Below are 111,118 nucleotides of genomic sequence, written 5' to 3' on the forward strand. Positions count from 1 at the left end.
TATAGTTTTAGGGGGGTATCTGTATCTATCTATAGTTTTCTTTGGGGGGGGTATCTGTACTTTACTATTTATATTTTGACAACTTTTATTTTTACATTACTACATTCCTAATGAAAGTAATGTACATTTTACTCCATACATTTTCCCTGACACTCAAAGTACTTGTTACATTTTGAATGCTTAGCAGGACAGGAAAATTGTCTAATTCATTCACTTATCAAGAAAACATTGCTGGTCATTGCTTTCAATCTGGCGGACTCACTAAACACAAACGCTTAGTTTGTAAATGATGTCTGAGTGTTGAAGCCCCTGGCTATCCGTAAAAAAAACACATTTAAATCATGCCATCTGGTTTGCTTAATATAACAAATATTTTAAGAATTATACTTCTACTTTTGAGACTTAAGAATATTTTAGCAATTACATTCACTTTTGATAATTAAGTATATTTAAAACCAAATTATTTTTGACATTCACTCATGTACTATTTTACTGGATGACTTTTACTTCAGTCATTTTCTATTAAGGTATCTTTACTTTTACTCAAGTATGACAACTGGGTACTTTCCCCACCACTGCTTGTTTCTCGGAAACCATAAACAAATGGTATAATTTGAACAATTATTTAGGGAGAGGTCATCATTTCATTGAGTCTGTGAAGGAAGAAACCAAATGGACAAAGTGGTAAGCAAGTTAAGTAAATAAAAATGTATTTTCACAAAGTCAAATGCATATATTGTTCGGAGCAGGGGTGTTAAACTCATTCCGTGGAGGGCCTAGTGTCTGCTGGTTTGTGTTTTTCCTTTCAATTAAGACCTAGACAACCAGGTGAAGGAAGTTCCTTACTAATTGTCACAAACTTGTGTATACAGTGGGGCAAAAAAGTATTTTGTCAGCCACCAATTGTGCAAGTTTTCCCACTTAAAAAGATGAGAGGCCTGTAATTTTCATCATAGGTACATTTTAAGGGGACACGTCTGGCACTGCAGGAATTGAATCCCAATTGTCCACCGCAGGAGCCTCAGTCTGACTGATGCCGAGGAGCCGGCTGATACCCTAATACACATTGAAAGGGAGAAAGGTTAGCGGAGGAGTGACCTAGTGAGTTCTGGGCCATCTCTGCCCTGGGCATGAATTTCACCCACTCCTCCGGCTGGTCCTGGTAATAAGACCGCAGAAACCTACCTACATCCTGGTTAACTCTCTCCACCTGCACATTACTCTCGGGGAGAAAACCTGAGGTAAGACTAACCGAGACCCCCAGACGTTCCATGAACGCCTTCCAGACCCTTGATGTGAACTGGGGACCCCGATCAGACACTATATCCTCAGGCACCCCATAGTGCCATAAGACGTGTGTAAACAGAGCCTCTGCAGTTTGAAATGCCGTAGGGAGACCGGGCAAAGGGAGGAGACGACAGGACATAGAAAAACGATCCACAACGACTAGGAAGGTGAAGGTGAAAGATCACTTAAGAAATTCATCGACAGGTTTGACCACGGCAGTTGTGGAACGGGTAAGTGTTGTAACTTACCTCTGGGCAGCTGGTTAGGAGCCTTGCTCTGGGCACACACCGAGCAGGAGGAAACATAAATCCTCACAATTTAGATCAGTCAGTCGCGGACAGCAGACGGAACATACAGATGCCCAGCTGGACACCGAGGGGGAGAGGGCTCTGCACGTGACGCCCGCTCAATGTCCGCGTCCAGCTCCCACACTACCGGCGCCACCAAACAAGAGGCTGGGAGTATGGGAGTGGGATCCATGGACCACTCGTCTGTGTCACACAGCCGGGACAGTTTGTCTGCCTTCACGTTCTGGGTAACTGGTCTGTAAGAGAGGGTAAACACAAAACGGGTGAAAAACAAGGCCCATCTTGCCTGGCGAGGATTCAGTCTCCTCGCCTCCAAGATGTAATCCAGATTGCGATGGTCAGTCCAGATGTGAAAAGGGTGTTTAGCCCCCTCAAGTCAATGTCTCCATGCATTCAAGGCCCTGACGACAGCCAACAGCTTCCCGGTCCACCACATCATAGTTTCGCTCTGTCGGACTGAACTTCTTCGAAAAGAAGGCACAGGGGCGGAGCTTCAGTGGCATACCCGAGCGCTGAGAGAGCACTGCTCCTATCCCTTGTTCGGATGTGTCCACCTCCACTATGAATGGCAAAGAGGGGTCCTGGATGAGCCAACACAGGAACCGAGGTAAACAGAGCCTTCAGGTGCCTAAAAGCCCTGTTCGCATCCACTGACCACTGCAGCGCATCAGGCCCCGCCTTCAGCAGTGAGGTAATGGGAGCAGCAACCTGACTAAAAACCCCGGATAAATCTCTGGTAGTAGTTGGCAAACCCTAAGAATCACTGCACCTCCTTTACCGAGGTGGGAGTTGGCCAATTACGCACGGCCGCAATGCAATCACTCTCCATCTCCACCCCTGAAGTGGAAATCCGATGCCCCAGGAAGGAGACGGACTGTTGGAAGAACAAGCATTTCTCAGCCTTGACGTACAGGTCCAACAGGGAGCATGCTCGGCGCGTGTGGCAGAGTATATCAGAATGTCGTCGATATATACCCACTACACTGTGCAGGTCTCTGAAAATCTCGTCCACAAATGATTGGAAGACTCATTCACCAACCCATTCGGCGTGACTAGCTAATCATAATGCCCTGAGGTGGTACTAAATACCGTCTTACACTCGTCTCCCTTCTTAATACGCACCAGATTGTACGCACTCCTGAGATCCAGTTTAGTGAAGAAGCGCGCCATGTGCATTGACTCAATCGCCGTAGCGATAAGAGGTAGCGGGTAACTATACCTCACCGTGATTTTATTGAGACCTTGATAATCAATGCACGGGCGCAAACCTTCATCCTTCTTCTTCACAAAAAAGAAACTCGAGGAGACGGGAGAAATGGAGGGCTGAATGTACCCCTGATGCAGGGATTCAGAGACATATGTCTCCATAGCCACCGTCTCCGCTTGCGACAGGGGATACACGTGACTCCTGGGAAGTGCAGCGTCTACCAGGAGATCTATCGCACAATCCCCCTTTCAATGGGGTGGTAATTGAGAGCGATATCGGCATATTCAGGGGGGATGCGCACGGTGGAGATCTGGTCTGGACTTTCCACCATAGTAGCAGCAATGGAAACCCCTAATCACCTACCTGAACACTCTCGCGACGACCCCGTGAGAGCCCTCTGTGGCCACCAAACAGTAGGGTTATGACAAGCTAACAAGGGTAGGCCCAGAGTGGTGGCCTCCCCGATAAACCCTGACCCTAATGGTCGACTATCTAAGGCATGAACGGGGAAAGGCATATTTACAGGAACAATGGGAATCCCTAAACTATGAACTAATCCTTTATTCAGGAAAGGTAACAGAGACATACATATGTGCAATAGAGGGCTCTGGATGAGAATGGTACCCACTCACCTGGGCTGATGCCAGAATGCCCTGCCTGTCGCCTCGATACGCAGAGGAACCAACCCGGCACCGACCAGCAGTGTGACCTCTGTGGCCACATATGGTGCACGAGCGGGAACCCTCTCTGTTTTCCCTGTGCACCGCATCTCCCAGCTCCATAGGTATCGGAGAGGGTGTGCGGGAGGATGGAACAACCAGACCCCGATCTGGACGCCCGTGAGTAGCCAGCAGGTTGTCCAGCCGGATAGACAGGTCCACCAGCTGGTCGAAGGTGAGGGTGGTGTCTCTGCAAGCCAGCTCCCGACGGACGTCCTCACGTAGACTACAGTAGTAATGGTAGATTAAGGCCCGGTTGCTCCATCCAGCTCCGGCAGACAGGGTCCTAAACTCCAGTGCAAACTCCTGAGCGCTCCTCTTCTCCTGCCTCAGATGGTAGAGGCGCTCACCCGCCGCTCTGCCCTGTGGGTGGTCGAATACTGTCTGGAAACAGCGGGTGAACTCCTCAAAATCGTCCAAGCTCCCCCTCCACTCCAGTGCTTTCCCGGTGAGGCACCAGATGAGGGCGAAACTCCTCTCAGGGTCCAATGGAGCTGGGTGGACCGTGTCCAGGTACAGGCTTAGTTGGAGAAGGAAACCCTGGCAGCATCTCCGTCGTATCCCTGTGGATAGCTGGATCCTGTTTGGTTCAGGTGGGAAAGAGGCGTTCAAGGGAGACCCCGGTTGTGCTGGTGGAGGCGCTGGGAAAACTCCCTGTGTTCCCAGCGGTCCATATTCTGGACAACGCGATCCATGACGACACTCAGTTTGGAAATCATAGCAGTATGTTCCATGACGTGCTCCTCCACCTCCTTGGTCGGGGTACCTTCTCCTGCTGACTTCATTGGTGGTCAGAGATTCTGTCACAAATGTGTGTAAAGGTAGCAGGGAAGTCAGGCGCAGGAGAATAAACTTGGTAAATGGAGTAATTAAATAAAACTAAACATCACTCCAAAACCATAAAATAGAAATGAAACAAATTGGGTATGAGGATCCATCGCACCAAATACAAACAACACAAAACTGAAACAAGATACAATCTCTGACAAAGACATGATGGGAAACATTGTCACTCCCTGGCCATAGAGAGGCTTTTTATTCTCTATTTTGGTTAGGCCAGGGTGTGACTAGGGTGGGCATTCTATGTTCATTTTCTATGTTTTTGATTTCTGTGTTGTTTGGCCGGGTGTGGTTCTCAATCAGGGACAGCTGTCTATCGTTGTCTATGATTGAGAACCATACTTAGGTAGCTCTTCCCCACATGGGTTTTGGTGGGTAGTTGTTTTCTGTCTCTGTGTCTCTACCAGACAGGACTGTTTCGGTTTATATTTTGTTTACTTTGTGTTTCAGTGTTCAGTTATTGAATAAATTTAACATGGACACTTACCACGCTGCGCATTGGTCCGATCTTGACTACTCTTCCTCAGATGACGAGGAGAATCGTTACAAAAATATGGTTAAATACACAACAGGTAATGATTGGGATTGAAACCAGGTGTGTAGGAAGACAAAACCAATGGAAAATTAATAATGGATCAATAATGGCTAGAAGACTGGTAACGTTGACCACCGAGCACCACCCGATCAAGGAGAGGCATCAATGTCGGCAGAATTCGTGACACATTAGTGATCAGAATGAATCAATCAAGTGAAGAGTGAAAACCCGAGAGAGCGAGAGAGATACAGAGAGAGAGAGAGATCAGCACACAGGGTTCTAGTCAAAAGAAGTTCACTATGTAGGGAATTTAAGACACAAGCCTATCACATGTTGGCCGCACCGTAAGGGAAATCATACATAGTAATCGCACACAGGCTCAGCCTCAGATTGTTAAAATTAAGATTAAGATTAAGTTTAGACAATTAGCCTTGATTTACAAAAAAAAAAGTGTGTTGGTTAAATTACAGAGGAGGAACTTTTTGATATTATTAAATGTTTTCAATCCGGGGAAAAACTCAGGGGCTTAATTACACTTTAATTCTCACTGATCAACTTCTATTATGGAAACTATCAGATACTATTATACCACAACGAGATACCATAATTATTACTGAAACAGGACCCAGGTGTAAATTTAAAGATGAACTTCTATTAATATATGAATTCATATATGTAATATTTAATTAAATGAATATTTAATATGAATATATAATATATATTAACATATTTTTAGCAGTAAAGATGGCAATGCATAAATTATTTACATTTTCCAATAGGCCTATATCTAAAAATACATACAGCCAAATTATATATACAGTCGTGGCAAAAAGTTTTGAGAATGACACTGTCACTCCCCGACCATAGTAAGCTGTTTATTCTCTGTGTTGGTTGGGGCGTGATAGTGACTTGGGAGGGTCATCTAGGTGATATTGTATTTCTATGGTAGCCTGATATGGTTCCCAAACAGAGGCGGCTGTTTATCGTTGTCTCTGTTTGAGGATCATATTTAGGTAGCCATTTGTGTTTGTGGGATCTTGTCTACAGTTAGTTGCCTGTGTGCACACCAGTAGCTTCACGTTTCATTTGGTTGTTTGTTGTTTTGTTCTGTGATTTCCGGTTTATTAAAAATATGTGGAACTCTACGCACGCTGCGCCTTGGTCTACTCAACGATCATGACAGACACAAATATTAATTTTCTCAAAGTCTGCTGCCTCAAAATATATTAAGATATTATGAATAGGAATGGTGGGTGGCACTGGAGAAGATGGCTAATGTACTTGCTCCTAACCGATTGTGTTATTATGGTAGATTTTTTGCGTTGTTTGTTACTGATTTTTAAAACTTTTTTGTACATAATGTTGCTACCGTCTCTTATGACTGAAAATAACTTTTGGACATCAGAACAGTTATTTCTCACCACGAACTGGCAGAAGCTTTTTTTTTAATGAGTCCGACAAGCCCGACCGACGTGAACGACATACTGCTTTCCCGGAAACAGGCCCAGATCCCCGTCATTTGCGTGAAGAGACAATGGAGAAAAAGAGGACGGAGCTGAGAAAACATAGGCGATCTAATAAACACCACCTGCTTTCTGTACTTCTAGCTAACGTGCAATCATTGGAAAATAAAATTGACAACCTACGACTTTAAAAACTGTAATATGTATTTAGTACATATTTCACGGAGTCGTGGCTGAACGACGACATTATCAATATACATCTGGCTGGTTATACACTGTATCGGCAGCATAGAACAGCGGCGTCTGGTATGACATGGGTGGCGGACTATGTATATATGTAAACAACAGCTGGTGCACGATATCTAAGGAAATCTCAAGGTTTTGCACGCCTGAGGTAGAGTATCTCATGATAAGCTGTAAACCACACTATCTACCTAGAGAGATTTCATCTGTATGTTACGTAGCTGTCTACATACCACCACAGACAGATGCTGGCACTAAGACCGCACTCAATGAGCTGTATACCACCACAGACAGATGCTGGCACTAAGACCGCACTCAATGAGCTGTATACCACCACAGACAGATGCTGGCACTAAGACCGCACTCAATGAGCTGTATACCACCACAGACAGATGCTGGCACTAAGACCACACTCAATGAGCTGTATACCACCACAGACAGATGCTGGCACTAAGACCGCACTCAATGAGCTGTATACCACCACAGACAGATGCTGGCACTAAGACCACACTCAATGAGCTGTATACCACCACAGACAGATGCTGGCACTAAGACCGCACTCAATGAGCTGTATACCACCACAGACAGATGCTGGCACTAAGACCGCACTCAATGAGCTGTATACCACCACAGACAGATGCTGGCACTAAGACCGCACTCAATGAGCTGTATACCACCACAGACAGATGCTGGCACTAAGACCGCACTCAATGAGCTGTATACCACCACAGACAGATGCTGGCACTAAGACCGCACTCAATGAGCTGTATACCACCACAGACAGATGCTGGCACTAAGACCACACTCAATGAGCTGTATACCACCACAGACAGATGCTGGCACTAAGACCGCACTCAATGAGCTGTAAGGAAACAGGAAAATGATCATCCAGGGATTTTAATGCAGGAAACTTAAATCTCTTTTACTAAATTTATATTAGCATGTTAGATGTGCAACCAGAGGGATAAAAACTCTAGACCACATTTACTCCACACACAGAGATGCCTACAAAGCTCTCCCTCAACCTCTATTTGGCAAATCTATCCTCCTGATTCCTGCTTGAGAGCAAACATGAAAAGCAGGAAGCACCAGTGATTCAGTCAATAAAAAAGTGGTCAGATGAAGCAGATGCTAAGCTACAGGACTGATTTGCTAGCACAGACTGGAATATGTTCCGGGATTCTTCCTATGGCATTGAGGAGTATACCACATCAGTCATTGGCTTCATCAATAAGTGCATCAATGACGTCATCGCCACAGTGACCGTACGTACCCCAACCAGAAGCCATGGATTACAGGCAACATCTGCACTGAATTAAAGGCTAGAGATGCCGCTTTCAAGGAGTGGTACTCTAACCCGGAAGCTTATAAGAAATCCAGCGATGCCCCCGATGAACCATCAAACAGGGAAAGTGTCAAATACAGGACTAAGATCGAATAGTACTACACTGGCACCAACGTTCGTCGGATGTGGCAGGGTTTGCAAACCATTACAGACTACAAAGGGACGCACAGTCAAGATGCATGAGAGCACGAGCTGTTCCGGCGACTGTGTGATCACGCTCTACACAGCCGAACATTCACAGGGCAGTAGAGACAGATGGATTACCAGGACATGTACTGCGAGCATGCGCTGACCAACTGGAAAGTGTCTTCACTGACATTTTCAACCTCTCACTGTCCGAGTCTGTAATACCATCATCTTTTAAGCAAACCACAATAGTCCCACAATAGTCCCTCTGCCCAAGAACACTAAGGTAACCTGCCTAAATGACTACCGACCCGTAGCTTCACGTCTGTAGCCATGAAGCCCTTTAAAAGGTCATGCCTCACATCACCCTTATGCTAGAAACCCTAGATCGTGATCAAGACAAAGGATATGATTGTGGACTACAGGAAAAGGAGGACATTAACGCCCCATTTTCATCGACAAATGTAGTGGAGCAGGCTGAATCTGAGCTTCAAGTTCCTTTTGTCCACATCAACAACAAACTGTCATCTCAGATTTTCAAGACAGTCTCAAGAGGGCAAAACAGTATTCCCCCTCAGGAGACTGGAAAGATTTGGCAAGAATTTAGATCCTCAAAGGTCCTACAATTCACCATCGAGAGCATGGTCTCTGTTCTATCTAAACATATTACCTTGATAAAATCATTTACCCCCGAAGAACTGTACCGGTACCCCTGTATATAGCCTCCACATTGACTCTGTACTGAGATAGCAAATGTTCAGTTTGCCTCCACATTGACTCTTTGTATAGGTACCCCCTGTATATAGCCTCCACATTGACTCTGGCTACCAAAAAAACCTGAAAATTCAGTCATCAAAACATTGACTTTTTACCAAATTAACTCCATATAGCCTCCACATTGAAACATGGCCAAACCCCTGTTTATAGCCTCAATTGACTCTGTCCAGTAACCCTTTGATGATATAGTCTCCACATGTGACTCTGTCCTGTACCCCATGTATAATGCCTGCAGCTTGACTCTGTATTTTACCCCCTGTATATAGCCAATTGACTCTGGGCCGGTACACCTGGTAAATAGTCTCTTACATTGACTTGTAATGATACCCCCTGTATATAGCCTCACATTGACTCTGTAGACACCCTGTATATAGCCTCCACATTGACTCTTCAGGGCACCCCACAGCCATATAGTCTCCACAATGACTCTGAAAACAGAGCCCCAAAGCCTCCACATTGACTCTTTCCCCCTGTTTGATAGTTTCATCTTGACTTGTACCGCCCCCTGTATATAGCCTCCAGTTGACTCTGTACCGGCCCCCAGATATATCTTTGCAGTTTGACTCTGTACCGGTACCCCCTGTAATAGTCTCCACATTGACTCTGTACCGAGCATCTTTTGTGACAAAGCCTCCACATTGACTCTTTATCCAGTACCCCCTGTAATAGCCTCCACATTGACTCTGTACCGGTAAAAGGTATATAGCCTCCACATCACTCTGTACCGGTACCCCCTGTATATAGCCTCCACATTGACTCTGACAAAGGATATGATATAGCCTCCACAGGACTCTGAGGACCGGTACCCCCCATTCTCACATTGACTCTGTACTGGTACCCCTGTATATAGCCTCCAAGTTGACTCTGTACCATCACCCCTGTACATAGCCTCCACATTGACTCTGACAGTCGGAACCCCTGTATATAGTCTCCACAGGACTCTGTAAAGACCCCTGTATATAGCCTCCACATTGACTCTGTACCAGTAACCCCTGTATATAGTTTCCACATTGACCATCGAGTACCAGTACCCCCTGTATATAGCCTCCATATTGACTCTGTACCAGTAACCCCTGTATATAGTCTCCACATTGACTCTGTACTGGTACCCCCTGTATATAGTTTCCTATTGTTTTTTTACTGCTGCTCTTTAATTACTTGTTACTTTTATTTCTTAGTCATATTTTTTTTTAACTGCATTGTTGGTTATGGGCTTGTAAGTAAGAAATTCACTGTAAGGTCTACACCTATTCATGTGCATGTGACTATTTGATTTGATTTGGAGTTCCATTGCTTTCAGATATTATTCATACCAGACATATTTCAAGTTGTTGTTTTACAGCCTGAATTTATAATGGATTAAATATATTTATTTTATCTCACCCATCTACACTCAAAAACCCACAATGACAAAGTGAAAACATGTTTTTTAAGAAATGTTTGCTAATTTAATGAAAATGAAAGAGACATTTCTCATTTACATAAGTATTCACACCCAAGACTCAATACTTTGTAAAAGCACCTTTGGCTGCGATTACAGAGTCTTTCTGGGTAAATCACTAAGATTATTTTCTAAATCGGTTGTTGATCATTGCTACACATCCATTTCCAGTTCTTGCTATATATTTTCAAATAGACATTTCAAGTAGTCAAAACTGTAAGTCAGCCAGTCAGGAACATTCCCTGTCTTATTTCAACTCTAGTGTAGATCTGGCCTTGTGTTTAAGGCTCGTCCATCAGGCATGAATTAAGTCGTTTCTGGGACTGGTATATTTTCTCTTAATAGTGCTCGATACCCCCATCTAGTGGTCTCTCTAGCTCCGTACTCTATCACAGTCTTGTATTATTTATGCTGAGGAGATGTTTACATTGTATATGTAAATGCAATTATTGATGATATTTCTCTGTCCGTATCGGTATATTTTGTATATAATACTGATTCATAGATTTTCTGATGTTGTTGCTTGCTTGATCATGTGACATGCAATTCTTCTTGAAAATAGAAGTCAGGTGACAATTCATAACACTTATGGCCTGAAGTCGAAACGTTTCATTTAAAAAAAAAAGAAAGTCTCCCATTAAATTGAGTGTCATTTCTACTTTCAATTATTTTCAATTGGATTACAGTGCTTGAACACAGTTTGATACCACATCTTAGTTGATGACTAGAGGACACGGAAATTTATTCCACAGTTTTGTTTCTTAACACAACAGGTTAACACAGCATGGGGTTTACAATTGCAGTGATTCATTTATTGATTTTTAGGGCACAGTGATGTTCTAATACACATCTTTATTTTGCATTCAAGCCTTAGTTTTGAATGTATAATTATTTTTTTCACAGTGTCCCCAGCTCTTCCAGCTAAAATACACTTAACAGCTTTTGTTCTCTTTCTTTCTTTCTTTTCTTTCTTTTTCTTTCTTTCTTTCTTTCTTTCTTTCTTTCTTTCTTTCTTTCTTTCTTTCTTTCTTTCTTTCTTTCTTTCTTTCTTTCTTTCTTTCTTTCTTTCTTTTGCTGAAAAGGCAACCAGCCCCCAAAGAAACAACAACAAAAACAAACAATGGCAGGTGATTTCACAGTTGAACAAAGAGCAATTGAAGTCCAAGGCCGCTATGATGAATCACTAACTTTGATGAGATTAACCCAGGGACAGGTGTGGACTGGCAGGCTCTGTTTCTCTAGAACCAAACCTCTCCCCCATATCCTCTCTACTCCACCATCTACTCTCCTCCATCTTCTCTTCTTCTCCTCTCTCCTTTCTTTCATCCCCATCTCTCCCCATTCCTCCTCTCACTCCTCTCCACTATGGAAGTGTGAGCGTCCAGGAAGAGAGAAAATATGTGGTGGATGTCTCCCCCTAGTGGTCATTTATAATATAATCTTGTCCCAGTCCCATTGGCTGTGAGTGTATCTGTCCACTGTCTGTGGTAAACATACCTGTAGTAGGAGATGATACTTGATGACTTTCTGCATGGGGAGGTAGATCAGTAGATCTCTGAGTAAACTTCCCATTGTTCGCTCTCTTAGAACACACATGGTTTGAATATGCTGTGATTTCTTAATTGGACACTAGAGGGCCACAACACTTCAAATGACCCTGTAATAGAAATCCTAAAGCCATTATTATAATTATTATTATTATTATTATTATTATCACCATTATAGTGTCTTCTTACCTCTAGCTTCAGATACAATCCAAAACAGCAATGGATATCTCAACTTGGCTGCAATAGATTCCATAAATGAGTAACCTACAATTTTAAGGTGATTACGTATCATTATGGAGGGCAATTGAAGCCCACATTTAAGTTGTTTACATTGTGTTACAGCAAACTATGAATTTTAAGGAATCGATGTGTTGTACTGTGTGTAAAACTATTACATACAGTGCCTTGCGAAAGTATTCAGCCCCCTTGAACTTTGCGACCTTTTGCCACATTTCAGGCTTCAAACATAAAGATATAAAACTGTATTTTTTTGTGAAGAATCAACAACAAGTGGGACACAATCATGAAGTGGAACGACATTTATTGGATATTTCAAACTTTTTTAACAAATCAAAAACTGAAAAATTGGGCGTGCGAAATTATTCAGACCCTTAAGTTAATACTTTGTAGCGCCACCTTTTGCTGCGATTACAGCTGTAAGTCGCTTGGGGTATGTCTCTATCAGTTTTGCACTTCGAGAGACTGAGATGTTTTCCCATTCCTCCTTGCAAAACAGCTCGAGCTCAGTGATGTTGGATGGAGAGCATTTGTGAACAGCAGTTTTCAGTTCTTTCCACAGATTCTCGATTGGATTCAGGTCTGGACTTTGACTTGGCCATTCTAACACCTGGATATGTTTATTTTTGAACCATTCCATTTTAGATTTTGCTTTATGTTTTGGATCGTTGTCTTGTTGGAAGACAAATCTCCGTCCCAGTCTCAGGTCTTTTGCAGACTCCATCAGGTTTTCTTCCAGAATGGTCCTGTATTTGGCTCCATCCATCTTCCCATCAATTTTAACCATCTTCCCTGTCCCTGCTGAAGAAAAGCAGGCCCAAACCATGATGCTGCCACCACCATGTTTGACAGTGGGGATGGTATGTTCAGGGTGATGAGCTGTGTTGCTTTTACGCCAAACATAAAGTTTTGCATTGTTGCCAAAAAGTTAAATTTTGGTTTCATCTGACTAGAGCACCTTCTTCCACATGTTTGGTGTGTCTCCCAGGTGGCTTGTGGCAAACTTTAAACAACACTTTTTATGGATATCTTTAAGAAATGGCTTTCTTCTTCCACTCTTCCATAAAGGCCAGATTTGTGCAATATACGACTGATTGTTGTCCTATGGACAGAGTCTCCCACCTCAGCTGTAGATCTCTGCAGTTCAGCCAGAGTGATCATGGGCCTCTTGGCTGCATCTCTGATCAGTCTTCTCCTTGTATGAGCTGAAAGTTTAGAGGGACGGCCAGGTCTTGGTAGATTTGCAGTGGTCTGATACTCCTTCCATTTCAATATTATCGCTTGCACAGTGCTCCTTGGGATGTTTAAAGCTTGGGAAATCTTTTTGTATCCAAATCCGGCTTTAAACTTCTTCACAACAGTATCTCGGACCTGCCTGGTGTGATCCTTGTTCTTCATGATGCTCTCTGCGCTTTTAACGGACCTCTGAGACTATCACAGTGCAGGTGCATTTATACGGAGACTTGATTACACACACGTGGATTGTATTTATCATCATTAGTTATTTAGGTCAACATTGGATCATTCAGAGATCCTCACTGAACTTCTGGAGAGAGTTTGCTGCACTGAAAGTAAAGGGGCTGAATAATTTTGCACGCCCAATTTTTCAGTTTTTGATTTGTTAAAAAAGTTTGAAATATCCAATAAATGTCGTTACACTTCATGATTGTGTCCCACTTGTTGTTGATTCATCACAAAAAAACTACAGTTTTATATCTTTATGTTTGAAGCCTGAAATGTGGCAAAAGGTTGCAAAGTTCAAGGGGGCTGCTTCGCACAAAAAGGGCTTCGCAGGCAAGGATATTGCTGCCAGTAAGATTGCGCCTAAATCAACCATTTATCGGATCATCAAGAACTTGAAGGAGAGCGGTTCAATTGTAGTTTAGAAGGCTTCAGGGCACCCAAGAAAGTCCAGCAAGCGCCAGGACCGTCTCCTAAAATTGATTCAGCTGCGGTATCAGGGCACCATCAGTACAGAGCTTGCTCAGGAGAGCAACTTCTCCCAACCATCCAGGAACAGTTTGGTGACGAACAATGCCTTTTCCAGCATGATGGAGCACCTTGCCATAAGGCAAAAGTGATAACTAAGTGGCCCGGGGAACAAAACATCAATATTTTGGGTCATGGCCAGGAAAATCCCCAGACCTTAATCCCATTGAGAACTTGTGGTCTATCCTCAAGAGGAGGGTGGACAAACAAAAACCCACCAATTCTGATAAACTCCAAGCATTGATTATGCAAGAATGGGCTGCCATAAGTCAGGATGTGGCCCAGAAGTTAATTGATAGCATGCCAAGGCAGATTGCAGAGGTCTTGAAAAAGAAGGGTCAACACTGCAAATATTAACTATTTTCATCAACTTCATGTAATTGTCAATAAAAGGCTTTGAAAGTTAGGAAATGCTTGTAATTATGTTACAGTATTCCATAGTAACATCTGACAAAAATATCTAAAGACACTGAAGCAGCAAACCTTGTGAAAATGTATATTTGTGTCATTCTCAAAACTTTTGGCCACGACTGTATGTATAGCAACCCAGATGTAAAATAGCAATAGCCAGGGCTGTCCGTTGTGACCGTATCTATTCATTATGGCCATCAAAATGCTAGCTATTAAAATCAGATCCTATGAGAACATTAACCTCTCTAGGGGGTGTGGGACGCTACCGTCCCACTTGGCCAACATCCAGTGAAATTGCAGAGTACCAAATTCAAAAGCAGAAATACTCGTTATAAAAATTCCTAAAATATATATGTGTTGTACAATGGTTTAAAGATTAACTTCTTGTTAATCCAACTATGGTGTCAGATTTCAAAAAGGCTTTACAGCGAAAGCATACCATGCGATTATCTGAGAACAGCGCCCATCAGACAAATCATTGCAAACAGTTACCAGCCAAGTAGAGGAGTTACATAAGTCAGAAATAGTGATACAATTAATCACTTACCTTTGATGATCTTCATATGGTTGCACTCACAAGCCTCCCCTTGCCTCAATAAATGCTTGTTTTGTTCGATAAAGTCCCTCTTTACATCCAAAAACCTCAGTTTTGTTCGAGCATTTTGTTCAGTAATACACAGGCTCAAAGGTAGTCATAACAGACAGATGAAAAATTCAAAAAGTATTAGTAAAGTTCGTAGAAACATGTCAAATGTTATTTAATTCAGAGTGGTCCACTCATTCAGAGTGGTCTTAATCCCTCATTTTCAAGCCTGAAACAGTACAAGCCTGAAACAATTTCTACAGACTGTTGACATCTAGTGGAAGCCATTGGAAGTACAATTTGAGTCCTATGTCAATGGATACTCTAATGGCATTCAATAAAAAACTACAAACATGAAAAATCCCACTTCTTGGATGGTTTTTCTCAGGTTTTTGCCCATCATATCAGTTCTGTTATACTCACAGACATTATTTGAGCAGTTTAGGAAACTTTAGAGTGTTTTCTATCCAAATCTACCGATTATATGCGTATCCTAGCTTCTGGTCCTGAGTAACAGGCAGTTTACTTTGGGCACGCTTTTCATCCGGAGGTGAAAATAGTGCCCCCTACCCTAATGAATTAAGGGCTTAGAAATCCAAGGTTTAACAAAGGTGTCTATGTATGCCAATGACATTTCAGGGGAATTAACCTTTAAAGCTACTTTTGGATAAAAAGACACTTTTGTCACGAAAAGATGCTCGATATTAACCTGTTTTGGAAAGAAGACACTCTGACGTTTCCAGAACTGCAATCCATAGAACAAAAGCTACAGGCAAAACCAAGATGTTTGATCTTTCTGAATGATAGCCTCTGTGAAGCTCACACTTTCATTTCCCCACTGCAGCGTTAACTATTCATGAAAATCGTAAAGAAATGAAATAAATATTTACCAGGGTCCCGCCGGTGTTGTCTAACAAAACACTGTCATCTCTGAGATTTTCTAAATATGCTTTTCAACCATAGCAAAACAAGCATTTGTGTAAGAGTATTGATAGCTAGCATAGCATTAAGCCTTTCAGCATTCAGCAGGCAACATTTTCACCCTTTGCTGGTTTTGTTGCGTGCTAAACAAGAAATGCTAGCATTCACCATACACAAATTATTGATTTTCTCTGGTTCTAAAGCATATTTTGAAAATCTGAGACGAAGGATTGTTAAGAAAAGGATAAGCTTGAAATATTTATTTCATTTAATTTGCGATTTTTTCAATGAGGTAGACTCTCAGTTAGATAGCAAAATGTTCAGTTTTTCCAAAAGATTATTTGAAAATCGTAGGAAAAAATAAATATATTGGCTCTCAAGCTTAGCCTTTTGTTCAACACTGTCATCTCAGATTTTCTAAATATGCTTTTCAACCATAGCAAAACAAGCATTTGTGTAAAAAAAGCCCGAAAATTCAGTCATCAAAAATTTAAATAAAATAATTTAATAATTTTCAATGAGGAGACTCTCACTTAGATAGCAAATGTTCAGTTTTTCCAAAAAGTGTAGGAGAAATCGCTTTTGTTCATCACGCGGCTGAGAAAAAAACAGTCATGTCAGTGCATACAACGCCAAACGTTTTTCCAAATTAACTCCATAATATCGACAAACATGGCAAACGTTGTTTAGAATCAATCCTCAAGGTGTTTTTCACATATCTATTCGATGATAAGTCATTCGTGGCAGTTTGGTTTCTCCTCTAAACCACATGGGAAAATGCATGCAGCTGGAGATTACGCAATAATTTCGACAGGGGACACCAAGTGGACACCTGGTAAATGTAGTCTCTTATGGTCAATCTTCCAATGATATGCCTACAAATACGTCACAATGCTGCAGACACCTTGGGGAAACGACAGAAAGTGTAGGCCTATTCCTTGCGCATTCACAGCCATATAAGGAGACATTGGAACAAAGCGCATTCAAAATCTGGGGCATTTCCTGTTTGAACTTTCATCTTGGTTTCGCCTGTAGCATCAGTTCTGTGGCACTCACAGATAATATCTTTGCCGATTTGGAAACGTCAGAGTGTTCCAAAGCTGTCAATTATATGCATAGTCGAGCATCTTTTCGTGACAAAATATCTTGTTTAAAACAGGAACGTTTTTTTATCCAAAAATTAAAAGAGCGCCCCCTATATCGAAGAAGTTAATAAAATAAATAAAAATTGACCCGATGCAGGAAACTGTCCAATCATAGAAGTCACAACTTCACAGGAAATCCTTTTGAACGTGAAAAAATATGTTTTTATCTAAATGCATTTTTTTTTGTGCCAGAAATGCCTTCTCGAACATGTGAACTGTCATGTGTCTTATTAATAAACCTCCATGCCATCTGTAAGTACGATAAATTGTTAATTTACGAGCCTTGTTGGTTAAGCCAAAGAAAAAGTCAGCAACCCACTATGGTGATTGGCATGATTGTCTGAGATAATGAGTGGGCTGGACATACCGATAGAGGAGTTTGGATTGGTCTGCCATATTGAAGGCTTCTGTCTATTTGAGCTCGTCAGCCTGTGTTGGTAATCCTGTCGAACGCTGCTTTAAAAAAATATATATTGTGTGGTAAAACGGCATTAGTCTTGCATTCCATTTTCTGGAGGACCAAGTTTTGAAATCAGTGGAATTAGAGTATGATTGCTAAAGATATGGAGAAAACAACTGTCTCCGGATTACATCTTCAAACTAAGGGAAATCATGGTATGGCATTCGTGACAGGGAGACGCATCCATTATGCATGTTGATGTATACAGGTAAGATAGTCTAGCATCAGCTAGCTACATTTTCATATATTACACGTTTCTAATTTTGACAGGAAGTGGTTTCATTCCAAGCTAAAGTGTACTGTTAGCTAGTTAGCTAATGTAAGCTGGCTGGCTCCCTCGCTGACGTTATTATTTGTTTGCTTTTCTAGTTTGAGTCTAATGCTAGCTAAATTGTAATCCTTTGCTACTATGGCCTATTTATTGCCTAGCTCCTCATGGCTTTTGCACACACTGTATATAGACTTTCTTTTTTTCTACTGTGTCATTGGCTTGTTTATTGTTTATTCCATGTTATGCCACGTGTAACTCTGTGTTGTTGTCTGTGTCACACTGCTTTGCTTTATCTTGGCCAGGTCGCAGTTGTAAATGAGAACTTGTTCTCAACTAGCCTACCTGGTTCAAAAGATATTGCAGACTCCATCAGGAAGTTGGTCCGTGCATGCTTTGAGTCCTGGTAAACCATCTGGCCCCGCGGCTTTGTGAATGTTGACCTGTTTAAAGGTCTTGCTCACATCGACTACCAAATTGTTGCCAGCAGAGCTGGTTAGGCTGTTTTCATAAGACTTTAAACATAAAGTCAATGGGGTCTGAGTACTTTCTGAATGCACTGTATCACACAGATTAAGGGAGATGCAGAGTTAGTTTTATAGTTATACACGGTCATGGTTCTATTAGCATCCTTTTATACTGGTGTCTCTTGCCGATGCTTTGCTATACAAGACTGGAACATTACATGAAAGTTGTTAATGTGTTCAAGGCTGAGATTGAAATACTGAATTGTGTTTAGTTATTTTGTATAAGGTCAAATATATTTTGTTATTTAGAGAAAATTCAATCAGAGACGTATTTCCTATTTATGTAAAGTTATTTGATACATGAATATTCATTAATTAAACTTTTGATTATTAAAACTTGATACATTAAATAATTATCCTGGTTGCTTCCCTTTTCCACTGCATTTCAGATTACTAGTGATTCCTTTAGAAACCTAGGACAAACTGTTTTAAAGGAGGCCACACAATGTCGTCAATATGCTAACTTTGATTATTTCTCGATTATTATTTTTTTTATTATTCTTTTAGATCCACATTTGTTATACATGTCAACGTCCTCCATCCGTTTACTAAGAACAGGAAGCAAACTGATTTGACGGCTGTTTAGAGCCAGCAAAGGGAGCTTTACTATTTATAGTGGAATTGAAGGGTTTAAAAAAAAAAAAACAATGCCTCTCTATCTCACCTAGTTGTTTTGTTCATGTCAACGTTTTTAAATGTACTGTATGTCAATTGTAAAGTTTTGTTCCCTCCAAGAAATATCTTTGCTATCTGTCAGAACCCCTGGAAGACGAGCTGTCGCCATCCATTTGGAGTTGGCTAATGAGAATCCCAATCAATTCTATAAAATATGAATTTGAACGTGGTTACATTTCTCCAGCCTCACCCTCAAGCTGTTTACAAAAAAAGGTGACACCTTAAATTCGTTGGGTTGACCACTTCGTTGTTGTTGGAATCCCAGATTGCACCTTAAATTAAAGTACAATATTTGTATGATATGAAACAACTATTAGCTGAGTAATGAGTCCACAGTCACAAAGGAAGTGTATGTAAGCCGACATGTTTTTAATCGAAGCTCATTTTCACCGTGAAAATCATATTTTATGCAACACAGGAAAATGATGTAAGACTTTGGTCTTGTTTATTCAGCAACTTCTTTGCCCTGTAAGGAAGACAGAAAGACAATAATGGATGAGTATTAATAATGAACATGTAAAATATATGAATATATGAACAGTTAGAGATAATGTAATGGATGAAGCAAAAAAAAAATCGCAAAATTTTTTTTTAACGTTTTTTTCTCACAAAAAAGTGATTTTTTTCAAAAACAAAAATTGCAAAAATTTTTTTTTTTAACGTTTTTTTTTCACAAAAAAAAATGGCTGAGCTTTGATTTTCAATGTTGAAGTACCATCTTAGTTTTGAATTCATCTATTTTGACCCTACCTGAAATGTGCTTCTTAGATCTTAAATACATTTTAGTGAGTGTAAAAGGTCAGTATTGACCTCTGAGGAAACTATATCATAGGTTGTGTTGATGTGGCCATATTTGAACATGAGTCAGGTTTAGGTTTAGCAGCAGCTCCGTCCGTACCTTTCCAGTGTCGCGGGCCTTGGCTCTGAGCTTGTTGACTTGAGACTCAGCGATGTCAGCACGCTCCTCAGCCTCCTCCAGCTCATGCTGAACCTTCCTGAACTTAGACATGTGGCCGTTGGCTTGTTCCTCCTGGGTGCGGAAAAGAGAGGGGGAGCATAAAATTAGCGTTCAAAGTTTGAAGCTTCAGGTAGCAAATTAATATTATAGGTATTTTAAAGTACTTTGTTATTGACAGATTTAGGAAAACAATGTATATAGGGAGATAGATGATCCAGCAGAGAGAATGAGTGGTGAAATGGGGGATCAAACCACTGCCTCCAGGGATGTTCAGTGTCTAAAACAAGTATTCACACCCCCTTGGATAACATCACATTTTATAGTGTTACAAATTCAGATTAAAATATTTCTGTTTTTTTGTTCAATGATCTATACAAAATACTCTGGAATGTCAATGTGGAACATTTTAAAATAATTAATGAAAAATAAAACACTAATATATCTGGAATAATTTGTATTCACCCCTCTGAGTCAATACACGTTATAAACATCTTTGGCAGCAATTACAGCTGTGAGTCTTTTTGGGTAAGTTTTCTAAGAGTATTTCACACCTGGGTTTTGCAATTTTTAAAAATGTAAATGTGTTTATTCTCAGAAATGCCTTCTGGAACATGTGAACTTTCATGTACCTTAATAGCAAACTTCTATATGCCATCTGTAAATACAAATAAATTGTTAAATTACGAACCTAGTTGGTTTAGCCACGGAAAAGTCAGGAACCTTCCCGCTAGCTATGATTGGCTGAGATTATGGATGGGCTGTACATGCTAAGAGATGCGTTCTGATTGGTCTGCCATGTAGCATGCATCTGTCTATAACATGAGCTGCTCAGTATGTGTAGATAATCCTTGCTACTGTGGCTTTTTTGAAAGATATAACATTAGCCACGGAGAACTGCAAAAGTGTTGCTACTGCTATCAACAACATTGCTGTCCTGAACCCAGTTGGTTATCTTTAGCTACCTGCAGATTCATACTACAGCAATTCATGCATGGTGGCTAGCAATGACAATTAGTTTGTATTGATAGTAGTATGGGTTGGGATTATGGTTCATTGTTTAGCTAGCTAGCTAGCTACATGTCTAAACAAAAGACTCCACTTCGCCAGAGGATTACATGACCCATCAACATTAACCATGTGTGTCTCGGCGTGATTACGTCCATCTATTGTATTTCATGAATACGTATACATGTCGAGACAATAGTGACTCAACCACTTATCTAGATGTGGCTGGATGGTGCTTATAGCATTTCTTTCATATGACCCATCAATTTAGACAAGTGCGTCTGAGTTAGCATTATCTAATAATTATAAAATATATTTTATCTGGACACTTTCTATTTTTGATATTGCTATATTGCAAATATGCCAGTAACCATTTCACTGTACCATTTACACCTTCTGTAACCTGTACCTGTGACACATAAACTCTGATTGTATTTGATATAGTGTGTGTTTACCAGAGACGGTAATGTGAAGAACAACATGACCTGCACCAAAGTCAGATTAGGATATAGGCCAAGTACTAGATGAAGTCAGATTAGGGTATAGGCCAAGTACTAGATGAAGTCAGATTAGGATATAGGCCAAGTACTAGATGAAGTCAGATTAGGGTATAGGCCAAGGACTAGATGAAGACAGATTAGGGTATAGGCCCAGTACTAGATGAAGTCAGATTAGGGTATAGGCCCAGTACTAGATGAAGTCAGATTAGGGTATAGGCCCAGTACTAGATGAAGTCAGATTAGGGTAAAGGCCAAGTACTAGATGAAGTCAGATTAGGGTATAGGCCCAGTACTAGATGAAGTCAGATTAGGGTATAGGCCCAGTACTAGATGAAGTCAGATTAGGGTATAGGCCCAGTACTAGATGAAGTCAGATTAGGGTATAGGCCCAGTACTAGATGAAGTCAGATTAGGGTATTGGCCAAATACTAGATGAAGGCAGATTAGGATATAGGCCAAGTACTAGATGAAGTCAGATTAGGGTATAGGCCCAGTACTAGATGAAGACAGATTAGGGTATTGGCCAAGTACTAGATGAAGACAGATTAGGGTATAGGCCCAGTACTAGATGAAGTCAGATTAGGATATAGGCCAAGTACTAGATGAAGTCAGATTAGGGTATAGGATAAGTACTAGATGAAGTCAGATTAGGGTATAGGCCAAGTACTAGATGAAGTCAGATTAGGATATAGGCCAAGTACTAGATGAAGACAGATTAGGGTATAGGCCAAGTACTAGATGAAGACAGATTAGGGTAAAGGCCAAGTACCAGATGAAGTCAGATTAGGGTATAGGCCAAGTACTAGATGAAGTCAGATTAGGATATAGGCCAAGTACTAGATGAAGTCAGATTAGGGTAAAGGCCAAGTACTAGATGAAGTCAGATTAGGATATAGGCCCAGTACTAGATGAAGACAGATTAGGGTAAAGGCCAAGTACTAGATGAAGTCAGATTAGGATATAGGCCAAGTACTAGATGAAGTCAGATTAGGGTATAGGCCAAGTACTAGATGAAGTCAGATTAGGGTATAGGCCCAGTACTAGATGAAGTCAGATTAGGATATAGGCCAAGTACTAGATGAAGACAGATTAGGATATAGGCCCAGTACTAGATGAAGTCAGATTAGGGTATAGGCCCAGTACTAGATGAAGACAGATTAGGATATAGGCCAAGTACTAGATGAAGTCAGATTAGGGTATAGGCCCAGTACTAGATGAAGACAGATTAGGATATAGGCCAAGTACTAGATGAAGTCAGATTAGGGTATAGGCCAAGTACTAGATGAAGTCAGATTAGGGTATAGGCCAAGTACTAGATGAAGTCAGATTAGGGTATAGGCCCAGTACTAGATGAAGACAGATTAGGGTATAGGCCCAGTACTAGATGAAGACAGATTAGGGTATAGGCCAAGTACTAGATGAAGTCAGATTAGGGTATAGGATAAGTACTAGAAGAAGAACGATTAGGATATAGACCCCCATATAGACCCACTAGACTGAGTACAGCCAATTAATATTCAACCCCGTCACCTTTAACTTGGTGATACAAAGACATTTCTTCAGAAATTACTTGCACTATCAATTGAGTCATTGTTTACTGATGCGCAGTAGTAGAACTGAATTCAAATTTGAATGTCTACGAAGGAAATAATGTTTTTGAATGTATGCTTTCAAAGTATTTGACAAAGTATGTGACTCACCGCTTCCTCAGCCTGCCTCTTGTAGGCCTTGACTTTCATCTGCAGCTTATCTACCAGGTCCTGAAGTCTGACAACATTCTTCTTATCCTCCTCAGTCTGTGGGACAAGATCAAAGAATCAATGCACCAAAGTTTTATAGACAAACCTGTCTGTGTTAGTGTCAAGTTTGGGATGAAGGCACTTTCTGTTACCTGGTAGGTGAGCTCCTTGACTCTGCGCTCATACTTGCGGACTGCCTTGATCGAGTCTGCACCTCTTCTCTGCTCGGCCTCCACCTCATTCTCGAGCTCACGCACCTTTGTGGAAGAAATTAACACACAAATTTGTTTGAGATGGTGAAATCAGACGTAACAAATCTTAGTACAACAGAGGTATATTCTTCTACCCAGTCAAGGAGGCACAATAGTTGTCTGTTCCTATGTACTTTTACAATTGTAATTGAAGGGATCTGTAATCATACAATTTCATTATCTATGTGGGTTATTGAGAGAAAGTCATTACACAATGCTCCTGTGTATTTGTATGATTAAATACATTTCCAGCTATCAGTATTTCGATCCACCCTAATCCACCCAACTGTTAACTCACCCTGGACTCCAGTTTCTGGAGCTGCTTCTTGCCTCCCTTCATGGCCAGATTCTCAGCCTCATCCAGACGGTGCTGCAGATCCTTGACTGTGACTTCCAGGTTCTTCTTCATCCTCTCCAGGTGAGAACTGGTGTCCTGCTCCTTCTTCAGCTCCTCAGCCATCATGGCCGCCTGGAATGGTAGTTTTTCAAATTTATGCACCAATTGGCACCAATCACGAGTCCTTCTGAGGACTTTGTTGTGGTAAACCAGCTCAGTTATCCAACCATTGGCCCATGGATACAAATGAAGTGAATGTAATTGAATAGATCATAAGGACTCACATCAGTAATAGCCTTCTTGGCCTTCTCCTCTGCATTCCTGGCCTCCTGGACGATGTCTTCGACCTCTCCCTGCACCTGCACCAGGTCAGACTCCAGCTTCTTCTTAGTATTCAGAAGGCTGGTGTTCTGAAGGAGTTAAAACCATTTTTTGGACTATCAAGAGAACTTTCAGGTCACAAGGCAGAAATGGTATACCTGGTTGAGTTTCATTCGAAATGGCTTTTGACCCATACCTGGGAGTGCAGCAGTCCAACACGCTCGCTGGCGTCGACCAGCTCAGTCTCAGCCAGTTTGCGGCCTCTCTCTGCCTGCTCCAGAGCAACTCTCAGCTCCTCGATTTCAGCCGCCATCAGACCGTTCCTGCGCTCCACCATGGCTGCCTGCTCCTTCATATCATCTGCGACGCGGACGGCGTCATCAAGGTGCAACAGGGCATCCTGGGGTTCACAATCACATGGGTTCATTAGGACTTGTGGAAGTAGAGGTGATTGGGTCATTGATTTAAATGCTCCTTGGTAAGAATTTCCCAATATCCTTACCTGTCTACAGCATATTAGTAAACGCTATTCAAATACTCTTTATTTTCTACAGATTCACAAACAAATCTCTCCCTAACCTTCAGATTTTTTTGCCTGATATCCCGGTCCCTTTACCTTGAGCTGTCCCTGGACGTTCCTTAGCTGTTTCTGGGCCTCAGCGGCCTGCCTGTTGGCGTGGCTCAGCTGGACCTCCATCTCGTTCAGGTCTCCCTCCATCTTCTTCTTCACCCTCAGGGCATCATTCCTGCTCCTGATCTCAGAATCCAGGTTGCTCTGCATGGAGTCCATCATCCTCTGGCTGTTCCTCTTGATCTGCTCCATCTCCTCGTCCTTCTCAGCCAGCTTCCTGTCCACCTCACCCTTGATCTGGTTCAGCTCCAGCTGCACACGCAGAATCTTGGATTCCTCGTGCTCCAGTGTTCCCTGGACAAAGAGAAGCAGTCAGGCCAATTGTGTTCAATACATGTGGATGTGTATAACACAAGGAATTAAATATATATGACTACAATAACACCAATACAGGGAGTGTGGGACTGTAGCTGGCGTTGGCTAGTGTACCACTTTAGTTGTATTGTTTGTATATCGTATTTTAAATTTGTGTGACTGTCCTTGTCTATCAGTGTTTTGTTACTTGTTGTCTTGTGTTTTTTTGTGGACCCCAGGAAGAGGAGCTGATGCTTCTGCATCCAAATAATCCAAATGATCAAATGAACACTGCTTTTCCCATCAAACAGCTGTAGTTTGTACCTCAGCCTCCTCCAGAGCGGTCTGGATCTCAGACTTCTCTGTCTCCACGGTCTTCTTGGCCTTCTCCAACTCATGGATGCTCTTGCTAGTCTCTCCGATCTGCTCAGTCAGGTCAGAGATCTCCTCTGCACACACAAACACAGTTTGGGAGGGAGGGAGGGAGGGAGGGAGGGAGGGAGGGAGGGAGGGAGGGAGGGAGGGAGGGAGGGAGGGAGGGAGGGAGGGAGGGAGGGGGAGGGAGGGAGCAGTTTAGACTTGGGAGATGTTCAGTGGATACCACCAATACACTGAAGTTGACATTGAATCATAATAATTAATTAATTAATTAATCAGAATTTCAAATGACAAATCTAACTGCCACGTCTTCAGCAAAATTAATGCAGTTTACACAGTTTTAAAAACATAACAATCCATTCACAGACGGTGTGCCCTCTGACCCCTACTCCACCACTTCCACATATCTACAGTACAACATCCATGTGTACTTGTGTGTATAGTGCATATGCTCTTGTGTGTATGTGTCTATTTTTGTGTTGCTTCACGGTCCCTGCTGTTCCATAAGGTGTTTTTTTAGTCTGTTTCTTAATCTAATTTTACTGCTGCATCGGTTACTTGATGTGGAATAGAGTTCCATGTACTCATAGCTCTAATTAGTACTGTGGAATAGAGTTCCATGTAGTCATAGCTCTATTTAGTACTGTGGAATAGAGTACCATGTACTCATAGCTCTAATTAGTACTGTGGAATAGAATTCCATATAGTCATAGCTCTATTTAGTACTGTGGAATAGAGTTCCATGTAGTCATAGCTCTATTTAGTACTGTGGAATAGAGTACCATGTACTCATAGCTCTAATTAGTACTGTGGAATAGAATTCCATATAGTCATAGCTCTATTTAGTACTGTGGAATAGAGTTCCATGTAGTCATAGCTCTATTTAGTACTGTGGAATAGAGTTCCATGTAGTCATAGCTCTAATTAGTACTGTGCGCCTTCCATAGTCTGTCGGACTTGGGGACTGTGAAGACACGTCTTGTGTGGTATGCATGGCTCGGTGTATTCATGTCAATACCTCTCAAAAATACAAGCAGTGATGAAGTTAATCTCTCCTCCACTTTGAGCCAGGAGAGATTGGCATGCATATTATTAATGTTAGCTCTCTGTGTGCATCCAAGGGCCAGCAGTTACTGTAGTAGCTGACATGTATAGTTTGAGTTTCCGCAAACATAGACACTAGCTTTACTCAAAGCCAGTGGCATGTCGTTAGTAAAGATTGAAAAAGGTAATGGGCCTGGATAGCTGCCTTGGGGAATTCCTAATTCTACCTGGATTAGGCTCCATTAAAGAACAGCCTCTGTGTTCTGTTAGACAGGTACCACTTTATCCACAAGAAAGCAGGGGGTATTTAGCCATAACACAAGTTTTGCCAGCAGCAGACAATGATCGATAATGTCAAAAGCTACACTGAAGTCTAACAAAACACTCTCCACAATCGTTTCATCATCAATTTCTCTCAGCCAATCATCAGTCATTTGTGTAAGTGCTGTGCTTGTTGAATGTCCTTCTCTATAAGCATGCTGAAAGTTTGTTGTCAATTTGTTTACAATAAAATAGCATTGTATCTGGTCTATCTGTAAATAGCATTGTATCTGGTCAGCCACAATTTTTTCAAAAGGTTTACTAAGGGTTGGTAACAGGCTGATTGGTCGACTATTTGAGCCAGTTAAGGCGGCTTAACTATTCTTAGGTAGTGGGATGACTTTTGCGTCCCTCCAAGCCCACACGTTCTAGTAGGCTTAAATTGAAGATGTCGAACATTGTCCGCTATTATCCTCAGTAATTTTCCATCCAGATTGTCAGACCCCGGTGGCTTGTCATTGTTGATAGAGAACAAAAAAAACATCACCTCTTCCACACTAACTTTACGGAATTGAAAATTACAGTGCTTGTGTTTCATTATTTGGTCAGATATACATGGATGTGTAGAGTCAGCATTTGTTGCTGACATGTTACGTCTAAGTTTGCTGATCTTGCTAATGAAAAAATAATTAAAGCAGTTGGCATAAATCTTTGGATTGTTCAAGTCCAAATCATAAAGTAATTATAATAGTGTTTTAAAATGGTGTTGATGATTACAGTTCACAAACAGGAACAGAGGGACATCCATTTTCAAAACACTAGTCAAACATGAGCCCAATAGAGATTCTGTCAAATGCTCACGTTGCAGGTTCTTGTTCTCTCTCTTCAGAGTCTCCAGATGATCCAGAGCCTCCTCGTAGGAGTTCTTCATCTTGAAGAGTTCAGTGCTCATTGAGCGAACCTCCTTCTGAGCTCCTTCCAGCTCAGCCTGGCTCTCCTCATACTTCTGCTTCCACTCTGCCAGAACCTGGGGAAATCCATGGTATATTCATTAGGTCTTGATGAATATTTTAGAATCAGAAATATGCTACAATTATTCTGCATTTGATCATATAGCAGACAGAAAATATCACTCTAGATTGAGAATTATTAATGTTCACCTTGTCAAAGTTCCTCTGCTTCTTGTCGAGGTTGGCGGCCATTGCGTTGGCTCTCTCAACGTCAATCATGAGGTCCTCCACCTCTCCCAGCAGCCTCTGCTTGGTCTTCTCCAGGGAGGCGCACTTGGAGTTGGTCGCCTCAATAGTCTCCTCAGCATCCTGCAGACGCTGGGCCAGCTTCTTCCTGTCGTACGACAGAATGTGTACAAATGTTAAAATACTTAGCAAAATAATAATTTCTTAGAGCCTCTTACGGCCCTCACCATCCACACCGTATATTTGAGTTTTTGCTGTTCCGTGCGACTCACTTGGCCTCCTCCAGCTCTTCTGTGCGCTGGATGGCATCAGTTTCATACTTAGTCCTCCACTGAGCCACCTCACTGTTCGCCTTGGACATGCCGCGTTGCAGCTCTGCCTTGGCCTCCTGCTCCTCCTCAAACTGCTCTCTCAGGAGGTCACAGTCATGGCGGGCAGACTGGACACCGTGGGCCAGTGCATTTTTAGCCTGTGAGATAGAAAGTGAAAGACAAAGAGAGATAAGAGAGATAGTTAAACAAATTACAGTAAAAGTCTCAGAGGGTGGCGTAGTCACTGTCTATATGAAGATCTAAACTCTGTAGCTCATTTTGAGTTCCTTACCTTGACCTCCTCCTCAATCTGCCTCTTCAGCTCCTCTACCTGCTGGGTGAAGGCCTGTTTTCCTCTGGTCAGCTGAGACACCAGGGATTCCTTCTCCTCCAGCTGGCGGCCAAACTCACCTGCAGGGACAGAGGGACATCTTGTTAATTGGGTCTTTGTTCTCTCAGATTGAACATTTATTTTAAGGTATCGCAGGCCAATGTTAGGTGTGAAACTGTGGAGTAATCTATCTGGATACATCCCCAATACATGTTATTGTGTTTTACTGAAGAATGAATTGGTTTGTTGTTCATTGTTGATGATGTTACCATTTTCTGTTAGGAGTCTGGCCCTCTGTCCACCGATGTCGTTGATCTGGCGAACATTCTCCTCATTCTTGGTCTTGATCTCGCTCAGCTGGTCCTCAAGAGTACGGCACATCTTCTCCAGATTGCCCTGATAGTGAAACATGTTCCATCATTACTTTATATATATGAGAGTCCTGTCAACTTCAGTTCACTTGAATGGTAATGTCGTTGACCCTCCTCAACACTGCTTGATCAAAACATCACTACTCACCTTAGCCTTGGCGATGGCCTCCATGTTGCTGGAGAGGTCATCAATCTCCATCTTGTACTCACTCTTCTCCTTCTCCAGCTTCTGTTTGACACGCTGCAGGTTGTCGATCTGCTCCCCGAGCTCAGCCACACTGTCGGCCTGTTTCTTGCGCAGAGCGGCGGCCGTGGACTCATGCTGCAGAGTGGACTCTTCAAGATCACGACGCAGCTTCTGGAACTCTGCCTCACGCTTCTTGTTCATCTCAATCTGAACAGAAGTGGCGCCTCCAGCCTCCTCCAGCCTCTCGCTGATCTCCTCAAGTTCCCTGGAGAGATCTGACCTCTGCTTCTCAACCTTAGCCCTGGCAGCACGCTCAGCCTCAATTTCTTCCTCCAGCTCCTCAATACGGGCCTAGAACAGGGGGCAGGGGCAGGGAGGGATGAACACTACAATACAGTTGAAACAACTGTATTCATACAAAGCCAGTTTCACAAATATATTAAGTAGATAGTGTCCCTTGCAACCTTCAAGCCACCAGGAAAAATGTGTGCTACCAGAATATTATTTTTTGGGGGTTGTTTCAGGGGTGTTCTTTTCTGTACTGGAGCTTAGGTCCTGTACTGTACCTGGAGTTCCTTGATCTTCTTCTGTAGCTGAGCTCCCAGAGACTGTTCATCCTCTATTTTACTGAGGAGCTGGGATGTCTCAAACTCCTTCCTAAGAAACACAAACACAGACATTTTCAAACACATTTTGGGTTCAATAGTGTAAAGAGAGAGTATAGTACGAATCACATGCAAATGTTCATTCATATTTACAAGAATTAGACAAGAACAACCGTTCATTTGCTCAATATTGCAGGTAAAATTGTAGTAATTTGTTTTTGTTTACTTCTTGATTTTCTCATCAGACTGCTGCTTGTCATTCTCCAGGTCCATTATGGACTCCTGGGCCAGTTTCAGATCTCCCTCCAGCTTTCGCTTGGCTCTCTCAAGGTCCATACGGAGCTTCTTCTCTTGCTCCAAAGAACCCTCAAGCTACAAGATAAAAACACACATGTATTGTTCAAATCTAAACAACAGAAGATAATAACATCCAAAATGTCAAACTCCACTCACGTCATCCACTTGCTGTTCCAGCTTGGACTTGGCCTTGGTCAGAGTGTTGACTTTGTCCTCCTCTGCCTGCAGGTCATCCAGTGTCTGCTGGTGGGCCTCTTGGAGGGCTTTCTTCTCCTTGGTCAGCTTGGCAACACTCTCATCCAAAGACGCCATCTCCTCTGTCAGGTTTTTAACCTGAAAACGGACACCACATAATTAGCCTTTTGTTACTTCACATAAATGGGAGATTTAGTTTCATATGTATTGCATTCATTTAATTCAGATTAGAAATGTGTCAACAGGTACTGTTCTATAGATTCAACACTAGGTGGCAGTGTACTCCATGCCAGTGTACTGAATGGAAGTTATAAACGAGGGGCAGCTGAACATACAGTAAACGTGGGGAGTACCACTATTCTACTATTTCGTGTCTTCATGTTTCCGCCACCCACAATACATCTGGAATTCCATTTCTGTTGAGCTATGTTTTGAGTTGATTATGGTTTGGGTTATTGTTTGGTTAAACAAGACCTTGTTTTCAGTGGCGTGCTTCTCCTTCTCCACTTTGGCCAGGGTGAGCTCCAGGTCATCAATGTCCTTCTTCAGCTCAGAGCACTCATCCTCCAACTTCCTCTTCTTGGCAGTCAACTCAGCATTCATCTCCTCCTCATCCTCCAGCCTCTCAGCCGTCTCTTTGAGTTTGGCCTCCAGCTGGATCTTGCTCTTGATGAGCCCCTCACACCTTTCCTCAGAATCATTCAGATTCTCTGATTCCTAATTTCAGAACAGGAGAAATATTTGCAGACTCATGTTGTTTATCAAAATATAGACTTGATTTAGTCATAGAGGTCAGAGCAAACATTCATGAAATATGTATTTAACATGTGCAATAAAAAAAATTGTGTATTCATGTGTATGAAAATATGACCTCATGAGGATCATTTCTCACTCACAGATGCAACTTGGAGTGCCAGGTCGTTCTTCTCTTGCAGAATGGACACCATCTTCTCCTCCAACTCCTTCTTCTTGGCCAGAGCCTTGGCCAGGTCTGTTTTCATCTTGTCAAAGTTCTCCTTCATGTTGGCCAGCTCCTTCTCCGTCTCAGCGCTCTTCAGCAGGGGCTTGATCTTGAAGTACACCTTCATCCATGGCCAGGTTTTCACATTCATGAATGAACGGATGTTGTACTGGACGGTGAAGATGGCATCTCTGGTCGACAGAGAGGATAGAGTGGCATGGTGAGTGACAAGGCCCAGTGCCATCAAAAACATGATTGTCCTCTGTTTTATATACATTTCCACACTATGAGTTGGGAATAATACTCTGAAATTGTGAAGATTATGATAATGTCCTTTTAAGTGTAAGCTTTGTTTGAAACGATTGCCTCAAATTGGTAATGTAAACTAGTTAATAGACCAAAAATGTAATAAGAAAGAGCTTTACAAACCCCTTTGCCAATAACAGATAGTTTTCAATTTTTCACCTCCCCACTTTTCACCTCCCCCAGACAGTCAAGATAAATTCTTGCTTGAGAAATTGCTCTTTGCTAAGAAGCTATTTTTGTTTGTTTTCAATTAACCTCTTTGGGGTAGGTGGCTGCATTTGACATCTGGATGAAAAGCGTGCCCAAAGTAAACTGCCTGTTACTCAGGCCCAGAAGCTAGGATATAGAAAACACTCTAAAGTTTCTAAAACTGTTGAAATAATGTCTGTGAGTATAACAGAACTGATTTGCCAGGGGAAACCCCGAGGACAATCCATACAGGGAAAATGGGACTCCATTATTCATTTTTATATTTTAACATTTTTTTTTAGCTTTATTTAACTAGGCAAGTCAGTTAGGAACAAATTCTTATTTTCGATGACGGACTAGGAACAGTGGGTTCAGGGGCAGAACGACAGATTTGTACCTTGTCAGCTTGGGGATTTGAACTTGCAACCTTCCGGTTACTAGTCCAACACTCTAACCACTAGGCTACCCTGCCGCCCCATGAACCTGGTTGCAGTTCCTATGGTGTCCACTAGATGTCAACAGTCTTTAGAAATTGTTTGATGTTTTTCTTTTGAGAAATGAAGAGGTAGTGCTATTCATTGTAAGTGTCACTCCAGGTGGACTCTACTGTTTTGGTATGAGTAAACTGGAGCGCGCTTCACGTTGTTTTTATCCGGTGTTAGAAACAGTTTATTCCGTCTTAAATTGTATTGATGATTTACATTTTAGGAGCTGAGGTTGGATTAGGAACGTTGTTACCTGGGGTTGGATTAGGAATGTTGTTACCTGAGGTTGGATTAGGAACGTTGTTACCTGAGGTTGGATTAGGAACGTTGTTACCTGAGGTTGGATTAGGAACGTTGTTACCTGAGGTTGGATTAGGAACGTTGTTACCTGAGGTTGGATTAGGAACGTTGTTACCTGAGGTTGGATTAGGAACGTTGTTTGAAATGTTTGGACCAAGTTTACGGGTAACTTATTAGATACTTTATAGGCGTGTTGGGCGAGTTGAAACCGGTGTATTTCTGAATCAAATGCAGCAAATAAAATTGACATTTTTGGGACATAAAGAAGGACATTATCGAACAAAGGGACCAGTGCTGGTCCAACAAAGCCAAAGCCCACGAATGGTGAGCATAATATACAAGGAATGTCTCAAAGCTGCTAATGAGAACCTTGATGACCCCCACCTAGGTAGAGACCCCCACCTAGGTAGAGACCCCCACCTAGGTAGAGACCCCCACCCAGGTAGTGGCACTGCTGGCAACATTAGCAGCAGTAACCCATGGGGATGGGTTCACACTCAGACAATCGGAGAGGGGGCATATTATTATGGCCCTGGCAGGGCAAAATAATTGAATGGTCTGACTGCATCGAGGTGCTTGGTTAAATGGTCACAGCAGGGTTCAGGACTATGTGAAACATCACACCACAGTTGAAAAATATATGGCTAACATAAATCCAATGAGGGGAGGGATGTTAGGGGGAAAGAATAAAGAAGCTAAATATATGTTATATTAAATATGGGGGATTGGAAATTATGTAGACAATTACAATGATGGAAGCCACAATCTATCCACAACATTAATGCTGATCTACCCCCCGCCCCCTCCCACTCCCCAAAAAATACAAAATAATGATTGGGTAAATATCACCAATACAAATTACAACTGAACAGCTTTGCCAAATCCCAAACTGCAGCACTAATAGAGCATTATAAGACCTACTTTCTCTTTCTGATCAACTCATAGCATATACAGTATGTGATCATAATGCATTTACATTCAGGTGGTTCACAGAAAGCTTTGCTAAAATGTCTACGCTTCCTCACCTCCTCTCCATCATCTTGGTGAACTCTTTTCTCATGAGGAATCCACGGCTGAGAGCCTGGACCATGCCGATCAGCACGGCCAGCTTCTCATCTCTCATCTCCTCCAAGACACCCAGCAGACCGGCTTTGAAGAACACCTGAGACACAGGTCAACATGGCCATTGGAACCAGAGTCAGATGGTGACAGATAGAAAGGGTTGGATCAGAACAGGGGAACAAAATCACTAGATTCATTTGAACAACATAAATATTGCAATTCTTACAAACACACCATGAAATAGCTTGTTTAAAAGCTGTAAGTTATTGCAGAGGTGTAGATGAATAATGTACACAGATACAGATATCTGAAGCCATACCACTCTAACACAATACACATGATAATGAGTTGAGTTTCTACACTTCTCCATCTTTTGAAGAAAGATAAAAGGATGGATAACCAACTGGTGAGATGTTTTTGTACCTGACATCGACACACCGGTGCATCAAACGACTCTAGGGGTTTAAATTATCATTGAAGTTTTTGTTGTCAGATTTTGCTGGGGGTATTTGACTGACCTTGGTGTGTCCAAACTTGTAATCATCGTGATTTATATCAATGGACCCAAGGAGCTTCTCAGAAGCCTTCTTGTTGTCCATGAACTGGCCCTCGGGGATGACACTGGCATTCAGTACTTTGTACCTGAATGAGGAGACATTTTTAACACATGTCAAGTTGTAATAGGTCGGTTATATTTACATAAAAAGTAAGCCGTTTTCTTTTTAACACTGGTACAGTCCCTTGGTAGCACAGTCTTTTTGTTTTTACATTTTTATTTGATAGTGCTTTTTCTTAATTAAGATAACCAAACATTTCGGAAAATTGTGTACAGTAGTACAACTCTTGGTTTATTTTTTATTGTTGCATACAATGTACATTCTGATGCTGCGAATGCCCTTGGAGCAGATCTTTCTGTGGTTGTGTGTGTGTTGTATGTTGTGTGTGTTGTGTGCATGTGTGTTTGCATGAGTGTACCTCTGCTTGAAGTCAGCATAGATGATTCTGCTGGGGAAGCCCTTTCTGCAGATCCTGATACCCTCCAGAACACCATTACACCTGAGCTGGTGGATAACCAGGAAGTTCTCCATCAGACCTGGAAAAACAAACCATGTCTCTTTAATACTTATTAACAGATTAAAGGATTGGGCTTGTTAAGGTTACTGATACTGTACTGATAAGATGTCATATTTAACTCAATATTTCTTGTACCTGGAGTCTTTGACTCGTTCGGGATCAGGCAGCGCACAAAGTGAGGATGAGTGCTCCTCAAGTTGGTCATCAGCTTTTGTAAGTTCTCCTGGAAGAGGGTTACAAACCATTTTCTCAGAAATCATTTACGGTAATCAATGCACCTTTTGGAGGACTGAATATACACGTTTCAAAAGCTCACCCTGAACTGTGACGACACAGTCTGCATGGAACCACCCTTCTTCTTGCCTCCTTTCTTGGTCGTATCTGTTCACATGTAAGTAAGTAAAAGATCATTAGAAATAAGAGAATCAAATGCTGCCAATGAGATTGTGAAAAATAACAACTATTGACTTTAAAAACAATGTGGGTCTGAATTGTAACAAGTGCATTTGATGTGATGCTAGTCTTACCCTCAGGTGGGGCAGCAGGATACAGGGTAGCCATCAGTTTGACTGAGGACTTCCCGTACATAAGAAGAACTGATTCGTTCAGGGGGTCCTTGTTCTTCTCCAGCCAGCCAGTGATGTTGTAGTCCACAACGCCGGCATAGTGCACCAGGGAGAAGTGGGCCTCTGCCTTGCCTTTGGCAGGCTTGGGTTTCTCATATGCCTTGGTTTTGCCCAGATGCTGATCGTTCAGCTTGTTCTTGAAGGTTGTGTCTGAAGCCTTGGGGAACATGCACTCCTCTTCAAGGATGGAGAAGATGCCCAATGGCTTTACAAAAAGAGATGTATATCAAATTAGTGATTTTACATTTAGGATCACATTTATTTCTTTAGTAAACATCATTTTATAGGATTGTATTCATTTAGGGGGCCATAATATGAAACATATTGAGTTCTCAACAGTCAGAACATTTTTACCATTGTGATAATATCTATCAATGCGCTCCCTATGAGCTTTGATGTTGCATCCCAATATAATCCTTACAGACAATTTACCTTCTCAATAAGCTCAATGCAGGCAGCCAAGTCCATGCCGAAGTCAATGAAGGCCCAGACGATTCCCTCCTTCTTGTACTCCTCTTGTTCCAGGACGAACATGGTGTGGTTGAAAAACTGTTGCAGTTTCTCATTGGTGAAGTTGATGCACAACTGCTCCATGCTGTTGTACTGTTGATGGAATTTCAGAAGGGATCATTTCATGATACAAGGTTGTAAATCCTTCTCAATCACAACTAAATGTCTTGTTCTGGTCTCATACTCACATCAAAGATCTCAAATCCGCAATATCGAGCACACCGATATAGAACTGCCTTGGATTCTTGGTGTCCAACATCTCGTTGATACGGATGACCATCCACAAGAACATCCTCTCATAGATGGACTTGGCCAGAGCCATGACTGCATTATAAACCTTCAATGATAATGCCTCAAATTAATACATGATATATTGACCATGTCCAGTGATAAGGTTGGGAAAAACAACCTAAGTATTTAAAAAAAGCAATGCAATTGTCCCCAAAATAATTCATGTTGTCAGAAAATATTTGATGCTGTGTTTAACTGCCTTACCTGAGGCACAGTCTGTCCCTTGGTCACGTACTCGTTGCCGACCTTCACTCTGGGGTAGCACAGACATTTCAGCAACTCAGCTGAGTTCAGGCCCAGCAGGTAGCCGATTTTATCAGCCACTGGGGAGAAAACCAACAACCAACAACAGATCGCTTGATTCTGATGTCACACGGATATATATATATAGTTTGGTCAACTCTTTTGATTTTAACCCACGTATATTATTTAAAATATTTCCTGGGGTTTTGAGTTTGTATCTCCTGCCTGACTTTCATGTGGCACTGTCTGTCTTACGTACTTGGGACTGGGAAAGGGACTAATGCTTCCCATATATTACGTCTTTTGAGTGGGACTCACCCTCAGTGCCGTCTGGCTCGGCCTGCTCCTCACGCTGCTTCTGCTTGAATTTCAAGTTGCCATGGTGCATTACAGCTCCTGTCAGCTTGTAGATGGCCATTTTCTCATCGTTAGAGAAGCCCAGGATTGTAATTGCATCCTGGTATTAAAGAGGAAGTACAACAGTGAGGAACTGAATGGTATTTTGCTCAGTTACAGTACACTACCGTTCTGTGTTCAGTCCAGAACAAATGGGATGGTTAGAATTAACTGGGACCTCAGTTCCACATTGATTACTTTTGGCCAACACACTAGTATATGACAGCACAATATGAGTTTTACACAGTTCCACAGGGGACTTAGTGACAGTCTCTGATGTCTTACATGTGTATGCCTCAAGGTGAAGTGTGAAGGCATGAAGAATGGCCTTGAAGCACATGACTAACTAACACAAGGTTTGCCAGCTGCAATCAAGTTGGATTTTATCAATGCATTCAGTGTGTATTGTGGTCCTACCCATTCCATATCTAGAGTTTGGTTCACACTTTGTATCACTCACATCGGTGGCATCCAGCTCGACCTTGTCGTCAATGCTGGCCACACTGATCTGACCCTGGCTGATCATGGGGAAGTCGTAAGGGTTGGTGGTGATGAGCGTCATTTCTGTGGACAACAGAGGATGGCTTGTCAGTTAAATCACTGAGAATTCTGCTGTCCGACCTTTACAGTATCTCTCCCTCCTTTACTCAATAGATGGACTCAAGGATACATGCAGTATATAATGCATAGCATCAAAAGAGGGGGACTGGGGCTCCTGGACTAGTGCATCACAGTGCATTAGTTGATCTTTCCCATGAAAGACCTTGAAAGACCTGACTCATGTTTAGATGCCTTGTTACCTTGGAAGTACTCATTATAATAACAGTGTGAACTATGAAAACATTTGAATAAGTTCCACAGATGGCAGTGTTAATAATTTCACCTTAACCTGTACTTTGCCTTACCAACTAGCTCAGGTTTGTGGTTGGTCATCATCTGGTAGAAGATATGGTAGCCTCTCTCAGCGGGCAGCTGGAAGGCCACTCTGGACTTCTCTAGCAGGTCTGAGAGAGAGAGGGGGGGGAGAGAGAGACAGAGAGAGAGAGAGAGAGAGGGGGAGAGAGGGAGAGAGAGAGAGAGACAGAGGGAGAGAGAGAGAGAGAGAGAGAGAGAGAGAGAGAGAGAGAGAGAGAGAGAGAGAGAGAGAGAGAGAGAGAGAGAGAGAGAGAGAGAGAGAGAGAGAGAGAGAGAGAGAGAGAGAGAGAGAGATAGAGAGAGAGAGATAGAGATAGAGATATATAGATATAGAGATATAGATATATAGATATAAGATATAGAGATATAGATATAGAGATAGAGATAGAGAGAGAGAGATATAGATATATAGATATAGGGATAGAGAGATATAGATATAGAGATATAGAGATATAGATATAGAGATATAACGATATAGATATATAGATATAACGATATAGATATAAGATATAGATATAGATATATAGATATAACGATATAGATATATAGATATAACGATATAGATATATAGATATAACGATATAGATATATATAGATATAACGATATAGATATAACGATATAACGATATAGATATAACGATATAGATATATAGAATATAACGATATAGATATATAGATATAACGATATAGATATATAGATATAACGATATAGATATATAGATATAACGATATAGATATATAGATATAACGATATAGATATATATAACGATATAACGATATAGATATATAGATATAACGATATAGATATATAGATATAACGATATAGATATATAGATATAACGATATAGATATATAGATATAACGATATAGATATATAGATATAACGATATAGATATATAGATATAACGATATAGATATATAGATATAACGATATAGATATATAGATATAACGATATAGATATAACGATATAGATATATAGATATAGATATAACGATATAGATATATAGATATAACGATATAGATATAGAGATATAACGATAGAGATATTACGTCTGATGATATGATCTCCCCAAAATGTTGAGATTTTCCGGTACTTGTGTATACTTCATAGCCAGTACTTCATAGTTCATAGTTCATAGTTCTGGAACTCTCACGAGTCAAAAGTGGTCCCTGACAATTACGTCCTACCTCACATTGGTGCAGATATGAGGCACCAAGTCATTGCTCTGTCTTTTGCTCTGTTGTGAGTGCAACTTGCTAGCTGTCACTCAAATGGTGAAGGGCTGAAGCTCATTGGCTGAAACTTGAATTACTAAGGGGGCTGACCCACATGGGGGAACATTTTGGGAAAATGGCACCACATAACTTCCAGGGAAACATTTCCTGGCTAATTAAGGTAAGAGAGATTGTGCATGTATGAACTACATATTGACACATCTAGACCAAAGCGGGAGGTTGAAAAAATGCTTGCTAGTCTTCAAAGTTCCACAGCATGTCATTAAGGAAAGCATTTAGAAACAAGGAAACCCAACTCACAGGTCTCAATGTCAGCTTTAGCCAGTTTTCCTCCTTGGAAGTGAATCCTGATGAATTTACCCTGTAGATGAGCATGGCGGAAAGAAAAAGGTCAACTAAATAAATCTAACATTTTACTTTGATAGACCACTTGAAATGTTACAGGTTGTTGGATGATAAAACTATAGTGAACTACTGAGATTTTTCCACCCAATATAAGGTAACTTCCACAGTGTGCCCTTCATACTTACAAAGCGAGACGAGTTGTCGTTCCTCACTGTCTTGGCATTACCGTAAGACTCCAGCAGAGGGTTAGCTGCAATGATCTGATCCTCAAGAGAGCCCTGATTGAGACAAAGACAAGTTTCTCAGAAACTAGCAAACACTTTTCTTAAAACAGTATTCACCGCTTGAAAAACAAAGTTTACACAGCAAACCAAAATGAAATATGTTATAAAAGCACAACCAACCTGCATTTTGGTGGGGTCTACTTCCTTCTTGACACCAGAAACAGCAATGGTGGCGAAGTACTGGATGACACGCTTGGTGTTGACAGTCTTTCCTGCACCGGATTCTCCACTGGTTTATATGACAGACGGGTTTGAGTGTCAGATTGGTTTTTGCTAATCTGCATTGACAAATACACTGTTCACCTGTTTTCTAACAAAACTAAATTATTAACAAAATATTTCCACTCATTGACTCATTATAACGCACAACCTAATCCATTTATAATGTAATGTAATAACTGAACAGAAATATAAACGCGCCATGGAACAATTTCAATGAGTTAAAGTTCATGTAAGAAATCAGTAAATTGAAATAGATGAATTAGACCCTAATCTATGGACTTCACATGACCGGGCAGGGGCCTTGGAGGGCATAGGCCCACCCACTGGGGAGGCAGGCCCACCCACTGGGGAGGCAGGCCCACCCACTGGGGAGGCAGGCCCACCCACTGGGGAGGCAGGCCCACCCACTGGGGAGGCAGGCCCACCCACTGGGGAGGCAGGCCCACCCACTGGGGAGGCAGGCCCACCCACTGGGGAGGCAGGCCCACCCACTGGGGAGGCAGGCCCACCCACTGGGGAGGCAGGCCCACCCACTGGGGAGCCAGGCCAAGCCAATCAAAATGAGTTTTTCCCTACAAAAGGACTTTTGTACAGACAGAAACACTCCTCAGGCTCATCAGCTGTGGCTGGTCTCAGAAGATCCAGCTGGTGAAGAAGCCGGATGTGGAGGTCCTGGGCTGGTGTGGCTACGTGCTACACGTGGTCTGTGGCTACGTGCTACACGTGGTCTGTGCTTGTGAAACTGGTTGGACGTACTGCCAAGTTCTCTAAAACAATGTTGGAGACTTATGGAGGAGAAATGAACATTCAGTTATCAAAACATCTGTGGCAATGTGACAAAACGGCACATTCTTTATTGTCCCCAGCGCAAGGTGCACCTATGTAACGTTCGTGTTGTTTAATCAGCTTCTTAATATGCCAATATGGTCACATTCTTAATATTAGACCAACACTTTGCATTTATATTTTTGTTCAGAATATTTTCATATTTTATAACACCCAAGTCACACAACATCAGAATAGAAACACCTTCTCAAGTGAAATGATAGAAAACAACTTACGTAATCAGGACGGACTGGTTCTCCTTATCTGGAACCAAAAACAATGCTGCTTATTATAACCAGTCAACATTTGGAGTACATCATTGTATTCATAAGCATCATCATGAATTTCATTTTGGAAATGTTCCATTCAAGGCTAGAGAAATTAGAGATTCCCAGCAAACTGTTCTAACTTAGACTAGAAGACAGTAGATTCCATCCATGCATCCATCCATTTCTCCATGAGAGCTCGTACCAATCATCATGAACTGGAAGGCGTTGTCAGAGACAGAGAAGATATGGGGTGGAGCCTCCATCCTCTTCTTCCCTCTGTAGGCGTTGACAACTTCTTCGTCGTACACGGGGAGCCACTTGTAGGGGTTCACCGTGGCACAGAAGAGCCCAGAGTAGGTCTGGATGAAAGGGATTTCAATTAGGAGATTAGCAAAGTTAGATTGACTTTTACCTGGATTTATGTGAGGATGTGGGTGTACTATGGTATACTAATGTGGGTCTACTGTATTGGTATGTTTTGGTTTCTACTATTCATTTGAGTGTAGTACTTTACGTGTGTATTTCTCATGTTCATGCATGTAGGAATTTCTTATGTTCATTTACAGTATGTGTGTATGTTTATGCAGGTTTCTTACATAGATCATCCATGCTGCATAACGCTCTTTGAGGTTATACAACACAGAGGCTTCATTCAGGTAGGTCATCATGGCCATGTCCTCAATCTTGTCGTACTTAGGGGGGTTCATCTGGTAGATGTCTGCTTCTTTGAACTCTTTGTCCTGAAACAGTCAGAAATCTAGATTTCACACAGATCGAACTGGTCATGAATGTTTTTTGCTGATTAAATACAAGATAAATATTTTTTTTTAATGCTTACCCACATTTAATCCAAGTACTTTGTTATCACCCACAAATACATGTGATTCTTGAATTATCAATAATTCAATGCCAATTTTAAACAGCATCTATAAAAGTGTTTTATTTGAGGGTTATTTTCTGCTTTAAAAAAAAGAACAAAGAAATGATTCTTAATCTTTTTTTGTTACTGATTTCATATTGGCTTTGGGAATATTTTAGATAATTTTTAACTTCAATACTTTTCAGGTAAGACTTACCATTGTAGTGCCGTCAGGATTTTTGACTTTGACAGTACACTTTCCCTCTGTCCTGCCAGTGATCAAACCCTTAAGGTACAGCTCCTTGACATCTGTCACATAGCAGGCGTTCTTTGAATCAAAGGGTGCGGCTTGGGCCTCAATCCTCTCCCTCTCGGGTTTACGAAGGTACAAGGCTGCCTTGCCGTAGATTTTCATCTCCGCGTCCGTACTCATGGTGACGGTTCACTAGGAAAGAGATGAAACAAGAAACATGATTGACTCTGTGGTGCTTCCTCCACAGTCAACAGAGTGAGCGGTACTGTATCTCACACGTAATTTTTTTCACACAGAATATTGTTTCACCTTCTTTTTACCCCTCCTACAGATGTATTCGTACGTCTTGGAGGATCCTGTGAAACATTAGGCTGTTGTGAATAAGCATAGGTCTGAAGCCTTATCCTTTAGCCCGCGAAGGACAAGAAACATTTTGAATGGTATAATTCAACTCCATCATTACAGCCATGTCCAATTCAACTACAGATGCAACCATACACGTTCATTTCCCTAGTTGCAATTCCCTTTACATTCTCTCAAGAATTCAAAAAAATAGCCCTGAAAACCCAGTTACATTCTAGACCACCCCCTCATTTTACAAAGAAGGGTGCAGTAATCCCAAATTTTACTGTGAATGAAAGTTACACCTTACAATGAAAGTTACACCTTACAATTGAAGTAAAACACATTTAACTAAAAACCTTTTAAATCAATGCAACTTGATTGCGTATTGTAAAATGTTACAAAAGACCAAAAAAAAAATGCTGAATTCAAACAATGCAGTTAGCTTCTAGATGCTAGATGCTGAGTGAAAATAGACTGTATGTACACACTAAGGAAGTGGAGAAAGTCTTACCACAGAGGAAGAAGGTATCGACCTGACTTATGAATGCTGGGGCCTCAGCCTCCTTATATCTGGTTGGAAGTGCCAACCAAGCAGAAGTTAATTATGGACCACTCTAGTAAAGGAAATGGATTGGATGAGAGGCCTCTGTGTGTCTGTGTCTCTCTAGTCCCACCCACTTCGAGGAGCACCACACTCCTTATTCTTTTACCATGGATTGTTCTAGACTATTTTGAGACCTTAAGGAGGATCAGGTTGCCTACTGCAGGAATGTCTACAAATGACATGTCCATCTAACTTGCTCCTAGAGTCGAGCTCTGTGGCTGACCTTGAGCTGCTGTACATACTAAACATGTACACACTGTCATTTACATAAATAAAACACAATAATTTAGTTTAGAACTTGACCTACTGGTTCCATGTAAATCTCAGACTGGGAACAATGTGATTTCCCGCTATCTGCAAGTTTGGCCAATGGCATAACACCTCTTTGACATGTAAATTCAACCAACCAATACATACTTATCTTTAATATAATATAATATTACATTTCACAGAATTTAACGTAAATGAGAGATGTCATAACTAATAATTATGCCAATGTTTTATTAATCAAACTGATTCCAATAGTATTCCAGTTTGATTCCAAATGTTCCTCAAATAGTGTAATGGTCCACATTGCCTCCACAACCATTATAATTCTTTCTAGAAAATATAATCTGACCTTATTTAGTTGAATATCAGTAATGAATTAATCCTTACCAATAACTATATATCTTTTTTGAACCTCTCCTCACCTCATGCTTCTGACGGAGTTGGCCGTTACCTCACGCTTTTGCTTAGTTTGATTTATGACCCTGGTGAAACCATATTAAATAAATATTTAAAATCTAGAACAGACACATAAAGCTTATAGCACTGTCAACTCCAATGTGTAGTTATTCATCTACATTATGAAGATGCCGCAGGCGCTTTAAACAGTCCAGTAGGATTCTTACGACTTAAGGTTAGAGTTCAAATTCCGATGGTCCATAACACCGGTACTTCATGACTCCTATCCACTCATATGGCTGAGAGAGATATAATATAGCTGCCTCAAACTTTTATGACACTCTGAATGAAGTAAATCGCTTAGCAGCTGAGCTTCAATAAAACTGATATGAAATGAATAGCGGTGACACTTAATACCAACACCTTTGTAATAAATAATTTATAATTTATTATTAAATCGTTTATTCATAATTTATTAATCATTACTCACGAATGTCAGTAAGCTAGTTATTCACACATTTATAAACACATTTTTCCGTGTTTAATAATGATTTATAAGATGTAAATTATAAACCATGTATTAATCGGCAGAACGAACTTGTCAGCTCAGGGATTCGATCTTGCAACCTTTCGGATCCTAGTCCAATGCTCTAACCACCTGCCACCCCATGTATATCCCCTTCAAACAAAATACCCGCGAATTCTGAAACAATTACATGTCAGATGAATCTTTAAGATTTGATTTCAAATCAAATGTTGGTATCAAATCAAATCAAAACTTTTAACAATAATTTTTTACAGCTTTTAATATCAATATTTTTTCTGTGAAACACCTGCAATCAATTGTTGTGTAAAAGTTATTTATTTCCAATTGGTTCAGATGAATTAAGGTGTTATTCTGATTATTTCAGATGCAGCGTCTCATTCCATCCCCCTACGAGCAAAATGAAGATGTCACAACGTTCTCCCAACTTATTATCAACAATGTGACAATGTCCTGTATTAATAAAGTCACTGTAGAAAACATCACAGGGGGCACTGTATCTGAGTGGTAAAACAGTAGCTGGACAGGAAAGGGTTAAGGTGTGCTGTCGATGAAGGCTGTGGACCAAGCCCGGGCCTGGAGAGCTGCTGGCAGTGTGCACAGGCTTTTTTCACTAACACACCTGATTGGTTTGAATCAAGACTATGAGGAGTTGATGAGCTGAATTAACTGTGAAAGGGCTGACACACCTGATTGGTTTGAATCAAAACTATGAGGAGTTCATGAGCTGAATTAACTGTGAAAGGGCTGACACACCTGATTGGTTTGAATCAAGACTATGAGGAGTTGATGAGCTGAATTAACTGTGAGAGGGCTGACACACCTGATTGGTTTGAATCAAAACTATGAGGAGTTGATGAGCTGAATTAACTGTGAAAGGGCTGACACACCTGATTGGTTTGAATCAAAACTATGAGGAGTTGATGAGCTGAATTAACTGTGAAAGGGCTGACACACCTGATTGGTTTGAATCAAGACTATGAGGAGTTGATGAGCTGAATTAACTGTGAGAGGGCTGACACACCTGATTGGTTTGAATCAAAACTATGAGGAGTTGATGAGCTGAATTAACTGTGATAGGGCTGACACACCTGATTGGTTTGAATCAAAACTATGAGGAGTTCATGAGCTGAATTAACTGTGAAAGGGCTGACACACCTGATTGGTTTGAATCAAAACTATGAGGAGTTGATGAGCTGAATTAACTGTGAAAGGGCTGACACACCTGATTGGTTTGAATCAAGACTATGAGGAGTTGATGAGCTGAATTAACTGTGAGAGGGCTGACACACCTGATTGGTTTGAATCAAAACTATGAGGAGTTGATGAGCTGAATTAACTGTGATAGGGCTGACACACCTGATTGGTTTGAATCAAAACTATGAGGAGTTGATGAGCTGAATTAACTGTGAAAGGGCTGACACACCTGATTGGTTCGAATCAAGATTATGAGGAGTTGATTAGCCGAACCAGCTGTGATCGAGCTGCTGTGGAACAACAGTCTATACCACCTTTGCAGCTGTCCGGAACCGTCTCAGAACAGTGATGGTATTGTTAACCGCCAGCTGTCCGGAACCGTCTCCGAACAGTGATGGTATTGTTAACCGCCAGCTGTCCGGAACCGGATAGGATAGGATAAGTAATCCTTCTCACCCCCTAAAAGATTTAGATGCACTATTGTAAAGTGGCTGTTCCACTGGATGTCATAAGGTGAATGCACCAATTTGTAAGTCGCTCTGGATAAGAGCGTCTGCTAAATTACTTAAATGTAAATGTAAAATGTAAATGTTAAATGTCTCCGAACAGTGATGGTAACATCACAATGACATCAATGATATCGCAGAGTGGCAAGTAGCTTATAGTGATTATAGTGTTAATAATAGAAAGGTTGCTAGTTCTAATCCCTGAACTGACAAGGGTTTCTCAGGGGGGGAGTTGGGATATGGGAATAAAATACAATAAAATTCACAAATGTAAATCACCCATCATGTTTAAATCAGACCAGCTCCTTGAAGTCTGCATTTGTCTAAAAAACAGTATTTTGCTCAAAACTATTTTTACCCTTAAGCATGTGTGCATTACTGTATTTTTATCTTGGGATATTGTTTTTCTTCAGGAAAAGTATAAAATATCTAGCTGGAGTGCCTCTTTAAGGGTGTTGTATCTCACAAAGTAGTGTTATTGTGACAGGCATGAGTTGCCTGCCAGTCCTCCGCCATTGGCATACAACAGCGGGTTTTTTTGTAACGTGATTTAATCCATTACAATGTCCCTCCGGTAAAGGTCTAAATTGGGATGTATAATGTCATACGCAGTGGCAGGGGTCCACATAACAGTCCCGGTATCCTTTTGAAAGACTTGGAGTCGTCAGAGTAAGGGCTCAGCTCACTCAGAACTTATTTTCCATGCAGGTCACATATCTCAGTGGTAAATCTATTACAGTAGCCAATGTCAGTCAAAGTGAGGACAGGGTTGACCAAAATGGTCAAAATATTGCGCTGTCCTACACCGGATTCCTCTGTGTTCCACATAGGTAGTCGGAGCTTTACTTTAACAGCAAGTCTATGAAAGGATGACATGTCTAATTAAAAATATATATATTGCTTTTAAAAGTATAAAGAAATTAATCTTAAAAGTCAGTTATTGTGTCTTTTTTAAAAGATTTTCATCCCCATAACCACCCAATCAAACACATCTGTTAAACCTTGTTTTTGGAACTCCAGTCCAATGTCATGAGGTCAAAGAGCAAAAAAACACGATTATTTACAAGCCCTATCAATGATCTTGTCTTCAATATTGCCATGTACACAAACTGGGTGTCAGGAGTAAATGTAACCACCACACCATCGTTTGGCTTTATTACCCCCCCCGTCAAATTGATTGAGTATCAAACCAGATCTACTGCCGTTTGAGCACCAGTGGGATACAGACTAGACATGGCCAAATACAGACCAGTGTCAAATACACACTTCTTTTTTTGGGGGGACAGCTATATATATATTCAGATCCTTTTAAGACAGGACAAGTTCATAACAAAAGAGAACATTGATGAAAGCGGTAATCCCATCCCCTCCCCTCAAGGGTTAGGGTTGTCCTGCAGCTGTTGAGTGTACATACATCTTGGGTAGCAGGGGACTGGTCCAGACCAGCCTTAGGAAAGAGTGACATCACAGTCCTCTAGAGCAGTGGTTCCATAACTGTTTATATACAAGTACCAGTCAAAAGTTTAGACACAACGAGTCATTCATATTTTCTACATTGTAGAATAATAGTGAAGACATCAAAACTATGAAATAACACATTATGGAATCATGTAGGAACCAAAAAAAAGTGTTAAACAAATTAAAATATTTGTTTATTTTTTATTTTGGAGATTCTTCAAAGTAGCCACCCTTTGCCTTGACGACAGCTTTGCACACTCTTAAATAGTACCCACGAAACAGTCTCAACGAAAACAGTGAAGAAGTGACTCCGGGATGCAGGCTTTCTAGGCAGAGTTGCAAAGAAAAAGCCATTTCTCAGTCTGGCCAATAAAAATAAAAGATTAAGATGGACAAAAGAACAGACACTGGACAGAGGAACTCAGGCCAGCATCCTGGAGTCGCCTCTTCACTCGCCTCTTCACTGTTTTCGTTGAGACTGGTGTTTTGCGGGTACTATTTAATGAAGCTGCCAGTTGATGACTTGTGTGGCGTCTATTTCTCAAACTAGACACTAATGTACTTGTCCTCTTGCTCAGTTCTGCACCGGAGCCTCCCACTCCTCTTTCTTTTCTGGTTCTGGGAAGGAAGTACGAGATATTCAGTTTCTTGGCAATTTCTCGTATGGAATAGTCTTCATTTCTCAGAACAAGAATAGACTGACTAGTTTCAGAAGAAAGGTCTTTGTTTCTGGTCATTTTTAGCCTGTAATCGAACCCACAAATGCTGATGCTCCAGATACTCCTCTAAAGAAGGCCCGTTTTATTGCTTCTTTAATCAGGACAACAGTTTTCAGCTGTGCTAACATAATTGCATAATGATCAATTATCCTTTTAAAATGATAAACTTTAGCTAACACAACGTGCCATTGGAACACAGGAGTTGCTGATAAATGGGCCTCTGTACGTCTATGCAGATATTCCATATAAAATTAGCCGTTTCCAGCTACAAAATTAATTTACAACATTAACAATGTCTACACTGTATTTCTGATCAATTTGATGTTATTTTAATGAAAAGAAATGTTATTTTCCTTCAAAAACAAGGACATTTCTAAGGGACACCAAACTTTTGAATGGTAGTGTATTTTTCTTAATTCCATTTCTTTACTTTTAGATGTGTGTGTATTGTTGTGAATTGTTAGATATTACTGCACTGCTGGGGCTAGGAACACAAGCATTTCGCTACTCCTCCAATAACATCTGCTAAATATGTGTATTTGACCAATACATTTCGATTTTGATTTTGAATTTGAATTCAAACCACAAGTCCAGAGATTAATGAACCATTTCTTTGTGGATTTTGAGGTTATTGTATTGTTTTCTTCCCAGCACACCGACACAACCTCTTCCCCCTCAGAACATGGGGCTTCAGATCCTGAGAAAGTTCTACAGATGCACCATTGAGAGCTTCACCGCTGGCTGCATCACCGCTTGATATGGCAACTGCTTGGCATCCGACCGCAAGGCGCTACAGAGGGTAGTGCGAAAAGCCCAGTACATCACTGGGGCTGAGCTCAATGCCAATCCATTACCTCTATACCAGGCGGTGTCAGAGGTAGGCCCTAAAAATGGTCAAAGACTCCAGCTACCATAGACTGTTCCCTCTGCTACCACACAGGAAGCGGTACCGATGTACCAAGTCTGGAACCAACACTCAGCACTGGTACCTGTTAGTCTACACCTGTCACTTTACCCCTACCTATATGTACATATCTACCTCAATTACCTCATACCCCTGCACATTGACTCAGCACTGTGTTAGTCCGTGAACAGCTTCTACGCCCTAACTGTGTTTTGACTCAAGTTTATCATATTACCTCAATTACCTCATACCCCTGACTGCTCAATAGTTGTTTAAATAGTTACCTGGACATTCTGCACTAACTGTGTTTTGACTCAACACATACTGCTACTGTTTATCATCTGTCACTTTACCCCTACCTATATGTACATATCTACCTCAATTACCTCATACCCCTGCACATTGACTCAGCACTGGTACCTGTTAGTCTACACCTGTTGTTTATGTCACTTTACCCCTACCTATATGTACATATCTACCTCAATTACCTCATACCCCTGCACATTGACTCAGCACTGGTACCTGTTAGTCTACACCTGTTGTTTATGTCACCTTACCCCTACCTGGGGGGTATACCAGTGTCCACTGGTATACCATTATTCATGTATTTATTCCTCGTGTTATTATTTTCTATTGTTTCTCAATTTTATTCTCTGTATGGAAGGGCCGTAAGTAAGCATTTCACTGTTAGCCTACACCTGTTGTTTACGACGTAACCAATACAATTTGATTTGATTTTGGAAGGTCCACTTACGGCCAGGTTTCAGCCTCCTGAGAACATACCCATACCCATAACATTACTGTAACGGCTGTCTTGGGAAGAAGGTGAGGACCAAAGTGCAGCGTGGTAAGTGTTCATCTTATTTAATGAAAAAACTAAACACTGAATAACAAACAGCAAAGAAACAACCGAAACAGTTCTGTCTGGTGCAGACACACAAAGACTGAAAACAACAACCCACCAAACACAATAGAAAACAGGCTACCTAAATATGGTTCTCAATCAGGGACAACGATTAACAGCTGCATCTGATTGAGAACTATACCAGGCCAAAGACAGAAATAGAAAAACATAGAAAAACTAACATAGACAACCCACCCAACTCACACCCTGACCACACTAAAACAAAAGACAAAACAAAAGAACTAAGGTCAGAATGTGACAGTACACCCCCAAAAGGTGAGGACTCCGGCCGCAAAACCTAAACCTATAGGGGAGGGTCTGGGTGGGTGTCTGTCCACGGTGGCAGCTCTGGCGCAGGACGTGGACCCCACTCCACCATAGTCCTTCTCCGCCTCTCTACCCGCTTCTGGGGCCTCTTTAAAGCGGCGACTCTCGCCGCCGACCTCGGACTGAGGACCCAAGCCACGGGTCCCGGCAGCTCAGGACAGACGGGAGACTCTGGCAGCTCAGGACAGACGGGAGACTCTGGCAGCTCAGGACAGACGGGAGACTCTGGCAGCTCAGGACAGACGGGAGACTCTGGCAGCTCAGGACAGACGGGAGACTCTGGCAGCTCAGGACAGACGGGAGACTCTGGCAGCTCAGGACAGACGGGAGACTCTGGCAGCTCAGGACAGACGGGAGACTCTGGCAGCTCAGGACAGACGGGAGACTCTGGCAGCTCAGGACAGACGGGAGACTCTGGCAGCTCAGGACAGACGGGAGACTCTGGCAGCTCAGGACAGACGGGAGACTCTGGCAGCTCAGGACAGACGGGAGACTCTGGCAGCTCAGGACAGACGGGAGACACTGGCAGCGCCGGGCAGGAGGAAGCCTCTGGCAGCGCTGGACAGGCGGGAGCACCTGTAGGAAGGAGACGGAGAGACAGCATGGTGCAGGGGGCTGCCACCGGAGGGCTGGTGCCTGGGGTTGGCACCGGATAGACCAGACCGCGAAGGCGCACAGGAGGTCTCGAGCACCGAGCCTGCCCAACCTTACCTGGTTGAATGCTCCCCGTAGCCAGGCCAGTGTGGCGAGGTGGAATAGCCCGCACTGGGCTGTGCTGGCGAACCGGGGACACCATGCGTAGTGCTGGTGCCATGTACCCCGGCCCGAGGAGACGCACTGGAGACCAGATGCGCTGAGCCGGCTTCATGGCACCTGGCTCGATGCCCAACCTAGCCCTGCTGATACGAGCTCTGCCATGTACCGCACCGGGCTATGCCTGCGCACCGGGGGCACCGTGCGCCTCACGGCATAACACGGTGCCAGCCCGGTCCATCAAGACCTGACTTCTCCACACTCCCCGTGCCCCCCCCCCAATACATTTTTGGGGATGCCTCTCGGGCCTCCTTGATCGCCGTGCAAACTCCATTCGCCGGTATCTCTCCTCACATTGTTCCAGAGAATCCCAGGCGGGCTCCGACATTCTCCCTGGGTCAACCGACCACCTCTCTATTTCGTCCCATGTTGTAATATAGTCCAGATAGTCCTTTGGTGGTGGGTGGTTTTGTTACGGCTGTCTTGGGAAGAAGGTGAGGACCAAAGTGCAGGGTGGTAAGTGTTCTTCTTATTTAATGAAAAAACTAATAACAAACAGCAAAGAAACAACCGAAACAGTTATGTCTGGTGCAGACACACAAAGACTGAAAATAACCACCAACCAAAACACAATAGAAAACAGGCTACCTAAATATGGTTCTCAATCAGGGACAGCGATTAACAGCTGCCTCTGATTGAGAACTATACCAGGCCAAAGACAGAAATAGAAAATCATAGAAAAACTAACATAGACAACCCACCCAACTCACACCCTGACCATACTAAAACAAAAGACATAACAAAGGAACTAAGGTCAGAACGTGACAATTATTCATATCTTTTCAGGGAAAAATGTATTACATGTTAAACAAAATCTCTTTACCTGAGCAATTGTATCAGTATAAAATGATATAATTTTCCCTAAAATATTTTTGCTCAGGATTTGTATTCTTTATTTTATACTTTTTTTGCACAGTTTTCATTTTGAACCTGACTGCATGTGGCATGGTAGACATAGTGGAGATCTGAGATCAGACGATTTTGATTTAATACCTGCTGACAAAGATCTACAGGCTGGGCTCATTGCAACTTGAAGCCTCTGGTATGTAGATAAGTGTAACAAATACTGCATACATGAAATGCTTTTATATTGGTCGTAAACTGTTATAGACTAATGTTGTCATTACAGGAGTATGGTTCAAGTGAACGCTGACAGCATAATTCCACCGTGTCTAATTTTGATAAATCCTATAATAGATCTATTATCATAATGCGGACAGTGGAAGGCAAGTTGGTAAATATATTTGATGGCAGCATTGAGGGTAACATTTACTGTAATTTCACAAACCAATATGCTGCACTGGTCATGCTGTTCTCTAAAGAGTGTACCACGCAGGCACATTCTCTCTCACACAGACAGGCACACACACTGGTAGATCAAGAATGTAAAGTACCAGGGGAAGCACTGGCAGCATGCGGACGACTGCAGGTGATTCTCCTACTACACACTGACTGGTTCTGTCTCTGACTCACAGATGACCAGGAGGAGGAGAGGTTCTGTCTCTGACTCACAGACAGCCAGGAGGAGAGGTTCTGTCTCTGACTCACAGACAGCCAGGAGGAGAGGTTCTGTCTCTGACTCACAGACAGCCAGGAGGAGAGGTTCTGTCTCTGACTCACAGACAGCCAGGAGGAGAGGTTCTGTCACTGACTCACAGACAGCCTGGAGGAGAGGTTCTGTCTCTGACTCACAGATGACCAGGAGGAGGAGAGGTTCTGTCTCTGACTCACGGACAGCCAGGAGGAGAGGTTCTCTGATTTTTTCCAGACAATTTCAGTCAAAAGAACATATCTTTCAATGCATTTTGTTCATTTGATGCCCCCCTACTGGTGAACGTTGAACTGAAGACTTGAAAGAGTCAGGATTCAAGAAACCTCTGGTTCTAATGTCGTTCACCATGGGGAGCTTATTCATTGGAGTGATCATTTGTGACTCAGCCTTGTGTAATGTGTGCTTTTAAACAATTTACAATTTGTTGATTGCTAGGCACACAAATACAATTATTTCTTGATACATTTGAAACCAGATCTAGTTCAGGCCACAACCGAACTAGATCATGAACAACTTTAGGCGAATGTCACGCCCTGACCTTCGAGATCCTTTTTATGTCTCTATTTTGGTTTTGGTCAGGGTGTGAGTTGGGGTGGGCATTCTATGTTTTGTGTTTCTATGATTTTCTATTTCTATGTTTTGGCCCGGTATGGTTCTCAATCAGGGACAGCTGTCTATTGTTGTCTCTGATTGGGAACCATACTTAGGTACCCTTTTTTCCCACCTGTGTTTGTGTGAAGTTGACTTTCTTAATGGCACTTAGCCTTAAGCGTCACTGTTTTGTAGTGTGTGTTGTTTTGTTCGGCGTCTTTTCTTAATTAAAGATCATGTACGCTCACCACGCTCCACCTTGGTCCAGTTCCTTCAACAGCCATGACAGCGAAATGCAGTATGATAAGCAACAATATCAACAAACATGACTCAGTTACATCAGCTCTGTCTGGAGGAATGGGCCAAAATTCACCCAACTTATTGTGGGAAGCTTGTGGGAGGCTACCCGAAACGTTTGACCCAAGTTAAACAATTTAAAGGCAATGCTACTAAATACTAATTGAGTGTATGTACACTTCTGACCCACTGGGAATGTGATGAAATAAATAAAAGCTGAAATAAATCATTCTCTCTACTGTTATTCTGACATTTCACATTCTTAAAATAAAGTGGTGATCCTAACTGACCTAAGACAGAGAATTGTTAATAGGATTAAATGTCAGGAATTCGTTTAATTGTAAACTTAGTTTAAATGTATTTTGTCTTAGGTGTGTGTAAATGTCCGACTTCAACTGTATATGACAGACAAGTTGTTAGTTGATGCACGTCTCGGGAGCCATATATATGACAGGCAAGTCGTTGGTTGATGCACGTCTCGGGAGCCATATATATGACAGGCAAGTTGTTGGTTGGAACGGAGTCTACAGTCTAAGGTGACACCAAACCATTTAGTCCCCTCAACTTACTCAACAGCCAATCAATCATTACCAGATTCAGCTGAGGTCTAGAATTTAAGGAATGATTTGTATCAAATACAATGCTTTTAGTTTTAGACATGTTCAGAACAAGTTTATTACTGGAAACCCATTCCAAAACAGACTGCAACTCGTTGTTTAGGGTTGCAGTGATTTCACCAGCTGTGGTAGCTGACGTGTATAATTCTGAATCATCAGCGTACATAGACACACAGGCTTATTTTAATGGTGGGGCTGACACTCAGTGTCAGAGGATATACCCAACTGGACAACTGTGTATTTGGCCACAACAGACCTCATCAACTGACTTGACAGCCATGGGTCTTCTCACATTCTACTGAGCACTGTATCGAGATCAGGGCCGGTATGTATCAAGCGTCTCGGAGTATGGAGTGTTGATCTAGGATCAGGTCCTCAATGTCAATGTCATTTTATTTATTGTGATCTAAACAGCAAACCTGTTCCTAGATCAGCACTCCAACTCTCAAAACAATTCAGGAATGTAACTGAAACGATTCTCATTCAAAAGCAGTGCGAACAGTTTACTTCCCGATTGAACTGAATTGTATTTGTTCCAATACAGCACTAACATACTGAACCTAATTTTAAGTCATTAAGGGCTAAATTGAAAGATTAGGATCTGTTAAACCCGCTTTGTTTGTGCTTGGGGTTTTGAATAGAATCCTACACACCATGTGGATGGGCTGTCCAGAACAGGAGGTCCTTGATATACTGTTATTAAAGCAGATATCTGCAGTTTAAAAAAATATATGTAAAGTAGGGACCCCATCTTTGATTTGATTAAAGAGCTGAGGGATGGGGCTGGTGGAAATGTAACTCATCTCAAATGTATAGATAGAGCTATGGGCGCTAAGGACTGATCATCCATGAGATCAGATGAATAGTTTCAATGATGTTTTGAAGCTATACGGTGTTTGTTTACAATGACATTGTTTACAAACAGTGACGTTAAAAAAAAGAAAAAGATTTTGGTTTCTGATTGGGTTCTGGTCAGGTTCTGATCTGGTTCTGATTGGGTTCTGATTGGGTTCTGATCTGGTTCTGATTGGGTTCTGATTGGGTTCTGATCTGGTTCTGATTGGGTTCTGGTCTGGTTCTGATTGGGTTCTGATTGGGTTCTGATTGGGTTCTTATTGGGTTCTGGTCTGGTTCTGATTGGGTTCTGATTGGGTTCTGATCTGGTTCTGATTGGGTTCTGGTCGGGTACTGATTGGGTTCTGATCTGGTTCTGATTGGGTTCTGGTCGGGTTCTGATTGGGTTCTGATCTGGTTCTGATTGGGTTCTGGTCGGGTTCTGATCTGGTTCTGATCTGGTTCCGATTGGGTTCTGATTGGGTTCTGATCTGGTTCTGATCTGGTTCTGATTGGGTTCTGATTGGGTTCTTATTGGGTTCTTATTGGGTTCTGGTCTGGTTCTGATTGGGTTCTGTTTGGGTTCTGATCTGGTTCTGATTGGGTTCTGGTCGGGTTCTGATCTGGTTCTGATTGGGTTCTGGTCGGGTTCTGATTGGGTTCTGATCTGGTTCTTATTGGGTTCTGGTCGGGTTCTGATTGGGTTCTGGTCGGGTTCTGATTGGGTTCTGATCTGGTTCTGATTGGGTTCTGGTCGGGTTCTGATTCGGTATGACTAAACTCATGAGGCATTAATAAGTTATATTCTTCAAGAATTAATGAAGATAACATTAATATAAAAGCTGTGGTATATCAGAACATATACCACGGGTATGACAAAACATTTCTAATGACATTGGTAAACAGTTTATAATAGCAATAAGGCACCTCAGGGGTTTTGTGGTATATTGCCAATATACCACGGCTATGGTCTGTATCCAGGCTCTCTGTGTTGCGTCGTGCTTAAGAACCAACATTAGCCGTGGTATATTGGCCATATACCACACCCCTTCGGGCCTTATTGCTTAAATATTCAACTGGCGTTCTACAGTATATATTTGCTGTATTCTGGCAGGGCGTTGAGAGGGTTGAACAATAACTCTTGATCCTATACATTTTAAGGGATTTAGTGCTCACTTCAATCCGTAGCCCATAAGATCTGTGTTGTAGTGCGATTGACATGTAAAGGCAATGTTACCGCAATCTGTGAGACTGCACATGTCGACACAATCATATCATCATTCAATTTTGTTTTGTCAACCGCGCTACAACTCATATGTTCTGTAATATACAGATTGAATCGAGCCCCTAGTCTGTGCTCGCAAAGTCGTTTTTATCGCCACAGACAGGAGTTTGCCTGAGACACCCCAACGCCTTGGCTCATGTCAGCATTTTTTTTACATGATTTCATCCATTCAAATGCCACAAGTCGCAAACATCTAAATCTGGATTTGAAATGTCACATGCTGTGGCATGGATCCACAAAACAACTGATCTGGTTGTTTTTTACCCCCCTGACAGTGACCTTTTCCTTGGCCAATGGCCATGTTCCCGAAACTGGATGTCAGAAATACACGCAGCCTTAAGTTGTTTAGGATTGTTTTATGACCCTGTGTCATGGAGATCAAACCACATGTCATGGAGATCAAACCACATCTGCTGAGCTGTTCTTCAAACTCCAATTTGATCCCATTACAGTCAGAGTTACAATAGCAACAAATTATTTACAATCCCGATATGGTCATGTTCAGAAACGAGTGTGTCAAGGGGCGGACTGGGACCAGCCATGGCATTTCACACACCGGCCCATTTGATTTCTTTAGGCCCCTAACATAGGCCAGATAATAATAAATTTTTTTTGCAAGAAACCCAAGTTAAACAGGCCCACTGAAAAAAAAAAAAAACGAATAGCCCATCTGAGAGAAATTACATCCAGCTTCCACAACAATATATCTAAAGTCATTTAGCATGTCTTTATTGTTTTGTTTCCATTTTGAGCTGTGCACCAGCGGATAAAGACCTGAAATGGCCATTAAACGGACCAATCAAATACATGTTTCTTTTTTTAGACAGCTTTATTTTTAGACTTTCAAATGTCAAGACAACACCGATTGTAAGAAGATGCAGTCAAGGACAAGAAAAGTAAAGGCCATAAGAGAGAGCATCAATAAAACTGAGAAGCCCACACCATCCCTTCAGCTGCAGCTGTTGGAACACAAGTGTCTGGGGGAGCAGGGGACTCATCCCAGCCAAGCGTTTGGAAGAGGCAGGGTAAGTGGTTAGCCCAAATCCACTAGGTAACCCTGCACCTTAGAGGCTGCCGCCCCATATACATAGACTTGAAATCACTGGCCACTTTAATAATGGATCACTAGTCACTCTAATAATGTTGACATATTTTTGCTTTACTCATCTCATATGTATATACTGTATTCAATTCTACTGTATTTTAGTATTATGTTTGAGGAGAGTACACAGTTATGAACTTGAAAATGTATTAATAAACTAATTAGGCACACTTGATACAAACATATTTACAGATATGCAATGGTTCATTTGGTCAGTCTAAAACTTTGCACATACACTGCTGCCATCCAAAAATCTAAATTGTGCTGAAATAATACATTATGTCCTTTCTCTTGCATTTCAAAGATGATGGTAAAACAAATACATTTAAAAATGAATGTTTTTTTCTTTGTATTATCTAATGTGTTATATTCTCCTACATTAATTTCACATTTCCAAAAACGTCAAAGTGTTTCCTTTCAAACGGTATCAAGAATATGCCTTGCTTCAGATCCTGAGCTACAGCCAGTGATATTTGAGTCATTTTTGTGATAATTTTTTTTTTTTTTAAATTGGCGGATCCTTACGAAGTTTTAACCAACAATGCTTTAAGAAATTAAGAAGAAAAACTTGTTAGAAGTCAAAAATATTGAAAATAAAAGTAAAAAATAATTAATAAACAGCAAAAGTAAAATAATAAAAGCGAGGCTATATACAGGGGAACCAGTACAGAGTCAATATGCGGGGGCACAGGTTAGTCGAGGTAATTGAGGTAATTGAGGTAATATGTACATATAGGTAGAGTTAAAGTGTCCATGCAAAAATAATAAACAGAGAGTAGCAGCAGCATAAAAGAGGGGTCTGGGTAGCCCTTTCAGGAGTCTTATGGCTTGGGGGTAGAAGCTGTTGGCGCTCCGGTACCACTTGTCGTGCGGAAGCAGAGAGAACAGTCTATGACTAGGGTGGCCGGAGACTTTTGACAATTCTTAGTGCCTTCCTCTGACACCGCCTGGTATAGAAGTCCTGGATGGCAGGAAGCTTGGCCCCAGTGATGTACTGGGCCGTTCGCACTACCCTCTGTAGTGCCTTGCGTTCGGAGGCTGAGCAGTTGCCGTACCAGGCAGTGATGCAACCAGTCAGGATGTTCTCGATGGTGCAGCTGTAGAACCTTTTGAGGATCTGAGGACCCATGCCAAATATTTTCAGTCTCCTGAGGGAGAATAGGCGTTGTCATACCCTCTTCACAACTGTCTTAGTGTGTTTGGACCGTGATGGTTTGTTGGTGATGTGGACAAAAGTTCTCCAACTGCTCCACTGCAGCCCCGTTGATGATAATGGGGGTGTGCTCGGCCTTCCTTTTCCCTTAGTCTACTATCATCTCCCTTTGTCGTGATCAAGTTGAGGGAGAGGTTGTTGTCCTGGCACCACATGTCCAGGTCTCTGACCTCCTCCCTATAGGCTGTCACATTGTTGAGGGAGAGGTTGTTGTCCTGGCACCACATGTCCAGGTCTCTGACCTCCTCCCTATAGGCTGTCACATTGTTGAGGGAGAGGTTGTTGTCCTGGCACCACATGTCCAGGTCTCTGACCTCCTCCCTATAGGCTGTCACATTGTTGAGGGAGAGGTTGTTGTCCTGGCACCACATGGCCAGGTCTCTGACCTCCTCCCTATAGGCTGTCACATTGTTGAGGGAGAGGTTGTTGTCCTGGCACCACATGGCCAGGTCTCTGACCTCCTCCCTATAGGCTGTCACATTGTTGTTGGTGATCAGGCCTACCACTGTTGCATCAACGTTAAACTTAATGATGGTGTTGGAGTCGTGCCTGGTCGTGCCTGGCCATGCAGTCATGACTGAACAGGGAGTACAGAAGGGGACTGAGCACGCATCCCCTGAGGGGCCCCCCATGTTGAGGATCAGTGTAGCGGATGTGTTGTTACCTATCCTTACCACCTGGGGGCGGCCCGTTAGGAAGTCCAGGAACCAGTTGCAGAGGGAGGTGTTTAGTCCCAGGATCCTTAGCTTAGTGATGAGCTTTGAGTTCACTGTGGTGTTGAATGCTGAGCTGTAGACAATGAATAACATTCTCACGTAGGTGTTAATTTGGTACAGGTGGGAAAGGGCAGTGTGGAGTGCAATAGAGATTGTATCATCTGTGGATCTGTTGGAGCAAACTGGAGAAAGACTGCATTTAATCAGTGAACACCCCTTGTTTTTATTACAACACACCTGTCATAATTGTTTTATTTACTAAAGTAGAGGTTTATTATTATTATTGCTAAAGGTATTGCTAAAGGTATTGCGTAGGTGTAAACATTTTTTTTTTAATGAGAGATAGCACTTGTATAGCCTAAGAAAGTAGCGTAAATGTGCAGAAAGTAGTTGCATTTTATTGAAGGGAAACAATAACAGTCTTGAACCTTTTTGCCAACATATTGAATTATTGACATATTCTTATATATTATACAATGTAGAATTCAACTACAAAATACTAGTCTTCTCCAATTTTTTTAAACCATTGCCCCCATCCACAAGGTGTATAAACAACAGCAATAACTAAGAATAAAGTAAGATAATAGATGCAAAACAAAAACGCGACGAACATAAATCAATCGACTCTAATTAGCACATGTAAGGACAGTATGCAAGTGTGTGTGCATGGACTTTGCAGATGTATTTCTCACATGTGCAACACATAGTATTTGTTTTTACAGTCCTTCTTTTTGGGGACAGAATTGGAATCTCCTCCTCTTGCCTGCCCCAGCCGCAGCCTCAGGTGGATCAGGACAAGATTCAGCCTCCTGAACAGCTTTCACAAGTGCTGCAGAAGCTGCTGTGCGGGAGAGGCGCCCCCGTATTTGAAGTGCCTTTCCCAGCTGCTCCAGGAACACCTTCCTCTAGTTCCGCTTATCAGGCATCCACATAGGGTTGATCTTGTTCCACATCATGAAGACATTGTATGAGGACACATCATTGTTGCTATGAAAGATGATCAGGGGCCAGCGGACAGTCATCCTCCTGCAGCTTTAAGTTCCAATCACCTTGTCCAGGTTGTTCATGGCTCCTTTGTTGTGGTTGTAGTCCAGGATGATGACTGGCTTCCTGTCCTCACAATCAGTGATCTGAACTGTTTTGTGCAATGTGCTCAGGAGGACCACATTCTTGTTCCTCATTGGGGGGTAAGAAACTAGAGTGGTGGTGGGGATGAAGACAACCTTTCATGAGAAGGCCTCTCTCCCCCTTGTTGCGAGGAGTGCAGGGGGGAGCTCAGGCTTGTTCTCTCTAACTGTGCCAACTATGGTGAACTTCCTCCTCAGGAGCTGCTGGCTGAGTTTATAGGAAGTGAAGAAAATCACTTACAGTGAACATCACTTACGTTACAGATATGAAATTTAAAAATGTACCTCTGAAATGAATCAGTTGCTCATCCACTGTTACTTCAGGCACAGGGTTGTAGCGGTATGGCAGACGCTCCACCCACTTCTCCCAGACCTCTATTATGGCCAGCAATTTGCCTCTCACACATCTTGCAGGTCTTGACTCGCGGTTATCAAATCATGGCATTCTTGAGAAAGTGTGAAAGACTTTCAGTGGCATCGTGGCACGGAAAATCGCCCTTCCAAACCCGCTAATATTAGCAGCCCTATGTAGGCACGCAGGTCAATCTCATCCATCCTTTTCCAGTTGTCTCCATATTTACAGAAACCCTCCAAATATTTCCATGGGGAATAGAGAAAATTTTGCCGTTTCTTAAAGGGCTCCCGAGTGGTGCAACGATCTAAGGCACTGCATCTCAGTGCTAGAGGCATCACTACAGACCCTGGTTTGATTCCAGGCTGTATCACAACCAGCCGTGATGGGGCGGTGGACAATTGGCCCAGCGTTGTCCAGGTTTAGCCGAGGTAGGCCGTCATTGTAAATAAGAATTTGTTCTTATTAACTGACGTGACTAGTTAAATAAAGGTTAAATAAAATCAATTACAATTATACACTTTTTGCCATAGGATGGAGGCAAATGTTTTCAGCTTTTAATGTGATTCGACATACTACAAGTTTAGATACTGTCATCTTAGACTTAGAAATGTCATCTTAGACTCAATATGGAGGTCAATGTCTGTCTGTTAAATACGCTTATCTCTTTTCCCCTCCCAGTGTTTCTGTTTTGAGGAGCAGCATTTGAACCGAGTTTGAGGAACTGCGTATGGCCCTTGTTGACACTATCACCCTCTCATAAACCTTCTTCGAGGTCAAGGAAGAACAGAAATGACCACTCTCTGGAAGTGTATATCTGCCGAAAAATCTATTGGAAATGCAAATTGGCTAATGCTAAACCAACATCATGTTTGTAATTTTTCCCATTTATAGTCAGTTAAATTTCACGTAATCTCACGTAATTTGGTCAGATGCTCGATTACCATTTATGTTGACATAGTCTGTCCACGACAGATGAATGTGCACGTAATGTGACAAATCTGGTCTGTTTCCTGAGAACCCCACAATCTCCAAAGAGTGCCCTTTCAATTGCTACCATGGTTATGCAAATGCTTCTCTCATTATATATATTTTTGAAACATTTCAATTGTGGCTTGTCCTTATAGACCAATGGTGTCAAACTCATTCCATGGAGGGCCGAGTGTCTGTGGATTTTTCCTTTCAATGAATCACTAGACAACCAAGTGAGGGGATTTCCTTTATAATTAGTGACCTTAATTCATCAATCAAGTATAAGAGAGGAATGAAAACCTGCAGAAACTCGGCCCTCTGTGGAATGAGTTTGACAAGTGATATTGGCCAATTTCCCCCAAGTGTAACGGGTAAAAACAATCATTTTTATGTTATTGCTGGTCAGTTCTTGCATCCATAGCTGTCACGTCCTGACCTTAGTTCCTTTTTTATGACTCTGGTTTAGTTTGGTCAGGGCGTGAGTTGGGGTGGGCATTCTATGTTTTTGTTCTAGGTTTGGTATTTCTGTGTTTGGCCTGGTATGGTTCTCAATCAGAGGCAGCTGTCGATCATTGTCTCTGATTGAGAACCATACTTAGGCAGCCTGTTTTCCTACTAGGATTTGTGGGTAGTTATGTTCTGTTTTGTGTCTGCACCAGACAGAACTGTTTGGGTTTCATTTCGTTCTCTTGTTGTTTTTGTCATTCAGTGTTCTATTAAATAATCATGAACACTTACCACGCTGCGCTTTGGTCCTCACCTTCTTCCACCTACGAAAACCGTCACAGTTACAGTTGCATAGCTATGAATTTGAGTGGTAACATTTTTCCAGCCTCATCCCTCAGCTGTTTACCAAAAAAGGTGATTGCTTCGTTGGGGTGACCGCTTTGTTGGGGTGACCGCTTTGTGACCGCTTCGTTGGGGTGACCGCTTTGTGACCGCTTTGTGACCGCTTTGTGACCGCTTTGTTGGGGTGACCGCTTTGTGACCGCTTTGTTGGGGTGACCGCTTTGTGTGACCGCTTTGTTGGGGTGACCGCTTTGTGACCGCTTTGTTGGGGTGACCGCTTTGTTGGGGTGACCGCTTTGTTGGGGTGACCGCTTTGTTGGGGTGACCGCTTTGTTGGGGTGACCGCTTTGTTGGGGTGACCGCTTTGTTGGGGTGACCGCTTTGGGGTGACCGCTTTGTTGGGGTGACCGCTTTGTTGGGGTGACCGCTTTGTGACCGCTTTGTTGGGGTGACCGCTTTGTGACCGCTTTGTTGGGGTGACCGCTTTGTTGGGGTGACCGCTTTGTTGGGGTGACCGCTTTGTTGGGGTGACCGCTTTGTGACCGCTTTGTTGGGGTGACCGCTTTGTTTGGGTGACCGCTTTGTTTGGGTGACCGCTTTGTGACCGCTTTGTTGGGGTGACCGCTTTGTGACCGCTTTGTTGGGGTGACCGCTTAGTTGTTAGAATCCCCAGATTTATTTTTTAAAAGTACAATTTTATGATATGAATAATGTGATGACGGGAGACCAGATTCCCAAGGCAATTTAAATTGCGAATTCTCGTTTGAACGACTTAGTAGAAAAATACATTTAAATTGGGATACTAAGTCGTTCAAACAAGATACTAAGTAGTTTGAACGACTTAAACGTGATTTTGTCTAATTCATTTGTTATTGCAGCTTCTCAGACTGTAATGTTGCTGCAGCCATTCATTCACTGAGTCCATCCATTGATATGATCATTCATTGACCGTTTTTTTTAAAGCCTAAAGAAGGGCTGCTTTTGAATGCCTGAGCATATAAGTGGGCGAATGTAGGAGGAGCAGAGCGTAATTTGAGTGGATAAAAAAATAAAATGGTGTCTCCCACTCCAATATCGCTCTGGTACTGCTCAGCCACAAGCTCTGGGTATCACTGGCACTATTTTAATTTTCAATTGACTATTCGGTTGCAAAAAAAAAAACGACTTAGTATTTCATTTAAACTTTTTTATTTTTACAAAGTGTTTTTTTTTTAAATAAGTTATTAAAATGAGATACTAAGTCGTTTGAACGAGTATTCCAATAATGTTTTTTTTTCCCACAGTCACAAAAGTGTAAATGTAAGCCTACTGAGTAATGAGTCCACAGTCACAAAGAGAGTGTATGTAAGCCGACACATTTTTATTCAAAGTTAAACATTTTACCGTGAAAATCATATTTTATGCAACACAGGAAAATGATGTAAGACGTTGGGTCTTGTTTATTCAGCAACTTCTTTGCCCTGTAAGGAAGACAGAAAGAAAATAATGGATGAGTATTAATAATGAACATGTAAAATATATGAATATATGAATAGTTAGAGATAATGTAATGGATGAAGCATTAAAGGCTGAGCTTTGATTTTCAATGTTGAAGTACCATCTTAGTTTTGAATTAATCTATTTTGACCCGACCTGAAATGTGCTTCTTAGAGATCTTAAATACATTTTAGTGAGTGTAAAAGTTTGGTATTGACCTCTGTGAGAACTGACTCATGAGTGGTGTTGATGTGGCCATATTTGAACATGAGTCAGGTTTAGGTTTAGTAGCAACTCTGTACCTTTCCAGTGTCGCGGGTCTTGGCTCTGAGCTTGTTGACTTGAGACTCAGCGATGTCAGCACGCTCCTCAGCCTCCTCCAGCTCATGCTGAACCTTCCTGAACTTAGACATGTGGCCGTTGGCTTGTTCCTCCTGGGTGCGGAAAAGAGAGGGGGAGCATAAAATCAGCATTCAAAGTTTGAAGCTTCAGGTAGCAAATTAATATTATAGGTATTTTAAAGTACTTTGTTATTGACAGATTTAGGAAAACAATGTATATAGGGAGATAGATGATCCAGCAGAGAGAATGAGTGGTGAAATGGGGGATCAAACCACTGCCTCCAGGGATGTTCAGTGTCTAAAACAAGTATTCACACCCCCTTGGATAACATCACATTTTATAGTGTTACAAATTCAGATTAAAATATTTCTGTTTTTTTGTTCAATGATCTATACAAAATACTCTGGAATGTCAATGTGGAACATTTTAAAATAATTTATGAAAAATAAAACACTAATATATCTGGACTAATTTGTATTCACCCCCCGAGTCAATACACGTTATAAACATCTTTGGCAGCAATTACAGCTGTGACGCTTTTGGGGTAAGTTTTCTAAGAGTATTTCACACCTGGGTTTTGCAATTTTTTAAAATCTAAATGTGTTTATTCTCAGAAATGCCTTCTGGAACATGTGAACTTTCATGTACCTTAATACCTCTATATGCTATCTGTAAATACAAATAAATTGTTAAATTACTAGATGTGGCTGGAGGGTGCTTATAGCATTTCTTTCATATGACCCATCAATTTAGACAAGTGCGTCTGAGTTAGCATCATCTAATAATTATAAAATAATAAAAAAATATATTTTATCTGGACACTTTCTATTTTTGATATTGCTATATTGCAAATATGCCAGTAACCATTTCACTGTACCATTTACACCTTCTGTAACCTGTACCTGTGACACATAAACTCTGATTGTATTTGATATAGTGTGTGTTTACCAGAGACGGTAATGTGAAGAACAACATGACGTGCACCAAAGTCAGATTAGAATATAGGCCAAGTACTAGATGAAGACAGATTAGGTATAGGCCCAGTACTAGATGAAGTCAGATTAGGGTATAGGCCCAGTACTAGATGAAGACAGATTAGGTATAGGCCCAGTACTAGATGAAGTCAGATTAGGTATAGGCCAAGTACTAGATGAAGTCAGATTAGGTAAAGGCCAAGTACTAGATGAAGTCAGATTAGGGTATAGGCCCAGTACTAGATGAAGTCAGATTAGGGTATAGGCCCAGTACTAGATGAAGTCAGATTAGGTATAGGCCAAGTACTAGATGAAGTCAGATTAGGGTAAAGGCCAAGTACTAGATGAAGTCAGATTAGGGTATAGGCCCAGTACTAGATGAAGTCAGATTAGGGTATAGGCCAAGTACTAGATGAAGACAGATTAGGTATAGGCCCAGTACTAGATGAAGACAGATTAGGGTATAGGCCAAGTACTAGATGAAGTCAGATTAGGATATAGGCCAAGTACTAGATGAAGACAGATTAGGTATAGGCCAAGTACTAGATGAAGTCAGATTAGGGTATAGGCCAAGTACTAGATGAAGTCAGATTAGGGTATAGGCCAAGTACTAGATGAAGACAGATTAGGATATAGGCCAAGTACTAGATGAAGTCAGATTAGGTATAGGCCAAGTACTAGATGAAGTCAGATTAGGGTATAGGCCAAGTACTAGATGAAGACAGATTAGGATATAGGCCAAGTACTAGATGTGTTACTAGTGTTACAAATTCAGATTAAAATGGATTTAAACCTGTTTTTTTTGTCAACGATCTACAAAACATACTCTGTAATATCAAAGTAGAAGAACAATTTAAAAAAAACTTTAGCTGTGTCTTTATGGGTAAATCTCTGGATTGTGCAATACTTTCATCATTCTTCAAGATCTGTCCATTTGGATATTGATCATTGCTCGACTTTTATGTCTCGCCATCATTTTTCAAGAAGATATAAGTCAAAAATCCTTCTTATTAGCTACACACAGTTAATGCTACGCCACAGATAGCCTAGCGGTTAAGAGCGTAGGGCCAGTAATCGAAAGGTTGCTGGTTTGAAACCCCCCAGACAACGAGGTGAAAGTCTGTCGGTGTTCCCTTGAGCAAGGCACGTAACCCTAATTTCTCTGGATGAGTGAGTCTGTTTAAAGAATGTGTTTGGAGCGAGTATTTGTCTGTAAGCTATTTTATCTTAATTTATAGGCTGTTAAAAATGTTTTTTAGTTGAGTATATCAACTGACGGCCTGTACAGGTCCGGAACAATAGACTCGTTTTTTTGTTGTGATTTTGTAGCCCATTTCAGCGATCAATATGGCTGAAAGCAGACTAAATTAAAAGGTAGAGATTATACCCTACTCCTGGTCCACCTACACCGAAAGACGTGGATGGCGAGTGGGATGGAAATCCTCCCATTCACAGGGTGAATTTGGGCCATGAACAACTTTAGCCACACCTGATATCACCGTTCCTCCTTTCCTTTAGTTTCCTTACTAGGCCACTCCGGAACATTCCCTGTTTTCTTGGTAAGAAACTCAAGTGTAGATGTGTCCTTGTGTTTTAGGTTATTGTCGAGCTGAAAGGTTCATTTGTCTCCCAGTGTCTGGTGAAAAGCAGATGGAATGTGGTTTTTTCTCTAGGATTTTGCCTTTGCTTTACACCATTCTGGTTTTTTCTTCATCCTGATAAACTCCCCAATCCTTGCAGATATAAAGCATTCCTTTAACAAGTTAATTCCTTTGCCATTTTTTTAACCTATCTACCAATCAGTGCTCTTCTTTGTGAGGCATTGGTTAAAGCCTAAACTAAACTGGATATTACGGTTTGTAATGTCTACAAGGGAAAAAATATGTTTATCAATGTACGCTGACAAAGTATGTGACTCACCGCTTCCTCAGCCTGCCTCTTGTAGGCCTTGACTTTCATCTGCAGCTTATCTACCAGGTCCTGAAGTCTGACAACATTCTTCTTATCCTCCTCAGTCTGTGGGACAAGATCAAAGAATCAATGCACCAAAGTTTTATACACAAACCTGTCTGTGTTAGTGTCAAGTTTGGGATGAAGGCACTTTCTGTTACCTGGTAGGTGAGCTCCTTGACTCTGCGCTCATACTTGCGGACTCCCTTGACTGCATCTACACCTCTTCTCTGCTCAGCCTCCACATCAGTCTCGAGCTCACGAACCTTTATGGACGAAAGGCGTTTGTTTAAGGTGGTGAAATCAGATGTAACAAATCTTAGTACAACAGAGGTATATTCTTCTACCCAGTCAAGGAGGCACAATTGTTTTCTGTTCCTATGTACTTTCACAATTTAAATAAAGGGATCTGTAATGATACAATTTCATTATCTATGTGGGTTATTGAGAGAAAGTCATTACACAATGCTCCTGTGTATTTGCTTAAATACATTTCCAGCAATCAGTATTTCGATCCACCCTAATCCACCCAACTGTTAACTCACCCTGGACTCCAGTTTCTGAGCTGCTTCTTGCCTCCCTTCATGGCCAGATTCTCAGCCTCATCCAGACGGTGCTGCAGATCCTTGACTGTGACTTCCAGGTTCTTCTTCATCCTCTCCAGGTGAGAACTGGTGTCCTGCTCCTTCTTCAGCTCCTCAGCCATCATGGCCGCCTGAAATCGTAGTTTATTTAATTTCTGCACCATTTGGCACCAATCATATCGTTCCTCTGAGATCTTTGTTCTGTTAAACCATCCAAGATACCATTGGTCTTTGGATACAAATCAAGTTAAGGAAGTTAACCCACTGTTTCCGAGGCCGTCATTGAAAATAAGAAGTTGTTTTTAACTGGCTAGTTAAATAAAGGTAAAATACATTTTAAAAAGTGAATGCAATTGAACAGATCATTAGGACTCACGTCAGTGATGGCCTTCTTGGCCTTCTCCTCTGCATTCCTGGCCTCCTGGACAATGTCTTCCACCTCTCCCTGCACCTGCACCAGGTCAGACTCCAGCTTCTTCTTGGAGTTCAGAAGGCTGATGTTCTGGAGGAGGAGTAAGAAACAACATGTGACTCTCAAGACAACTTTCAGGTAACATGGCAGAAACGGTATGCTTGGTTGAGTTTCATTAGAAACGGATTTTGACCCATACCTGGGAGTGCAGCAGTCCAACACGCTCGCTGGCGTCTACCAGCTCCGTCTCAGCAACTTTGCGGCTTCTCTCTGTCTGCTCCAGAGCAACTCTCAGCTCCTCGATTTCAGCCACCATCAGACCGTTCCTGCGCTCCACCATGGCTGCCTGCTCCTTCATATCATCTGCAGCGCGGACGGCATCATCAAGGTGCAACAGGGCATCCTGGGGTTCACAATCACATGGGTTCATTAGGACTTGTGGAAGTAGAGGTGATTGGGTCAGTGAAATAAATGTTAGTTAAGAATTTCCCCAATATCTCTACTTTTCCACACTATATTAATCAAATCTATTAAGGTCTTTTCTACAGATTCACAAACAAATCTCTCCCTAACCTTCAGATTTTTTTGCCTGATATCCCAGTCCCTTTACCTTGAGCTGTCCCTGGACGTTCCTTAGCTGTTTCTGGGCCTCAGCGGCCTGCCTGTTGGCGTGGCTCAGCTGAACCTCCATCTCGTTCAGGTCTCCCTCCATCTTCTTCTTCACCCTCAGGGCATCATTCCTGCTCCTGACCTCAGAATCCAGGGTGCTCTGCATGGAGTCAACCATCCTCTGGCTGTTCCTCTTGATCTGCTCCATCTCCTCGTCCTTCTCAGCCAGCTTCCTGTCCACCTCACCCTTGATCTGGTTCAGCTCCAGCTGCACACGCAGAATCTTGGATTCCTCGTGCTCCAGTGTTCCCTGGACAAAGAGAAGCAGTCAGGCCAATTGTGTTCAATACATTTGGATGTGTATAACACAAGGAATTAAATATATATGACTACAATAAACACCAATACACGGAGAGTGGGACTGTAGCTGGCGTTGGCTAGTGTACCACTTTAGTTGTATTGTTTGTATATCGAATTTTAAATTTGTGTGACTGTCCTTGTCTATCAGTGTTTTGTTACTTGTTGTCTTGTGTTTTTTGTGGACCCCAGGAAGAGGAGCTGATGCTTCTGCATCCAAATAATCCAAATGATCAAATGAACACTGCTTTTCCCATCAAACAGCTGTAGTTTGTACCTCAGCCTCCTCCAGAGCGGTCTGGATCTCAGACTTCTCTGTCTCCACGGTCTTCTTGGCCTTCTCCAGCTCATGGATGCTCTTGCCAGTCTCTCCGATCTGCTCAGTTAGGTCACCGATCTCCTCTGCACACACCAAACACAGGAACAGTTTAGACTTGGGAGATTTTCAGTGGGTATTGTCAATGCAATGAAGTTGACATTGAATCATAATAATTACTGGGGCCGAGCTTCCTGCCAATCCAGGACCTCTATACCAGCCGGTGTCAGGGAATGCCCTAAATATTGTCAAAGACTCCAGCCACCCAAATCATTGACTGTTCTCTCTGCTACCACATGGCAAGCAGTACCAATGCATCAGGTCTGGAACAGACAGGACCCTAAACAGCTTCTACCCCAAGCCATAAGTCTGGGTAGCTATTGGTTACTATGTAACGATCTACACATCTACACATCGACTCGGTACTGGTGTCTTGTGTACATGGCCAAGTTATCGTTACTCATTGTGTATTTATTCCTCGTGTTATGTTTTCACTATTATTTCCTTTTTTTCTCGCTGCATTGTTGGGAAGGGACGTAAGCACCTGTTTTCTACGAAACAGGTAACAAATACAATTTGATTCATGAATTAATCATCACTTCATAGGTTCTTGTAAATCTAAATGCCCCCACTCCTTTGGGTTGTTCAAAGGAATACCGATTATAAGTTGAACAAAAATGTAAATGTTGATGTTTACACTAGTCAAACATGAGCCCAATAGAACTGCTGCCAAATGCTCACGTTGCAGGTTCTTGTTCTCTCTCTTCAGAGTCTCCAGATGATCCAGAGCCTCCTCGTAGGAGTTCTTCATCTTGAAGAGTTCAGTGCTCATTGAGCGAACCTCCTTCTGAGCTCCTTCCAGCTCAGCCTGGCCCTCCTCATACTTCTGCTTCCACTCTGCCAGAACCTGGGGAAATCCATGGTATATTCATGAGGTCTTGATGAATATTTTAGAATCAGAAATATGCTATAATTGTGCTACATTTGATCATACAGCAGACATAAAATATCCCTCTAGGTTGAGGATAATTAATTTTCACCTTGTCAAAGTTCCTCTGCTTCTTGTCTAGGTTGGCGGCCATGGCGTTTGCTCTCTCAACGTCAATCATGAGGTCCTCCACCTCTCCCTGCAGCCTCTGCTTGGTCTTCTCCAGGGAGGCACACTTGGAGTTGGTCGCCTCAATGGTCTCCTCAGCCTCCTGCAGACGCTGGGCCAGCTTCTTCCTGTTTGACGACAGAGGGTTTACAAATGTTACAATACATCTCAACGTGACCTTTCTTTAGAGTTCCCTACCACTCACTATCCACACCCTATATTTGAGTTTTGCTGTTCCGTGCGACTCACTTGGACTCCTCCAGCTCTTCTGTGCGCTGGATAGCATCAGTTTCATACTTAGTCCTCCACTGAGCCACCTCACTGTTGGCCTTGGACATGCCGCGTTGCAGCTCTGCCTTGGCCTCCTGCTCTTCCTCAAACTGCTCTCTCAGGAGGTCACAGTCATGGCGGGCAGACTGGACACCGTGGGCCAGTGCGTTTTTAGCCTTTTCGAGACAAATATAGAGAAATGTAAAGACTAAGAGAGATTGTAAAACATATGACAGTAGAAGTCTCTGAGGGTGGCCTGGTTACCGTCTATATCAGGTGTGGGCAATCATTTTGTCTCGAGGGACACATTGGGATTCCCTTACCTTGACCTCCTCCTCAATCTGCCTCTTCAGCTCCTCCACCTGCTGGGTGAAGGCCTGTTTGCCTCTGGTCAGCTGAGACACCAGAGATTCCTTCTCCTCCAGCTGGCGGCCAAACTCACCTGCAGGGACAGAGGGACATCTTGTTAAAAGGGTCTTTGTTCTCTAAGATTGAACATGTATTTCAACTAGGGCAATGTCAGGTGTTCAATATTCGGGGTTTGGTAGGTTAATTTCTAAATGTAGCCCATTACAGTTACTAGTTACCTGTCAAAGTGTAATCAGTAACGTAACTTTTGGATTACCCAAAATCAGTAATGTAATCTGATTACTTTACATTACTTTTGGATTACTTTCCCCTTAAGAGGCATTAGAAGCAGACAAAAAACATCCATCAAACCCATTTGGTGTGTCATCAAAGTGGTCTCTGAATTGTGGTCAGACTCGCTCAGGTGGAACTAATAAACTTGCGAGAAAACAAATGAAGTCAATGTATTTTTTTGCCAAACATCATTTCTCAATTTAAAAGTAATCAAATAAGTAATCATCTAGTTTTTCAAAAGTATTAGTAATCTGAATAAAATATTTTTTTCTGATAATGTAACAAATGGCTCTAAAGTGAGACCATTACAGTTTAAGTCAGAACAGTAGAAACTCTGTGGACTGGAATACGTGGATACAGCCCCCAATAGTTGTTATTGTGTTTTACTGAAGAATTCATTGGTTTGTTGTTCATTGTTGATGATGGTACCATTTTCTGTCAGGAGTCTGGCCCTCTGTCCACCGATGTCGTTGATCTGGCGGACATTCTCCTCATTCTTGGTCTTGATCTCGCTCAGCTGGTCCTCAAGAGTACGACACATCTTCTCCAGATTGCCCTGTTAGTGAAACATGTTCCATCATTACTTTATATATGAGAGTCCTGTCAACTTCAGTTCACTTGAATGGTAATGTCGTTGACCCTCCTCAACACTGCTTGATCAAAACATCACTACTCACCTTAGCCTTGGCGACGGCCTCCATGTTGCTGGAGAGGTCATCAATTTCCATCTTGTACTCACTCTTCTCCTTCTCCAGCTTCTGCTTGACACGCTGCAGGTTGTCAATCTGCTCCCCGAGCTCAGCCACACTGTCGGCCTGTTTCTTGCGCAGAGCGGCGGCCGTGGACTCATGCTGCAGGGTGGACTCTTCAAGATCACGACGCAGCTTCTGGAACTCAGCCTCACGCTTCTTGTTCATCTCAATCTGAGCAGCAGTGGCGCCTCCAGCCTCCTCCAGCCTCTCGCTGATCTCCTCAAGTTCCCTGGAGAGATCGGCTCTCTGCTTCTCAACCTTAGCCCTGGCAGCACGCTCAGCCTCAATTTCCTCCTCCAGCTCCTCAATACGGGCCTAGAACAGGAAGCAGGAGCACAGTTGATGGATACTACAATACATAAAACATAATAGATATATATATATTTTTTAAATGTGTTCATACAAAACCAGTTACACTAATATATTCAGTAGATAGCATCCCATGCGGGAATCAAAACCACAACGGTAAGAAACCACATCTTCCAAAAAATGTGTGCTACCAGAATATTTTTTTTAGGAGATGTTTCAGCTGTGTGCTTTACTGTACTAGAGCTTAGGTCCTGTACTGTACCTGGAGTTCCTTGATCTTCTTCTGTAGCTGAGCTCCCAGAGACTGCTCATCGTCAATTTTACTGAGGAGCTGGGATGTCTCAAACTCCTTCCTAAGAAACACAAACATGTTGATTGCAAGGTTGGTTTCGGTTCAATAGAGTTAGAGTATCATACGTATCGCATGTAAATGCTCATTCGTAATTGCAAGAATTAGTCAAGAACAACCATTATTGTCAATATGGCAGGTATTGTTTGCTTACTTCTTGATTTTCTCATCAGACTGCTGCTTGTCATTCTCCAGGTCCATTATGGACTCCTGGGCCAGTTTCAGATCTCCCTCCAGCTTTCTCTTGGCTCTCTCAAGGTCCATACGGACCTTCTTCTCTTGCTCCAGAGAACCCTCAAGCTACAAGATAAAAACACACGTGTATTTTTCAAATCTAAACAACATAAGATAATAACATCTTAAATACTATCTCAGCCAAAAAGTCAAACTCCACTCACGTCATCCACTTGCTGTTCCAGCTTGGTCTTGGACTTGGTCAGAGTGTTGACTTTGTCCTCCTCTGCCTGCAGGTCATCCAGTGTCTGCTGGTGGGCCTCTTGGAGGGCTTTCTTCTCCTTGGTCAGCTTGGCAACACTCTCATCCATAGACGCCATCTCCTCTGTCAGGTTTTTAACCTGAAAACGGACACCACATAATTAGCCTTTTGTTACTTCACATAAATGGGAGATTTAGTTTCAAATGTATTGCATTCATTTAATTCAGATTAGAAATGTGTCAACAGGTACTGTTCTATAGATTCAACACTAGGTGGCAGTGTACTCCATGCCAGTGTACTGAATGGAAGTTATAAACGAGGGGCAGCTGAACATACAGTAAACGTGGGGAGTACCACTATTCTACTATTTTGTGTCTTCATGTTTCTGCCACCCACAATACATCTGGAATTCCATTTCTGTTGAGTTATGTTTTGAGTTGATTATGGTATGAGTTATTGTTTGGTTAAACTGTCTTTGGTAAGACACAAGACCTTGTTTTCAGTGGCGTGCTTCTCCTTCTCCACTTTGGCCAGGGTGAGCTCCAGGTCATCAATGTCCTTCTTCAGCTCAGAGCACTCATCCTCCAGCTTCCTCTTCTTGGCAGTCAACTCAGCATTCATCTCCTCCTCATCCTCCAGCCTCTCTGTCGTCTCTTTGAGTTTGGCCTCCAGCTGGATCTTGCTCTTGATGAGCCCCTCACACCTTTCCTCAGCATCATTCAGATTCTCTGATTCCTGATTTTAGAACAGGAGAAAAATCAGCCTCCTCACTTTATCAAAATATGGAATGTATTTAGTCATAGGGTAGCCTAGTGGCAGGGTCGCCTAGTGGCAGGGTCGCCTAGTGGCAGGGTCGCCTAGTGGCAGGGTCGCCTAGTGGCAGGGTCGCCTAGTGGTTAGAGCGTTGGTCTAGTAACCGGAAGGTTGCAAGTTCAAACCCCCGAGCTGACAAGGTAGAAATCTGTCATTCTGCCCCTGAACAGGCAGTTAACCCGCTGTTCCTAGGCCGTCATTGAAAATAAGAATTTGTTCTTAACTGACTTGCCTGGTTAAATAAAGGTAAATTAAAATAAAAAATAAAAATAGAGTTCAGAGCAAATTAATATTCATAAAATATGTGTTTAACATGTGCAATAAAAAAAATGGTGTATTCATGTGTATGAAAATATGACCTCATGAGGATCATGTCTCACTCACAGATGCAACTTGGAGTGCCAGGTCGTTCTTCTCTTGCAGAATGGACACCATCTTCTCCTCCAACTCCTTCTTCTTGGCCAGAGCCTTGGCCAGGTCTGTTTTCATCTTGTCAAAGTTCTCCTTCATGTTGGCCAGCTCCTTCTCCGTCTCAGCGCTCTTCAGCAGGGGCTTGATCTTGAAGTACACCTTCATCCATGGCCAGGTTTTCACATTCATGAATGAACGGATGTTGTACTGGACGGTGAAGATGGCATCTCTGGTCGACAGAGAGGATACAGTGACATGGTGAGTGACATGCTTAAAGCTACATTCTGGGATTTGAAGAACAACATCCCCCCCAACACTTTGAGTATACAGCTGAGGAACGGAGCTAAGGAAATGGAACAACTCATACATTCATAGACAGAGTTCTAGATGCAAGGACTGACAGGTCATGCTTAAATCAGGAGGCATTTTATGTTATTTAATAATGAATGGATAAATATCACCAATATAAATTACAACTGAACAGCTTTGCCAAATCCCAAACTGCAGCACTAATAGAACATTATAAGACCTACTTTCTCATTCTGATCAACTCACAGCATATACAGTATGTGATCATAATGCATTACATTCAGGTGGTTCACAGAAAGCTTTGCCAAGATGTCTACTCTTCCTCACCTCCTCTCCATCATCTTGGTGAACTCTCTCCTCATGAGGAATCCACGGCTGAGAGCCTGGACCATGCCGACCAGAACAGCCAGCTTCTCATCTCTCATCTCCTCCAAGACACCCAGCAGACCGGCTTTGAAGAACACCTGAGACACAGGTCAACATGGCCATTGGAACCAGAGTCAGATGGTGACAGATAGAAAGGGTTGGATCAGAACAGGGGAACAACATCACTAGATTAATTTGAACAATATAAAGATTGCAGTGCTAACAAACAAACCATGGGACAGCTTGTTTAGAAGTTGGAAGTTATTGCAGAGTTGTAGATGAATAATGTACACAGATAACTGAAGCCATACCACTCTAACACAATGCACATGAAAATGAGTTGAGTTTCTAAACTTTTTCCACCTTTTTCAGAAGTTTAAATATCAATCAGCAGTTGAAGAAATAACAAAATGTACTCCCTGCCATTTTTCAGTAAAAAAAACTGTGATGGGCCTGGAGAAATGCAACAACTCTCAAATTCATAGACAGGATGCAAGGACTGACCATGCATGCTATTGAATGATAGGTTTAACCATTTTCTGAGGCTATATAGTGTTAGTTTACATTTACTTAGTTTAAAAACCATTGGAGTAAAACAAGCTTATTCTTCGGGTTCCACAGTTGAACTGAGCTCATGAGTCATTTATACGTTATATTCTTCAAGAATCAATGGGTCCATATCATTAATTTATCATTCAAAAAAATGGATGCAACTGCAGATTGACCCTTTAAATGAAGAAGAAATGATGGATAGATCAACTGGAGACATGTTGAATGGTTCATGTTTAAATGATCATTGAAGTTGTGTTTGGATGTCAGTATTTGCGGGAACAGGGGAGGGGGGGGGGTGGTATTTGACTGACCTTGGTGTGTCCAAACTTGTAATCATCGTGATTTATATCAATGGACCCAAGCAGCTTCTCAGAAGCCTTCTTGTTGTCCATGAACTGGCCCTCAGGGATGACACTGGCATTCAGTACTTTGTACCTGAATGAGGAGACATTTTTAACACATGTCAAGTTGTAACAGGTTGGTTATATTTACATAAAAAGTAAGCCATTTCTGATGCTGGGTAAACCCTTGGAGCAGGTGTGTGTGTGTGTGTGTGTGTGTTGTGTGAGTGTACCTCTGCTTGAAGTCAGCATAGATGATTCTGCTGGGGAAGCCCTTTCTGCAGATCCTGATACCCTCCAGAACACCATTACACCTGAGCTGGTGGATAACCAGGAAGTTCTCCATCAGACCTGGAAAAACAAACCATGTCTCTTTAATAATTATTAACAGATTAAAGGATTGGGCTTGTTAAGGTTACTGATACTGTATTGATAAAATGTCATATTTAACTCAACATGTATAGTACCTGGAGTCTTTGACTCGTTCGGGATCAGGCAGCGCACAAAGTGAGGATGAGTGCTCCTCAAGTTGGTCATCAGCTTTTGTAAGTTCTCCTGGAAGAGGGTTACAAACCATTTTCTCAGAAATAATTTATGTTAATCAATGCTCCTTTTGGAGGACTGAATATACACATTTCAAAAGCTCACCCTGAACTGTGACGACACAGTCTGCATGGAACCACCCTTCTTCTTGCCTCCTTTCTTGGTCGTATCTGTTCAAATGTGAATAAATAAAAGATCATTAGAAATGAGAGAATCAAATGCTGCCAACGGGATTGTGCAAAATAACACCTATTGAACGAGTAAATGAACCCAGTTAATAACCCTGATAAATTGTGATTCATTCAAAGAATTCAAAGCATTGGTCACCAACATGTCGATCGGGATTTTAAACCGTTTCATGTCTGAAGGTAGAGAGCAAATCAACTGCACGTATAGGCCTACTGCTGACCAATCAGATAGCTCACAGCACCGTGCCTGTACAGTTTCCTCGAGCCATAGACTGTAAAAACAAGAATCGGACCCACAACAAAGTTACTACTTTGAGATGTAAAAACGATATAAACTATGACAAGAGAGAGACTCGACAACTACAGCAGAGCGGTGCTGTTTTAATGAGTTAGTTCATGTTTCAGTTGTTATTCAACACTTTGTTCAACACATTTATGAGACATAAAATACACACAAAATCTCCCTACTTCCACTCATCCTACAACCAGCACTGCAGCTGTAATGAATGACTACAACCAGCACTGCAGCTGTAATGAATGACTACAACCAGCACTGCAGCTGTAATGAATGACTACAACCAGCACTGTAGCTGTAATGAATGACTACAACCAGCACTGCAGCTGTAATGAATGACTACAACCAGCACTGCAGCTGTAATGAATGACTACAACCAGCACTGCAGCTGTAATGAATGACTACAACCAGCACTGCAGCTGTAATGAATGACTACAACCAGCACTGCAGCTGTAATGAATGACTACAACCTGCACTGCAGCTGTAATGAATGACTACAACCAGCACTGCAGCTGTAATGAATGACTACAACCAGCACTGCAGCTGTAATGAATGACTACAACCATCACTGCAGCTGTAATGAATGACTACAACCAGCACTGCAGCTGTAATGAATGACTACAACCAGCACTGCAGCTGTAATGAATGACTACAACCTGCACTGCAGCTGTAATGAATGACTACAACCAGCACTGCAGCTGTAATGAATGACTACAACCAGCACTGCAGCTGTAATGAATGACTACAACCAGCACTGCAGCTGTAATGAATGACTACAACCTGCACTGCAGCTGTAATGAATGACTACAACGAGCACTGCAGCTGTAATGAATGACTACAACCAGCACTGCAGCTGTAATGAATGACTACAACCAGCACTGCAGCTGTAATGAATGACTACAACCAGCACTGCAGCTATAATGAATGACTTCAACCAGAACTGTAGCTGTAATGAATGACTACAACCTGCACTGCAGCTGTATGAATGACTACAACCAGCACTGCAGCTGTAATGAATGACTACAACCAGCACTGCAGCTGTAATGAATGACTTCAACTAGCACTGTAGCTGTAATGAATGACACAACCTGCACTGCAGCTGTAATGAATGACTACAACCTGCACTGCAGCTGTAATGAATGACTTCAACCAGCACTGTAGCTGTAATGAATGACTACAACCTGCACTGCAGCTGTAATGAATGACTACAACCTGCACTGCAGCTGTAATGAATGAGGACAACCAGCACTGCAGCTGTAATGAATGACTACAACCTGCACTGCAGCTGTAATGAATGAGGACAACCAGCACTGTGTAATGAATGACTACAACCAGCACTGTAGCTGTAATGAATGACTACAACCAGCACTGCAGCTGTAATGAATGACTACAACCAGCACTGCAGCTGTAATGAATGACTACAACCAGCACTGCAGCTGTAATGAATGACTACAACCAGCACTGCAGCTGTAATGAATGACTACAACCAGCACTGCAGCTGTAATGAATGACTACAACCAGCACTGCAACTGTAATGAATGACTACAACCAGCACTTCAGCTGTAATGAATGACTACAACCAGCACTGCAGCTGTAATGAATGACTACAACCAGCACTGCAGCTGTAATGAATGACTACAACCAGCACTGCAGCTGTAATGAATGACTACAACCAGCACTGCAGCTGAAATGAATGACTACAACCAGCACTGCAGCTGTAATGAATGACTACAACCAGCACTGCAGCTGTAATGAATGACTACAACCAGCACTGCAGCTGTAATGAATGACTTCAACCAGCACTGCAGCTGTAATGAATGACTTCAACCAGCACTGAAGCTGTAATGAATGACTACAACCAGCACTGCAGCTGTAATGAATGACTACAACCAGCACTGTAGCTGTAATGAATGAGGACAACAATCACTGCAGCTGTAATGAATGACTACAACCTGCACTGCACTGCAGCTGTAATGAATGACCAACCAGCACTGCAGCTGTAATGAATGACTACAACCAGCACTGCAGCTATAATGAATGACTACAACCAGCACTGCAGCTGTAATGAATGAGGACAACCATCACTGCAGCTGTAATGAATGAGGACAACCAGCACTGCAGCTGTAATGAATGAGGACAACTAGCACTGCAGCTGTAATGAATGAGGACAACCTGCACTGCAGCTGTAATGAATGAGGACAACCAGTCTGCATCTGTAATGAATGAGGACAACCAGCACTGCAGCTGTAATGAATGACTACAACCAGCTGTAATGAATGACTACAACCAGCACTGCAGCTGTGTGAATGAACAAACAACACTGAGCTGTAATGAATGAGGACAACCAGCACTGCAGCTGCAATTAATAACTACAACCATCACTGCAGCTGTGTGAATGAACAACCAGCACTGCTGTGTGAATGAGGACAACCAGCACTGCAGCTGTGTGAATGAGGACAACTAGCACTGCAGCTGTAATGAATGAGGACAACCTGCACTGCTTTGTAATGAATGACTACAACTAGCACTGCAGCTGTAATGAATGAGGACAACCAGTACTGCAGCTGTAATGAATGACTACAACCAGCACTGCAGCTGTAATGAATGACTACAACTAGCACGGCAGCTGTAATGAATGACTACAACCAGCACTGCAGCTGTAATGAATGAGGACAACCTGCACTGCATTTGTAATGAATGACTACATCTAGCACTGCAGCTGTAATGAATGAGGACAACCAGTACTAGCTGTAATGAATGAGGACAACCTGCACTGCAGCTGTAATGAATGAGGACAACCTGCACTGCATTTGTAATGAATGACTACAACCAGCACTGCAGCTGTAATGAATGACGCACTGCAGCTGTAATGAATGACTACAACCAGCACTGCAGCTGTAATGAATGAGGACAACTAGCACGGCAGCTGTAATGAATGACCAACCAGCACTGCAGCTGTAATGAATGAGGACAACCTGCACTGCATTTGTAATGAATGACTACATCTAGCACTGCAGCTGTAATGAATGAGGACAACCAGTACTGCAGCTGTAATGAATGAGGACAACAGCACTGCAGCTGTAATGAATGAGGACAACCTGCACTGCATTTGTAATGAATGACTACAACCAGCACTGCAGCTGTAATGAATGACTACAACCAGCACTGCAGCTGTAATGAATGAGTACAACTAGCACTGCAGCTGTAATGAATGACTACAACCAGCACTGCAGCTGTAATGAATGAGGACAACCTGCACTGCATTTGTAATGAATGACTAAAACTAGCACTGCAGCTGTAATGAATGAGGACAACTAGCACCAGCTGTAATGAATGAGGACAACCTGCACTGCATTTGTAATGAATGACTACAACCAGCACTGCAGCTGTAATGAATGAGGACAACCAGTACTGCAGCTGTAATGAATGACTACAACCAGCACTGCAGCTGTAATGAATGACTACAACTAGCACTGCAGCTGTAATGAATGAGGACAACCAGTACTGCAGCTGTAATGAATGACTACAACCAGCACTGCAGCTGTAATGAATGACTACAACTAGCACTGCAGCTGTAATGAATGAGGACAACCAGAACTGCAGCTGTAATGAATGAGGACAACCAGCACTGCAGCTGTAATGAATGAGGACAACCAGCACTACAGCTGTAATGAATGAGGACAACCAGCACACTGCAGCTGTAATGAATGACTACAACCAGCACTGCAGCTGTAATGAATGAGGACAACCAGCACTGCAGCTGTAATGAATGACTACAACCAGCACTGTAGCTGTAATGAATGACTACAACCAGCACTGCAGCTGTAATGAATGACTACAACCTGCTCTGCAGCTGTAATGAATGACTACAGCACTGCAGCTGTAATGAATGACTACAACCAGCACTGCAGCTGTAATGAATGACTACAACTAGCAGTGCAGCTGTAATGAATGAGGACAACCAGTCTGCAGCTGTATGAATGAGGACAACCAGCACTGCAGCTGTAATGAATGACTACAACCAGCACTGCAGCTGTAATGAATGACTACAACCAGCACTGCAGCTGTAATGAATGACTACAACCAGTACTGTAGCTGTAATGAATGACTACAACCAGCACTGCAGCTGTAATGAATGACTACAACCATCACTACAGCTGCATACAACGAGTAAAGCAAAGTGTTCTGATACACTTGTGTTGTTATTATTAGTGGCTTGTGTCTTATCTAATATCGAGGAATATTTCAGTTTCTCTGGTCACCGCAGTAACAACAATGAATTGGTGTATGAGGCAGAAAGAATGCAGTGTGCGACTTGAGTTTCACCATCAGCTGGAAGACTGTGTCCCCTTTTCTCTTTACGGAGGGAGGGAGAGTGGAGGGACAGTGAGTCGGGGGAGAGGCAGTCTCACCTCTGCTCCCTCCCTCCCCTCAGACTGACCATCAGATGGAAGGCTGTCAGTCCATTAAAAAAAGCAAACTATTATTCTCACTCAGCTGTGGCTCACAAGTAACGACAAATGATCTATTACCAGTGTGATCATATACCTATTTTCTTTATGTATATCTAGAATTTCAAAGTCGTCTGAAAAACATCACATTGGCAGGGCAATTGAAGTATAACCTGTATACAGTGATAATGTATTGGGCCTATAGCCTACTGAACAAACCTCATTGCTACATAACTGTTTTTAATTGGGTAATGTTGCATAGGATGTAATTTTCATGTTTAAAAGAAATCTGAGCAGTAGATCTTGGCTTGCATTTTGACTCACAAAGTGATCTTGACTCTGAAAAGGTTGGTGGCCAGTGCTTTAAAACCAATGTGGGTCTGAGTTGTAACTATTGCTTATTAATTTAATCTTTTGACTTGATGCTATTCTTACCCTCAGGTGGGGCAGCGGGATACAGAGCAGCCAACAGTTTGACTGAGGACTTCCCGTACATCTGAATAACTGAGTCGTTCAGGGGGTCCTTGTTCTTCTCCAGCCAGCCAGTGATGTTGTAGTCCACAGTGCCGGCATAGTGCACCAGGGAGAAGTGGGCCTCTGCCTTGCCTTTGGCAGGCTTGGGTTTCTCATATGCCTTGGTTTTGCCAAGATGCTGATCGTTCAGCTTGTTCTTGAAGGTAGTGTCTGAAGCCTTGGGGAACATGCACTCCTCTTCAAGGATGGAGAAGATGCCCAATGGCTTTACAAAAAGAGATGTTTATCAAAAGAGTGTCATTTTACATTTAGGATAACATTTTATTTATTTAGCAAACATAATTTTATAGGATTATATTCATTTAGGGGGACATCATAGGAAACATATTGAGTTCTCAACAGTCAGAACATTTTTACCATTGTGATAATATCTCTCAATGTGCTCCCTATGAGCTTTAATGTTGCATCCCATTATAATCCTTACAGACAATTTACCTTCTCAATAAGCTCAATGCAGGCAGCCAAGTCCATGCCGAAGTCAATGAAGGCCCAGACGATTCCCTCCTTCTTGTACTCCTCTTGTTCCAGGACGAACATGGTGTGGTTGAAAAACTGTTGCAGTTTCTCATTGGTGAAGTTGATGCACAACTGCTCCATGCTGTTGTACTGTTGATGGAATTTCAGAAGGGTTAATTTCATGATACAAGGTTGTAAATCCTTCTCAATCACAACTAAATGTCTTGTTCTGGTCTCATACTCACATCAAAGATCTCAAATCCGGCAATATCGAGCACACCGATATAGAACTGCCTTGGATTCTTGGTGTCCAACATCTCGTTGATACGGATGACCATCCACAAGAACATCCTCTCATAGATGGACTTGGCCAGAGCCATGACTGCATTATAAACCTTCAATGATAATGCCTCAAATTAATACATGATATATTGACCATGTCCAGTGATAAGGTTGGGAAAAACAACCTAAGTATTTAAAAAAAGCAATGCAATTGTCCCCAAAATAATTAATGTGTCAGAAAATGTTTGATGCTGTGTATTTAACCGCTTCACCTGAGGCACAGTCTGTCCCTTGGTCACGTACTCGTTGCCGACCTTCACTCTGGGGTAGCACAGACATTTCAGCAACTCAGCTGAGTTCAGGCCCAGCAGGTAGCCGATTTTATCAGCCACTGGAGAGAAAACCAACAACCAACAACAGATCGCTTGATTCTGACGTCTTTTATCGGTTCAGTTTTCATTTTCACCCACATCCATTATTCTAATCATTTCTGGAGGTTGGAATTTGATCTCCAAAATGTATATCCTGCCTGACGTTCATGTGGCACCGTCTGTCTTGGTCATTTCCCTGTAAAAGGACCAATGAGCACCAACATGGGAAGTTCATAGGCACATCTCAAATTGGGTGTCAAATGAAAGGAAAGAGTCTATATGTTCTAGAAGTTAAGGAATATATATATATATATATATTTGTTTTACCATTTGCCATCTTGAAAATGAGGAATAAACAAATGCTTTGATTTCTGGTCAAACAGATGAACATGAGTTTTATAAAACAGCAGAAAAAGTCTTAAACGCTATTAGAAATAATACTAATATCAACACTTATATTTTGTTTTGGAGAAATGTTTCTGCCTTCTCTATGTTTAAAAAACATTGCCTTGTGCATTAAAATTCTGTTACCTCATGAGGAGGGAGAACAATGAAAATTTACAGAATTAACAAGTAAAGGGAGACCTGCCAATTAGTTAGTGTTTTTACTCATATCAATTCAGTACAGTAGTGTATAGTTCAGTTCAGTAGTGTATAGTTCAGTTCAGTAGTGTATAGTATAGTACAGTAGTGTATAGTTCAGTACAGTAGTGTATAGTTCAGTTCAGTAGTGTATAGTACAGTACAGTAGTGTATAGTTCAGTACAGTAGTGTATATTTCAGTACAGTAGTGTATAGTTCAGTACAGTTGTGTAGTTCAGTACAGTAGTGTATAGTACAGTACAGTAGTGTAGTTCAGTACAGTAGTGTATAGTACAGTACAGTAGTGTATAGTACAGTACAGTAGTGTATAGTTCAGTACAGTAGTGTATATTTCAGTACAGTAGTTTATAGTACAGTACAGTAGTGTATAGTACAGTACAGTAGTGTATAGTTCAGTACAGTAGTTTATAGTTCAGTACAGTAGTGTATAGTACAGTACAGTAGTGTATAGTTCAGTACAGTAGTTTATAGTTCAGTACAGTAGTGTATAGTCCAGTACAGTAGTTTATAGTTCAGTACAGTAGTGTATAGTACAGTACAGTAGTTTATAGTACAGTACAGTAGTGTATAGTACAGTACAGTAGTGTATAGTTCAGTACAGTAGTTTATAGTTCAGTACAGTAGTGTATAGTTCAGTACAGTAGTTTATAGTTCAGTACAGTAGTGTATAGTTCAGTACAGTAGTTTATAGTTCAGTACAGTAGTGTATAGTACAGTACAGTAGTTTATAGTACAGTACAGTAGTGTATAGTACAGTACAGTAGTGTATAGTTCAGTACAGTAGTTTATAGTTCAGTACAGTACTGTATAGTTCAGTACAGTAGTGTATAGTTCAGTACAGTAGTTTATAGTTCAGTACAGTACTGTATAGTTCAGTACAGTAGTTTATAGTACAGTTCAGTAGTGTATAGTTCAGTACAGTAGTGTATAGTTCAGTTCAGTAGTGTATAGTACAGTACAGTAGTGTATAGTACAGTACAGTAGTTTATAGTTCAGTACACTAGTGTAGTTCAGTACAGTAGTTTATAGTTCAGTACAGTAGTGTAGTGCATAGTGCAGTACAGTAGTGTGTAGTTCAGTACAGTAGTGTATAGTTCAGTACAGTAGTGTATAGTACAGTACAGTAGTTTATAGTTCAGTACATTAGTGTAGTGTATAGTGCAGTACAGTAGTGTGTAGTTCAGTACAGTTGTGTAGTTCAGTACAGTAGTTTATAGTTCAGTACAGTAGTGTATAGTTCAGTACAGTAGTGTATAGTTCAGTACAGTAGTGTATAGTACAGTACAGTAGTTTATAGTTCAGTACATTAGTGTAGTGTATAGTGCAGTACAGTAGTGTGTAGTTCAGTACACTAGTGTAGTTCAGTACAGTAGTTTATAGTTCAGTACAGTAGTGTAGTGTATAGTGCAGTACAGTAGTGTGTAGTTCAGTAGAGTAGTGTATAGTTCAGTACAGTAGTGTATAGTACAGTACAGTAGTTTATAGTTCAGTACAGTAGTGTATAGTACAGTACAGTAGTTTAAAGTACAGTACAGTAGTGTATAGTACAGTACAGTAGTGTATAGTTCAGTACAGTAGTTTATAGTTCAGTACAGTAGTTTATAGTTCAGTACAGTACTGTATAGTTCAGTACAGTAGTGTACAGTACAGTAGTTTATAGTTCAGTACATTAGTGTAGTGTATAGTGCAGTACAGTAGTGTGTAGTTCAGTACACTAGTGTAGTTCAGCATACACTACTACTGTAGTGTTTATAGTTCAGTACAGTAGTGTATAGTTCAGTACAGTAGTGTATAGTTCAGTACAGTAGTGTATAGTACAGTACATTAGTTTATAGTTCAGTACAGTAGTTTATAGTTCAGTACAGTAGTGTATAGTACAGTACAGTAGTGGAGAGTTCAGTACAGTAGTGTATAGTACAGTACAGTAGTGTATAGTTCAGTACAGTAGTGTATAGTTCAGTACAGTAGTGTATATTTCAGTACAGTAGTGTATAGTACAGTACAGTAGTGTAGTTCAGTACAGTAGTGTATAGTACAGTACAGTAGTGTATAGTACAGTACAGTAGTGTATAGTTCAGTACAGTAGTGTATATTTCAGTACAGTAGTGTATAGTACAGTACAGTAGTGTATAGTTCAGTACAGTAGTGTATAGTTCAGTACAGTAGTGTATAGTTCAGTACAGTAGTGTAGTTCAGTACAGTAGTGTATAGTTCAGTACAGTAGTGTATAGTTCAGTACAGTAGTGTATAGTTCAGTACAGTAGTGTATAGTACAGTACAGTAGTGTATAGTTCAGTACAGTAGTGTATATTTCAGTACAGTAGTGTATAGTTCAGTACAGTAGTGTAGTTCAGTACAGTAGTGTATAGTACAGTACAGTAGTGTATAGTTCAGTACAGTAGTGTATAGTACAGTACAGTAGTGTATAGTACAGTACAGTAGTGTATAGTTCAGTACAGTAGTGTATAGTACAGTACAGTAGTGTATAGTTCAGTACAGTAGTGTAGTTCAGTACAGTAGTGTATAGTTCAGTACAGTAGTGTATAGTACAGTACAGTAGTGTACAGTTCAGTACACTAGTGTAGTTCAGTACAGTAGTTTATAGTTCAGTACAGTAGTGTAGTGTATAGTGCAGTACAGTAGTGTGTAGTTCAGTACAGTAGTGTATAGTTCAGTACAGTAGTGTATAGTACAGTACAGTAGTTTATAGTTCAGTACAGTAGTTTATAGTTCAGTACAGTAGTGTAGTGTATAGTGCAGTACAGTAGTGTGTAGTTCAGTACAGTAGTGTATAGTTCAGTACAGTAATATATGCCATTTAGCAGACGCTTTTATCCAAAGCGACTTACAGTCATGTGTGCATGCATTCTACGTATGGGTGGTCCTGGGATCGAACCCACTACCCTGGTGTTACAAGCGCCATGCTCTACCAACTAAGCTACAGAAGGACCAACAGTAGTGTAGTATACAGTAGTGTATAGTACAGTACAGTAGTTTATAGTGCAGTACAGTAGTGTGTAGTTCAGTACAGTAGTGTATAGTTCAGTACAGTAGTGTATAGTTCAGTACAGTAGTGTGTAGTTCAGTACAGTAGTGTATAGTTCAGTACAGTAGTGTATAGTTCACTACAGTAGTGTATAGTTCAGTACAGTAGTGTATAGTTCAGTACAGTAGTGTATAGTTCAGTACAGTAGTGTAGTTCAGTACAGTAGTGTATAGTTCAGTACAGTAGTGTATAGTTCAGTACAGTAGTGTAGTTCAGTACAGTAGTTTATAGTTCAGTACAGTAGTGTATATTTCAGTACAGTAGTGTATAGTTCAGTACAGTAGTGTATAGTTCAGTACAGTAGTGTATATTTCAGTACAGTAGTGTATAGTTCAGTACAGTAGTGTATAGTATAGTACAGTAGTGTATAGTTCAGTACAGTAGTGTATAGTTCAGTACAGTAGTGTATAGTACAGTACAGTAGTGTATAGTCCAGTACAGTAGTGTATAGTTCAGTACAGTAGTGTAGTTCAGTACAGTAGTTTATAGTTCAGTACAGTAGTGTATATTTCAGTACAGTAGTGTATAGTACAGTACAGTAGTGTATAGTTCAGTACAGTAGTGTATATTTCAGTACAGTAGTGTATAGTTCAGTACAGTAGTGTATAGTACAGTACAGTAGTGTATAGTTCAGTACAGTAGTGTATAGTTCAGTACAGTAGTGTATAGTTCAGTACAGTAGTGTATAGTTCAGTACAGTAGTGTATATTTCAGTACAGTAGTGTATAGTACAGTACAGTAGTGTATAGTTCAGTACAGTAGTGTATATTTCAGTACAGTAGTGTATAGTTCAGTACAGTAGTGTATAGTTCAGTACAGTACAGTAGTGTATAGTTCAGTACAGTAGTGTATAGTTCAGTACAGTAGTGTATATTTCAATACAGTAGTGTATAGTTCAGTACAGTAGTTTATAGTTCAGTACAGTACAGTAGTGTATAGTTCAGTACAGTAGTGTATAGTTCAGTACAGTAGTGTAGTTCAGTACAGTAGTTTATAGTTCAGTACAGTAGTGTATAGTACAGTACAGTAGTGTATAGTTCAGTACAGTAGTGTATAGTTCAGTACAGTAGTGTATATTTCAGTACAGTAGTGTATAGTACAGTACAGTAGTGTAGTTCAGTACAGTAGTGTATAGTACAGTACAGTAGTGTATAGTACAGTACAGTAGTGTATAGTTCAGTACAGTAGTGTATATTTCAGTACAGTAGTGTATAGTACAGTACAGTAGTGTATAGTTCAGTACAGTAGTGTATATTTCAGTACAGTAGTGTATAGTTCAGTACAGTAGTGTATAGTTCAGTACAGTACAGTAGTGTATAGTTCAGTACAGTAGTGTATAGTTCAGTACAGTAGTGTATAGTTCAGTACAGTAGTGTATATTTCAGTACAGTAGTGTATAGTACAGTACAGTAGTGTATAGTTCAGTACAGTACAGTAGTGTATAGTTCAGTACAGTAGTGTATAGTTCAGTACAGTAGTGTATATTTCAGTACAGTAGTGTATAGTTCAGTACAGTAGTGTATAGTTCAGTACAGTAGTGTATAGTACAGTACAGTAGTGTATAGTTCAGTACAGTACAGTATATTTCAGTACAGTAGTGTATAGTTCAGTACAGTAGTGTATAGTACAGTACAGTAGTGTAGTGTATTTTTGCTATGGGTATTATATTATTCATTTGCTATGACTTTTCAAATCACCCAGTTGTGCTATTTGCAGACATTGTTGAATCTGAATTCAGAGCAGATATTTAAGAGTGTTTGTGGAAAACGTGGGCACAGAAAAAAACTGAGGGAGATTTTACCAAAATTCTTGTTACCAAAATTCTTGTTACCAAACTTTGCACATCTGCACAGTAAATGTGTTTTCGTAATATGTTCCGTAAATTGTTAAAATGTTAATTGTGTATTGAGTTGAATGGTTTGTTAAACTGTAAAATGTATGATTTTTGTTTGTCGTACATTTTAAATTAAAATCTCAACACAAATCTGTTTCCGTGGAATGAACTTCTTACGTTGTTATTTCTACGTTGGGGAAAGGGACTAATGCTTTCCATATATTACGTCTTACGAGTGGGACTCACCCTCGGTTCCATCTGACTCGGCCTGCTCCTCACGTTGCTTCTGCTTGAATTTCAAGTTGCCATGGTGCATTACAGCTCCTGTCAGCTTGTAGATGGCCATTTTCTCATCGTTAGAGAAGCCCAGGATTGTAATTGCATCCTGGTATTAAAGAGGAAGTACAACAGTGAGGAACTGAATGGTATTTTGCTCAGTTACAGTACACTACCGTTCTGTGTTCAGTCCAGAACAAATGGGATGGTTTGAATGAACTGGCTGCTCAGTTACAGTACACTACCGTTCTGTGTTCAGTCCAGAACAAATGGGATGGTTAGAATTAACTGGGACCTCAGTTCCACATTGATTACTTTTGGCCAACACACTAGTATGTGACAGCACAATATGAGTTTTACACAGTTCCACAGGGGACTTAGTGACAGTCTCTGATGTCTTACATGTGTATGCCTCAAGGTGAAGTGTGAAGGCATGAAGAATGGCCTTGAGGCACATGACTAACTAACACAAGGTGGCCAATTGCCATCAAGTTGGATTTTATCAATGCATTCAGTGTGTATTGTGGTCCTACCCATTCCATGTCTAGAGTTTGGTTCACACTTTGTATCACTCACATCGGTGGCATCCAGCTCGACCTTGTCGTCAATGCTGGCCACACTGATCTGACCCTGGCTGATCATGGGGAAGTCGTAAGGGTTGGTGGTGATGAGTGTCATTTCTGTGGACAACAGAGGATGACTTGTCAGTTAAATGAGTGAGAATTCTGCTGTCCTACCTTTTCAGTATCTCTCCCTCCTTTACTCAATAGATGACTATTGTTTTCACTATACATTTTACCTCTTGGGGATGTTATTCGAAAACATAATGTTAACTTTCAATGCTATGCGGATGACACACAGCTGTACATTTCAATGAAACATGGTGAAGCCCCAAAATTGCCCTCGCAAGAAGCATGTGTTTCAGACATAAGGAAGTGGATGGCTGCAAACTTTCTACTATTAAACTCGGACAAAACAGAGATGCTTGTTCTAGGTCCCAAGAAACAAAGAGATCTTCTGTTGAATCTGACAATTAATCTTAATGGTTGTACAGTCGTCTCAAATAAAACTGTGAAGGACCTCGGCGTTACTCTGGACCCTGATCTCTTTTGAAGAACATATCAAGACCATTTCGAGGACAGCTTTTTTCCATCTACGTAATATTGCAAAAATCAGAAACTTTCTGTCCAAAAATGATGCAGAAAAATTAATCCATGCTTTTGTCACTTCTAGGTTAGACTACTGCAATGCTCTACTTTCCGGCTACCCGGATAACGCACTAAATAAACTTCAGTTAGTGCTAAATACGGCTGCTAGAATCCTGACTAGAACCCCCAAAAATTTGATCATATTACTCCAGTGCTAGCCTCTCTACACTGGCTTCCTGTCAAAGCAAGGGCTGATTTTAAGGTTTTACTGCTAACCTACAAAGCATTACATGGGCTTGCTGCTACCTATCTCTCTGATTTGGTCCTGCCGTACATACCTACACGTACGCTATGGTCACAAGACGCAGGCCTCCTAATTGTCCCTAGAATTCCTAAGCAAACAGCTGGAGGCAGGGCTTTCTCCTATAGAGCTCCATTTTTATGGAACGGTCTGCCTACCCATGTCAGAGAAGCAAACTCGGTCTCAACCTTTAAGTCTTTACTGAAGACTCATCTCTTCAGTGGGTCATATGATTGAGTGTAGTCTGGCCCAGGAGTGGGAAGGTGAACGGAAAGGCTCTGGAGCAACGAACCACCCTTGCTGTCTCTGCCTGGCCGGTTCCCCTTTTCCACTGGGATTCTCTGCCTCTAACTCTATTACAGGGGCTCACTGGCTTACTGGGGCTCTCTCATGCCGTCCCTGCAGGGGGTGCGTCACCTGAGTGGGTTGATTCACTGTTGTGGTCATCCTGTCTGGGTTGGCGCCCCCCCACTTGGGCTGTGCCGTGGCGGAGATCTTTGTGGGCTATACTCAGCCTTGTCTCAGGATGGTAAGTTGGTGGTTGAAGATATCCCTCTAGTGGTGTGGGGGCTGTGCTTTGGAAAAGTGGGTGGGGTTATATTCTTCCTGTTTGGCCCTGTTCGGGGGTGTCCTCGGATGGGGCCACAGTGTCTCCTGTCCCCTCCTGTCTCAGCCTCCAGTATTTATGCCGCAGTAGTTTGTGTTGGGGGGCTAGGGTCAGTTTGTTATATCTGGAGTACTTCTCCTGTCCTATTCGGTGTCCTGTGTTAATCTAAGTGTGCGTTCTCTAATTCTCTCCTTCTTTCTTTCTCTCTCTCGGAGGACCTGAGCCCTAGGACCATGCCCCAGGACTACCTGACATGATGACTCCTTGCTGTCCCCAGTCCACCTGGCCATGCTGCTGCTCCAGTTTCAACTGACCTGAGCCCTAGGACCATGCCCCAGGACTACCTGACATGATGATTCCTTGCTGTCCCCAGTCCACCTGGCCATGCTGCTGCTCCAGTTTCAACTGTTCTGCCTTACTATTATTCGACCATGCTGGTCATTTATGAACATTTGAACATCTTGGCCATGTTATGTTATAATCTCCACCCGGCACAGCCAGAAGAGGACGGGCCACCCCACATATGCTCTCTCTAATTCTCTCTTTATTTCTCTCTCTCGGAGGACCTGAGCCCTAGGACTGTGCCCCAGGACTACCTGACATGATGACTCCTTGCTGTCCCCGGTCCACCTGACTGTGCTGCTGCTCCAGTTTCAACTGTTCTGCCTTATTATTATCTGACCCTGCTGGTCATTTATGAACATTTGAACATCTTGGCCATGTTCTGTTATAATCTCCACCCCGGCACAGCCAGAAGAGGACTGGCCACCCCACATAGCCTGGTTCCTCTCTAGGTTTCTTCCTAGGTTTTGGCCTTTCTATGGAGTTTTTCCTCGCCACCGTGCTTCTACACCTGCATTGCTTGCTGTTTGGGGTTTTAGGCTGGGTTTCTGTACGAAGGGCTATATAAATCAATTTGATTTGATTTGATTTGAGATGAACTCAAGGATACATGCAGTATATAATGCATAGCATCAAAAGAGGGGGACTGAGGCTCCTGGACTAGTGCATCACAGTGCATTAGTTGATCTTTCCCATGAAAGACCTTGAAAGACCTGACCCATGTTTAGATGCCTTGTTACCTTGGAAGTACTCATTATAATAACAGTGTGAACTATGAAAACATTTGAATAAGTTCCACAGATGGCGGTGTTAATAATTTCACCTTAACCTGTACTTTGCCTTACCAACTAGCTCAGGTTTGTGGTTGGTCATCATCTGGTAGAAGATATGGTAGCCTCTCTCAGCGGGCAGCTGGAAGGCCACTCTGGACTTCTCTAGCAGGTCTGAGAGAGAGAGAGAGAGAGAGAGAGAGAGAGAGAGAGAGAGAGAGAGAGAGAGAGAGGGGGAGAGAGAGAGAGAGAGAGAGAGAGAGAGAGAGAGAGAGAGAGAGAGAGAGAGAGAGACAGAGAGAGAGAGAGAGAGAGAACATAGGATAACATTACATTTAATGATTCAATCTCCAACAAGTATTCTGTGTGATTTATTGAAAGTATTGAGAAACAAGGAAAACCAACTCACAGGTCTCAATGTCAGCTTTAGCCAGTTTTCCTCCTTGGAAGTGAATCCTGATGAATTTACCCTGTTGTAAAAGCATGGGGGTTAGAAATAGGTCAACTAAATGAATCTTACATTTTAAGTGTTTCTAAAATCCCCTATGGGAGAAATAAAAGGTGGAAAAACAATTGGAAGCATTTCCCTGTTTTTACTGCAAGGCTTTATGGGTATTATGACACCTATAGGGAGCCACTAAAAATGTTTTCCAATTGAAGGTCACTTCCACAGTGTGCCCTTCATACTTACAAAGCGAGACGAGTTGTCGTTCCTCACTGTCTTGGCATTACCGTATGACTCCAGCAGAGGGTTAGCTGCAATGATCTGATCTTCAAGAGACCCCTGATTGAGACAAACACAAGTTTCTCAGAAACTAGAAAACACTTTAATTAAAACACTATTCACCGCATGAAAAACAAAGTTTACACAGAACACCAAACTAAAATGTGTTACCTTCATTTTGCTGGGGTCTACTTCCTTCTTGACACCAGAAACAGCAATGGTGGCGAAGTACTGGATGACACGCTTGGTGTTGACAGTCTTTCCTGCACCGGATTCTCCACTGGTTTATATAACAGAGAAAGATTGGTTTAGTCACATGTTTGAATGTCAGACATGTTTGAATGGCAGATTGCATTTCACTAAGAAATTGCTTTGAAAAATACACTGTAGACACGTTTTCTAACATAAGTAAATAATTAAAGAATATTCCCACTCATCGAGTCATTGTTAAGCATAGTCTAATCCATTCATAATGTCCTGTATTTTATAACACCCAGTCGTTACTACAGAAAGTCTAATCCATTCATAATGTCCTGTATTTTATAACACCCAGTCGTTACTACAGAAAGTCTAATCCATTCATAATGTCCTGTATTTTATAACACCCAAGTCACAGAAAGTCTAATCCATTCATTATGTCCTGTATTTTATAACACACAAGTCAAATATATCACACCTTCTCAAGTGAAATGATAGAAAACAACTTACGTAATCAGGACGGACTGGTTCTCCTTATCTGGAACCAAAAACAATGCTGCTTATTATAACCAGTCAACATTTGGAGTACATCATTATATTCATAAGCATCATCATGAATTTCATTTTGGAAATTTTCCATTCAAGGCTAGAGAAATTAGAGATTCCCAGCAAACTGTTCTAACTTAGACTCGAAGACAGTAGATTCCATCCATGCATCCATCCATTTCTCCATGAGAGCTCGTACCAATCATCATGAACTGGAAGGCGTTGTCAGAGACAGAGAAGATATGGGGTGGAGCCTCCATCCTCTTCTTCCCTCTGTAGGCGTTGACAACCACTTCGTCGTACACGGGAGCCACTTGTAGGGGTTCACCGTGGCACAGAAGAGCCCAGAGTAGGTCTGGATGAAAGGGATTTCAATTAGGAGCTTAGCAAAGTTAGATTGACTTTTACCTGGATTTATGTGAGGATGTGGGTGTACTATGGTATACTAATGTGGGTCTACTGTATTGGTATGTTTTGGTTTCTACTATTCATTTGAGTGTAGTGCTTTACGTGTGTATTTCTCATGTTCACGCATGTAGGAATTTCTTATGTTCATTTACAGTATGTGCATGTTTATTCAGGTTTCTTACATAGATCATCCATGCTGCATAACGCTCTTTGAGGTTATACAACACAGAGGCTTCATTCAGGTAGGTCATCATGGCCATGTCCTCAATCTTGTCGTACTTAGGGGGGTTCATCTGGTAGATGTCTGCTTCTTTGAACTCTTTGTCCTGAAACAGTCAGAAATCTAGATTTCACACGGATCGAACTGGACATGACTCAATGCTTTTTGCTCATTAAAATGCTTACCCCCATTTAATCCAACTACTTTGTAATCACGCGCTGACAAATACACGGAGATTCTTAACTTGTCATTATCAATAATTCCATGACAGTTTTAAATAGCAGCAATAAAAATGCTTTGTTTGAAGGTTATATTTTGCTTAAAAAAGAACAAAGAAATGCTTCTTAATCTTTTTTTTGTTACTGATTTCATATTTAGCTTTTGGCATGTCTTTGACAATATAGATAATGTTTTAACTTCAATACTTTTCAGGTAAGACTTACCATTGTAGTGCCGTCAGCATTTGTGACTTTGACAGTACACTTTCCCTCTGTCCTGCCAGTGATCAAACCCTTAAGGTACAGCTCCTTGACATCTGTCACATAGCAGGCGTTCTTTGAATCAAAGGGTGTGGCTTGTGCCTCCATCCTCTCCCTCTCGGGTTTACGAAGGTACAAGGCTGCCTTGCCGTAGATTTCCATCTCCGCGTCCGTACTCATGGTGACGGTTCACTAGGAAAGAGATGAAACAAGAAACATGATTGACTCTGTGGTGCTTCCTCCACAGTCAACAGAGTGAGCGGTACTGTATCTCACACATAATTATTTTCAGCACTTTTTATGTGAAGACAAACCATGTCTCACCTTTTTCCCCTCCTACAGTTTAATTTGTATGTCTTGGAGGATCCTGTGAAACATCAGGGTGTTGTGAATACGCACAAGTCTAAAACCTAGTAATTTGGCCCCTGAAGGGCAAGAAACATTTGGAATGGCATCATTCAACTCCATCATTACAGCCATGTACTATTCAACTACTGTTGCAACTGGTAACATTCATTTTCCTACTTTACTGTACATTCTGTCAAGTAGCCCTGACAATCCAGCTACATTCTCGACCACCCCCTGAATTTACAAACAAATACAGGTGCAGCACTTTTCACCTTGAATGAAAGTGACAGATTTGAAGCAAAACACATTTAAAGTACATTTTAAATCAATGCCACTTGATTGAATATTGTAAAGCCTTACAATACATTCAATTATGAACTCAAACAATGCAGTTAGCTACCGCCTCAGATGCTGAGGACAAATATGAGACAAATGTAAAAATCTAAGGAGTCTTACCACAGAGGAAGAAGGTATCTGACTCATGGATACAGGGGCCTCAGCCTCCTTATATCTGGTTGGAAGGGACAACCAAGCAGAAGTTAATTATGGACACCTCTGGTAAAGGAAATGGATTGGATGTGAGACCCCTGTGTGTCTGTGTCTCTCTAGCCCCACCCACTTCGAGGAGCACCACACTCCTTATTCTTTTACCATGGATTGTTCTAGACTATTTTGAGACCTTAAGGAGGATCAGGTTGCTACTAAAGGTGTAATGAATGGTACTGCAGGAATGTCTACAAATGACATGTCCATCTAACTTGCTCCTAGAGTAGAGCTCTGTGGCTGACCTTGAGCTGCTGTACATACTAAACATGTACACACTGTCATTTACATAAATAAAACACAATAATTTAGTTTAGAACTTGACCTACTGGTTCCATGTAAATCTCAGACTGGGAACAATGTGTTCTCCCGCTATCTGCAAGTTTGGCCAATGGCATAACACCTCTTTGACATGTAAATTCAACCAACCAATCTGAATACATAAATGTTAGAATGCATATTTCTGAAGAGTCTAGTAGAAGCAAAACCAACCCTGTTACACTACCCCCAGCCGGTTGACTGAAAAGTGTGTCTGTCAGGGTGTTGGGTACACAGACTTTAAAATGACACATTTTCACCATGTAAATAAAGACTTGTATTTTGAAGATTCCTTATGAATGACGCTGAATTCATGTGTTTTGATTGTTACAGTGAATGGTACTACAACACAGGCTTAAAGGTGTAATGAATGGTACTACAACACAGGCTTAAAGGTGTAATGAATGGTACTACAACACAGGCTTAAAGGTGTAATGAATGGTACTACAACACAGGCTTAAAGGTGTAATGAATGGTACTACAACACAGGCTTAAAGGTGTAATGAATGGTACTACAACACAGGCTTAAAGGTGTAATGAATGGTACTACAACACAGGCTTAAAGGTGTAATGAATGGTACTACAACACAGGCTTAAAGGTGTAATGAATGGTACTACAACACAGGCTTAAAGGTGTAATGAATGGTACTACAACACAGGCTTAAAGGTGTAATGAATGGTACTACAACACAGGCTTAAAGGTGTAATGAATGGTACTACAACACAGGCTTAATGGTACTACAACACAGGTGTAATGAATGGTACTACAACACAGGCTTAAAGGTGTAATGAATGGTACTACAACACAGGCTTAAAGGTGTAATGATGGTACCTCAGCACAGGCTTAAAGGTGTAATGAATGGTACTACAACACAGGCTTAAAGGTGTAATGAATGGTACTACAACACAGGCTTAAAGGTGTAATGAATGGTACTACAACACAGGTTTAAAGGTGTAATGAATGGTACTACAACACAGGCTTAAAGGTGTAATGAATGGTACTACAACACAGGCTTAAAGGTGTAATGATGGTTTCACAAAAGTGTTATGAGCCCCTACTATAGTGTTACCAAAAGAACTACTAATACTGAAACAATTAATTTGTTTCTCCAAATTGGAGATTACATGTGAGATGTATCCTTAACATTATATATACTTCAGAGTTTTGTAGTTGTTAAAAGACATAGGTTCTTGGTATCAAATCAACACTTATTGTTTTCAAGTCAATCATTTTACAGCTTTTAATATCTATGGTATATGTTTTGTCAAACATCTACAATCAATTGTTGTCTAAAAGTTATTTATTTCCAATTGGTTCAGATGAATTAATGTGTTATTCTGATTATTTCAGATGCAGCGTCTCATTCCATCCCCCTACGAGCAAAATGAAGATGTCACAATGTTCTCCCAACTTATTATCAACAATGTGACAATGTCCTGTATTAATAAAGTCACTGTTGGAAACATCACAGGGGGCGTTGCAGGACACACATGATGAGTAGGCAAAGCAAACAATCTTTTAATTTCTTAGGCTATGCTATTCTCATCTCAGCAGTCGGGGCTTATTGTTTAAAGCCTTTGAAGTGATTGAGTATCGACCAACTCTTCCAAACAGCTGCCACAACATATTTTCTAGACACGTTTCTGGGTAGAGAGAGTCTTCTTACAATGAAGGTTATTAAAAAGGAGTTCGTGACATTAAAGGTATTTTAATGGGCAGGAGTGTAGATATCTTACATGATATTTAACCACTTGTCATTGTATCTGCAGGACATGTTTCTCTTAGATCCACAGTTGGGTATAAGCTTTGCTTAGAATCAGTTTACCAAGTCCTCAACTTAACCATTAAGGTGGAAATTACAAAGCAGATCTTAGATCATTTGATTAGCTGAATCGGCTGTGATAGAGCTGACACACCTGATTGGTTTGGAACAAGACTATGAGGAGTTGATTCGCTGAATCAGCTGTGATAGAGCTGACACACCTGATTGGTTTGAATCAAGACTATGAGGAGTTGTTATGGAGCTGCTGTGGAACAAAAGTCTGTACACCTTGCTGCTGCCCAGAACCGTGATGGTAACATCATAAGGACATCAACGATATCCCAGAGTGTCAACCCCTGATGCTATTGTTAACCACCAGCTGTCCAGAACTGTTGTCAAACCCTGATGCTGTTGTTAAATGCCAGCTGACAATAACTGTGCTATTGTTATCGAGAAGGACCTTCCCAAAGCTACACCACAGGACAGAACTGTCAGGCAAGAGGCCCAGGACCACCGACTACTACCCAGCTACACCACAGGACAGAGCTGTCAGGCAAAAGGCCCAGGACCACCGACTAATACCCAGCTACACCACAGGAGAAGACTCTCAGATATACACAACAACTGCTGTAGCTACTAACATACTGAACCCCCAGCCAAACGTAAAACATTTATAGTATTCACTCATGCCTGTTGGCGATGGATTGATTTCCGACTGAGACACTTATACAAAGAGTTACAGTAATACAGACATGAGGAAATAAAACCATTTACATGTTTCCCCAGATCAGTGACTGAGATGAAAGTCTTGACTTTAATTCTATTTTAATTCTATTTTAATTATACTTCTTCAGTCGGTCAATACAAATGTTATGATCAAAATTATCCAAAATAACTAGAATATGGCATTCACCACCGGCTTCTGTAGCCAACAGAAGGTCACTACTGACTTTCAATAAAACCAACATCTAACATCTTGGATTAAAAAAAGGAAGCTTAGAGATAGGTCTATAATTACTCAGTGAGGAAGGAGACTAGATTGAGCTTTTTAAGGAGAGGTTGGACAAAACAGTTTTAAAGTGGTCTGGAACGGAGCCAGACCACTTACCGCCCCAGTAGGCATAACGTCTTGTAGTACCCTACCGCCCCAGTATGCATAACGTCTTCTAGTACCCTACCGCCCCAGTAGGCATAACGTCTTGTAGTACCCTACCGCCCCAGTAGGCATAACGTCTTGTAGTACCCTACCGCCCCAGTATGCATAACGTCTTGTAGTACCCTACCGCCCCAGTAGGCATAACGTCTTGTAGTACCCTACCGCCCCAGTATGCATAACGTCTTGTAGTACCCTACCGCCCCAGTAGGCATAACGTCTTGTAGTACCCTACCGCCCCAGTAGGCATAACGTCTTCTAGTACCCTGCCGCCCCAGTAGGCATAACGTCTTCTAGTACCCTGCCGCCCCAGTAGGCATAACGTCTTGTAGTCAGACCATGAGGCATCCCATCAGGGGTAGAAGCTGGCCAAGCTACAGCCGTGTCTGTCAGACCATGAGACATCCCATCTGGGGTGGAAGCTGGCCAAGCTACAGCAGTGTCTGTCAGACCATGAGACATCCCATCTGGGGGTGGAAGCTGGCCGAGCTACAGCCGTGTCTGTCAGACCATGAGACAACCCATCTGGGGGTGGAAGCTGGCCAAGCTACAGCAGTGTCTGTCAGACCATGAGACATCCCATCTGGGGGTGGAAGCTGGCCGAGCTACAGCCGTGTCTGTCAGACCATGAGACAACCCATCTGGGGGTGGAAGCTGGCCAAGCTACAGCAGTGTCTGTCAGACCATGAGACATCCCATCTGGGGGTGGAAGCTGGCCAAGCTACAGCAGTGTCTGTCAGACCATGAGACAACCCATCTGGGGGTGGAAGCTGGCCGAGCTACAGCAGTGTCTGTCAGACCATGAGACATCCCATCTGGGGGTGGAAGCTGGCCGAGCTACAGCAGTGTCTGTCAGACCATGAGACATCCCATCTGGGGGTGGAAGCTGGCCGAGCTACAGCCGTGTCTGTCAGACCATGAGACATCCCATCTGGGGGTGGAAGCTGGCCGAGCGACAGCAGTGTCTGTCAGACCATGAGACAACCCATCTGGGGGTGGAAGCTGGCCGAGCTACAGCAGTGTCTGTCAGACCATGAGACATCCCATCTGGGGGTGGAAGCTGGCCGAGCTACAGCAGTGTCTGTCAGACCATGAGACATCCCGAAAATTGGCCTCACAGAAACATTTGTAGCGTCCAAAAGGTTTGGCCTACAAACTAATTTGAGACTTGTCTGAAGTTGGTAATGCTGATGTGCCAACTTCTGTCTGTAGCATTTGAAACAATATGACCCCACTGGGGAAACAATGTGACCCCACTGGGGAAACAATATGACCCCACTGGGGAAACAATATGACCCCACTGGGGAAACAATATGACCCCACTGGGGAAACAATATGACCCCACTGGGGAAACAATATGACCCCACTGGGGAAACAATATGACCCCACTGGGGAAACAATATGACCCCACTGGGGAAACAATATGACCCCACTGGGGAAACAATATGACCCCACTGGGGAAACAATATGACCCCACTGGGGAAACAATATGACCCCACTGGGGAAACAATATGACCCCAGTGGGGAAACAATATGACCCCACTGGGGAAACAATATGACCCCACTGGGGAAACAATATGACCCCACTGGGGAAACAATATGACCCCACTGGGGAAACAATATGACCCCATTGTGGAAACAATATGACCCCACTGGGGAAACAATGTGACCCCACTGGGGAAACAATGTGACCCCACTGGGGAAACAATATGACCCCACTGTGGAAACAATATGACCCCACTGGGGAAACAATATGACCCCACTGGGGAAACAATATGACCCCACTGGGGAAACAATGTGACCCCACTGGGGAAACAATATGACCCCACTGGGGAAACAATATGACCCCACTGGGGAAACAATATGACCCCACTGGGGAAACAATGTGACCCCACTGGGGAAACAATATGACCCCACTGGGGAAACAATATGACCCCACTGGGGAAACAATATGACCCCACTGGGGAAACAATGTGACCCCACTGGGGAAACAATATGACCCCACTGGGGAAACAATATGACCCCACTGGGGAAACAATGTGACCCCACTGGGGAAACAATATGACCCCACTGGGGAAACAATATGACCCCACTGGGGAAACAATATGACCCCACTGGGGAAACAATATGACCCCACCGGGGAAACAATGTGACCCCACTGGGGAAACAATATGACCCCACTGGGGAAACAATATGACCCCACCGGGGAAACAATGTGACCCCACTGGGGAAACAATATGACCCCACTGGGGAAACAATATGACCCCACTGGGGAAACAATGTGACCCCACTGGGGAAACAATATGACCCCATTGTGGAAACAATATGACCCCACTGGGGAAACAATATGACCCCACTGGGGAAACAATGTGACCCCACTGGGGAAACAATATGACCCCACTGGGGAAACAATATGACCCCACTGGGGAAACAATGTGACCCCACTGGGTTAACAATATGACCCCACTGGGGAAACAATATGACCCCACTGGGGAAACAATATAACCCCACTGGGGAAACAATATGACCCCACTGGGGAAACAATGTGACCCCACTGGGGAAACAATATGACCCCACTGGGGAAACAATGTGACCCCACTGGGGAAACAATGTGACCCCACTGGGGAAACAATGTGACCCCACTGGGGAAACAATGTGACCCCACTGGGGAAACAATGTGACCCCACTGGGGAAACAATATGACCCCATTGTGGAAACAATGTGACCCCACTGGGGAAACAATATGACCCCACTGGGGAAACAATATGACCCCACTGGGGAAACAATGTGACCCCACTGGGGAAACAATGTGACCCCACTGGGGAAACAATATGACCCCACTGGGGAAACAATGTGACCCCACTGGGGAAACAATGTGACCCCACTGGGGAAACAGTTCCCATTCATGAATGTTATTCAATGTATTTCTCTGTGCTATAGTAGTAAAGGCCATAAGCAAATATTTATTTTTTATTCCGAAATGGGTCCTAAAATTCTGAATCAAATAGCTAAATTATCCATGGTATGACCATCTTTAAACAATTCCATATGTTAGCTTAGTAGAATCAAACCTACATTGCAAGCTCCATGTTCTACTAACCTCCTGAGCTGCAGAGGACGTCCAATATTATAGTATTTTGCACGTTGTAATACATTATTATAGACATTATACATACAAAACCAGTCAAAAGTTTGGACACACCTACTCATTCAAGGGTTTTTCTTTATTTACTATTTTCTACATTGTCGAATAATAGTGAAGACATCAAAACTATGAAATAACACCAAAAAATGTGTGAAACAAATTCTTCAAAGCAGCCAACCTTTGTCTTGATTTATGAATTACCCTAGAGGCATCAACTCCACCAACTTTAAGCCCTTTTGGAGATCATTCCACATGAGAGGCGCAAAAAAAACTAACATCGGATTTACCGGTGGAGATTGAAGGGATTCTCTCCAGGGTTAGCCATCCCTGAGTCCAGGTCTGGTAACTTACCTGTCTGAAGGTTAATAATGAGCTACGGTGTGGCGGACGTTTATGCAAGAGGGCTTTATAGACAAAAAGAGCGCAATGCATCGATCTACGCGATTGTTTCCCCAGTGGGGTGGTATTGTTTCAAATGCTACAGACAGAAGTTGGCACATCAGCGTTTACCAGCCTACTTGCTGATACCAAATGCAATGATGTTTACTGGACCTATCACATGTAATAAAGTGCAATGATAAACTGAGTCTAAATGGCTTTAATACAGTGGCGTCTTCATTCATATCGACTACATTGCCATAGCCAATAACCGGAATGAATGTTGACTGAATGGTTTGTTTTCTGCTATTTAACAAAAGGCTGATCCCAGAGAAGAGGCCTATTTGAATGAGTACATTTCCAGTGGTGAGAAACTTGAGTAAAAGTAAAGATACCGTTAATAGAAAATGACTCAAGTAAAAGTGAAAGTCGCCCAGTAAAATACTACTTGAGTAAAACTCTAAAAAGTATTTGGTTATAAATACACTTAAGTATCAAACGTACTTAAGTACTTTTTACCACTGGTTATTTCTTAACTGAGTTGACTAGGAAGTTGTCCCTGGGTGCTTGGTGTGTTCAGTAATAGTTCTATAGCCTTGACCGCTATGGCAGCTGTTGTTTCTGTTGGACACTGAGGATACCAGTTTGACTGAAGATGTGATGAAAGGATCTATTTAGTCCTGAAATCCACCCCACGAACAGAGCCAATTTCTGAGGGACTGACTGCCATTAACTGTTACAACTGACATAATAACTGTCAACGTAATTCAGCTACCATCTTAATAATGTTATATGGAATAGATCGTGAAGATTAAGTGAGGTTCATTTGTTGGATCGGAATCAGATTTACTGCATTCATTGGTCTGTGATCTCTGTAAGGTTGTCCTAGTGTAGTAGTTATAATAATGTGGGATACAATTCTCTACACCCTTAGAAAAAGGGTTAATTAGCTGTCCCCATAGGATAAAGAAAAGAAAATGTATTTATATCATAATAATAATATAATCAAATCAAATGTATTTATAAAGCCCTTCTTACATCAGCTGATATCTCAAAGTGCTGTACAGAAACCCAGCCTAAAACCCCAAATAGCAAGCAATGCAGGTGTAGAAGCACGGTGGCTAGGAAAAACTCCCTAGAAAGGCCAAAACCTAGGAAGAAACCTAGAGAGGAACCAGGCTATGAGGGGAAGCCAGTCCTCTTCTGGCTGTGCCGGGTGGAGATTATAACAGAACATGGCCAAGATGTTCAAATGTTCATAAATGACCAGCATGGTCAAATAATAATAATCACAGTAGTTGTCGAGGGTGCAGCAAGTCAGCACCTCAGAAGTAAATGTCAGTTGGCTTTTCATAGCCGATCATTAAGAGTATCTCTACCACTCCTGCTGTCTCTAGAGAGTTGAAAACAGCATGTCTGGGACAGGTAGCACGGCCGGTGAACAGGTCAGGGTTCCATAGCCGCAGGCAGAACAGTTGAAACTGGAGCAGCAGCACAGCCAGGTGGACTGGGGACAGCAAGGAGTTCATCATGCCAGGTAGTCCTGAGGCATGGTCCTATGGCTCAGGTTCTCCGAGAGAGAGAAAGAAAGAAAAAACGAGAGAAAGAGAGAATTAGAGAGAGCATACTTAAATTCACACAGGACACTGAATAAGACAGGAGAAGGACTCCAGATATAACAGACTGACCCTAGCCCCCAGACACATAAACTTCTACAGCATAAATACTGAAGGCTGAGACAGGAGGGGTCAGGAGACACTGTGGTCCCATCCGATGGATAGGGCCAAACAGGCATGATATAACCCCACCCACTTTGCCAAAGCACAGCCCCCACACCACTAGAGGGATATCTTCAATCACCAACTTACCATCCTGAGACAAGGCCAAGTATAGCCCACAAAGATCTCCGCCACGGCACAACACAAGGGGGGGCGCCAACCCAGACAGGAAGATCAGGAAGAGATGAGTCTTCAGTAAAGACTTAGAGGTTGAGACCGAGTAGGCATCTCTCACATGGGTAGGCAGACCATTCCACAAAAATTGAGCTCTATAGGAGAAAGCCCTGCCTCCAGCTGTTTGCTAAGAAATTCTAGGGACAATTAGGAGGCCTGCGTCTAGTGACCGTAGCGTACATGTAGGTATGTACGGCAGGATCAAATCAGAGTGATAGGTAGGAGCAAGCCCATGTAATCCTTTGTAGGTTAGCAGTAAAACCTTGAAATCAGCCCTTGCCTTAACAGGAAGCCAGTGTAGGGAGGCTAGCGCTGGAGTAATAGGATCAAGTTTTTTGGTTCTAGTCAGGATTCTAGCAGTCGTATTTAGCACTAACTGAAGTTTATTTAGTGCTTTATCCGGGTAGCCGGAAAGTAGAGCATTGCAGTAGTCTAACCAAGAAGTAACAAAAGCATGGATTCATTTTTCTGCATCATATTTGGACAGAAAGTTTCTGATTTTTGCATTGTTACGTAGATGGAAAAAAGCTGTCCTTGAAACAGTCTTGATATGTTAGTCAAAAGAGAGATCAGAGTAACGCCGAGGTCCTTCACAGTTTTATTTGAGACGACTGTACAACCATCAAGATTAATTGTCAGATTCAACAGAAGATCTCTTTGTTTCTTGGGTCCTAGAGCAAGCATTTTGTCCGAGTTTAAAAGTGGAACGTTTGCAGCCATCCACTTCCTTATGTCTGAAACACAAGCTTCTAGGGAGGGCAATTTTGGTGCTTTCACCATGTTTCATTGAAATGTACAGCTGTGTGTCATCCGCATAGCAATGAAAGTTAACATTAGGTTTTCGAATGACATCCCCAAGAGGTAAAATGTATAGTGAAAACAATAGTGGTCCTAAAACGGAACCTTGAGGAACACCGACATTTACAGTTGATTTGTCAGGTGACAAACTATTCACAGAGACAAACTGATATATTTCTGACAGATAAGATCTAAACGAGGCCAGAACTTGTCCGTGTAGACCAATTTGGGTTGGTGATCGATTGTATCAAACGTAGCACGAAGGTCTAGGTGCACGAGGACAGATGCAGAGCCTCGGTCTGACGCAATTAAAAGGTAATTTACCACCTTCACAAGTGCAATCTCAGTGCTATGATGGGGTCTAAAACCAGACTGAAGCATTTCGTATACATTGTTTGTCTTAAGGAAGGCCGTGAGTTTCTGCGCAACAGATTTTTCTAAATTTTTTGAGAAGAATGGAAGATTCAATAGAGGCCGATAGTTTTTATATTTTCTGGGTCAGGGTTTGGCTTTTTCAAGAGAGGCTTTATAACTGACACTTTTAGTGAGTTTGGTACACATCCGGTGGATAGAGAGCCGTTTATTATGTTCAACATAGGAGGGCCAAGCACAGAAAGCAGCTCTTTCAGTGGTTACGTTGGAATAGGTTCCAGTATGCAGCTTGAAGGTTTGGGGGCCATGATTATTTTCATCATTTTGTCAAGAGATACTGTAACTCTTTTTTTATTCCAGGTATAAACCTTTTTGGTTACAGGTAGAACTCTTTTGGGTTCCATGTGGAACCCGCTCCGAGAAGGCTTCTACATGGATCCCAATATGGTTCTACCTGCAACCAAAAATAGTTATTCGAAGGATAATCCTATGAGGGTAGCCATATAACCTTTTTCTATGAGCGATGGTTCTCACACACACATTGTAAAGTGAGATGACCTAAAAAACAACCTTCAAACACCATGTGTTATTTTAACTACAACTGTCTGCTTGGCCTTGAAGCCATCTCTTCCTGCCTCTCTGGATTCTATGTTTAGCTGTCTCATAAATGTCTGAAGTCTCCACTATGTATATGGCATAGTGGAGATCTGAGATCAGACCATTTTGATTTAATACTTGCTGACAAAGATCTACAGGCTGGGCTCATTGCAACTTGAAGCCCCCTGGTATAAGTGTAACATTACTGAATATATTAAATGCTTTTATCTTGGTCTTAAACAGGTGTAAACTAATTGAAAGCTTGGGACAATAATGTTCTGGTCAATATTCTTACCCCAAATACCCAAATAAATGCCCAAATAAAAACACCATTCAAACCAATCATGGTTCCGAACTATTAAAGCCAATAATCTCAGAATCATATTTTTTGCAGATAGAACCTTATCGTCCCAAGCTGACATAATGTTATCATTATAGGTAAACTGATATAGACTAATGTTGTCATTATAGGTAACTGGTATAGACTAATGTTGTCATTATAGGTAAATGGTATAGACTAATGTTGTCATTATAGGTAACTGGTATAGACTAATGTTGTCATTATAGGTAACTGGTATAGACTAATGTTGTCATTATAGGTAAACTGGTATAGACTAATGTTGTCATTATAGGTAACTGGTATAGACTAATGTTGTCATTATTGGTAAACTGGTATAGACTAATGTTGTCATTATAGGAGCTTGTTTCAAGTTAGCGCTGACAGCATAATTCCACCGTGTCTAGTTTTGATGAATGCTATAATAAATGTATCATCATTTTATCATTTATAGTCTGAGGACAGTGGAAGGCAAGTTGATAAATACATTTGTTGGGATAATTGAGAGTAACATTTAGGTTCTGTCTCTGACTCACAGACAGCCAGGAGGAGAGATTCTGTCTCTGACTCACAGACGGCCAGGAGGAGAGGTTCTATCTCTGACTCACAGATGGCCAGGAGGAGAGGTTCTATCTCTGACTCACAGATGGCCAGGAGGAGGAGAGGTTCTGTCTCTGACTCACAGACAGCCAGGAGAAGAGGTTCTATCTCTGACTCACAGATGGCCAGGAGGAGAGGTTCTGTCTCTGACTCACAGATGGCCAGGAGGAGAGGTTATGTCTCTGACTCACAGATGGCCAGGAGGAGAGGTTATGTCTCTGACTTACAGACAGCCAGGAGGAGAGGTTCTGACTCTGACTCACAGACAGCCAGGAGGAGAGGTTCTGTTACTGACTCACAGACAGCCAGGAGGAGAGTTTATGTTACTGACTCACAGACAGCCAGGAGGAGAGGTTCTGTCTCTGACTCACAGACAGCCAGGAGGATAGTTTCTGTCTCTGACTCACAGACAGCCAGGAGGAGAGGTTCTGTCACTGACTCACAGACAGCCAGGAGGAGAGGTTCTGTTACTGACTCACAGACAGTTACGTACCAGTTTGCTCTGTCAGTGTCCAATATTTTTTTCAGGCACGCTTAGGTGAAATAATTAGGAACATCAGTCGTCTACAGCAGAACTAACCCTGCCTTGTCCTCTCTTTCATGTTATGCTACCTGAATCCTGAGTGCTGGCGACACCAGGCAAACCTCTGTTCAACATACTGTAGATGCTGGCACCCAATGACAAGACACTGGAACTCATCATTGCTCTGGTTCCTATGTCAGCACTGCGGGCTAGCGATGAGCTGTGGCCTGCCCAATTTTGCATTGGCACTGCTACAACTTCTCAAATCGGTCCCGGCTTCACCCTCAAGATCGTGGGCCCACGATCCTCATCTGCTATAATGTTACATTTGATTGATTGTGAGATTGTGGAAACTACATGAGTTCCTGCAGTATTGCTATATGATCATGATTGTGTCAGCCCTGTGTCCCAGTAGCTATGTTGCATAGGTAGAATAGCCTCATAGACCAAGATGACAGCTCATCCTGCCTTAGCTTAGCCAGCCGGTGATGCAGCTATATGGCAGGTGGTTGGCTAGGTTCATCGCAGGCGTGTTCATACACCTTACGGTTTCCAAGTTAGATAGGAAGAATATACCCATGTAGCAAGATGACGGCCCATCTTGCCTCATCGAGGGCGGCGCATCGAATTAGAAATACGTATGGCTGCTGATGCTACATATAGTTAGTATTCACACATAGGCCTAGTACTCAGTCATGTAATATAATTAACTTAGCTGGTCTATAGAGAGCTCCTAAACAGAGTTTACATGGCTGTACCATGCCTCATTAAGCTAACTAGTGCATGACGGCGTCAGCCGTGGTGAATAGCCGACATGTTGCCGTATTTGCTGTCTATATAAGTACATTGCATATATCAACAGGTGGTTGGGCTGGGTCATATTGCTTAAGGTTGCTTGTTAGATGAGGAGATATTTTAATATAGACCCACCAGATGATTCGTCATTTAGTTTCAGCTACAGCACCCGGCAATGGGTCTCCAGGGCAACTGAGTTCGTACTGCTTACGGTTGCTAGTTAGATGGGTAGAATATTCCCATGTAACAAGATGACAGCTCATCTTGCCTCAAGTGAGAGTACCCAGCGGTGAGGGTACCCAGTGGTGAGGGTACCCAGCGGTGAGGGTACCCAGCGGTGAGGGTACCCAGCGGTGAGAGTACCCAGCGGTGAGAGTACCCAGCGGTGAGAGTACCCAGCGGTGAGGGTACCCAGCGGTGAGGGTACCCAGCGGTGAGGGTACCCAGCGGTGAGGGTACCCAGCGGTGAGGGTACCCAGCGGTGAGGGTAGCCAGCGGTGAGGGTACCCAGTGGTGAGGGTACCCAGCGGTGAGGGTACCCAGCGGTGAGAGTACCCAGCGGTGAGGGTACCAGGCGGTGAGGGTAGCCAGTGGTGAGGGTACCCAGCGGTGAGGGTACCCAGCGGTGAGGGTACCCAGCGGTGAGAGTACCCAGCGGTGAGGGTACCCAGCGGTGAGGGTACCCAGCGGTGAGGGTACCCAGCGGTGAGGGTACCCAGCGGTGAGGGTACCCAGTGGTGAGAGTACCCAGCGGTGAGGGTACCCAGCGGTGAGGGTAGCCAGTGGTGAGGGTACCCAGCGGTGAGGGTACCCAGCGGTGAGGGTAGCCAGCGGTGAGGGTAGCCAGCGGTGAGGGTACCCAGTGGTGAGGGTACCCAGTGGTGAGGGTACCCAGCGGTGAGGGTACCCAGCGGTGAGGGTACCCAGTGGTGAGGGTACCCAGTGGTGAGGGTACCCAGCGGTGAGGGTACCCAGCGGTGAGGGTCGCCAGCGGTGAGGGTACCCAGCAGTGAGGGTAGCCAGCGGTGGGGGTAGCCAGCGGTGAGGGTACCCAGCGGTGAGGGTAGCCAGCGGTGAGGGTACCCAGCGGTGAGGGTAGCCAGTGGTGAGGGTACCCAGCGGTGAGGGTAGCCAGCGGTGAGGGTACCCAGCGGTGAGGGTAGCCAGTGGTGAGGGTACCCAGCGGTGAGGGTACCCAGCGGTGAGAGTACCCAGTGGTGAGGGTAGCCAGCGGTGAGGGTACCCAGCGGTGAGGGTACCCAGCGGTGAGGGTACCCAGTGGTGAGAGTACCCAGCGGTGAGGGTACCCAGCGGTGAGGGTACCCAGCGGTGAGGGTACCCAGCGGTGAGGGTACCCAGTGGTGAGAGTACCCAGCGGTGAGGGTACCCAGCGGTGAGGGTACCCAGCGGTGAGGGTAGCCAGCGGTGAGGGTACCCAGCGGTGAGAGTACCCAGTGGTGAGGGTACCCAGCGGTGAGGGTAGCCAGCGGTGAGGGTACCCAGCGGTGAGGGTAGCCAGTGGTGAGGGTACCCAGCGGTGAGGGTAGCCAGCGGTGAGGGTACCCAGCGGTGAGGGTTCCCAGCGGTGAGGGTACCCAGCGGTGAGGGTACCCAGCGGTGAGAGTACCCAGCGGTGAGGGTACCCAGCGGTGAGGGTACCCAGCGGTGAGGGTACCCAGCGGTGAGGGTTCCCAGCGGTGAGGGTAGCCAGCGGTGAGGGTACCCAGCGGTGAGAGTACCCAGCGGTGAGAGTACCCAGCGGTGAGGGTAGCCAGCGGTGAGGGTACCCAGCGGTGAGAGTACCCAGCGGTGAGGGTACCCAGCGGTGAGAGTACCCAGCGGTGAGAGTACCCAGAGGTGAGTCATATGAGATGAGACATGGGTTGAAAAAGCTCATACTATACATGGTAAATATTCACACAGAGTCCTGTAATGGTAGGATTACTTTAGCTTGTGCATACTATACAGTCTTCTAATGGTAGGATGACTTTAGCTGGTGTATACTATACAGTCTTGTAATGGTAGGATGACTTTAGCTGGTCTGTAGTATACAGTCCTCTAATGGTAGGATGATTTTAGGCAGTCTGTAGTACACAGTCTTGTAATGCTAGGATGATTTTACACGGTCTATAGTATACAGTCTTGTAATGGTAGGATGACTTTAGCTGGTCTGTAGTATCCAGTCCTCTAATGGTAGGATGACTTTAGCTGGTCTGTAGTATCCAGTCCTCTAATGGTAGGATGACTTTAGCTGGTCTGTAGTATCCAGTCCTCTAATGGTAGGATGATTTTACACGGTCTATAGTATACCGTCTTGTAATGGCAGTGGTGTATAGTATACATTCTTGTAATGGTAGGATGATTTTAGGCAGTCTGTAGTACACAGTCTTGTAATGCTAGGATGATTTTACACGGTCTATAGTATACAGTCTTGTAATGGTAGGATGACTAGCATAGCTACCCTTCACCATTGACCAAGCTAGCGTAGCTACCCTTCACCATTGACCAAGCTAGCATAGTTACCCTTCACCATTGACCAAGCCAGTGTAGCTACCCTTCATCATTAACCAAGCTAGCGTAGCTGCCCTTCACCATTGACCAAGCTAGTGTAGCTACCCTTCACCAGTGACCAAGCTAGCATAGCTACCCTTCACCATTGACCAAGCTAGCATAGCTACCCTTCACCATTGACCAAGCTAGTGTAGCTACCGTTCACCAGTGACCAAGCTAGCGTAGCTACCCTTCACCATTGACCAAGCTAGCATAGCTACCCTTCACCAGTGACCAGGATAGCGTAGTTACCCTTCACCATTGACCAAGCTAGCATAGCTACCCTTCACAATTAACCAAGCTAGC

General features: G+C 42.3%; 1 protein-coding gene, 1 long non-coding RNA gene and 1 pseudogene across 2 annotated transcripts; 1 reads left to right on the forward strand and 2 right to left on the reverse strand.

Annotated features, from left to right (window-relative positions):
• Positions 1 to 19,402: 19,402 nt before the first annotated feature.
• Positions 19,403 to 42,891, reverse strand: LOC118370712 (myosin heavy chain, fast skeletal muscle). The gene is given in 42 exon segments (XM_052463139.1): positions 19,403 to 19,520; positions 19,953 to 20,084; positions 23,218 to 23,313; positions 23,409 to 23,513; positions 23,806 to 23,976; positions 24,129 to 24,254; positions 24,362 to 24,565; positions 24,782 to 25,090; positions 25,415 to 25,539; positions 27,635 to 27,800; positions 27,934 to 28,117; positions 28,242 to 28,438; positions 28,573 to 28,691; positions 28,881 to 29,007; positions 29,131 to 29,520; positions 29,736 to 29,826; positions 30,001 to 30,146; positions 30,228 to 30,404; positions 30,741 to 30,983; positions 31,163 to 31,418; positions 33,533 to 33,669; positions 34,088 to 34,211; positions 34,545 to 34,662; positions 34,779 to 34,866; positions 34,960 to 35,024; positions 35,171 to 35,474; positions 35,702 to 35,872; positions 35,968 to 35,987; positions 35,990 to 36,116; positions 36,275 to 36,393; positions 36,632 to 36,770; positions 37,170 to 37,273; positions 37,615 to 37,713; positions 39,162 to 39,222; positions 39,392 to 39,484; positions 39,611 to 39,719; positions 40,774 to 40,801; positions 41,009 to 41,165; positions 41,403 to 41,546; positions 41,883 to 42,110; positions 42,228 to 42,274; positions 42,775 to 42,891. Coding segments are annotated over 40 exon segments (5,808 nt in total). The 5' UTR covers positions 42,099 to 42,110; positions 42,228 to 42,274; positions 42,775 to 42,891; the 3' UTR covers positions 19,403 to 19,499.
• Positions 19,403 to 95,460, reverse strand: LOC118370715 (myosin heavy chain, fast skeletal muscle-like; annotated as a pseudogene).
• Positions 51,097 to 53,574, forward strand: LOC127907548 (uncharacterized). The gene is made up of 3 exons (XR_008064828.1): positions 51,097 to 51,361; positions 52,381 to 52,543; positions 52,580 to 53,574. It is a non-coding gene; the product is annotated as an uncharacterized LOC127907548 (long non-coding RNA).
• Positions 95,461 to 111,118: the final 15,658 nt, after the last annotated feature.

The sequence above is a fragment of the Oncorhynchus keta genome, chromosome 15 (assembly GCF_023373465.1).
Source record: "Oncorhynchus keta strain PuntledgeMale-10-30-2019 chromosome 15, Oket_V2, whole genome shotgun sequence".
Lineage (NCBI taxonomy): Eukaryota > Metazoa > Chordata > Actinopteri > Salmoniformes > Salmonidae > Oncorhynchus > Oncorhynchus keta.